The 144,179-nt window shown below is 44.1% G+C and overlaps 1 protein-coding gene across 2 annotated transcripts; it reads left to right on the forward strand.

The window, feature by feature from the left end:
• The first annotated feature begins 4,178 nt into the window (after positions 1-4,178).
• On the forward strand, positions 4,179-112,894 carry LOC143793817 (uncharacterized). 2 transcript variants are annotated; one of them, XM_077280794.1, is made up of 4 exons: positions 4,179-4,268; positions 12,390-12,485; positions 110,132-110,274; positions 112,652-112,894. In XM_077280794.1, exons 1-4 carry the CDS (start codon positions 4,262-4,264, stop codon positions 112,664-112,666), a joined length of 261 nt encoding a protein of 86 aa, XP_077136909.1. In that variant the 5' UTR covers positions 4,179-4,261; the 3' UTR covers positions 112,667-112,894. The 2 variants fall into 2 exon arrangements, with proteins under 2 accessions (XP_077136909.1, XP_077136908.1); XM_077280793.1 differs by lacking the exons at positions 4,179-4,268; positions 12,390-12,485 and having other exon boundaries at positions 109,365-110,274.
• The last annotated feature ends 31,285 nt before the right edge of the window (positions 112,895-144,179 follow it).

Genomic DNA, 144,179 nt, shown 5'->3' on the forward strand with positions numbered 1-144,179 from the left:
AGGATGTTGTGGTTTCGGCTCTCACTACCGAGGTTGAGGCTGAGATTTCCGAGGCCCAGGAGGAGGTACCATCTGAGCTTCCCATCAACAAAACATTTGTACTGCTTCATCTCCGCTTAAAGGTTTTGGCAGAGCATCATGATGCTGTCCTGGCTGGCCACCCAGGGGTTAGGGGTACCTTGAAGTTGGTGTCACGTCAGTTTTGGTGGCCCAAGATCCAACAGGACGTGGTCTAATACGTGTCAGCTTGCACCACGTGCGCTAGGGCTAAGATGCCCCGCTGCCGTCCTGTTGGCACACTACTTCCTCTCGAGGTACCTAGTAAGCCATGGACGGAAATCTCCATGGATTTTATCACTGACTTGCCCTCCTCAGCTGGGAACACGGTCATCTTGGTGATTGTTGATCGATTCTCAAAAATGTCACACTTTGTGTCTTTGCCTTCGTTGCCTAATGCTAAGACTCTGGCTCAGGTATTTGAGCAGGAGGTGGTCAGACTTCATGGGGTTCCGTCTGACATCGTTTCTGATAGGGGGTCTCAGTTTGTGGCAAAATTTTGGAAAGCATTTTGCTCACGGCTGGGGATCAAGTTGTCTCATTCTTCGGCGTTTCATCCTCAGTCAAATGGTCAGACCGAGCGTATGAACCAAAATTTGGAACAGTACTTACGCTGCTTTGTTTCTGATAACCAGGAGGAGTGGTCGACGTTCCTTCCTTTGGCTGAGTTTGCCATCAATAATCACCGCCAGGAGTCGTCTGGGGAGTCTCCGTTTTTTTGTGTTTACGGGCTACATCCTCAATTTTGTACTTTGAGTCAGGGGGGCTCTTCCGGCGTCCCGGAGGAAGACCAGTTAGGAGCACAATTATCATCAGTCTGGAGGAGAGTTAAACAGCGCCTGTTGAGTGTGGGTGCTAGGTACAAACGTGTGGCTGACAGTAGGCGTGTGCCAGGTCCGGACCTGAGTGTGGATGACTGGGTGTGGTTATCCACAAAAAACATAAGACTCAAAATACCATCCCTTAAATTGGGTCCAAGGTTTATTGGTCCATTTAGGGTCGCCGCCGTCATTAACCCAGTAGCGTACCAGTTGGAGCATCCTATGGTGTATAAGATACACAACGTGTTCCACAGATCATTGCTAAAAAAGGTGGTGGGTCTTGTGGACGCGACACCAATGCCTTCTCCAGTCTTGGTGGATGGTAATTTTGAATTCGAAGTCTCCAAGGTGCTTGACTCTCATGTAGTGCGCCGCACTTTACAGTACTTGGTACACTGGCGTGGTTATGGGCCTGAGGAAAGGTCCTGGGTACCAGCCTCGGATGTTCATGTGGATCAGCTGTTCAGTATGTTTCACCGCCGTCATCCGGACAAGCCAGGTCCTATAAGCCGTGAGGGCCCTGGGGTCCCTCGTAGAAGGCGGGGTACTGTCATGTCGGACGCTGTTCATACCAGGGCGTTCAACAGACCGCGGTAATTCTGCTTTTGTCCACTATGTGCTTAGTGGCATCGGCTAGATTTTATCTAGCTGGTCCGGGGTTAATTTAGCTGGTGCTCGGATTGGAAGCTGGGCCACGCCCACTGCCTTTAAATAGTTCTTCTGAACATTGGGCGTCGCCGATTATAGCTTCTGTCTTGTGCTTGGTTATCTTGGTCTGGAGTGGTGAGCTAGGAGTTGGAGTATCGTTGCTGGTGGTGTATTTCCCTTTGTCTTATTTTCTCCTTCCTATATTTGTATTTATTTTGCCCTGTGCACTTATAGTGTATTCCTGAGTGACTGTGGCGTGTTGCATATTTTTCCGTTATCCTTGTCTGTGCTAACTGTGGGTATTAGTGTGTGATCTCATCACTGGGTGGTGGGTGGTGGTTTCAGCCTAGGGTTGAAACAGGAGACAGGGTGAGGATGGAGGCCCAGACATGCACACCATCAGTGTAAACTCTGGGAGAGGGTCAGTCAGGGTTTCCCTAGTCTGAGGGAAATCGCAGGGGCCCGGGTCATTAGCTCTTGCATACCTAGGTCTCCCGTGACACACCGTCGCCGAAAACCCCCCTCTCCCAAAAACCGAGAAAGAGGTTAGCGTACGACGGTGCACACGCTGCGCCCATCACGGTACCGCATTTCTGCACGAAAAAACTATCTTTAAAAGTAACAAACTTGAGAGTCAAAATGAAAATAAGTAATTCCAGAACCAAGGCTTGAAGTGTGACATCCAGATTGTTTGTGCCTAAATATAACTCAGCGGCCATCAGACCATCCCGGTGCGCAATACATGTATACAAGGATTCGATGTTCGCCGTGACCAGCCACATGTCATGCTCCAGAACAAGGCCATCAAGACTACAAAGGACGTCAGTGGTGTGTCTGACGTAGGAGGGGAGCGTCTCAACCAAGGGTGCAGATAGTGTTCAATAAATTTACACAGCGGATCGCACAATCCTCCCACGCCAGAGACAATCGAGCGCCCCGGGGGGGACCAGCGGATCCTTGTGAATTTTTGGTAGTAAATATAATGTTGGTATAACTGGACACTGGATGAGTAAACCATCAAATACCTTCTTAGTAATTACTCCCCGAGAGAGTGCCACATCAAGGATCTGAAATAACTCCCTCTGAAAAGAAGAGACAGGGTTACAAGCAAGTGTAGTGTATGCCTCCTAATTTTTCAATTGATTATAGGCTTCACGCTCCTACATTTTTATAGGCCACACTACCACATTCCTCCCTTTATCTGCTGGTTTAAAAACCACATTAGTTATTGCTCTAAGGTCAGCCAAAGCTTTTCTCTGAATACCATTTAAAATGTCACATACTCTGTTGGTTGAGACCATTTTAAGATCTTGCATTACCAATTTGCAGAATATCTCGACCTGAGGACACAGAGAGAGAGGGGGAAACGTGGTAGACCTAGGAAGAATTGACGTAGGAAAATTACCTGCAGGAGTTTCAGAACTTTGACCCGCTAATTCCTCAAGTATACGTAATGTTTCCTGTTCCCCCCTACTATCCGGGTCTGTAGCAGAACTTTCTACTGCCAATTCATCTAAGATACGTAATGTTTCTTGTTCGGCCCTGCTGTCCAAATCCATAGTCTGACCATTCTTAGCATGTAATTTTTTTAAATTCAGTTTTCTCGAAATAAGAAAGAGATCCTTCACTGTAGTAAAGAAATCAAAGTTATTATTAGGCACAAACGTCAGACCCAAACCTAAAACCTCACATTGGGGTTCAGATAAATTATGTGAAGACAGATTTATTACCTCCAAATTTTTACTCTTCTTCTCCATGGAATGAATTATTACAGATTTAGCCATAATTCTTTGATGAGTTATTTGTAAAAAAATACAGAAATAAACATACTTTCCATACTATTACTGTCTTGACTACCAACCCACTTTCCATCAGTCAACTAGTATAACATAATACCTCTAGAAATTTCCCATTGATGCAGCTTTTAATCGTAAGTAGAAAAGCCAAAAAAATTGTGGTTGTTTATTTTAAGGCTATAGTTATCCCACCTTAACATCAAAGTATTGGAAAAATGTTTTTAAATGTTGTTTAGAACAGTTAATTACGTGACAGATAATCTGCCATTTATGAAACCTATATAAGCAAACAATCAAGATTCTGGCAAATCCCTGGTCATGCATGCTTCAAATGATCTGAGATTTACTGTAATTTTCATACCTTTCACAAAGATGATCAAACCAGCAAAGAATGCATTTTCTCCTTATTCAAATAAGTGTCTACAAAAACATGTTGTTATGCAATTAGAGCCGCAAAACATAAAGCTCATCATTCCAAAGACTAATCATTCTGATTATTTCTTAATGGCAATGTAAGGTTTTCTATTAATCGCCTGATAGAACTCCAGATATTCATTGTCTAGCATCAAAAGATTATTCGGCTTTTGAATAGGATACCATAAACCTGATTTCAACAGACCAAAAACAAGATGTGACAAGCAGTTTGACACAGACCCTCCGCTAATTTCCGCTGTTTGCAAAAAGGCACATCTGAATGGAAGCAGCCCGGCAAAATGGGTCACTATAGTTGGGGCCATGTCAGTCCACATATAAAAACTCAGTACAGGGGAAAATAAGCAGCCATTGATTTCCAGTGAAAGTGTATTAGTCTGGAAAAATAGCCAAAATGAGGCACCAGCTGCTCTCTGCTGGAAGTCTTTTGTTGAGGAGTAAGCAGACTGAGAGAAAGCAAATGAAATCTGTTGTGCTTAAAAAGAAGAGTGACATAAGAATTAGTGTATGAGAGGTAAGGTAACTGATTTACCAGTTTTAAGGCTTAAGAGATTTATAATGGTACTACATTTATATTCTTCTGTATACATCCTAATCTGATATACTGTACAGTATCTTCAGTGATTCTTTATATATGATCTGAATGCTTCACAGAATTTTTATGCTGTTATTTGTATATCATGAATTTTACATAAAGAGAAATAAAATTTCTGGATATAAAATAGTGATTTATTACCTTACTTTTGCAGGCAGCTCTATTTTTATCATAATTCATATGTGAAGTGCTTATTTTTGAAAGACAATTATGCCTTATTTAAAATTTACTCCATTCACTGAAAAAAATAGGACACTATACATTTAAGTACTAAAATAAATAATATTTTTGAAGAAATAGTGCATTTCAAGAATCTACATATTGAAATGCTTTCACATGCCTTGTTTGTTTAGTTCGGTCATTTGTAAATTATTCCTCGTTTCAATCTAAGGATACAAATTATTGCCTGCCCATTCAATTACTAAATCATGGTTAAGCATTTTAGAAAAAAAAACTAATTGAAATTGCTGCTGGGGAATCTACTGGGAATACAGCCAACATTCAGACCCAAGGAAATGAGCTTGGTGGTCTTTGTTTGAATTGTGACAAGACAGAATGACAGTGACTGCTAAGCACTGTGCCGGAATGAAGGCTGCAATGTCACTTTTCCCATGGGAGGCCCCTTCCCCTGATCTCGATGAGGTCATTATTGGTTAAACATTGCTTCTCAACAGCATGAAAAGGAAAGTGTAGGCTTCTATAGGAATTCTAGCTACCGTACATCTAGAGCTCAGCTACTCTAGGTGCACAGCAACATTATCAGGAGTATACATTTTGCAGATATCCATGAAGGACTAAATTATTTTATATTTATACATAATTTTTTAATGTCAATAATATTCTGAATAGACATGTACCGTATTTGTTAGATAGAAACAGGTACTGAAATATTGTTGCAAATGAGGTGAAGAGATAGCCATATTTTTTCACTGAGGTGCTGAATAGATTCATGATTTTCCTAGAGTATAATAAGGTTATCAATACTGCAGGGCAGTTTCAGTCAGTTTTCAGTCAAAAGAAAACTAAATAAACCATTTCAAAAGGGAAGTACCCACAGAAGAAAAGATGATGCCTCTAAAGTGTGTAAGTAGTACAAATCTTTGCTCATGCAAATATACTAATAAGTAGAATCTCCTGCTACTTGAGATGATGCAAAATATTAAAATAAAATTTTCATTGAATTTTACAAAATTGCTGATTTTAAATTTCAAAAATTAAGTTTTTTTTGTAATTCGCTTTGATTCAGCAAAATAGAGGATGTTGAACTGCAATGGGCCATAAAAACCCTTCATCACTCACCTCTCCATCCCCTCTCTTCCTCACTGTCACCCATCCAGTATTTGCCGCTTCTTCTGATCGCTGTCACTCACTTGGGCCTCTGTCAGGATGGTTCTACGCACTTCCCTGCAAAGTTAAGGCTCACGTTATTGAAGTGGACGAGGGCAAGGCCGCCCATGCATATCCATGATCTGGCCCAGCAAAACTTCCACACTCAGATTCCATCTTAACAAACGTATCTTTACTGTTAAACATTTTCTTAACACAGCGGAACACAATTGTAGACAATACAAAAAATGCCTATTCACAGAATTAACGTGTAATAACAAACTGTCCCTCACTGTCCCTATCCACACGTTACCAGTTCCTTTACTCCAGGAGGTTATCTTCCCACGTTGCAGGCCTGTCTGTCACTGCAGGGAGGTGCTAGAGCCAAAGAGGAAAACAACAGGGAGTAAACAAAACTCTGTCTCTCAGGTCCAGACTGTAATCCTTGGGGGTTCAGCAGGTGAAGGTGGGGTGTTCGGCCTCTCAACAGAGGACCCGCTTACAGTTCATGGGCTCCAGGATCTGTGAAGATGTCACCGCTGAGTGCTCCGCAGTGTGGGAGCTGGGAACAATCTGGATGTCAGCTTCCAAGAGAGGGGAATCGTCCAGGCAATCTCCTATGTCGCATCTACAGGAGGGCACCAGCATACACAGAATTCTCTCTGCACAGAGAAGTTTCCCGGGCTCTCCTTCTTCTCTCCCTCCTTCCTGGTCACATGACATAACAGGGGGGAGTCTAGCCAATACAGTTTGTTTCTCTGTAATCACATTCGGCATAGGTATAACTTCTGGCCACACGGGGGCAGTGTCTGTCAAAGATTCTATGTCAATTATAACAGAACAGTCACAGCCGGCCAGCTCATTACACGCCCCCCCACTTGAAGGTTGGCAGTCCCTGTCAACGACTGTCTCAAGGGCGGCGATGGCTGTGGAGGTTGTAGGACCCGGCTGTGAAAAGGGCCACACATATTGGTCTCTGTAGGACTGTCCCAGGAGCACTCCTGCGGTGGTCCTCGCTGTCCGCCTAACGGGTGCTAGTCTCTCTCCCCGATCAGTCACTCCACTCTCCGCCCCAGTCGGTAAGTCAGTCGAGGAGGTAAGGGGTGCAGACGTGTTAGTCAAGCAAGCAGGGGTAAGGATGTTTTCCACTTCTACATCCCCGGTATCGGTGTCTCCCACAGTATTAGCGATATCCGTCTCTCTAGGCATTATAGGAGGGGAGTCAGGCTGAGAACGACAGGGGCGCAACATGTTACGGTGCAGGGTGCGGAGGCTGCCGCTGTCTTCACCTTGTACTTGGTAGACGGGGCCACCAGGGTACGGGTGTCCAATTATTCAATAGACTTCGGTCTCCCACTTGGGCCGGAGTTTTCCTTGTGGTTTCTTTATACGAACTAGGACCAGTTGACCCACACTCAGTAGGTCTTCTTGTACTGGAAGTGGATCAGTGTGGACCTGGTCCTGGATCTGCTGTTCCACCAGCCGGTATACAGTTTCCATCCTTTGACGGTGTGCTTGTAGCCAGGAAGGATAGGTACCACAGGTGTCTTCATCAGAGTTAGACAGGTGTAGCTCATGGATGCCTTTGCCTGGGCGGCCAAAAAGGAGGGTGTAAGGCGTGTATCCGGTGACAGAATGGACTTGATTGTTATAGGCCCACAGCAGTTCTGGGAGGAATCGAGGCCAGTCGGGCTTTTTGTCTTCTGCTAAGGTTCGGATCAGTTGTAAGAGAGTCCGGTTGAAAGGTTCACACGCGCCATTCCCTTGTGGATGATACGGGGTGGTCCTGGACTTCTTGATTCCATACATCTGCTGAAGTTCTTCAATGACTCGCCCTTCGAAACACGCCCCCTGATCCGAGTGCAGCCGCTCCGGACACCCGTAGACCCGAACGAAGTGTTGACAGATGGCCTGTGCAGCTGATTCGGCAGTCTGATCTTTGGTAGCAACAGCGACGGTGAATTTCGTGAAGTGGTCCACCATCACCAGACAGTACTGGTAGCCACTATTCGCCGTTCCGATCAACAGATAGTCCACCATCAACAACTCGAGGGGCCTGGATGTGCTAATGGTCTGGACGGGTGCACGCTGCTCAGTAGACTTGTGGAGTTCACATGTACGACAGCTTAGGCAGACGTTTTAAACCAGCTTATGGAGTCCTGGGCAAAAAATGAATTGCTGGGTCCACCGGAGGGTCTTGTCTATGCCGAAGTGGCCGTTCCTTCTGTGGGCTTCAGCCACCATCTCATGGGCTAGCTGCACCGGGACGACAATCTGCAAACATTCTTCCAGCATATGGGATAAAAGGGCCCTGCGATACAAGACTCCATCCTTCACGATCAGCCGATCCCATTGGGCAAGTAGGGCAGAGGCCCTGGTTGATAGTCGGGCTCTTACTTCGGAGGGTGGTTTCTCTTGTGTCTTCACGTACTGTTTCAGTAAGACGTGTTCAGGGTCTCGATCTTGAAGCTTGGCCCATTCTTGTTGGGACAGGGGGGACCCCACTATGGCTTCGATTCCACCTACAGCATACTGGCCGCTATCTTCTATTTGTTTAGCTAGCCGGGCAAAGTTGGGCAGTTCATCTCCCTCCAACTCTTCATCCCGGTCCCCTACCGGCAGGGATGAGGTCACTCTGGAAAGGCTGTCAGCATTCTGATTCTCCTTCCCCGCTCTGTATTTAATTTTGTATTGGAATCTAGAGAGCCTTGCCATCCAGCGCTGTTCCATTGCCCCTAGTTTGGCATTTTCTAGGTGAGCAAGAGGATTGTTGTCTGTCACGACCAGCACCTCCGCCCCTGTCAGGTAGCCAGCAAACTTCTCTGTCATAGCCCAGGTCAGGTCCAGGAGTTCCAGGCGGAAAGAGCTGTAGTTGACGGGGTTCTTTTCGGTGTCACGGAGGGATCTACTGGCATAGGCTATTACGCGTTCCTTGTTATCTTGGACTTGGGAGAGGACCGCCCCGAGACCTTGAAGGCTGGCATCGGTGTATAACTGGAACAGCAAGGTCTAGTCTGCAAATGCCAGAATAGGGGGTGATGTCAGGGCAGCTTGAAGCGCCCGGAAGGATTTTTCTTGGTCGGGCCCCCAGCTGATGCGTCGTCCTCTGGGACTGTTCGCGGTTCCTCGGAGGGTCTCATGCAGTGGTTCCGCAAGCCGGGCAAAGTCCTTGACAAATCGGCGGTAATAGCCCACTAGCCCCAGGAAAGCCTGGACTTCTTTGATGGTATTTGGCTGTGGCCACTCTTGGACAGCTGCTATCTTCTCTGGAGAGGGTTGGACACCTTCGGCCGAGATCTGGTGCCCCAGGTAATCGATCTCCTGCTGGAATAGATGGCACTTGCTGGGCTTCAACTTCAGGCTGTGTTTCTTCAAGCACTGGAACACTTTGCCAAGCTTGTGAAGATGATCCTCGAAGGTGGCGGAGTATACCACGATGTCATCAAGGTATATCAGCGTGAATTCGAAGTTGAAATCTCCCAGACAGCGTTCCATCAGTCTCTGAAAGGGCCCTGGTGCGTTACTCAAGCCAAATGGCATCCGGTCAAACTCGTACAGGCCCATGGGAAGGATGAAGGCAGTCTTTTCTCTGTCCTTCTCACTCATGGGGACCTGCCAATATCCACTGGCCAAGTCTAGAGACGAAAAATATTTGGCCTTTTTCAGGGCGGTCAGTGACTCTTCGATCCGGAGGAGTGGATAGGAGTCCCGGATCGTGCAAGCGTTCAACCGACGGTAGTCTACGCAAAATCTCAGGGATCCATCTTTCTTTTTGACTATCACCACGGGTGCAGCCCATGGGCTCTGGCTTTCCCGCACCACTCCGGTGTGTACCATAGATTCTAAGAGGCTTTTCACCTCCTGGTACTGTTGAGGTGGTATTTGTCGGTACCTCTCGCGAATAGGGGCAGCATCGCCCGTGGGAATCTCGTGTTGGATACTGGTGGTGTACCCGAAGTCGGTGTCATGCTTTGCAAAGGAGTCTTGGTGTTCTCGCAGTAGTTTCTCCATTTGAGACACTTCCTGTTTGGTGTACTGGGACGGGTCCAGTTGCACTTTTTCCAGTAGTTTTCGCCCAATGTCTTCATCATCTGCTTGAGCATTTATGGCTGAGACAGTTACCGTCCAGCCATCTTCTGTAGACGGGGTGAATTGTAAGGGTCCCATGGGGTTCACTTCTGTGGGTAGAGCATATACTCTGGCAAGTTGCATGCCAGCCTCAAGAGCTACACCTACGTCTGTGGTGTTGTTCAGCCTGACAGGGACTCTTCCGTTCCTCACGACGGCTAGGGTGCGAGCGACTAGTGGGTTTAGCTTACTCCCACTTGGAGCCCTCGGCTCGATTAACCCTTCAACTCCTTCAAGCTGTCGGTTGGTGTTAAGAGGCAGGGAAATGACTGTCTCTTTTTCAGCGGGCAAAGTAATCCGGGTACAGCGGGGCACTTTAATGGCTGCTAGGGGTAGTTGTTCCTTTGCCATCTGTTGAAGTCCAACGGTCCGGATTACGCGCTGGAACGCCAGACGAGTCGGTTTATGTTTGGTAACTTTCTGCCAGTACTTGGGCCCTTTTCTTGTCAACAGCATAAGATCTAGGTCTTTCAAGATATTCATTCCAATTATTACTGGGGTCTCGGAGCCGAAGCCTTCCTTGACAATGACGATTCCTCGTTTCCCTAGGTCTTGTCCACAGGCCTTCGTATCCATCCAGGCGACTCCGGTTACTGGAATGGGTAGGTTATTAGCCGCAATTATCTTAATGGTGGTATCTGGATCACAAGCAGTTCTTGGTTTGAGGTACTTTTCATAAAACTGTTCAGAGATCGTGGTCACTTGCGACCCAGTGTCCATCAATCCTTGCACCGCAACTCCCTCCAGAAGGACTTCAAGTATAGGACTACTCGAGGCAAGAGTACTCCATTGCTGGTTCTGTTTTTCTACACCCCATTCTCTGTCCCCCCCTGCTGCTCGAACCTCAGCTGCAGGGGTGTCTAGTTTAACGGCGGCCATTGCGGTGAGACCTGGCGTGGTGGCTCTGCTTGTGGATGTAGCTGATATTCTGTTCGTCGTGGTAACTGATGGTTTGTTCGTTGAGGACAACGATTCGCCCTGTGGCAAGGGTCACCACATGACCAACACAGTCCCGCGGGACGGCTAGGTCGTATCCGCTGGTCTCTCTGTCGTTCTAGTGTTAACTGTGACACCTGTTGTTGTAAATCTGCTACCATCTGTTTCAGCTCCTCGGTGTCACTGTTGGGCTGTTTACTGTTTAATATGGATCTGCACGCAGTGCTTTGAGTCCCCACATCCATGATGGGTCCCCTAGAACGTTCTATGGCTTCCTGCTTGACTTCAGCGAAGGTGAGAGTCGGCGTCAACCGAATCAAGTCCTGTAGCGTACGGTTAAGATACTGGTCTCTCAGTCCTATAACGAATTGGTCTCTCAATACCAGGTCACGAGGAGCCATAGTAGCCAGTTGTTCCCCTTTTGCACAGACTTGTTCAAGGAGTACCTGAAGGGCATTTGCATATTGGGGAATGTCTTCCCATTCAAGCTGTGTCCGTCTAAAGAACAGGTATCGCAGTGTTCCCTGGTACGTAGTAGGTCCATAGGTCTTTTCTAGCACCCGCACCAAATCCTCCAACACACGCTGCCCCCTGACCGTCTCCAGTCTGACTGTCGTCCATGCCTCCCCCTCTAGCGTCAGTACCGCCATTTCCGCCAAGGTCTTAGGGTCAATATTATACATTTCTCCCAGTATCCGCACTTGTTCCGCCCACTCTGGTACGGGGTAGTTTCGCCCGCCAAATTTCCTGACCTGGTTTACAATGGACACCGGCGGCGGTTTCTGACTGTATACTGGGCCTGGGTGGGAATCCTGCTGGGCACAGATCCTGCCGACTATGCCAGATGAAGTGGACGAGGGCAAGGCTGTCCATGCATATCCATGATCTGGCCCAGCAAAACTTCCACACTCAGATTCCATCTTAACAAATGTATCTTTACTGTTAAACATTTTCTTAACACAGCGGAACACAATTGTAGACAATACAAAAAGTGCCTATTCACAGAATTAACGTGTAATAACAAACTGTCCCTCACTGTCCCTATCCACACGTTACCAGTTCCTTTACTCCAGGAGGTTATCTTCCCACGTCGCAGGCCTGTCTGTCACTGCAGGGAGACGCTCCAGCCAAAGAGGAAAACAACAGGGAGTAAACAAAACTCTGTCTCTCAGGTCCAGACTGTAATCCTTGGGGGTTCAGCAGGTAAAGGTGGGGTGTTCGGCCTCTCAACAGAGGACCCGCTTACAGTTCATGGGCTCCAGGATCTGTGAAGATGTCACCGCTGAGTGCTCCGCAGTGTGGGAGCTGGGAACAATCTGGATGTCAGCTTCCAAGAGAGGGGAATCGTCCAGGCAATCTCCTATGTCGCATCTACAGGAGGGCACCAGCATACACAGACTTCTCTCTGCACAGAGAAGTTTCCCGGGCTCTCCTTCTTCTCTCCCTCCTTCCTGGTCACATGACATAACAGGGGGAAGTCTAGCCAATACAGTTTGTTTCTCTGTAATCACATTCGGCATAGGTATAACTTCTGGCCATACGGGGGCAGTGTCTGTCACATATTCTATGTCAATGATAACAGAACAGTCACAGCCGGCCAGCTCATTACATTATGATGTCATAACACTGACTTGTTGCTTGCTTGCGCAGAACCCTTCCAGGCCTCAGAACCAGAATTTTCAGCTTTCTGCGAGAGACTCAGTGTTTTCAGAATAAGCGGCAGTGTTCAGAAGATGCAGCGAGCAGGTAAGTGGAATGCAAATATAACATTTCTAATTTGACTTTTCAACATTCTGTGTTATTTTAAGGACCTATTTAATTCAACAGGTCAGTTGAAGTACGTTACAATTTAGCACATTAGTATCATTTTGTAAAGGCTTTTGAAGGACTAGTCTCAACTTTGCTAAGCATTCAAAGTACCCTTGTGTGCTTAGTCCTTTGACCCCAAACACAACTCTCTAAGGCTTTTAAAACATATAAAAAGTACAGGAGTTGATCCCTCACAGGACCATATGGCACAGGTAGTGAAGCATTGAGCTTAACTGTTACATAAAAGGAGCAGTTTCTGAACTTGTAGCTCCCAAGCTCCATGCTAAATAGGGGCACAGAGCTTGAGGGCGTCACAAAAAATATTGTGGTTTCAGCAATTAACAAGTACAGTCTCTTTTAAAGTTCAGCAGGTAGTATGCACCAGCATAGATCTCTGCCCCACAGCTTTTGGTTGTGGACAATTAACATAAAATACCTTGCACATGTTTACATAGCACCCTTTAACCTAGTGCTTGAGATGAGAAAATCTTTTGAATTTCAAAATTGACAGTGCTGATAAATTTTCCCAAAAAATTTGACTCAATTTTGCAAAGTTGTTAACTGTAAGGAAAAAACATGTAAAACATTTTTAAGTTTCCTAGTACTAGGTTGAACCCTTTCAGAGCTCTCTAATGCAAACACAGCCTTACACATTTTGAAAGGCACAGTGACAAGCCCTTGCTACTTGAATAATATCATTAATACAGTCATTGTGCCTCTGCATGATCAACACAAGCCTAAATTCATCTTCATGGACGACAATGCTTTAGCACATGGAGGTTGCATCAATAGTGCATGGCTGCTCAAGACTGGGGTACCTCAAATGGAGTGGCCTGCACATTCTGAAGAACCTAAATGATCCGCGTGTTGCCTTTCAAGAAGAGTGTCTCATCAGACAATGACTCGACTTATGAACAGCATGAGATATCGGTTTCAAGGTTTAATTGATGATCAAGGCCACATGAGAAGAGACATTGACATTGGGGGGTATACCACCACTGTTCTTGGCTTTTTTTTCTGAAAATTGTTAGAGATAAGGAAATCACCCTTGCTTTCTTCTACTTCAATGCCCTACTATATAATTATATAGCTCTGGCAAAAATTAAGAGACCACCACATCAAAACCTTGTCATAGGCAGCCCAATCGCCATACCTGAACCACATTGAAAACCTCTGGAGTGTAATCAGGAGGATGATGGATAGTCACAAGCCATCAAACAAAGAACTGCTTAGATTTTTTTCGCCAGGAGCAGTGTGAAAGACTGGTGGAAATCATGCCAAGACGCATGAAAGCTGTGATTAAAAATCATGGTTACTCCACAAAATATTGATTTCTGAACTCTTCCTGTTGTTTTGTTAGCATTGTTGCTTCTAAATGATTATGAACTTGTTTTCTTTGCATTATTTGAGGTCTGAAAGCACTGTTTGTTTTTTTTTATATTTTGACTATTTCTCCCTTTCAGAAAAAAATACAAACTTTATTGCTTGGAAATTCGGAGACATGTTGTCAGTAGTTTATAGAATAAATGAAAAATTTACATTTTACTCAAAAGTATACCTATAAAGAGAAAAATCAAACAAAATGCACATTTTGCAGTGGTCTCTTAATTTTTGCCAAAGCTGTATATATAAATACACTGCTTACAAAAATAAAGGGAATACTAAAATCCCACATCGTAGATATCACTGAATGCGATATTCCAGTTGTAAATCTTTATTCATTACATAGTGGAATGTGTTGGGAGCAATGAAACCTAAAAATGATCAATGTAAATCACTAATATCCCACGGAGGTCTGGAGTTGGAATGATGCTCAAAATCAAAGTGGAAAATGATGTTACAGGCTGATCCAACTTCAGTGGACATGCCTCAAGACAAGGAAATAATGCTCAGTAGTGTGTGTGGCCTCCACGTTCCGGTATGACCTGCCTACGACGCTTGGGCATGCTCCTGGTGAGGTGGTGGATAGTCTCCTGAGGGATCTCCTCCCAGACCTAGACTAAAGCATCCGCCAACTCCTGGACAGTCTGTGGTGCAATGTGATGTTAGTGGATGGTGCGAGACATGATGTCCCAGATGTGTTCAATCGGATTCAGGTCTGGGGAATGGGCGGGCCAGTACATAGCATATATACATATATTGCAGGGATTCACTAGCTCTGGTTATTAGGCTATAGGTAGCATTCAAATAGGCAACACAGCTTTGGTCTAAACGTGCAGTTTTTATTGTTTTCCTCAGGTTGCACAGCACCAAAAGAATAAAACCCTAGCCTTGTCCAGTTTGCTCAGCCTCCCCAGCAGACTGAGTTAAGGTGTATATGTCACCACATTTGACTTATTTAAGCTATTAATATGGGCACACAGTTCATAGGCAGCTAAAAAAAACCCTACCTGTATGCCTCACATCAGAAATCATTGTTGTTGAGAAATCGTCTTTTATGATTTTATAAATGACCTCTTCCAGGCTCTGAGAAGGACTCTGCCTCGAAGATAACTCCAGACCTCCAGACCAGGGGCGTACATAGAAATCATGGGGCCCCATAGCAGACGTTCTAATTGCCCGCCCACCACAAAAAATTAAAAATAATAATTTTCAGGGTCACAGAAGAGCATATCTCACAACTTTCCTGCCTTCTCATAGTAATTTTCCCCTGCTGAAGTTATAGATTCCTCTTTCAGTGCCCCCATGAATTATAATGCCAACAAAATTGCCCCCAAACACTGTATGATACCCCCATGGTGAATTCCTCCATATTAGCCTTCACATGCACAGTATAATGACCCTATTGTACCCATCCTCAACTACTACGGCAAAGTATGGAGAACCCCAACACAGTATGATCCCCCAACTGCGACTTCCACACAGCCCTCCATGCAGCATATTGGGTCTACCTACAGTATTATGGCCCCACACCTTTCCCCAGTGTACAGTGGTCCACACTAGGTTTCCAAACAGTATGATGGCTCACACACAATATGATGGACCTCACATAAACCTGCACACTGTATAATTGATTACATACAGTATGATGCCCCCCACAAAGCTCTCCAAATATTATTATGGCCCCACATGGCCTTCCACATATTATAATGGGCCCCATAAAGTCCTCCATATAGTATAATGTGACACTCATAATCCTCAATAAAGTATAATGCACCTCCATGGTCCTCTATACAATGTAATTCACCGCCATGGTCCTCCATACAACATAATGCACCCCCTATGGTTGTCCATACAATATAAAGCACTCCCTTGGTCATCCATACTATATAATGCACCCCCATGGTCCTCCATGCTATATACTGCTCTCTTCATGCTCCTTCATAGTATAAAATGCAATCCCCATTGTCAACCATACTATAAAATGCTCTCCCCATCATCATCCATGCTATATAATGCACCCCCATGGTCTTCCATACGTTACAATGCTCTCCACATGGTCATCCATGCTATATAATGCTATCCCCATGATCCTCCATATTATATTATATAATGATCTCTCCATGGTCCTCCATACTATATAATGCACCCCCAATGGTCCTCCATATTATATAATGATCTATCCATGGTCCTCCATACTATATAATGCACCCTCATGGTCCTTCATGCTATATAATGCACCCCCATGGTTCTCCATACTAAATAATGCTCTCCCCATGGATCTCCATTAATTATAATTCACTCCCCATGATCCTCCATACTATATGATGCACCCCTCATGGTCCTCCATAATATATAATGTTCTCACCATGATCCTCCATACTATTTACTGCATCCCCCATGGTCCTCCATACAATATAATGCACCCTCAATGGTCCTCCAAACTATGAAATGCTCTCCCCATGGTCCTCTATACTATATAATGCAACCCTCATGGTCCTATATACTACACTGTGTGCAGAATTATTAGGCAAGTTGTATTTTAGAGGATTATTTTTATTATTGATCAACAACTATGTTCTCAATCATAGAACAAAAATCACAACAAATCTAACAAAATATCCAGACTGAGAGGGGCCGAAGCCCTGCTCTCTCCGTATATGCATAAATGAAACCACACTGGTCATGCGTGTACTACTCCTGGAGCATATAAAAACTAGAGAACATGGAGTACAAGAACACTAACAAATTGTGAAAGTAAGAACAATAATTTTATTAGTAAAACATACAAAATAGAAAAACAGCCCAATCAGAGGGCAATATACAAATAAGAGGTGAAATACTGGGAACCTACTAGCACAGCAAGCTAGAATGGACCAAAAATAGTAGAAGTAAGGGCTGGTATGGCAAAACCAAATGAGGGGGGAGGAGAAAATAAATAAATTCAAGATAGGTACAACATCCCGGCTCTGTACATAAGCCTCTATGGGTGTTACCACCAGTAAAAAAAAACCCAGACCCCCTACACAGATCAATAGGTCGCCATCACTCACCCATAATTACAAGTGTCCTAGGTCCTCCTGCTGTGACCCCTTAAGTTCTCAATCAACCCAAAAAACTCATAAATATCAAAGCTTAATATTTTTGGAAGTTGGAGTGTTTTTTTTCAGATTTGGCTATCTTAGGAGGATATCTGTTTGTGCAGGTAACTATTACTGTGCAGAATTATTAGGCAACTTAGTAGAAAACAAATATATTCTCATATCACTTGCTTATTTTGACCAGGTAAACCAATATCACAGCACAACATTTAGAAATAAACATTTCTGACATGCAAAAACAAAACCCCAAAAAATTAGCGACCAATATAGCCACCTTTCTTTATGATGCAACTCAACAGCCTTCCATCCATAGATTCTGTCAGTTGCTTGATCTGTTTACGATCAACATTGCGTGCAGCAGCCACCACAGCCTCTCAGACACTATTCCGAGAGGTGTACTGTTTTCCCTCCCTGTAGTTATCAGATTTTATGAGGGACCACAGGTTCTCTATGGGGTTCAGATCAGGTGAACAAGGGGGCCATGTCATTATTTTTTCTTCTTTGAGACCTTTACTGGCCAGCCACGCTGTGGAGTGGTTGGAGGCATGTTGATGGAGCATTGTCCTGCATGAAAATCATGTTTTTCTTGAACAATACCGACTCCTTCCTCTACCACTGCTTAAAGAAGTTGTCTTCCAGAAACTGGCAGTAGGTCTGGGAGTTGAGTTTCACTACATCCTCAACCTGAAAATGTCCCACAAGTTCATCTTTGATGATACTAGCCCATACCAGTACCCCACCTCCACCTTACTGGTGTCTGAGTCGGAGTGGAGCTCTCTGCCCTTTACTGATCTGGCCTCTGGCCCATCCATCTGGCCCATCAAGAGTCACTCTCATTTCATCAGTCCATAAAACCTTTGAAAAGTTAGTCTTAAGATGTTTCTTGGCCCAGTCTTGACATTTTATTATATGTTTCTTGTTCAAAGGTTGCCATTTTTCAGCCTTCCTTACCTTGGCCATGTCCCTGAGTATCGCACACTTTGTGCTTTTTGTTACTCCAGTAACGTTGCAGCTCTGAAATGTGGCAAAACTATTGGCAAATGGCATCTTGGCAGCTTCACACTTGATTTTCCTCAATTCATGGGCAGTTATTTTGCGCCTTTTTTCCCAACACGCTTCTTGCAACCCTGTTGGCTATTTGCCATGAAACGCTTGATTGTTCAGTGATCACGCTTCAAAAGTTTGGCAATGTCAAGACTGCTGCATCCCTCTGCAAGACATCTAACAATTTTAGACTTTTCAGAGCCCGTCAAATCTCTCTTCTGACCCATTTTGCCAAAGGAAAGGAAGTTGCCTAATAATTAAGCACACCTTATATAGGGTTTTGACGTCAATAGACAACACCCCTCCTCATTACAGAGATGCATATCACCTGATTTACTTAATTGGTAGTTGGCTCTCAAGCCTGAACAGCTTGGAGTAGGACAACATGTATAAAAAGTATCATGTGATCAAAATACATCTTGCCTAATAATTCTGCACACAGTGTATATAATGCACCAACCTTAGTCCACAATGCTATATAATGCACCCCCCATGGTCCTCCATACTATGTAATGCACTCTCCATGGTCATGAATATTATATTGTGGCAACCAGTCACTGATTTAAAATAAATAAATAAAAATAAAATGCAATACGCATCCATCCTCTTTCCACTCGATGCTCGGGTATCTTGAGCGCGTGGTGTGAAGCGCCACACATCTCAGTACAGTAATGATGTCACACCCACTGTATTGAGATATCAGATGCCAAGGAAGAATGAATGAGGTGGAAGTGTCTGCTGATGATCCCTCCTCCACCATCATTGCTTGCGCTGGAGTCCGGAGGGGGGGGGCTGGTGCATGCATTGACGGGCTGAGTGAAAGAGCTGACAGGTAGAGGGGGGTCCAGTGAGGGTGCTAACATCAGGATTTCATGGTTCATGGGCCCCATAGCAGTTGCATGGCCTACCACCATTGGCTGTGTGCCACTTCTTCAGACCTTATTTTAAATGAAGACAGTGTTACCAGTGTGAGACAAGTAACTAACATGGAACGGGAGAGCTGAAATTTGTCTTCTTGGAAACACATTTTTTGCTTTTCTCTGAGCTCTGCACTACTGTAACAATATTGCAGCCCTGTCTTCCTGTGGAATGGCAGCTGAATCTTAGAGACCTCTGTTGGTGTTAGTCAGATCCTGACAAGCTGTGAGTGTGTCTGAACGGGTGAGACCATATCTCTAAATAGACTATTTTGTGGGGAAAAATGTTTGCCCTCTTCCTAATTTCCTATTCTTTTGAATGTTTGTCACACTTAAAGTGAACCTGTCACCAGTAGTGTTGAGCATTCCGATACCGCAAGTATCGGGTATCGGCCGATACTTGCGGGTATCGGAATTCCGATACCGAGATCCGATACTTTTGTGGTATCGGGTATCGGTATCGAAACAACATTAATGTATAAAATAAAGAATTAAAATAAAAAATATTGCTATACTCACCTCTCCGACGCAGGCTGGACCTTACCGAGGGAACCGGGAGCCTTCTTTGCTTAAAATGCGCGTGTTTCCTGCCTTCCGTGACGTCACGGCTTGTGATTGGTTGCATGCCGCCCATGTGGCCGCGACGCGACCAATCACAGCAAGCCGTGACGTAATTTTCAGGTCCTGAATGCCTAATTCTAGGCATTCAAGATTTGAAAATTACGTTACGGCTTGTGATTGGTCGCGTCGCGGTCACATGGGCGACGCGACCAATCACAAGCCGTGACGTCACGGGAGGCAGGAAACGCGCGCATTTTAAAATTACGTCACGGCTTGTGATTGGTTGCGTGCCGCCCATGTGACCGCGACGCGACCAATCACAGCAAGCCGTGACGTAATTTTCAGGTCCTGAATGCCTAGAATTATGAATTTGGAGAATCAAAAACACCCGAGGCCATCTGTATGCCCATATTAAAACCTTAGATAGGTCAAATGTGATGACAGATTTACTTCAATGACCTAGAAAATGAGATTGAGAGTAAAGTGTCAGTCTTTACTCATGACTAGTGATGAGCGAGTATACCCGTTGCTCGGGTGGTCTCCGAGTAATTGTGACTGCTTGGAAATTTAGTTTTCATCGCCACAGCTGCATGATTTGCATCTGCTAGACAACTTGAATACATGTGGGGATTCCCTAGAAACAGGCAACCCCCACATACAGTTAGGTCCATATATATTTGGACAGAGACAACATTTTTCTAATTTTGATTATAGATATTACCACAATGAATTTTAGATAAAACAATTCAGATGCAGTTGAAGTTCAGACTTTCAGCTTTCATTTGAGGGTATCCACATTAAAATTGGATGAAGGGTTTAGGAGTTTCAGCTCCTTAACATGTGCCACCCTGTTTTTAAAGGGACCAAAAGTAATTGGACAGATTAAATAATTTTAAATAAAATGCTCATTTTTAGTACTTGGTTGAAAACCCTTTGTTGCCAATGACTGCCTGAAGTCTTGAACTTATGGACATCACAGACGCTGTGTTACCTTCTTTTTGATGCTCTGCCAGGCCTTCACTGCGGTGGTTTTCAGTTGCTGTTTGTTTGTGGGCCTTTCTGTCTGAAGTTTAGTCTTTAACAAGTGAAATGCATGCTCAATTGGGTTGAGATCAGGTAACTGACTTGGCCATTCAAGAATATTCCACTTCTTTGCTTTAATAAACTCCTGGGTTGCTTTGGCTTTATGTTTTGGGTCATTGTCCATCTGTAGTATGAAACGATGACCAATCAGTTTGGCTGCATTTGGCTGGATCTGAGCACACAGTATGGCTCTGAATACCTCAGAATTCATTCGGCTGCTTCTGTCCTGTGTCACATCATCAATAAACACTAGTGACCCAGTGCCACTGGCAGCCATGCATGCCCAAGCCATCACACCGCCTCCGCCGTGTTTTACAGATGATGTGGTATGCTTTGGATCATGAGCTGTACCACGCCTTTGCCATACTTTTCTCTTTCCATCATTCTGGTAGAGGTTGATCTTGGTTTCATCTGTCCAAAGAATGTTCTTCCAGAACTGTGCTGGCTTTTTTAGATGTTTTTTAGCAAAGTCCAGTCTAGCCTTTTTATTCTTCATGCTTATGAGTGGCTTGCACCGTGCAGTGAACCCTCTGTATTTACTGTCATGCAGTCTTCTCTTTATGGTAGATTTGGATATTGATACACCTACCTCCTGGAGAGTGTTGTTCACTTGGTTGGCTGTTGTGAAGGGGTTTCTCTTCACCATGGAGATTATTCTGCGATCATCTACCACTGTTGTCTTCCGTGGGCGCCCAGGTCTTTTTGCATTGATGAGTTCACCAGTGCTTTCTTTCTTTCTCAGGATGTACCAAACTGTAGATTTTGCCACTCCTAATATTGTAGCAATTTCTTGGATGGGTTTTTTTCTGTTTTCACAGCTTAAGGATGGCTTGTTTCACCTGCATGGAGAGCTCCTTAGACCGCATGTTTACCTCACAGCAAAACCTTCCAAATGCAAGCACCACACCTCAAATCAACTCCAGGCCTTTTATCTGCTTAATTGAGAATGACATGACGAAGGGATTGCCCACACCTGTCCATGAAATAGCCTTGGAGTCAATTGTCCAATTACTTTTGGTCCCTTTAAAAACAGGGTGGCACATGTTAAGGAGCTGAAACTCCTAAACCCTTCATCCAATTTTAATGTGGATGCCCTCAACTGAAAGCTGAAAGTCTGAACTTCAACTGCATCTGAATTGTTTTGTTTAAAATTCATTGTGGTAATGTCTATAACCAAAATTAGAAAAATGTTGTCTCTGTCCAAATATATATGGTCCTAACTGTATACTCAGGCTGGCTAGCAGCCGTAAATCATGCAAACTATGTAGGATATTAAAAAATTTACCTTGACAGTACAATAATACAAAACAATCAGGTTAAGATATCTGATTAGGCAACTGAGATTTATTGTTGTTATTGTTTATACAAGTAAAGATAATGCCAAAGTCCAATAGTGAAAAAAGGTGTCACTCACCCTCTGGGTAAAAGAGTCCTAAATGAACACACAGCAAGAATAAAGTATTTTATTTGAAATAAAAACACCCATACTTTTCTTTCTTTATTTAAAACTAACAAACACAGTTATACTCACCTAACGCCAATTCTATTGAAGCCCTCGTCTCCAGTAATAAAACAAAAATAAAAATTAACCATATCCCTCACCTGTCTGTCATTCTGTCCCATGCCATAATATATGTTTAGGCATTTTCAACCTGGACAGCGATCCGGACAAGATGCGACCGTCTGGGCTGAGAACGACTGGGAAAATTAGCTGCTGCAAGTGCAGTGTCAGTGACTAGTAGTGACATCATCGAGTTTACAGACGGTCACTGAGGCTGATTTCCCTATCGGGCCCCTGAAAAAGTCTCACAGTGCAGCGGTGAGTTCACCGCAGTTCACCTAGAGAAATGTATCATTTCTCCCGGTGAATGCTTTGAGCTCAGCGCTGCACCATGACGCTTTTTCTCACTGTGCTAGCTGTTATCTCACCGAGATCACTGCAGTTCATGAGTCTGGGAACCGTCTGACAGGTAGTAATGTTTGCAGCACTGTCATGCACTTGACAACATGGCAAACACTGGATATTTGGGCCTCCCATTCAAGTGAATGGGGTTCAGGTTCGGGTCCGCGTACTATTCTGGCACCCAAACCCAATCTCTTTGTGACTGCTCGGCCAAACCCGCCGGACCTGAACATCAAAGGGTCTGCCCATCTCTACTTAAGAGGCCACATCTAGAATATGGAATCCAGTATGGGGCTCAATATTTTAAAAAGGATATACAGAAGGCAGCTCAAAGGTGGGCAACTACAGGGTGGGCCATTTATATGGATTCACCTAAATAAAATGGTAATGGTTGGTGATATCAACTTCCTGTTTGTGGCAGATTGCTATATGGAAGGGGAAAACTTGTCAAGATGGTGGTGACCATGGCAGCCATTTTGAAGTTGGCCATTTTGGATCCAAATTTATTTTTTTCAGTGGGAAGAGAGTCATTTGACACATCAAACTTATTGAAAATTTCAGAAGAAAAACAATGGTGCGTTTGGTTTTAACGTAACTTTATTCTTTCATGAGTTATTTACACGTTTATGACCACTTATAAAATGTGTTATAAATAAAAAGTGCTGCCCATTGTGTTGGATTATTAATGCAGCCCTCTGCTCCCACTCTTGACACACTGATAGCAACACCGCAGAAGAAATGCTAGTACAGGCTTCCAGTATCCGTTGTTTCAAATGCTGCACATCTCGTATCTTCACAGCATAGACAATTGCCTAAAGATGACCCCAAAGATAAAAAGCTAAGGGGGTCAGATCGGGAGACCTTGGTGGCCATTCAACTGGCCCACGACGACCAATCCACTTTCCAGGAAACTGTTCATGTAGGATTGCTCGGACCTGACACCCATAATTTACTTAGAAAATACTTATTTTCCACCATAATTAGCAAAATAAATCTTGATCTTGCCAAATCAGACACAGTGATTTTCTGGATTTGTTTTCTCATTTTGACTCTCATAGTTGTGGTCTACCTATGATGTTAATTACAGGCCACCCTCATCTTTTTAAGTGGGAGAGCTTGCACAATTGGTGGCTGACTAAATACTTTTTTCCCCACTGTATATCACCAGAATCACAAGCAATACAGAAATACAGCACTAGAAAACCCCATCAATACAGAAATACAGCATCACACCCCCATCTGTACACAAATACATCATCAGAACCACAAGCAGTACAGAAATAGATTGTCTGGACCACCATCAGTGCATCAATACATCATTAACCCCTTCACCCCCAAGGGTGGTTTGCACGTTAATGACCGGGCCAATTTTTACAATTCTGACCACTGTCCCTTTATGAGGTTAGAACTCTGGAACGCTTCAACGGATCTTGGCGATTCTGACATTGTTTTCTCGTGACATATTGTACTTCATGATAGTGGTAAAATTTATTCGATATAACTTGCGTTTATTTGTGAAAAAAAAAACGAATATTTGGCGAAAATTTTGAAAATTTCGCAATTTTCCAACTTTGAATTTTTATGCCCTTAAATCACAGACATATGTCACGCAAAATACTTAATAAGTAACATTTTCCACATGTGTACTTTACATCAGCACAATTTTTGGAACCAAAATTTTTTTTTGTGATGGAGTTATAAGGGTTAAAAGTTGACCTGCAATTTCTCATTTTTACAACACCATTTTTTTTTAGGGACCATATCACATTTGAAGTCATTTTGAGGGGTCTATATGATAGAAAATACCCAAGTGTGACACCATTCTAAAAACTGCACCCCTCAAGGTACTCAAAACCACTTTCAAGAAGTTTATTAACCCTTCAGGTGTTTCACAGGAATTTTTGGAATGTTTAAATAAAAATGAACATTTAACTTTTTTTCACACAAAATTTATTTCAGCTCCAATTTGTTTTATTTTACCAAGGGTAACAGGAGAAAATAGACCCCAAAAGTTGTTGTACAATTTGTTCTGAGTACGCTGATACCCCATATGTGGGTGTAAACCATTGTTTGGGCTCAGGGCAGAGCTCGGAAGGGAAGGAGCGCCATTTGACTTTTCAATGCAAAATTGACTGGAATTGAGATGGGACGCCATGTTGTGTTTGGAGAGCCCCTGATGTGCGTAAACATTTAAATTCCCCACAAGTGACACCATTTTGGAAAGTAGACCCCTTAAGGAACTTATCTAGATGTGTGTTGAGCACTTTGACCCAACAAGTGCTTCACAGAAGTTTATAATGCAGAGCCGTAAAAATAAAAAATCATATTTTTTCACAAAAATGATCTTTTCGCCCCCAATTTTTTATTTTCCCAAGGGTAGGAGAAGAAATTGGACCCCAAAAAGTGTTGTGCAATTTGTCCTGAGTACGCTGATACCCCATATGTGGGTGTAAACTATTGTTTGGGCGCACGGCAGAGCTCGGAAGGGAAGGAGCACCATTTGACTTTTCAATGCAAAATTGACTGGAATTAAGATGGGATGCCATGTTGCGTTTGGAGAGCCCCTGATGTGTCTAAACATTAAAAACCCCCACAAGTGACACCATTTTGGAAAGTAGACCCCCTAAGGAACTTATCTAGATGTGTTTTGAGAGCTTTGAACCCCCAAGTGTTTCACTACAGTTTATAACGCAGAACCGTGAAAATAAAAATTCCTTTTTTTTTTTCACAAAAATGATTTTTTAGCCCCCAGTTTTGTATTTTCACAAGGGTATCAGGATAAATTGGACACCAAAAGTTGTTGTCCAATTTGTCCTTAGTATGCTGATACCCCATATGTGGGGGGGAACCACTGTTTGGGCGCATGACAGAGCTCGGAAGGGAAGGAGCGCCATTTGGAATGCAGACTTAAATGGATTGGTCTGCAGTAGTGTTGAGCGATACCGTCCGATACTTGAAAGTATCGGTATCGGAAAGTATCGGCTGATACCGGCAAAGTATCGGATCTAATCCGATACCGATACCCGATACCAATACAAGTCAATGGGACTCAAGTATCGGACGGTATCCCTGATGGTTCCCAGGGTCTGAAGGAGAGGAAACTCTCCTTCAGGCCCTGGGATCCATATTAATGTGTAAAATAAAGAATTAAAATAAAAAATATTGCTATACTCACCTCTCCGACGCAGCCTGGACCTCACCGAGGGAACCGGCAGTGTTCTTTGCTTAAAATGCGCGCTTTTACTTCCTTCCGTGACGTCACGGCTTGTGATTGGTCGCGTGCCGCCCATGTGGCCGCGACGCGACCAATCACAGCAAGCCGTGACGTAATTTTCAGGTCCTCAATGCCTAATTCTAGGCATTCAGGAATTTAAAATTACGTTCCGGCTTGTGATTGGTCGCGTCGCGGTCACATGGGCGACGCGACCAATCACAAGCCGTGACGTCACGGGAGGCAGGAGACGCGCGCATTTTTAAAATTACGTCACGGCTTGTGATTGGTTGCGTGCCGCCCATGTGACCGCGACGCGACCAATCACAGCAAGCCGTGACGTAATTTCAGGTCCTGATGCCTATTTCTGCATTGAGGACCTGAAATTACGTCACGGCTTGCTGTGATTGGTCGCATCGCGGTCACATGGGCAGCATAAAAATGATATTTAGCCCCCAGTTTTGTATTTTCACAAGGGTATCAGGATAAATTGGGCCCCAAAAGTTGTTATCCAATTTGTCCTGAGTACGCTGATATCCCATATGTGGGGGGGAACCACTGTTTGGGCGCATGACAGAGCTCGGAAGGGAAGGAGCGCCATTTGGAATGCAGACTTAAATGGATTGGTCTGCAGTAGTGTTGAGCGATACCGTCCGATACTTGAAAGTATCGGTATCGGAAAGTATCGGCTGATACCGGCAAAGTATCGGATCTAATCCGATACCGATACCCGATACCAATACAAGTCAATGGGACTCAAGTATCGGACGGTATCCCTGATGGTTCCCAGGGTCTGAAGGAGAGGAAACTCTCCTTCAGGCCCTGGGATCCATATTAATGTGTAAAATAAAGAATTAAAATAAAAAATATTGCTATACTCACCTCTCCGACGCAGCCTGGACCTCACCGAGGGAACCGGCAGCGTTCTTTGCTTAAAATGCGCGCTTTTACTTCCTTCCGTGACGTCACGGCTTGTGATTGGTCGCGTGCCGCCCATGTGGCCGCGACGCGACCAATCACAGCAAGCCGTGACGTAATTTTCAGGTCCTCAATGCCTAATTCTAGGCATTCAGGAATTTAAAATTACGTTCCGGCTTGTGATTGGTCGCGTCGCGGTCACATGGGCGACGCGACCAATCACAAGCCGTGACGTCACGGGAGGCAGGAGACGCGCGCATTTTTAAAATTACGTCACGGCTTGTGATTGGTTGCGTGCCGCCCATGTGACCGCGACGCAACCAATCACAGCAAGCCGTGACGTAATTTCAGGTCCTGATGCCTATTTCTGCATTGAGGACCTGAAATTACGTCACGGCTTGCTGTGATTGGTCGCATCGCGGTCACATGGGCGGCATAAAAATGATATTTAGCCCCCAGTTTTGTATTTTCACAAGGGTATCAGGATAAATTGGGCCCCAAAAGTTGTTATCCAATTTGTCCTGAGTACGCTGATATCCCATATGTGGGGGGGAACCACTGTTTGGGTGCATGACAGAGCTCGGAAGGGAAGGAGCGCCATTTGGAATGCAGACTTAAATGGATTGGTCTGCAGGCGTCACGTTGCATTTGCAGAGCCCCTGATGTACCCAAACAGTACAAAGCCCCCACAAGTGACCCCATATTGGAAACTAGACCCCCCAAGGAACTTATCTAGATGTGTTGTGAGAACTTTGAACCCCCAACTGTTTCACTACAGTTTACAACGCAGAGCCGTGAAAATAAAAAATCCTTTTTTTTCCCACAAAACTTATTTTTTGGCCCCCAGTTTTGTATTTCCCAAGGGTAGCAGGAGAAATTGGACCTCAAAAGATGATGTCCAATTTGTCCTGAGTACGCCGATACCCCATATGTTGGGGTAAACCCCTGTTTGGGCGCACGGGAGAGCTCTGAAGGGAAGGAGCACTGTTTTCCTTTTTCAACGCAGAATTGGCTGGAATTGAGATCGGATGCCATGTCCCATTTGAAGAGCCCCTGATGTGCCTAAACAATGGAAACCCCCCAATTATAACTGATACCCTAATCCAAACACACCCCTTACCCTAATCCCAACAGTAACCCTAACCACACCTCTAACCCAGACACACCCAACCCTATTCCCAACCGTAAATGTAATCCAAACCCTAACCCTATCTTTAGCCCCAACCCTAACTGTAGCCCCAACCCTAGCCCCAACCCTAGCCCTAACCCTAGCAATAACCCTAGCCCTAACACTAGCCCTAACACTAGCAATAACCCTAGCCCTAACACTAGCCCTAACACTAGCCCTAACACTAGCCGTAACCCTAGCCCTAACCCTAGCCCTAACCCTAACCCTAGCCCCAACCCTAGCCCTAACCCTTGCCCTAACCCTAACCCTAGCCCCAACCCTAGCCCTAACCCTAGTCATAACCCTAGCCCTAACCCTAGCCCTAACCCTAGCCCTAACCCTAACCCTAACCCTATCCCTAACCCAAGCCCTAACCCTAATGGGAAAATGGAAATAAATACATTTTTTTATTTTTCCCTAACTAAGAGGGTGATGAAGGGGGGTTTGATTTACTTTTATAGCGGGTTTTTTAGCGGATTTTTATGATTGGCAGCCGTCACACACTGAAAGACGCTTTTTATTGCAAAAAATATTTTTTGCGTTACCACATTTTGAGAGCTATAATTTTTCCATATTTTGGTCCACAGAGTCATGTGAGATCTTGTTTTTTGCGGGACGAGTTGACATTTTTATTGGTAACAATTTCGGGCACGTGACATTTCTTGATCGCTTTTTATTCTGATTTTTGTGAGGCAGAGTGATCAAAAACCAGCTATTCATGAATTTCTTTTGGGGGAGGCGTTTATACCGTTCCGCGTTTGGTAAAATTGATAAAGCAGTTTTATTCGTCGGGTCAGTATGATTACAGCGATATCTCATTTATATCATTTTTTTATGTTTTGGCGCTTTTATACGATAAAAACTATTTTATAGAAAAAATAATTATTTTGGTATCGCTTTATTCTCAGGACTATAACTTTTTTATTTTTTTGCTGATGATGCTGTATGGTGGCTCGTTTTTTGCGGGACAAGATGAAATTTTCAGCGGTACCATGGTTATTTATATCAGTCTTTTTGATCGCGTGTTATTCCACTTTTTGTTCGGCGGTATGATAATAAAGCGTTGTTTTTTGCCTCGTTTTTTTTTTTTCTTACGCTGTTCACTGAAGGGGTTAACTAGTGGGGCAGTTTTATAGGTTGGGTCGTTACGGACGCGGCGATACTAAATATGTGTACTTTTATTGTTTGTTTTATTTTATTTAGCTAAAGAAATGTATTTATGGGAATAATAAAAAAAATTTTTCTTTATTTAGGATTTTTTTTTTTTTTTTTTTTTTTACACACATGTGGAGAATTTTTTTTAAACTTTTTTACTTTGTCCCAGGAAGGGACATCACAGATCGTTGATCTGACAGTGTGCACAGCACTCTGTCAGATCTGCGATCTGCTGTGCAGGGCTGCAGGCTTACCAGCGCCTGCTCTGAGCAGGCACTCGGTAAGCCACCTCCCTCCCTGCAGGACCCGGATGCCGCGGCCATCTTGGATCTGGGACCTGCGGCGAGGAGGGAGGTAGGAGACCCTCGGAGCAACGCGATCCCATCGCGTTGCTGCGGGGGTCTCAGGGAAGCCCGCAGGGAGCCCCCTCCCTGCGTGATGCTTCCCTATACCACCGGTACATCGTGATCATGTTTGATCGCGGTGTGCTGGGGGTTAATATGCCGGGGGCGGTCCGTGACCGCTCCTGGCACATAGTGCCGGATGTCAGCTGCGATATGCAGCTGACACCCGGCCGCGATCGGCCGCGCTCCCCCCGTGAGCGCGGCCGATCGCGCATGACGTACTACCCCGTCGGTGGTCATATGGGCCCACCCCACCTCGACGGGGTAGTACGTATAATGTCAGAAAGGGGTTAATATGCCTATCAGTACAGAAAAACATAATCTGAGCTAGCAGCAGTATTGAAATATTTCACTAGAACAGCAAACAGTACTTGGATAAATCACTAGTTCTGATTTTGGTAAGGAAATACATCATGAGAACCATCATTAGTACAGAAATACAGCATCAGAGACCCTTGGTCATGAAAGATGTGAGTACAATTGAATGATAGGAGCTGGCATTTTATACCTTTGCCTAGCCAGCTGTCAGCTAGATGGCTTGCTCACAGAACAGCTGAATCCCACTTTGGTGGTTGTCAAAAAGCAGCAGCTTTGGAGACATGTTGTCCCACTGCATCAGGTCACCTGGCAGAGCCCTCCTGACAGCAGCTCCTGGGGACTGCTCCCCTAGACATGCCCCTGCCCTTACAACATCACTTATTTGTGTGGAGGGTGCAGCTGTATCCTACTTAGGTTGATTTATATAGCTAAGAAACATTAATGATGGTACCTGGAATGTAAGGTTATTAATATTTTGCTAAAATTCCATGTCACTGACCATATAAGTAATGAGCAAAACTCATCCAAGAAGGAACTCCTGCCTTCTAATTTGCAGCATACTTGAAAGTATTGTAATTTGCTTGTGAGAATATTTTTTCTAAAACATTGAAGTAAAACAACAGTATCATTAAAAATAAATGTAAAGGCTAAGATTTTACATAATGAGATGCCATATCTGATTTCTTTGTAATCCATTGCTTTTCTACAATAGCATGCTTGGAACGATAGACTGAAAATCACTTCAACCACAGCTTTGATGTTGTTCGATATTTTAGGACTTTATGTAGAATGAGAAATTGTGTGTGCAGATCACAGATTACTGCAGATTGTCAGCTTCCAAGTTCTATAGGCCAAACCACTCATTTATACTTTTCTCACTTGAAAAGATGCTCATCTGTTCCCATACAAATATACATATAATCGTCAAATTCTAAGCACAAGAAAAACATTATTCTGCAAAGTATAAAGAAGGTAGTCTTTAATGGATTTCTGTCCTTTAGTCAGTCACTAGAGCAGTGGACTGCTTCACAGACACAGTAGCTTCATTTCCATATGAATATTGATTCCTCTCACATGAATGGTCCATCCTTTTATGCTGCTTTCACGTGAGTTTCCTCTTCTGGGAATTTATTTTTTATTGCTTTTGCTGGGATCGACAGTGCTCTTTAGGTTTAAGAAAAATCCTTTTAAAATTAAACAGAGACTCTACCGAAGCTTATCCACAGTTCTCTCTCTGTCAAGCATAAACACCCAAACTTTCTCTTACTCAACCATTGACCGTTTGACCTTCACCATTACCTCCCCATATAAGAGTGAAGGAAACAATATGAGAGAGAACATAAACAAGAAACTATTAAATTTAATTAAAGACCTGATATGGACCAATCACTGTTTCTTCAATCACTGTATTACTCATAGTATGTTTAATATTCATCTCGGCAATGTCAAGTTCATTAGTTTTAATGGAAAATTTAAACAAAGCAAAATATCAGGAGATAATTAAAGCATTTGTATTGTGAGAAGTCTTTGATATTAGTATAATAAAATGTTAACTAGCTATGTTTTACCAGGAAAAAAAGATGAAAGGGTTTGTATTGAAAATTGTGGGTTGTATTGCAATGGTTTAAAAGAAAAAAAGCAGATCCAAACAATTTTATCCCTGCTTCTAAGCTGATTGACTTTTTCACCTCATTACTTTTATGCAATTTGGCCTTGATTTTCATTTTTGCTTGGTTTGTAGTTCACTAATCTCCTTTCCTTAAAAAGGAAACATTGAATTCATAACAAAATCAAAGATGTTTCAATTGATGATACCAAATGCAACCCTCTCATACTATCTGTCACCAGGGACAATGGTTGAGTTTGGCTACATTTCCCCATAAATTAATATTCTGACATACATAAATGAAGATTAGCCTAACCTTGCAGATTGTGAGCCTTCGCGGGCAGGGTCCTCTCTCCTCCTGTACCAGTTGTGACTTGTATTGTTTAAGATTATTGTACTTGTTTTTATTATGTATATCCCTCCTCACATGTAAAGCACCATGGAATAAATGGCGCTATAATAATAAATAATACTAATAATAATATAAATAACCTGCTCCAGCAGGTGTTTGGTGACAGCACTACTCTTCTTCACCTGCTGTTAAAAATATCTAATCCTGTTATTATTAAAATGTTACCAATAACTATTGCTAGTGTTTTAAAGGGAGTCTGTAAGCACAAAATGAATGTTTAAACCAAACATAGGTGGTTGGTGTACGCCTGGCGTGTCTGAGCAGTTCAGTGCACATTCCTGTCTACTTGTTTTCCATCATTCTCAACCTCCCCTGGCTCCGCTAGACCAAGAGCTTTCAATCAAAGAAGAGAGGGGCAAAGAAAGATGCAAAACAAGTAAGCAGAAAGTTGCACTGAACTGTTTGGCCACACCAAGGGTGCCCTTACCAACGGTGTTTGATTTGAGTTCTCATTTTGTGCTCACATATTCCTTTTGTGTGTGGTGCATTTAACATTTTGGCAAATTGTTGCATGTTTCATAAACTGTATTAGCATTTAACTATAAAGTGTTATTGATTATAATGGTTATGATATTCTAATGTAGATTACTTCCTTCAAGGCCTAACTTAATGAAGACCTGTCAGCTTGTACCTGTAGTTCGATCTGTGGGCAGCATGGTATAGAGAAGGAGAAGCTTTGCAGAATGTTATGTAGATTTGTTGGAAAAGATTGACTATAACTTGTATTTTATTAATTGCTGATACCTTGGCCAGTTGAAGCGTCGACTGAAACAGCAGTTGTCCTATCTGTGACCCACTCTCCTGCATCTTTGTTTTAATCTCTTTCAATAAAGAATAGTTTATGATGAGACACAAGATTGCCCTCCGTTCATCTGTTGCTACGATTTTACAAAGTCTTGCCTTTCTTTTGGGTGGAGCACCTGTTGACCGGTAAGTAAGCAAGCTGCAATCAGATCCATGAGGCTGCACTAAGGTACGCAAGACTGAATGGTGCTGGTGATTTTCTTCCTTTCTTGATTATTCATTGCTTGTATGCCTGAGTTTAATATGCGTTCCTACAAGTGATTGAGAGCAATCTCTGCATACACAGTCATATAGGGAAGCACCAGGGATTTCAAATAATAAAATACAAGTTTTATTGAAATTCTGCCCATAAAAATATATAGGAATCTGATTAGCTCCTCCTGGTCTACAACAGCCTACTAGCAGATATGATACCATTTTCAATATTACAGGTTTAAAGCTACTGGGCCTGGAAATCTGTAACTAGGCAGCCACCTACAATGTGCTATTGTTAATACTATAAAAAGGCAGAAGGCTTGCACTCGATTCTTATAGATATGACGGTGCTAGTGAACGGAGCCAATGGTCCCATAAACAATAGAGTATATATATAATCACTGCACTCGTACAAATTGAGGAATTTTGCTTCAAGTGAAAAATTTAATACAGGTGGCAGGTGAACTGACAGGCAAATTAACGTTTCAGCCAGTTAATGGCCTTGATCACAATGCCGCCCTTGGAAAAATTTCTCTAGGTTAGAACACGAAATGTCAATATGGATGGTTGAAGTAAGAGTGAATGACAAAATCCAAAATAGGGGAAATTATGCACAAGGGTCAAAAAATTATGCCACGCTGATTATATATGTCTGTAAGACTGTAATTCCTTAAATGGTAAAGTTGTGCATGCAGACACGAATGTATCTTGGGAACAGCTGGATAGTGTTGCAGCAGATGTTGACACCAATGGCTATTTAGTGAATGCTGCCACGTATTGTGTCTGAAAACAAATTCAGACAAAACAGGTCGGTGCTGTAATGTAGGTTAGGGAGCCAAATCCAATGGCGATAGCGCAGTTGTGGAAACAGGTGCAGCAATACCAAGGAGCATATGAGAGATGCAGCTGCAGGAGCCGGCGTTGGTGGATGAGTGGGAGACGCAGGTACACGTGTGTCAGAGCACAAGGTAGCTACCACTCATCCACCAACGCCGTCTCCTGCAGCTGCATCTCTCATATGCTCCTTGGTATTGCTGCACCTGTTTCCACAACTGCGCTATCGCCATCGGATTTGGCTCCCTAACCTACATTACAGCACCGACCTGTTTTGTCTGAATTTGTTTTCAGACACAATACGTGGCAGCATTCGCTAAATAGCCACTGGTGTTGACCACCTCCTGCACAAATACCTGATCCAGAGTCTTAGCGTTAGGCAACGAAGGCAAAGACACAAAATGCGACATTTTTGAAAACCGATCAACAATCACCAAGATGACCGTGTTCCCAGCTGAGGAGGGCAAGTCAGTGATAAAATCCATGGAGATTTCTGTCCATGGCTTACTAGGTACCTCAAGAGGAAGTAGTGTGCCAACATGTGCATCATGATGCTCCGCCAAAACCTTTAAGCGGAGATGAAGCGGTACAAAAGATTTGTTGATGGGAAGCTCAGACGGTACCTCCTCCTGAGCCTCGGCAATCTCAGCCTCAACCTCGGTAGTGAGAGCCGAAACCACAACACCCTTTTGGAGGATGGGTACAGGATCCTCCCGAGGTTCTCCCCCCGGAAAACACCTGGACAGAGCATCTGCCTTAGTGTTTTTAGACCCTGGTCTGTAAGTGACAACAAAGTTGAACCGCGTGAAAAACAATGCCCAGCGAGCCTGCCTGGGAAACAGACGCTTGGCTGACTCCAAATACAGCAGATTCTTATGATCGGTAATAACAGTAACCTGATGAACCGACCCCTCCAAGAAGTGTGACCATTCCTCAAAGGCCAACTTGATTGCCAACAACTCCCTGTTGCCGATATCGTAGTTACGTTCGGCGGGAGACAGTTTCTTGGAAAAATAGGCGCAAGGACGCAAATTACTCAAAGATTAGCCTTGTGATAGTACTGCCCCCACACCAACCTCAGATGCATCGACTTCTACAACAAAAGGTTTTGATACATCTGGCTGCACAAGAATGGGGGCTGAAACAAAACTGTTCTTAAGAAATTCAAATGCGCGCACAGCAGCCTCAGGCCAAACGGAGAAATTGGTACCCTTTTTAGTCATGTCAGTTAGCGGTTTAGCAATGATGGAAAAATCCTTGATAAATTTCCTGTAGTAGTTAGAAAACCCAAGGAACCGCTGAAGTGCTTTCAGGTTATCAGGCCGTTCCCAATGCAGCACCGCTTGCACCTTAGCGGTGTCCATTTTAAAACCAGAAGCAGACACAATATAACCCAAGAAAGGCAACTCTTGAACAGAAAACACACATTTCTCAAGTTTAGCATACAGCTTATTCTCTCTGAGAAGCTGTAACACCTGCCTGACAGGACCTAAATGAGTATCATGGTCGCAAGAATATATGAGAATGTCATCGAGGTACACTATAACGAATTTCCCCAAAACATGCAAGAACACATCATTAATGAAATGTTGGAACACTGAAGGTGCGTTAGTCAACCCAAATGGCATCACCAAATTTTCAAAATGACCCTCAGGGGTATTAAAAGCCGTCTTCCATTCATCACCTTGACAGACTCTTGACGCCCCTCTGAGGTCAAGCTTGGTAAACCACTTAGCACCTGCCACCTGGTGGAACAAATCTGGTATCAGTGGCATAGGGTATGGATCACGAACCGTAATCTGGTTCAACTCCCTGAAATCCAAACACAGGCGTAATCCACCATCTTTCTTCTTCACGAAGAAGAACCCTGCTGCCACAGGCGAGGATGAAGGCCTGATGTGCCCTTTGCTCAAACTTTCAGCAATGTAATCCTTTAACGCTTGTCTCTCCGGACCGGAGATCTTAAACATCCTTGCTTTAGGCAATTTGGCCCCTGGTTTAAACCTGATAGTACAGTCATAGGGACGATGTGGCGGCAACTCTGAACAACCCTTCTCAGAGAACACATCCACAAAATCCAGAAGTGACTCCGGAACGCTTGAAGTCACAGCAGACACACATGTGGCCAGGCAATTCTCCTGGCAGAACTCGCTCCACTGAATTATGTCCTGAGTTTTCCAGTCAATTACCTGGTTGTGCATAGACAACCATGGAAAACCCAAAACCACCTGAGTAGGAAGATTCCTGAGCACCTTACATGTAACCTGCTCGGAATGTAGAACCCCAATGTGGAGTTTCACCTCAGCCACAAACTCAGTAATCTCCCCCTGTGAGAGAGGAGCAGCATTGGTGGTGACCATGCGGATAGGATGAGGCAGTTTTTCAATCCTAAAACCTGCTGTGCGCGCAAACTCCTCATCAATGAGATTTGTGGCTGAACCACTATCCACAAAAACAGTAATTGGCAGCTCACTGCCAGCGATAATAACCTTAGCAGGGAGCATGCATTAAGAAACCACCATGGAGGATATACATAAGCTCAGATTGGTCTCCTCCACACCCTCTGAGCTTAGAAGTTTTCCGCCGTTGCGTTTTTCTTAGACAGCAGAGGACAGATTTTAATAAAATGACCAGTTTTACCGCAGAAAAAACAGGCTCCCTGCTTCCTGAGCTCAGGGGCTTGACGCTTCACATGTGACACCCCTGCGATTTGCATAGGCTCCGTGGGCTCACCTGCAGCAACCTCATGTGAACCTAAACCCTCTCCCATAGGCGGTGTCTCATGCTCCCCCTGATGCAAATGGCAATCAATGCGGACAACCAGACTCATAGCGGAATCTAGAGAAGCAGGAGTCTTGTACATCAGAAGGGGTTTTTTAACCCTTCCAGAAACCCCATGAATAAACTGACTCCACAGCGCTGGATCATTCCACTGAGTGCCGACTGCCCAGTGACGAAATTCTGAACAGTAATCCTCTGCAACTCACTCCCCCGGCAAATAGTGCGTATCTTAGATTCTGCTAGAGCCATTCTGTCAGGCTCATCGTAAATATTTCCAAGAAAGGAAAACAAAATCTCCACAGAGTAGTGTTGAGCGATACCGTCCGATACTTGAAAGTATCGGTATCGGAAAGTATCGGCCGATACCGGCAAAGTATATACCGATACCCGATACCAATACAAGTCAATGGGACTCAAGTATCGGAAGGTATCCCTGATGGTTCCCAGGGTCTGAAGGAGAGGAAACTCTCCTTCAGGCCCTGGGATCCATATTAATGTGTAAAATAAAGAATTAAAATAAAAAATATTGATATACTCACCTCTCCGACGCAGCCTGGACCTTACCGCTGTGAACCGGCAGCCTTCTTTGCTTAAAATGAGCGCGTTCAGCACCTTCCATGACATCACGGCTTCTGATTGGTCGCATGCCGCTCATGTGACCGCCACGCGATCAATCAGAAGCTGTGACGTCATCCCTCAGGTCCTAAATTCCTAGAAGGGAATTTAGGACCTGAGGGATGACGTCGCGGCTTGTGATTGGTCGCGTGGCGGTCACATGAGCGGCACGCGACCAATCAGAAGCCGTGACCTCATGGAAGATGCAGAACGCGCTCATTTTAAACAAAGAAGGCTGCCGGTTACCAGCGGTGATGTCCAGGGGCCTCCGGACAGGTGAGTGTATCAATATTTTTTATTTTAATTCTTTATTTTACACATTCATATGGATCCCAGGGCCTGAAGGAGAGTTTCCTCTCCTTCAGACCCTGGGAACCATACACTGGAAACTTCCGATTCCGATTCCCGATACCACAAAAGTATCGGATCTCGGTATCGGAATTCCGATACCGCAAGTATCGGCCGATACCTGATACTTGCGGTATCGGAATGCTCAACACTACCACAGAGTCAAATGCAGCAGAATCAGATGGCAAAAAAAACGCCCATGCTTGGAGATACCTGCTTAACAATGACAACACCAGGCCCACACGCTGAGCCTCATTACCCGAGGAGATCGGGTGCATACGGAAATATAGTTTGCAAGCTTCACGAAAAGAAACAAATTTATTGCGTTCCCCAGCAAACTTTTCAGGCAAAGGAAACTTAGGCTCAGCAACTCTGCCTGTCGCTCCAGCTTGCACATTAGATACTGCTAGTCCCTGTTGTTGCACTGCTCCTCTCAACTTAGTGACCTGCAGGGACAGCGCTTCCAACTGGCGGGTTATGGAAGCCATGGGATCCATGACAAAACAACAAAAAAAAGGAAACCCCCTTTTTTTTGTTTTTTTTTGTTTTTAAGGCCGATTATAATGTCACGGGAAGCCTAAGTGGGCAAGAGCTAAAAACCCGGACCCCTTCAATTTCCCTCAGACTAGGGAAATCCTGACTGACCCTCTACCTGGGCTGATAAATGGCAAATGAGCTTTAATGGGGATAAATGTAAGGTCATGCACTTGGGTAGAAGTAATAAGATGTATAACTATGTGCTTAATTCTAAAACTCTGGGCAAAACCGTCAATGAAAAAGACCTGGGTGTATGGGTAGATGACAAACTCATATTCAGTGGCCAGTGTCAGGCAGCTGCTACAAAGGCAAATAAAATAATGGGATGCATTAAAAGAGGCATAGATGCTCATGAGGAGAACATAATTTTACCTCTATACAAGTCACTAGTGCGACCACACTTAGAATACTGTGCACAGTTCTGGTCTCCGGTGTATAAGAAAGACATAGCTGAACTGGAGCGGGTGCAGAGAAGAGCGACCAAGGTTATTAGAGGACTAGGGGGTCTGCAATACCAAGATAGGTTATTACACTTGGGGCTATTTAGTTTGGAAAAATGAAGACTAAGGGGTGATCTTATGTTAATGTATAAATATATGAGGGGACAGTACAAAGACCTTTCTGCTGATCTTTTTAATCATAGACCGGTGACAGGGACAAGGGGGCATCCTCTACGTCTGGAGGAAAAAAGGTTTAAGCATAATAACAGACGCGGATTCTTTACTGTAAGAGCAGTGAGACTATGGAACTCTCTGCCATATGATGTTGTAATGAGTGACTCATTGCTTCAATTTAAGAGGGGACTGGATACCTTTCTGGAAAAGTATAATATTACAGGGTATATATATTAGATTCCTTGATAAGGCGTTGATCCAGGGAACTAGTCTGATTGCCGTATGTGGGGTCGGGAAGGAATTTTTTTCCCCATGATGGAGCTTACTCTTACCACATGGGGTTTTTTTGCCTTCCCCTGGATCAACATGTTAGGGCATGCTAGGCTATGGGTTGAACTAGATGGACTTAAAGTCTTCCTTCAACCTTAATAACTATGTAACTATGTAACTACCTAGAGATTACACTGATGGCGTGCATGTCTAGGCCTCCACCCTCACCCTGTCTCCTGCTTCAACCCTAGGCTGAAACCAACCACCCACCACCCAGTGAAGAGATAATTCACCAATACCCACAGTTAGCACAGACAAGGATAAAGGAAAATATACACCACGCCACAGTCACTCAGGAATACACTATAAATGTGCAGGGCAAAATAAATACAAATATAGGAAGGAGTAAATAAGACAAAGGGAAATACACCACCAAATACGATACTCCAACTCCTTGTTCACCACTCCAGGCCGAGATAACCAAGCACAAGACAGAAGCTATAATCGGCGACGCCCAATGTTCAGGAGAACTATTTAAAGGCAGTGGGCATGGCCTAGCTACCAATCCGAGCACCAGGTAAATTAACCCCGGACCAGCTAGATGAAATCTAGCCGACGCCAATGGGCGCATAGTGGTCAAAAGCAGAATTACCGCTGTCTGTCGAACGACCTGGTCTGAACCTTGTCCGACATGACAGTTTAGTGGATTGAAGCAAAAGAAGCGTAGAGCTTTTCCACTAAACGAAAAGATTCAAGAGCTTATTAATAGAGAATGGAAGAACCCTGAGAAAAAAGGTTCCTTGCCACCAGCACAGAAATGCAGATATCCCTTTGATGACCCGGCAGTCAGCAGTTGGGAGAAGGCCCCTAAATTAGATATGGCAGTGGCCAAAGTGGCAAAACAAGCTTCTCTTCCCTTTGAGGATATGGGAACCCTTAAGGACCCCCTTGACAGGAAGGCCGACATCTTTCTTAAAGGTACCTGGGAAATGGCAGCCAGTTCCTTAAGGCCTGCAGTAGCACCAACTTGTACAGCCAGGTCAATGATGGTTTGGCTGGACCAATTAGCATCCCACTTAAAGGAGGGGGCCTCTAGAGACTCTATTTTAACTGCTCTAACGGTGATTCAGGAGGCTGCTGCCTTCTTGTCAGATGCTTCTATTGACTCAGTTAAGATGGTGGCTAGAGCAGCAGGACTCTCTAATGCAGCTAAAAGAGCCCTGTGGTTAAAATGCTGGTCGGGAGATATACAGACGAGGTCAAAGCTCTGCGCCATTCCTTGCAAGGGAGAATATTTGTTTGGTCCGGCCTTGGATGAGCTCCTAGAAAAGGCCGGAGATGACAAAAAGAAGTTCCCTAATTTATCCATGTCCTACCATCGTCCTTTCAACAAGAAGAGATTTGGTCATGGAAGGAAGCGTGCATTTTCACTCATTAGAGATCGGTCTAGATGGGAAGATAAGCATAGAAGAGGTACAGGATTTATGTTCCGTCGTTCCTCGAGGGAGAGAAAGAAGCCAGACCAATGACTAGCAATCCCAGTGGGGGGTGATTGTTACACTTTTTTCCAGCATGTTCAAAAATCCAAATAGTGTTTGGGTGCAGAACACTATATCTCAGGAACTCAAGCTTGAGTTTAGTGGTACCCAAGGGGATAATTTTAAATTGAGTCACTTACGCTCTTCTCCTCTTGAACAGTCGGCTTTAGAAGAAGAGGTGATGGCTCTTTGTTCTAAAAATGTCTTGATAGAAGTTCCAGAATCTGAAAGAGGAAGGGGATTTTACTCTCCCCTGTTCCTTATTCAGAAACCTGACAAAACATATAGGACCATCATGAACCTTAGGTGCCTTAATTATTTTCTGGTCAAACATACCTTCAAAATGGAGTCTATCAATTCAACAATAAAAATGCTGTTTAAAAACTGTTTCATGGTAGTAGTTCGTCATTTTCAGTATAGGTCTATCTTCCGCCTCTAGAGTATTTACAAAGATAATCACTGAAGTTATGGCACATTTACAGCAATCTAATATTCTTATTGTCCCCTACCTACATGATTTCCACATAGCGGGAAATTCAATGGATCATTGCTTGTCACAATTGGAAGTAGCTAGAATTAAGTTGGAACACCTGGCTTGGATAATAAATTATGAAAATCTCGGTTACAGCCCCTAAAAGTTCAGAAGTTATTAGGGTTGTTGTTAGATTCAGCTTCACAACAGTGTCATCTTCCTATGGAGAAGTCAGATCAAATTCAATGACAGGTATTAAAAGCAATTAACACACCCTCCATGACTCTTCGACAAGCTATGTCCTTGTTAGGGTCCCTCACATCATGTATTCCAGCTGTCAAATGGGCTCAACTTCACACTAGATCCCTACAGAAAGACGTCTTGATTAATAACAAAGCCTTGAGAGGGGCCTTACGAGAAAGGATAACTTTGAAGCCGTTATCCCTTAGGGTATGTGTCCACGTTCAGGTTTGCTTCAGGCTTTGGTCAGGATTTTATGCAGGTAAAATCCTGACCAAAAATGCACCTGAGGTCACTGGCAGGTCACCTGTGGTGTTCCTGCAAGTTTTGCTCATTGTAGCAACATGCTGCGTTCTGAAAAAACGCACCGCATGTGCGTTTTTGCGGGAAAAACGCATGCGTTTTTTAATGCACAGTGGAGACGGGATTTCTTTAAATCCCCTCTACTATGCTGTAACATCTGGACGCTGCGTTTTTGATACTGCGGCTCAACGATGCGTCAAAAACGCAGTGTTTCCTGAACGTGGACACATAGCTAGATAAATATAATTTATCTGCAGGCATTCCCTGGGTAACACATATAACTCGGATGATAACCACAGATGCTAGCCCCTCAGGGTGGGGGGCCCACATGGGTGACATTGTGGTTCAGGGACAATGGGACCCCCGCACAACATCTTCATCCAATCAGATGGAGTTAATGGCGATCTAATTAGCAGTTAAAAAACTCCTCATATGTCTGCAGGGACCCCACGTCAGGATCCTCTCAGACAACCAGGTGGCGGTGGCTTATGTAAATCATCAAGGTGGAGCATGTTCCGAGGCTCTGATGCAGGTGGCAAATCGCCTGTACCAAACAGCAGTGACAAATTTTCAATCTTTGACTGCTCTTCACATCAAAGGGAAAGAAAATGTAAAAGCAGACTTTCTCAGCCGCAATACGCTAAAACAAGGAGAATGGTCTCTAAACGGCAACATTTTCAATCAAATTGTCCGCAGATGGGGTCAACCGGTGGTGGACCTCTTTGCCACTAGAGACAACAAAAAAGTAAAAAGATTTTGCTCTCTGAATCCCAGGGAGAATCCTCTGGCTGTGGATGCATTTCTGATAAAATGGGATTTTCCTTTGGCTTACGCTTTCCTACCATTGAACCTGTTACCCCTAATGGTGAGGAAAATCAGGGAAGATCGAGTGAAAGTCATTCTAATTGCCCCATTCTGGCCCAGGAGAAACTGGTTTGCATGGCTCAGGACAATGTTGGTAGGCGATCCCTGGGTACTACCAGATATCCCTTGCTTTTCCAGGGACCGATCTGCCATCCACAAGTGATGGGAATCCATTTAACGGCTTGGAGTTTGAGAGGTCATTGTTAAAGGACAGAGGCTTCTCCCCAAATTTGGTAGATACCCTTCTAAAGAGTAGGAAACAGATAACAACAAAAATCTACTCTAGAACCTGGAGGAAGTTCCTGGCCTTTTCAGATTTCAACATCAAAGAAGGGATGCCGATACTCCAGATCTTAGAATTTCTGCAAAAGGGGTTAGAATTAAATCTTTCCACAAGTACACTAAGAGTACAGGTCTCAGCCCTGGGTGCCCTGTTTTCTTGTAATATTGCCAATAACTATTGGGTGTCGAGGTTCATTAAGGCAGTCGGTAGAGCTAGACCTTTGCATAAAAACAAGACAGTACCGTGGGACCTAAATCTAGTCCTTTCATCTGTGACGAAAGACCCCTTTGAACCCTTACGAGAAGCCTCAATCAAAATGTTGTCCCTTAAAACAGCTTTCCTGGTAGCTATAACTTCGGCTCGCAGGATAGGAGACATCCAGGCACTTTCCAGACTTCCCCCTTACACAGAATTCTTACAGGATAGAGTGGTCCTCAAGCCAGACCCAGCTTACTTGCCAAAAGTAGCATCCCATCTTCACAGGTCGCAGGAGATAGTTCTGCCATCTTTTATCCCTAATCCTTCTAACCCTAAAGAAAAAGAACTTCATACATTAGATGTTAGAAGATGCCTTTTACATAATATCTCAGTCACTGATGCTTGGAAGAAGGATAATACGTTATTCTTATCCTTTCAAGGTCCTGGAAAGGGTTCAGAGTTTCAAAATACACTCTAGCCAAATGGATTAGGGAGGCTATCTCTCTGGCTTATACAACAGGTGGAGGTCCGGCTCCACAGAATCTGAAGGCGCATTCCTCCCGGGCCATGGCATCATCCTGGGTGGAAAGATCTGGAGTATCAATAGACCAGATATGTAAGGCGGCCATATGGTCATCCCTTTCCACCTCTTTCAAACACTATCGGTTGGACTTGCGATTCTCCTCAGATCTCACTTTTGGGTTAAAGGTGCTACAAGCTATAGTCCCTCCCTAAGGTGGCTTACATCTCTGTAAATCTCTTGTGGTGCTGTCATGGGAGTCCGAATAAAGCATTAAGCTACTTACCGGTAGCGGCATTTTTCAGAAGCCCATGACAGCACCCTTAGTTCCCTCCCTATTCACGTGGGGGTTGCACTTCCTTAAAATAAAAAAAAAACGTTTTTTTCACGTGTGATATCTTGGTTGCAGTTTTTTATTAAGATATTGTATATGATTGTTTATATTTGTATGCTATTAACCGTGGTAGTCCTCTCAGGCTCTGTAATGCAACTGATACGTGGGAGAGGTGCCGCCCTTTTGTATCTGTAGGTTTCCTGTTCCTAATGGGCGGATCCCCTCTCTTAAGGTGCTGTCATGGGCCTCCGAAAAATGCCGCTAACGGTAAGTAGCTTAATGCTTTTTCCCTGCAGTATTCGGGAAAGTGTGGGCACCAGTCAGGTTAATAACACTATTAACCTGTAGATGAACCCCGTATCTGCAGGTTACTTGCACTTTTTTCTGGTTACAGATTAATTTTAATAAGAAATATTCATTGCTGTTGAAATACCTATTACTGTTGAAATACCTATTATTGTATAATTTGTATCTGGATGAGTTCTTTTATTTATATATATTTGTCCAGTGTACATATTTTGCACTGCTCATAATGTACAGCACTTTAAGCTTGTACCCTCTTCCTCTTTCTCAGTGACTAATTGATAAAGATGGGTTGAAACATTATCAGTCGCATATGTCCCTATACCTATGACCACAATTTACTGTTTTCTGCACAAATAAATGTTCAGCATCATCACATTTTTGTAAGTGCATTTGACTTTTCTTCTATTTAAAGGTGAACTTAAATCTGTTAAAAAGTAAAAAGAAGAAATTTAAAAGTTTATAATTGACAATTTTAAATTGAATTTGTACTGAATTCACATAAAGTCATATCAGATAGAGAAGCTTGTGAAAGTTTTCACCCCTTTGGCTTTTTACTAGTGATGAGCAAGTGTGCTCGTCACTACTAGTGTTGAGCATTCCGATACCGCAAGTATCGGGTATCGGAATTCCAATACCGAGATCCGATACTTTTGTGGTATCGGGAATCGGAATCGGAAGTTCCCAGTGTATGGTTCCCAGGGTCTGAAGGGTAAAAAATAAAGAATTAAAATAAAAAATAGGGATATACTCACCCTCTGACGCGCCCTGGTAGTAACCGGCAGCCTGCTTTGCTTAAAATGAGCGCGTTCAGCACCTTCCATGATGTCACGGCTTCTGATTGGTCGCGTGCCACTCATGTGACCGCCACGCGACCAATCACAAGCCGTGACGTCATTCTCAGGTCCTAAATTCCTAATTCTAGGAATTTAGGACCTGAGAATGACGTCATGGCTTGTGATTGGTCGCCTGGCGGTCACATGAGCGCACGCGACCAATCAGAAGCCGTGACGTCATGGAAGGCCCTAAACGCGCTCATTTTAAGCAAAGAAGTCTGCCGGTTAACAGCGGTGAGGTGCAGGGGCCTCCGGAGAGGTGAGTATATCAATATTTTTTATTTTAATTCTTTATTTTACACATTAATATGGATCCCAGGGCCTGAAGGAGAGTTTCCTCTCCTTCAGACCCTGGGAACCATCAGGATACCTTCCGATACTTGGTGTCCCATTGACTTGTATTGGTATCGGGTATCGGTATCGGCGATATCCGATACTTTTCGGGTATCGGCCGATACTATCTGATACCGATACTTTCAAGTATCGGACGGTATCGCTCAACACTAGTCACTACTCATTACTCGCTTGAGCATCAGTGTGCTTGGGATGCTTGTTACTCGGCAAGTATTTTTTGAATGTTTGAGCTGGAGCTCAAGTCCCCACCCCACATGTTTGGCACTTTTTAGACAGTCACTGTAATTCTGTAGCCATCTTGGTTGTGCGTTTCTGTAATTATCTGGCTGCATAGCGTAATCAGGTCTATATAAGACCCATGACGCTATGCTCGTCACACTGTACCACTTACACAGGCAGCGTAGGGAGAGGTGCTGTTGAGAATGGGACAAAATTGTAGATGCGTGTCAGCCAGGGATTTAAGCACATTTATATTTCTGTGAACTAGGGATGCTACATTTCCTTGATGGCACAACATTGTGGAAGCTGGGACTCCGTCAGACCCTGGGAATGAACACGTGCTACCGACACCAAGGATTGTGGGCCCTGATTCCCATCACTTTCTACAGCAGTTACTGCACCTTCTCCTCCTCATCCTCTATCTCACAAATGTCAACAACAGTCTTGAGATGAAATCATTGCAGCACTGCCTCAGCAAAGCGGCAACAAGCTGTGCTGAAACTAAACTGCTTAGGTAACAAACTGCACACCACCGCAAGAGTTATTGAAAGGTCTAACAGACCAGACTTATCTATGACAATCACCCCTGAATCTACAACCAGGCAGGGTTGTGTATAACACTGGCCATAACCTGGTGACATCTCTGAAGCTTGGTAACCTCACACACGTACCATGCCTGGCCCACGTGCTCAACTTAGAGATTCAGCGGTTGCTCAAAACCTACCCAGGTCTACCTGAGCAACTTGTGAAAGTATATCGTGTGTTTGCCCATTTCTGCAAGTTGGCTACAGCTGTCTCTACCCTGGCAGTGCTGCAGTAGCAACTTCCAGCTCACCGACTGGTGTGCGATGTCACCATGCATTGGAACTCAACGTTATATATGTTGGCAGCAGAGGGCAGTAGTTGAATACCAGCTAGACCATACACATCAGCATTTGGACCAGCCTCCGCACATAACAGCTGATGAGTGGGCATGGATGCCTGATATCTGTGTGGTTCTCCAAAACTTTGAGGATTCAACCAAGATGGTGAGTGGCGATGATGCCATAATTAGGGTCACCATCCCACTTCTCTTTCTACTGAAATGCTCGCTGCTCACAGTTAAAGAGCAGGCTCTGCAGGTGGAGCAAGTTGAGATGGAGCCAGAAACTATACTGGGTGATAATACACAGCCCAGCCTCATCTCATCTTATCAACATGTATTGGGTGATAGTGAGGAGAAGAAGGAACAGGAGCTGGTTGCCTGCACTACAGACAGTAGCACCCACAGCCTCTTATCCTGTCTGTTCAGCGTGGTGGCCTAAAGACGAGGAGAAGAGGGAGGACAAGGAGTAGAGACTAGGGAGACACACACCAGTTACAGCAGAGGCAAGAGACCACTCTCAAAGGTCTGGGGCAGTTTTCTCAGACCCTCCCATCACCAAGGCCCTAATGCAAGGGGTACTCTGACAAGAAAGGAAAAGTTTTAGACGATGCTGAAGGAGAACCTTACCGACCGTACCAGCGCTTTGTGTGATTCCTCTGTGCCTTACAACTATTGGGTATCCAAGCAATGCACATGACATGAACTGTCTCTCTATGCCTTGGAGATCATGGCCTGCCCTGTTGCTAGCGTTTTGTCAGAGAGGATTTTTAGTGTTGCCAGGGATATTATAACTGAAAGGCTGACTTATTAAAATGAACAAGGGATGAAGTGGGCCAGACCTCTATAGAACACCCGATGACAGCAGCAGATCATAAACTCAAGCACAGTGTTTGTTTTTTTCTGATCTATTTGCATGCACCTCTTTCCACCCAAACATAGGCATATGCTTCAGGATTTCGTCTTTTTTGTGTCTTCCATGTCCTCCTCCCCACATATCAACAGAGTGATCACACTACCCTTACTATAATTTTTTAAGCGTGTTTATGATTGCTTCATTAATAATGTTTATAGTCCTACCTTGATGATTCTTTTATATATTGTGAGATAGCACTCCCTGAGTGTGTTGGGGGACACTCGCTTGGCAACGGGATTAAAGCACTCAGGCACGGTTTCTCACAAAAACAGTCTATTCCGGTTTATTTAGACTCATAAACTGCATCACAAACAGTTCTTTATATACATCAATGGAACACAATAACCACCGACAGTCTGTTCCAATGGCAGATACTTCTCTACCTGTAACCCACTTTATCTGGATTTACCTTACAGGCGCTCCTGCTCCACACACTGACTCCTGTCAGTCCTGGTTCCCTGGGAAGCTGCCATACTGGGATCACCATCCTTGTGATCAGGGCACATCAGATAGTCCAGACCCGCAAAAGGAATGGTAGCTTCCCCAATGCAGTGCCGTCACAGACTCTGCACATATGGCCTCTCCATGTGCTATTCAGGGAGACCAGTACCAGGAACTTAGAACACACTGGCCTTCAGTCCATGGCCTCACCTTGTGCTTCCAGGAATCCAGTCAACTCCAGGACATTCCAACACACAGGCCATCCAGGACCTCACACTCTGACCATTCAGGTCCATACATTTTGAACCTGTGACCCAAACTCTGGCCACATTATATATCTGTAACCACTCCCATAGGTGTGAGGTGTGTTTGGTTAGTCAGTCCCACCCAGCTCTCCAACTAACCCTGTAAGCCCCCCTTATAACAAAACAAACACTTGTGGAACTACAAGTCCCAGAACAACAATATTTCTGGCTTACAGCGCAGAGGACAACCTCTATCTCTGCTACACATACCGGCCATTCACAATGATGCCAGTCACTGTATCACAATATATATATATATATATATATATATATATATATATATATATATATATATATATATACAGTTAGGTCCATATGTATTTGGACAGAGACAACATTTTTCTAATTTTGGTTACAGACATTACCACAATGAATTTTAAACAAAACAATTCAGATGCAGTTGAAGTTCAGACTTTCAGCTTTCATTTGAGGGTATCCACATTAAAATTGGATGAAGGGTTTAGGAGTTTCAGCTCCTTAACATGTGCCACCCTGGTGGTGGTCCCTATTATATAGCTTGATGCTTTTCTCCTCTTTGGTTGCCCCCCTTATAGCAAAACAAACACTTGTGGAACTACAAGTCCCAGAACAACAACATTTCGGGCTTACAGCACAGAGGACAACCTCTGTCTCTGCAACACATATCGGCCATTCATAATGATGCCAGTCACTGTATCACAATGATACCAAAAATCCTTTGGGAATCTTCACATTTCAAGGCATACAGTGCTACAGGTGGCAAAATAATCCTTACGATATCTTTGAACCTCCACCATATTTGACTGTAACTACTGTGTTCTTTTATTTGTAGGCCTCATTACATTTACACTAAACTTGGTTTCATCTGCCCACATGACATATGCTGTCACTCTAACAATAGAAAGTGCCACCTCATGGCCCTCAACAAATAAACAAAAAAGTTGCACTTTGTAGTGCTAATGCATGCCAATGTGAAATATATGAAATCCGAATAGCAAAACTGCTTCTGGATACTAGGAAAAAATGAGACGTTTAGCACATAATTTGGTCAATTCATACATGCCCATCAAGCAGATGGGTCCGAACATGTCTAAAGTGAATACTTTAAGAAAGAGTGATGGCTTGCTGATGACCATGAAAAAAAAGACTTTCAATGTGTCTGATCATGTTTCACACACCACATGGAAAAATAAGGTATTAAAATGATAAAATTAAATTTCCTGTTAAATGTTTTTTTCACCATTGAAAGCAATGCAAACACGCAAAACCACATCAAAAGCACTGCATATATCTTAACATTGTTTCCATATAATCAAAAAAACTTGGACCTCAAAAAGGTAGTGATGAGAAAAAACTTCTATTTTATTGTGCACACATAAGTTAAATTTTTTTGGTCTACACCCAGACCTTCATCAGAAACTGTGTGCTTGGTGTGAGGAACCCCATAATCCAGCGCAAGGGAATGCGAGCTGAGGTTCCTCATCACTACTTTGTGAGTGCCAAGTTTTTTTTATTATATCGTGATTGGGCCGGATACCCTACTTGAGCACCTCTCCCGTTTTTTTATGAGTGCCGTATATAACTTATTGCATTAACATTTTTTCCAGTCAAGTCCATTTTAAGTAGGGTTTTGTATGTCTTATTGTCAGTCTGTAAAAGTGGCTTAATATTCTGACAACATTGTTCTTAGCACTGACTGACCTGGGATTCAGAGATGCCGGCCATATTTTTGCCATGTGTATGAGGACATAGTTTACATTGCCATGTGAATGAGGACAAAGTGTATATAATAACACTTAAGGTCCCGGTCTCATCTCATTTTTGTTCATTTTTACAGTGTACTCTGGGAAAGTTCACAACATACATGCTAAACATATCAAAAGACTCTATTCAATCAGGAATAAGCCATTAAAAATGTGGAAGTCTATGAGTTGTCTATAGTTGGTAGTCTATTGATGACAGAAATAACTGTTTGGCTTTTAACACAGGCATTCAATAACTGTACTGTATATATCATAAGCTTTTTTAATGGCTTTTTATGATGTATATGCTAAGTGGATGCCGTTATAGTTTATGGGTGATGAATGTCACTATGAGACATTTCTCACAGCTTCCATATAACATAAACATTAGAAGCTTTTGATACAATTTATGCAAAACCAAATTCTTAATCTAACCTGGGTTTTAAATGGATTTATATAATTTTATTCAGGCTACTTTGGTTGGTTACCATGTACTTTGATTCTTGGCAAGGTAACTGAAAACTCAATGTTTTCTGCAGTAATTCCATCATAGGCTTGTGGGATAAATTGTGAAAATAAATTGTAGCAACATTATTGATATTTATTACAAGAGTGCGTAGTTAAAAAGAGAATAATACAGTATCTAGGTGTCAGTTTTTGCTGTAGGCAAGGTTGACTCAGTAATTTGATGCATATTCTGGATTTCTAGAGCATTACTTTTAAGACAGAGATTAGAACCACTTAACATTTTTCAAGCATTCTATCCATCCATCATTTTATTCATTATGTTTCACAGTACATGTCAAGGAAAGAAAATATACAGCATGACTGACTTGATGATTTGTTTATGAGCCTGTTTGGGCATGGCCAACTCCATAATACCTTTGTAATATGTCAATTCAGGTAATTCAATTCTCTACATACATTGTTAAAATTATAGCAATAAAATAACACTATAATATTTTTACAGGTGCTAAAGTACAGCAAAATTGCTTGTTATTTGATATCCAATTGTTAAAAAAAAATCTAACAGCCATCACTTGTTAACTGTAGCACAATCCGAAAGTCAAGATCAGAAGACAAAAAGCAGAAGAATGAGCAGAGATACCCAATTTTGAAATTCCTCTTATTTAAAAGCAAAGTAATAATAGTAGGTTTTATGTCAGCACTTTAGTTTTGGCTATGTTCCTGGAAGTTATGTAGCCTTACATGTAAGATATTTCTATTACTGCTCAATAATCCAGAATATTTGAATCTGCTGATGCTGCACTGCTATGGATTTTATCTAATGATTATGACTCTTTTGAAAATTCTCTTTTTAATATATTACTACATGTATTGAGACAATTTCACATGAACATAATTGTGCATGTCAAGATTTCTGCACCTGTAGTGTTATTTAAGGCAGGCAAATCCAACTACTTACAGTATGTAATATTATTGATCATAAGTTATATTGTATTATAAAATGAACAAACAATATCTGAAATTAGTTTTTTCCTATATTGTATCTGCAAGTTGATAAACCTTGCATTTCAATGTGTAATATCAAAAGTCACAAAAACAGTAACATAGAATAAACATATTTTTTCAGGTTCATTTAAATTGCATAATAATTAGGCTTTTTACTTAAAAAAAAGTTTATTTACAAAATAATTTTAGAATTTCAATAACGCTGATTGAAACATTGAACCAGAACCATTAATCTATCAATCAATTTGCAGTCTAGTAATAGATTAATATTGTAAGCTGTATACCATTGATTTGATTCCATTTTTTTTTGGTTCCACTTTTTTGCATAGTAGATTTGTTTCTTCATCTGCTTTTCTGCACTATCTGTGAACACATCTGTGCTTCACAATGGAGAATGTAGTGCTGCAATTTTATTTAAAATACTCTTATTTGATTCTGTCATTCAGTCTTCTACTTTTGTTTCTGAAACGCTGAAATATAATTCATCTGGTGATGGCTTTTTAAAGTGATAAATCATTTTCATCTTCATATGACTTTCTGTTATGGTATCTAGGCTGTGGAACAGATGCTTGAAAACTTTGTCAGTCAGCTAAAAAAGAAAAAAAATGTGGAAGATGGAGAGTGTCCTTAGCTTTATAGGCTGTGTTCATACAGTGCATTTTTATGCATTTTTGCAGTGTTTTTTCTTTATAGATATGGGCCAAAAATGCTGCTATGGAATACTTATGCAAGCTAATTCAATTACAATCCTGAAGTGTTGTGCGCATGATCAGTAATTTTCCTGGAGTACTTGCAGTGTGTTTTCTTCTGCAGCATGTCAATTCTTTGTGCGTTTCTGCAGCGTTTTTCACCCATTGACTTAAATTGAGTCAGTCAAATCTGCAATAAAAACGCAGGTATAAAAATGTTTGCAGATTTGCTGAGTTTTTGTTTGAATTTTCATGTATTTCCTATTGTGTTTCCCACGCTGTCATATGTGGCAAGGTAATGAGTTCCAATATACGAGTGTGACTGATGGGAGACATTTGATGGGTTTGAAACTGTGTGTTGTTTATTTGGTGTGGTTGCCCTCAAAGCACATTAAGTTGAAGATTCCTTCAGATTGTGGCCGTCGTCAATCCAGTAGCATTTCACCTTGCTTTTCCACCCACTTTTAAGATTCATAATGTTTTTCACTAATCTCTACTCAAAAAAATATATAGCTTCCTCTGAACCATCTCCACCACCACCTTCCCTAGTTATAGTTTATGGGAATCTGGAATTTCAGATATCTAAGCTTATCAATTCTTTCTTGATTGATCAGTCTTTTCATTATCTAGTACACTGGAAGGGTTATGCTCCTGAATAGAGAATATGGTTACAAGCATCTGACGTTAATGCGTTCAGGCTGTTCCAGTCTTTTCAAGTGAGACACCCAGATAAACCCGGCCCTTAGGTTCTGGGGGGTGCTGTCATGGGTAGGGTTGAGCGACTTTCATTTTTTTAAGATCGAGTAGGGTTTTGGGAAACCCGATTTTGTCCAGAGTCGAGTCGAGTGCAGTCGGCCGATTATCGCTAAAAGTCGGGGATCGACCGAAACACGAAACCCAATGCAAGTCAATGGGGAAGCATAGTCGGCAGTGAGTGGAGGCCAGGAAAACACCTACAGTGCCCATTTTAATGCCAAAAACATCCATTCTTGTTTCTGAAGCTTGCCAATCTTAATTAACTGTATAATAATAGTTGGGCATAGGGAATTGGGGGAAAGTTGTGGGGGGAGTAGGGCTGGCTCAAGTTTTTCGTGGGCCCAGGAAATGCGGACTACGTCACGGCGGTGTTGCAGGGAAAGGTAAGAATTTAAACGTTGCAAGTGCTGTGATCCTGAGCAAGCAGGGGGGGGCCCACTCGTTCGCATTGGCACTGGCACAGGGCCCCTCAAAGTACGGCGGTGTGTTTGCATGGCGGGGGCGCCTCCCACCAGCAGCGACACTTTTGCGTACTCTGAGGGGCCCTGTGCCAGTGACGTCGCCAACGAGTATGCCCCCCCACCTGATGAAGGAACCTGCACTTTCATCTGCACCTTCCTCTTTGTCCCTGTGTAAGGTGGTATAACATGCGGGAAGGGGAACCTTACTTTCAGCAGGGTCAGATTCTGGCTGTGTAGAGTACAAGGGGAATGTAGTGGTCTAGGTCAATGTACCAGCAGACTCATTTAGCAGTGGCTGGGCAATGGGCAGGATGAGGAGGAAACAGATATAGGGCCAAAGAATAAAGTAGGCTAAATGCAGTTCAAAATTGGTAACAGGACTAAACAGGCGGCATTGCTTTGTTCAGTGGAGTAGCAAACCCAAGAGCAGCAGACACTGTTTCAAGGGCCTAACCACACTAGTAGGCCAAATGCAGTTTAATATCTGATAGTATAGGGCGAAAGCCAGAATGTGGAAGCTCAGCTTTGTTCAGTTGAGGACAACACCAGGGAGGGGCAGACACCTTTAGTAGGCCGGAAAAGCCTATTGCATTTTTTAAAATGGTAATTTGGAGCAGAAGGTTGAAGCTCAGCTTTATTTAGTTGAGGACAACACCAGGCAGGGGCACACAGACAGACACCTTTAGTAGGCCGGAAAAGCCTATTGCATTTTTTAAAATGGTAATTTGGAGCAGAAGGTTGAAGCTCAGCTTTATTTAGCTGAGGACAACACCAGGCAGGGGCACACAGACAGACACCTTTAGTAGGCCGGAAAAGCCTATTGCATTTTTTAAAATGGTAATTTGGAGCAGAAGGTTGAAGCTCAGCTTTATTTAGTTGAGGGCAACACCAGGGAGGGGCAGAAGCCGTTAGTAGGCCCTAACCACCATTTTGTTTTTTAAAAACCACTTAATGAGAGCCGGAAGGTTGAAGCTCAGCTTTATTCAGTTGAGGACAACACCAGGCAGGGGCACACAGACAGACACCTTTAGTAGGCCGGAAAAGCCTATTGCATTTTTTAAAATGGTAATTTGGAGCAGAAGGTTGAAGCTCAGCTTTATTTAGTTGAGGACAACACCAGGCAGGGGCACACAGACAGACACCTTTAGTAGGCCGGAAAAGCCTATTGCATTTTTTAAAATGGTAATTTGGAGCAGAAGGTTGAAGCTCAGCTTTATTTAGTTGAGGGCAACACCAGGGAGGGGCAGAAGCCGTTAGTAGGCCCTAACCACCATTTTGTTTTTTAAAAACCACTTAATGAGAGCCGGAAGGTTGAAGCTCAGCTTTATTCAGTTGAGGACAACACCAGGCAGGGGCACACAGACAGACACCTTTAGTAGGCCGGAAAAGCCTATTGCATTTTTTAAAATGGTAATTTGGAGCAGAAGGTTGAAGCTCAGCTTTATTTAGTTGAGGGCAACACCAGGCAGGGGCACACAGACAGACACCTTTAGTAGGCCGGAAAAGCCTATTGCATTTTTTAAAATGGTAATTTGGAGCAGAAGGTTGAAGCTCAGCTTTATTTAGTTGAGGACAACACCAGGCAGGGGCACACAGACAGACACCTTTAGTAGGCCGGAAAAGCCTATTGCATTTTTTAAAATGGTAATTTGGAGCAGAAGGTTGAAGCTCAGCTTTATTTAGTTGAGGGCAACACCAGGGAGGGGCAGAAGCCGTTAGTAGGCCCTAACCACCATTTTGTTTTTTAAAAACCACTTAATGAGAGCCGGAAGGTTGAAGCTCAGCTTTATTTAGTTGAGGACAACACCAGGCAGGGGCACACAGACAGACACCTTTAGTAGGCCGGAAAAGCCTATTGCATTTTTTAAAATGGTAATTTGGAGCAGAAGGTTGAAGCTCAGCTTTATTTAGTTGAGGACAACACCAGGCAGGGGCACACAGACAGACACCTTTAGTAGGCCGGAAAAGCCTATTGCATTTTTTAAAATGGTAATTTGGAGCAGAAGGTTGAAGCTCAGCTTTATTTAGTTGAGGGCAACACCAGGGAGGGGCCGAAGCCGTTAGTAGGCCCTAACCACCATTTTGTTTTTTAAAAACCACTTAATGAGAGCCGGAAGGTTGAAGCTCAGCTTTATTCAGTTGAGGACAACACCAGGCAGGGGCACACAGACAGACACCTTTAGTAGGCCGGAAAAGCCTATTGCATTTTTTAAAATGGTAATTTGGAGCAGAAGGTTGAAGCTCAGCTTTATTTAGTTGAGGACAACACCAGGCAGGGGCACACAGACAGACACCTTTAGTAGGCCGGAAAAGCCTATTGCATTTTTTAAAATGGTAATTTGGAGCAGAAGGTTGAAGCTCAGCTTTATTTAGTTGAGGGCAACACCAGGGAGGGGCAGAAGCCGTTAGTAGGCCCTAACCACCATTTTGTTTTTTAAAAACCACTTAATGAGAGCCGGAAGGTTGAAGCTCAGCTTTATTCAGTTGAGGACAACACCAGGCAGGGGCACACAGACAGACACCTTTAGTAGGCCGGAAAAGCCTATTGCATTTTTTAAAATGGTAATTTGGAGCAGAAGGTTGAAGCTCAGCTTTATTTAGTTGAGGGCAACACCAGGCAGGGGCACACAGACAGACACCTTTAGTAGGCCGGAAAAGCCTATTGCATTTTTTAAAATGGTAATTTGGAGCAGAAGGTTGAAGCTCAGCTTTATTTAGTTGAGGACAACACCAGGCAGGGGCACACAGACAGACACCTTTAGTAGGCCGGAAAAGCCTATTGCATTTTTTAAAATGGTAATTTGGAGCAGAAGGTTGAAGCTCAGCTTTATTTAGTTGAGGGCAACACCAGGGAGGGGCAGAAGCCGTTAGTAGGCCCTAACCACCATTTTGTTTTTTAAAAACCACTTAATGAGAGCCGGAAGGTTGAAGCTCAGCTTTATTCAGTTGAGGACAACACCAGGCAGGGGCACACAGACAGACACCTTTAGTAGGCCGGAAAAGCCTATTGCATTTTTTAAAATGGTAATTTGGAGCAGAAGGTTGAAGCTCAGCTTTATTTAGTTGAGGACAACACCAGGCAGGGGCACACAGACAGACACCTTTAGTAGGCCGGAAAAGCCTATTGCATTTTTTAAAATGGTAATTTGGAGCAGAAGGTTGAAGCTCAGCTTTATTTAGTTGAGGGCAACACCAGGGAGGGGCAGAAGCCGTTAGTAGGCCCTAACCACCATTTTGTTTTTTAAAAACCACTTAATGAGAGCCGGAAGGTTGAAGCTCAGCTTTATTCAGTTGAGGACAACACCAGGCAGGGGCACACAGACAGACACCTTTAGTAGGCCGGAAAAGCCTATTGCATTTTTTAAAATGGTAATTTGGAGCAGAAGGTTGAAGCTCAGCTTTATTTAGTTGAGGACAACACCAGGCAGGGGCACACAGACAGACACCTTTAGTAGGCCGGAAAAGCCTATTGCATTTTTTAAAATGGTAATTTGGAGCAGAAGGTTGAAGCTCAGCTTTATTTAGTTGAGGGCAACACCAGGGAGGGGCAGAAGCCGTTAGTAGGCCCTAACCACCATTTTGTTTTTTAAAAACCACTTAATGAGAGCCGGAAGGTTGAAGCTCAGCTTTATTCAGTTGAGGACAACACCAGGCAGGGGCACACAGACAGACACCTTTAGTAGGCCGGAAAAGCCTATTGCATTTTTTAAAATGGTAATTTGGAGCAGAAGGTTGAAGCTCAGCTTTATTTAGTTGAGGGCAACACCAGGCAGGGGCACACAGACAGACACCTTTAGTAGGCCGGAAAAGCCTATTGCATTTTTTAAAATGGTAATTTGGAGCAGAAGGTTGAAGCTCAGCTTTATTTAGTTGAGGGCAACACCAGGGAGGGGCAGAAGCCGTTAGTAGGCCCTAACCACCATTTTGTTTTTTAAAAACCACTTAATGAGAGCCGGAAGGTTGAAGCTCAGCTTTATTCAGTTGAGGACAACACCAGGCAGGGGCACACAGACAGACACCTTTAGTAGGCCGGAAAAGCCTATTGCATTTTTTAAAATGGTAATTTGGAGCAGAAGGTTGAAGCTCAGCTTTATTTAGTTGAGGGCAACACCAGGCAGGGGCAGAAGCCGTTAGTAGGCCCTAACCAAAGTTGAAGGCCAAATGCAGTTTAATTTCTGATACTATAGGCCGAAAGCCAGAAGGTGGAAGCTCCGATTTAGACAGTGGAGGACAATTTGAATTAGGGACTGCAGACAGACTTAGTAGGCTGTCCCCTGTGGACCATGCATCCAACACATTAACCCATTGCGCCGTAATGGACACGTAATCTTCCGTGGCCATGCCTACAGGTCCATGCGTCTGTTGTCAGGTGCACCTTTGTACTCACAGATTGCCAGAGTGCATGGACAATGCGGTCTTCTACATGCTGGTGGAGGGTTGGGATGGCTTTTCTCGCAAAAGAAGTGTCGACTGGTTAGCTTGTAGCGTGGTACAGCGTAGTCCATCATGGCCTTATTAATAGTAAATAAAATATATAACTAGGCTCTATGAACTTTTAAATAGGTTCCAGGGGTACACGGGCAGCATTGGTGTGGTCAGTGGAGGAGTATTGCAAGTAGGGGCTGCAGACAGGCTATCAAAGGCCTAAAATACCAAACAGTAGGCACTCATGGCAGTTTTACATCGGTTACATGGATACACAGGCAGGCACTCCAGGCAGCATTGTGGTCAGTGGAGGAGTATTGCAAGTAGGGGCCGCAGACAGGCTATCAAAGGCCTAAAATAACAAACAGTAGGCAGTCATGGCAGTTTTACATCGGTTACATGGATACACAGGCAGGCAATCCAGGCAGCATTGTGGTCAGTGGAGGAGTATTGCAAGTAGGGGCCGCAGACAGGCTATCAAAGGCCTAAAATAACAAACAGTAGGCAGTCATGGCAGTTTTACATCGGTTACATGGATACACAGGCAGGCACTCCAGGCAGCATTGTGGTCAGTGGAGGAGTATTGCAAGTAGGGGCCGCAGACAGGCTATCAAAGGCCTAAAATAACAAACAATAGGCTCATTGCAGTTTTACAGCGGTTACATGGATAGACGGGCAGGCAGCTTGGTGGTGAGTGGAGGAGTATTTAAAGTAGGGACCGCAGCCAGGCTTCAAAGGCCTAACATAAGAAAATGGGCTGGCTGTAGGCACTTTATAATTGGTTCCAGGGGTACACGGGCAGCAGTGGTCTGGCCAGTGGAGGACTAGTGGAAGGAGGGACCGCAGACAGGCTTCAAAGGCCTAACATAAAAAAATGGGCTGGCTGTAGGCACTTTATAATTGGTTCCAGGGGTACACGGGCAGCAGTGGTCTGGCCAGTGGAGGACTAGTGGAAGGAGGGACCGCAGACAGGCTTCAAAGGCCTAACATAAAACAATGGGCTGGCTGTAGGCACTTTATAATTGGTTCCAGGGGTACACGGGCAGCAGTGGTCTGGCCAGTGGAGGACTAGTGGAAGGAGGGACCGCAGACAGGCTTCAAAGGCCTAACATAAAAAAATGGGCTGGCTGTAGGCACTTTATAATTGGTTCCAGGGGTACACGGGCAGCAGTGGTCTGGCCAGTGGAGGACTAGTGGAAGGAGGGACCGCAGACAGGCTTCAAAGGCCTAACATAAAAAAATGGGCTGGCTGTAGGCACTTTATAATTGGTTCCAGGGGTACACGGGCAGCAGTGGTCTGGCCAGTGGAGGACTAGTGGAAGGAGGGACCGCAGACAGGCTTCAAAGGCCTAACATAAAAAAATGGGCTGGCTGTAGGCACTTTATAATTGGTTCCAGGGGTACACGGGCAGCAGTGGTCTGGTCAGTGGAGGACTAGTGGAAGGAGGGACCGCAGACAGGCTTCAAAGGCCTAACATAAAAAAATGGGCTGGCTGTAGGCACTTTATAATTGGTTCCAGGGGTACACGGGCAGCAGTGGTCTGGTCAGTGGAGGACTAGTGGAAGGAGGGACCGCAGACAGGCTTCAAAGGCCTAACATAAAAAAATGGGCTGGCTGTAGGCACTTTATAATTGGTTCCAGGGGTACACGGGCAGCAGTGGTCTGGCCAGTGGAGGACTAGTGGAAGGAGGGACCGCAGACAGGCTTCAAAGGCCTAACATAAGAAAATGGGCTGGCTGTAGGCACTTTATAATTGGTTCCAGGGGTACACGGGCAGCAGTGGTCTGGCCAGTGGAGGACTAGTGGAAGGAGGGACCGCAGACAGGCTTCAAAGGCCTAACATAAAAAAATGGGCTGGCTGTAGGCACTTTATAATTGGTTCCAGGGGTACACGGGCAGCAGTGGTCTGGCCAGTGGAGGACTAGTGGAAGGAGGGACCGCAGACAGGCTTCAAAGGCCTAACATAAAAAAATGGGCTGGCTGTAGGCACTTTATAATTGGTTCCAGGGGTACACGGGCAGCAGTGGTCTGGCCAGTGGAGGACTAGTGGAAGGAGGGACCGCAGACAGGCTTCAAAGGCCTAACATAAAAAAATGGGCTGGCTGTAGGCACTTTATAATTGGTTCCAGGGGTACACGGGCAGCAGTGGTCTGGCCAGTGGAGGACTAGTGGAAGGAGGGACCGCAGACAGGCTTCAAAGGCCTAACATAAAAAAATGGGCTGGCTGTAGGCACTTTATAATTGGTTCCAGGGGTACACGGGCAGCAGTGGTCTGGCCAGTGGAGGACTAGTGGAAGGAGGGACCGCAGACAGGCTTCAAAGGCCTAACATAAAAAAATGGGCTGGCTGTAGGCACTTTATAATTGGTTCCAGGGGTACACGGGCAGCAGTGGTCTGGTCAGTGGAGGACTAGTGGAAGGAGGGACCGCAGACAGGCTTCAAAGGCCTAACATAAAAAAATGGGCTGGCTGTAGGCACTTTATAATTGGTTCCAGGGGTACACGGGCAGCAGTGGTCTGGCCAGTGGAGGACTAGTGGAAGGAGGGACCGCAGACAGGCTTCAAAGGCCTAACATAAGAAAATGGGCTGGCTGTAGGCACTTTATAATTGGTTCCAGGGGTACACGGGCAGCAGTGGTCTGGCCAGTGGAGGACTAGTGGAAGGAGGGACCGCAGACAGGCTTCAAAGGCCTAACATAAAAAAATGGGCTGGCTGTAGGCACTTTATAATTGGTTCCAGGGGTACACGGGCAGCAGTGGTCTGGCCAGTGGAGGACTAGTGGAAGGAGGGACCGCAGACAGGCTTCAAAGGCCTAACATAAAAAAATGGGCTGGCTGTAGGCACTTTATAATTGGTTCCAGGGGTACACGGGCAGCAGTGGTCTGGCCAGTGGAGGACTAGTGGAAGGAGGGACCGCAGACAGGCTTCAAAGGCCTAACATAAAAAAATGGGCTGGCTGTAGGCACTTTATAATTGGTTCCAGGGGTACACGGGCAGCAGTGGTCTGGCCAGTGGAGGACTAGTGGAAGGAGGGACCGCAGACAGGCTTCAAAGGCCTAACATAAAAAAATGGGCTGGCTGTAGGCACTTTATAATTGGTTCCAGGGGTACACGGGCAGCAGTGGTCTGGTCAGTGGAGGACTAGTGGAAGGAGGGACCGCAGACAGGCTTCAAAGGCCTAACATAAAAAAATGGGCTGGCTGTAGGCACTTTATAATTGGTTCCAGGGGTACACGGGCAGCAGTGGTCTGGTCAGTGGAGGACTAGTGGAAGGAGGGACCGCAGACAGGCTTCAAAGGCCTAACATAAAAAAATGGGCTGGCTGTAGGCACTTTATAATTGGTTCCAGGGGTACACGGGCAGCAGTGGTCTGGCCAGTGGAGGACTAGTGGAAGGAGGGACCGCAGACAGGCTTCAAAGGCCTAACATAAAAAAATGGGCTGGCTGTAGGCACTTTATAATTGGTTCCAGGGGTACACGGGCAGCAGTGGTCTGGCCAGTGGAGGACTAGTGGAAGGAGGGACCGCAGACAGGCTTCAAAGGCCTAAAATAACAAACAATAGGCTCATGGCAGTTTTACAGCGGTTACATGGATACACGGGCAGCTTGGTGGTGAGTGGAGGAGTAGTGCAAGGAGTGTCTGTCCCAGTACTCCCAAAATATAAATAGATGTTAATGTCTCGCAAAACAACCAAAACAAAAAAAAAGGTGGCATACTTAGGTACAGGGGTGGGCTCATCTGCTGAGTTTCTGACATAGTAATTTGGCAGTAACTATTTAATGGTGCCAATATAGGACACAGACACAGACTACTTTAAGTTGCATCATAGATGTCTACAAATGTGTATTGTCAGTGCCAGACATTGAATGATGTCAGCGAATAGACTAAAGATTGGTGGAGCTGTGCGACATAATTTTGCATGTGGTAGAGCACATTTTGAGCTGGGGTAGGGGGGAACTCTCTAGAGGCCGGCGGGACCGCCCCAGGGCCCCTCATGTTACAACGGTGTGTCTGACGTTGGGTGCGCACCACCACCGCCAGAGACACTACATTGTACTATGAGGGACCCAGTAGCAATGCCGTCAACCAAAAGCGAGCACACCCACCTCTTCAGACAAACAGCAGTCTCACGGGTGCTTGCACCAAGTCGCGATACCACGGCCCCGTGTGGGGAGTTTGGCCATTTAGGGAGGTGTAAACATGTCGTATGCTGTACAATCAGCTGCAGCAAATTAGACATTAGAAAAGTAATTCACAGGCAAGAGCCTTTCATAGGAAAGCTAGGTGTCGGCCGGGCAAGGTGGGGCAAAAGATTTCGAAATCCAGTTGTGGTTCATTTTAATGAATGTTAGATCGTCAACATTTTGGGTAGCCAGACAAGTCCTTTTTTCGGTTAATATTGAACCTGCAGCACTGAATACTCTTTCTGATAGGACACTTGCTGCCGGGCAAGCAAGCTCCTGCAATGCATATTCTGCCAATTCTGGCCAGGTGTCTAATTTGGAGGCCCAGTAATCAAATGGGAATGACGGTTGAGGGAGAACATCGATAAGGGATGAAAAATAGTTAGTAACCATACTGGACAAATGTTGTCTCCTGTCACTTTCAATTGATGCAGCAGTACCTGTCCTGTCTGCGGTCATAGCAAAATCACTCCACAACCTGGTCAGAAAACCCCTCTGTCCAACGCCACTTCTGATGTGTGCACCCCTAACACTCCTAGTCTGCTGCCCCCTGGAGCTCGTGTGAGAACGATCACGTGCGCTGTGTGCTGGGAATGCCTGAAGCAAACGGTCAACAAGAGTTGATTGTTTGGTTGCTAATATTAGTTCCAAGTTCTCATGTGGCATAATATTTTGCAATTTGCCTTTATAGCGTGGATCAAGGAGGCAGGCCAACCAGTAATCGTCATCGTTCATCATTTTCGTAATGCGTGTGTCCCTTTTTAGGATACGTAAGGCATAATCCGCCATGTGGGCCAAAGTTCCAGTTGTCAAATCTCCGGTTGTGATTGGTTGAGGGGCAGTTGCAGGCAAATCTACGTCACTTGTGTCCCTCAAAAAACCAGAACCCGGCCGTGACACGCAACCAATTTCCTGTGCCCCCGGGAAAGGTTCGGCATTAAAAATATACTCATCCCCATCATCCTCCTCGTCCTCCACCTCCTCTTCGCCCGCTACCTCGTCCTGTACACTGCCCTGACCAGACAATGGCTGACTGTCATCAAGGCTTTCCTCTTCCTCTGGTGCAGACGCCTGCTCCTTTATGTGCGTCAAACTTTGCATCAGCAGACGCATTAGGGGGATGCTCATGCTTATTACGGCGTTGTCTGCACTAACCAGCCGTGTGCATTCCTCAAAACACTGAAGGACTTGACACATGTCTTGTATCTTCGACCACTGCACACCTGACAACTCCATGTCTGCCATCCTACTGCCTGCCCGTGTATCCTCCCACAAATAAATAACAGCACGCCTCTGTTCGCACAGTCTCTGAAGCATGTGCAGTGTTGAGTTCCACCTTGTTGCAACGTCTATGATTAGGCGATGCTGGGGAAGGTTCAAAGACCGCTGATAGGTCTGCATACGGCTGGCGTGTACAGGCGAACGTCGGATATGTGAGCAAAGTGCACGCACTTTGAGGAGCAGGTCGGAGAACCCAGGATAAGTTTTCAATAAGCACTGCACCACCAGGTTTAAGGTGTGAGCCAGGCAAGGAATGTGTTTCAGTTGGGAAAGGGAGATGGCAGCCATGAAATTCCTTCCGTTATCACTCACTACTTTGCCTGCCTCAAGATCTACTGTGCCCAGCCACGACTGCGTTTCTTGTTGCAAGAACTCGGACAGAACTTCCGCGGTGTGTCTGTTGTCGCCCAAGCACTTCATAGCCAATACAGCCTGCTGACGCTTGGCAGTAGCTGGCCCATAATGGGACAACTGGTGTGCAACAGTGTCATCTGCCGATGGAGTGGTTGGCAGACTGCGTTCTGTGGAAGAGCTGTAGCTTCTGCAGGAGGACGAGGAGGAGGAGGAGGAGGGGGTGCGAACGCCTACAGCCAACTGTTTCCTAGACCGTGGGCTAGGCACAACTGTCCCTAAATTGATGTCGCCTGTGGACCCTGCATCCACCACATTCACCCAGTGTGCCGTGATGGACACATAACGTCCCTGGCCATGCCTACTGGTCCATGCATCTGTAGTCAGGTGCACCTTTGTACTCACAGATTGCCTGAGTGCATGGACGATGCGCTGTTTAACATGCTGGTGCAGGGCTGGGATGGCTTTTCTGGAAAAAAAGTGTCGACTGGGTAGCTCGTATCGTGGTTCAGCGTACTCCATCAGGGCTTTGAAAGCTTCGCTTTCAACTAACCGGTAGGGCATCATCTCTAACGAGATTAGTCTAGCTATGTGGGCGTTAAAACCCTGTGTACGCGGATGCGAGGATAAGTACTTCCTTTTTCTAACCAGAGTCTCATGTAGGGTGAGCTGGACTGGAGAGCTGGAGATCGTGGAACTTTCGGGTGTGCCGGTGTACATGGCAGACTGAGAGACGGTTGGAGACGGTATTGTTTCCGCCGGTGCCCTAGATGCAATATTTCCTCCTACAAAACTGGTGGTTCCCTGACCCTGACTGCTTTTGGCTGGCAAAGAAACCTGCACAGATACTGCCGGTGGTGCAGAAAATGGTGGCCTTACAGTGACGGAAGGGATGTTGCGTTGCTGACTAGCTTCATTGGCCGAGGGTGCTACAACCTTGAGGGACGTTTGGTAGTTAGTCCAGGCTTGAAAATGCATGGTGGTTAAGTGTCTATGCATGCAACTAGTATTTAGACTTTTCAGATTCTGACCTCTGCTTAAGCTAGTTGAACATTTTTGACAAATGACTTTGCGCTGATCTGTTGGATGTTGTTTAAAAAAATGCCAGACTGCACTCTTCCTAGACTCGGATCCCTTTTCAGGGATTGCAGACTGAGCTTTAACCGGATGGCAACGCTGTGCTCCAACAGGTTTTGGCTTTGACACGCGTTTTGGGCCAGATACGGGCCCGGCAGATGGAACCTGTTGCGATGTTGATGCCTGCTGCGGCCCCTCCTCCACCTCCGCTTCTGAACTACTGCCGCCTGCACCCTGTTCCCCCAATGGCTGCCAATCGGGGTCAATAACTGGGTCATCTATTACCTCCTCTTCGAGCTCGTGTGCAACTTCGTCTGTGTCACTGTGTCGGTCGGTGGTATAGCGTTCGTGGCGGGGCAACATAGTCTCATCAGGGTCTGATTGTGGATCTGTACCCTGAGAGGGCAATGTGGTGGTCTGAGTCAAAGGAGCAGCATAGTACTCTGGCTGTGGCTGTGCATCAGTGCACTCCATGTCAGAATATACTTGTAATGGGCATGGCCTGTTAAATGTTTCACTTTCTAAGCCAGGGACGGTATGTGTAAAGAGCTCCATGGAGTGACCCGTTGTGTCGCCTGCTGCATCCTTCTCTCTTGTTGTAGTTTTTGCTGAGGAGGACAAGGAAGCGACTTGTCCCTGACCGTGAACATCCACAAGCGACACGCTGCTTTTACATTTACCAGTTTCGTAAGAGGAGGCAAAAGAGCTAGAGGCTGAGTCTGCAATGTAAGCCAAAACTTGCTGTTGCTGCTCCGCCTTTAAAAGCGGTTTTCCTACTCCCAGAAAAGAGAGCGTTCGAGGCCTTGTGTAGCCTGACGACGAAACTGGCTCCACAGCTCCAGACTTAGGTGGAATATTTTTATCCCCACGACCACCTGATGCTCCACTACCACTACCATCATTACCAGCTGACAATGAACGCCCACGACGACCTCTTGCACCAGACTTCCTCATTGTTTTAAAATCTTAACCAAAGTAACTTTATTTGTTGCTGTCAAACAACTTACACGGTGAGCTATAACTTCAGTATGATTTCAATATCCCTTAACAGGTTGGTGAGACCACAAGGAAAATCAGGCACAATGTTACACACTCTGTTTTCTGTGGCACAAAATCACAGAGATGACACACACGCAGGACTGTCACTCAAGCACTAATGTCAATATTAATCTCCCACCTAATTTTTTTTTTTTTTTTTCTCAGGGAGACTTTAGAAACCAAATAATATTAAAAAAAAAAAAAAAAAAAGGCTTTCTATGGCCCACAATTAGAGAGAGAGAGGTGGCACACCCAGGAGTCAAGACTGGCACACAAGCTGAAAGGGCAATATTACTCTCCCACTGTTTTTTTATGTATTTTTTGTTTTTTAAGGGAGACTTTAGAAACCCAATAATATTTTTTAAAAAAAATAAATAGGCTTTCTATGGCCCACTGAATGAGAGGGAGAGAGGTGGCACACCCAGGAGTCAAGACTGGCACACAAGCTGAAAGGGCAATATTACTCTCCCACTGTTTTTTTATGTATTTTTTGTTTTTTAAGGGAGACTTTAGAAACCCAATAATATTTAAAAAAAAAAAATAAATAGGCTTTCTATGGCCCACTGAATGAGAGGGAGAGAGGTGGCACACCCAGGAGTCAAGACTGGCACACAAGCTGAAAGGGCAATATTACTCTCCCACTGTTTTTTTTTTTTTTTTTTTTTTTTCAGGGAGACTTTAGAAACCAAATAATATTAAAAAAACAAACAAAAAAAAATAGCCTTTCTATGGCCCACTGAATGAGAGAGAGAGGTGGCACACCCAGGAGTCAAGACTGGCACACAAGCTGAAAGGGCAATATTACTCTCCCACTGTTTTTTTATGTATTTTTTGTTTTTTAAGGGAGACTTTAGAAACCCAATAATATTTAAAAAAAAAAATAAATAGGCTTTCTATGGCCCACTGAATGAGAGGGAGAGAGGTGGCACACCCAGGAGTCAAGACTGGCACACAAGCTGAAAGGGCAATATTACTCTCCCACTGTTTTTTTATGTATTTTTTGTTTTTTAAGGGAGACTTTAGAAACCCAATAATATTTAAAAAAAAAAATAAATAGGCTTTCTATGGCCCACTGAATGAGAGGGAGAGAGGTGGCACACCCAGGAGTCAAGACTGGCACACAAGCTGAAAGGGCAATATTACTCTCCCACTGTTTTTTTATGTATTTTTTGTTTTTTAAGGGAGACTTTAGAAACCCAATAATATTTTTTTTTAAAAATAAATAGGCTTTCTATGGCCCACTGAATGAGAGGGAGAGAGGTGGCACACCCAGGAGTCAAGACTGGCACACAAGCTGAAAGGGCAATATTACTCTCCCACTGTTTTTTTATGTTTTTTTTTTTTTTCAGGGAGACTTTAGAAACCAAATAATATTAAAAAAACCAAAAAAAAAAATAGCCTTTCTATGGCCCACTGAATGAGAGAGAGAGGTGGCACACCCAGGAGTCAAGACTGGCACACAAGCTGAAAGGGCAATATTACTCTCCCACTGTTTTTTTATGTATTTTTTGTTTTTTAAGGGAGACTTTAGAAACCCAATAATATTTTAAAAAATAAATAAATAGGCTTTCTATGGCCCACTGAATGAGAGGGAGAGAGGTGGCACACCCAGGAGTCAAGACTGGCACACAAGCTGAAAGGGCAATATTACTCTCCCACTGTTTTTTTATGTATTTTTTGTTTTTTAAGGGAGACTTTAGAAACCCAATAATATTTAAAAAAAAAAAATAAATAGGCTTTCTATGGCCCACTGAATGAGAGGGAGAGAGGTGGCACACCCAGGAGTCAAGACTGGCACACAAGCTGAAAGGGCAATATTACTCTCCCACTGTTTTTTTATGTATTTTTTGTTTTTTAAGGGAGACTTTAGAAACCCAATAATATTTAAAAAAAAAAATAAATAGGCTTTCTATGGCCCACTGAATGAGAGGGAGAGAGGTGGCACACCCAGGAGTCAAGACTGGCACACAAGCTGAAAGGGCAATATTACTCTCCCACTGTTTTTTTATGTTTTTTTTTTTTTTTCAGGGAGACTTTAGAAACCAAATAATATTAAAAAAAAAAAAAAAATAGCCTTTCTATGGCCCACTGAATGAGAGAGAGAGGTGGCACACCCAGGAGTCAAGACTGGCACACAAGCTGAAAGGGCAATATTACTCTCCCACTGTTTTTTTATGTATTTTTTGTTTTTTAAGGGAGACTTTAGAAACCCAATAATATTTAAAAAAAAAAATAAATAGGCTTTCTATGGCCCACTGAATGAGAGGGAGAGAGGTGGCACACCCAGGAGTCAAGACTGGCACACAAGCTGAAAGGGCAATATTACTCTCCCACTGTTTTTTTATGTATTTTTTGTTTTTTAAGGGAGACTTTAGAAACCCAATAATATTTAAAAAAAAAAATAAATAGGCTTTCTATGGCCCACTGAATGAGAGGGAGAGAGGTGGCACACCCAGGAGTCAAGACTGGCACACAAGCTGAAAGGGCAATATTACTCTCCCACTGTTTTTTTATGTATTTTTTGTTTTTTAAGGGAGACTTTAGAAACCCAATAATATTTTTAAAAAAAAATAAATAGGCTTTCTATGGCCCACTGAATGAGAGGGAGAGAGGTGGCACACCCAGGAGTCAAGACTGGCACACAAGCTGAAAGGGCAATATTACTCTCCCACTGTTTTTTTATGTTTTTTTTTTTTTTTCAGGGAGACTTTAGAAACCAAATAATATTAAAAAAAACAAAAAAAAAAATAGCCTTTCTATGGCCCACTGAATGAGAGAGAGAGGTGGCACACCCAGGAGTCAAGACTGGCACACAAGCTGAAAGGGCAATATTACTCTCCCACTGTTTTTTTATGTATTTTTTGTTTTTTAAGGGAGACTTTAGAAACCCAATAATATTTTTTTAAAAAAAATAAATAGGCTTTCTATGGCCCACTGAATGAGAGGGAGAGAGGTGGCACACCCAGGAGTCAAGACTGGCACACAAGCTGAAAGGGCAATATTACTCTCCCACTGTTTTTTTATGTATTTTTTGTTTTTTAAGGGAGACTTTAGAAACCCAATAATATTTTTTAAAAAAAATAAATAGGCTTTCTATGGCCCACTGAATGAGAGGGAGAGAGGTGGCACACCCAGGAGTCAAGACTGGCACACAAGCTGAAAGGGCAATATTACTCTCCCACTGTTTTTTTATGTATTTTTTGTTTTTTAAGGGAGACTTTAGAAACCCAATAATATTTAAAAAAAAAAATAAATAGGCTTTCTATGGCCCACTGAATGAGAGGGAGAGAGGTGGCACACCCAGGAGTCAAGACTGGCACACAAGCTGAAAGGGCAATATTACTCTCCCACTGTTTTTTTATGTTTTTTTTTTTTTTTCAGGGAGACTTTAGAAACCAAATAATATTAAAAAAACCAAAAAAAAAAATAGCCTTTCTATGGCCCACTGAATGAGAGAGAGAGGTGGCACACCCAGGAGTCAAGACTGGCACACAAGCTGAAAGGGCAATATTACTCTCCCACTGTTTTTTTAGGTATTTTTTTTTTTCAGGGAGACTTTAGAAACCAAATAATATTAAAAAAAAAAATAAAATAAATAGGCTTGCTATAGCCCACTGAATGAGAGATAGCACACACAGCAGTGACACACAAGCCCTGACTGAGGCCAATATTTTTCTCCCACTGATTGATGTAGTGTTTTTGTGTTGAGGTAGAATTTAGAACACAAATCACGGAAAAAATAAATAGGCTTTCTATGGCCCACCCAGTGAGAGATGGCACACACAGGGATGGCACTGTAGCAGAAATGCCAATCTTAATCTCCCACAAAAAAAACAAAAAAAAAACAGGGACTGTCCTACAATTACTATCTCCCTGCAGTAATCTAAGCCAGGTATGGCAGGCAGCAATAGGAGTGGACTGATGCACAAATTAAATAAAAAGTGTGGACAAACAAAAAAGATAGCTGTGCAGAAAGGAAGGAACAAGAGGATATGTGCTTTGAAAAAAGCAGTTGGTTTGCACAGTGGCGTACACACAGCAATACAGCTATCACGGAGCCTTCTAGGGCAGCCCAATGAGCTACAGCGCTGAGGGGAAAAAAAAAAAAAAATAGCTTCCACAGTCCCTGCACACCGAAGGTGGTGTTGGACAGTGCAAATCGCTGCAGCACAAGCGGTTTGGTGGTTAGTGGACCCTGCCTAACGCTCTCCCTGCTTCTGACGAAGCGGCAGCAACCTGTCCCTAAGCTCAGATCAGCAGCAGTAAGATGGCGGTCGGCGGGAACGCCCCTTTATAGCCCCTGTGACGCCGCAGACAGCAAGCCAATCACTGCAATGCCCTTCTCTAAGATGGTGGGGACCAGGATCTATGTCATCACGCTGCCCACACTCTGCGTTCACCTTCATTGGCTGAGAAATGGCGCTTTTCGCGTCATTGAAACGCGACTTTGGCGCGAAAGTCGCGTACCGCATGGCCGACAAGCACAGGGGTCGGATCGGGTTTCATGAGACGCCGACTTAGCCAAAAGTCGGCGACTTTTGAAAATGATCGACCCGTTTCGCTCAACCCTAGTCATGGGGATAGCGCAAGAGAGAGGGGCCAGATGATCACAGTGTCTGGTTTCATAAACTCCTGCACTGGTTAGAAGTACTTTCCCATCTTATTAAAGTTTTACTTTATTCTTGATTAGCTCAGTGGACACGTTGTCATATCAGAGTCACTTTTAGAGCACGTACCCACATTAATTAGTATCAGCGATTCATATATATATATATATATATATATATATATATATATATATATATATATATATATATATACTGTATATATATATATATATATATATATATATATATATATATATATATATATATTCAGCAAAGCGTCCAGTTTGTCTGCAAGTGTCCATTTTTGGATATCTTCAATCAAGATACATATCCTTAGCACTTGAAAGATGGATTATTTCTTTTTTTTGTTTACTTTAAGTCTCTTTATATATACATCTTACTAGGTTACGGGACAGTATAGGGGGAGTGTGAAGAGACATTATGAGAAGATAAAGTGTGAGGATACATATAGGGAAAGATATGAGGGGAAAAGTTTGAGGGGAACAATGAAGGGCAGGAAGTGAGAGTGGACACAGTATTGAGACTGGATAATGTGAAAAAGCAATATATAAAAGGGATAGCGTGGAAGGGCAGTTTAAGAGCAATGCAAGTAGAGGCAGTATGCAAAAAAGGGAAATGCGAGAAAAGACCACAGTTTAGAGACTGGGGAATATTGGAACTACAAAATATTAGGGTATATTGTGAAGAAGGGGATAAATATGGAAAAGAGGATGCATAGTGGGGGACATTTTAAAATATGGAATGTATGACAGTTATGAATAATCAGGTAAGACAGTAAGGCTTTTATAGCTAATAAAGGCAGAAAGTGTGTCAGTTATAGCTAACAAGGGACACCAATGTTTGCAGTCCATAAAAAATACTGTATTTAGGCAATATCTTATAGGAGAGTACAGTAGGGAGGTTGTAGACCATAGATGGGACAGTGTTGGGGTCATATTTTGTGCAGGGAGCACATAGATTGGCAATTATTTATTCAGGGGTATAGCATAGGGAGTAGTGTTGAGCGATACCTTCCGATATGCAAAGGTATCGGTATCGGATTGGATCGGCCGATACCCAAAAAATATCGGATATTGCCGATACCGATAACCGATACCAATGCATATCAATGGGACACAAAATATCGGAATGGTTCCCAGGGTCTGAAGGAGAGGAAACTCTACTTCAGGCCCTGGGATCCATATTCATGTATAAAATAAAGAATAAAAATAAAAAATATTGATATACTCACCCCTCGGACAGCCCCTGGCTCTCACCGGTCCAAGCGTCTGCCTCCGTTCCTAAGAATGCAGAGTGAAGGACCTTCGATGACGTCGCGGCTTGTGATTGGTCGCGTGACCGCTTATGTCACCGCTCACGCGACCAATCTCAAGTCGCGACATCATCGCAGGTCCTACACTCACTGCATTCTTAGGAACGGAGGCTGCCAGTTACATCACTAAGGTCCAGGGTCCGCCGGAGGGGTGAGTATATCCATATTTTTTATTTTTATTCTTTATTTTTTACATGAATATGGATCCCAGGGCCTGAAGGAGAGTCTCCTCTCCTCCAGACCCTGGGAACCATACACTGGGAACTTCCGATTCCGATTTCCGATATCACAAAAATATCGGAACTCGGTATCGGAATTCCGATACAGCAAATATCGGCCGATACCCGATACTTGCGGTATCGGAATGCTCAGCACTAATAGGGAGACATTTTTTAGGAGCATTTTAATGACGCTGCTATATTTAAGGACAGTTTGTCAGTGTGTGCTACAATAGAGGAGAGCAGAGAAATAGAAGTCTGTAAAGATGGCCTCTGTGTCAAAATCATCATGGTGTCTGTACAAGAAGGAGAAAAAAGAAAAATAATTATTCCAAACAGAAAATATGTCAACTATCAGGTACCTGGATGAGAATATTTATTTGGAATGCTTATCAACAGTACTAAGCATGGTCTGCAGTCTGATAATGGCTGTTAACAACAACTCTCAGTTTATCATTAACACTGTTAAGTATATACTGATTTTAGAGGATAAAATTGTATATGGGGCTGACTTGACATTTAAATTGATGTACTAAGGTTTGTGATGTATTCATGTACGTATGGTGCTTCTGGTGATGTATTCATGTATTCAATGTGATTTTGGGGATGTACTCCTCTACTGATGGTGGTTTTGGTGCTGTATATCTCTAATGTTGGTGGTTCTTTGGTGTTTTCATGTACTGTTACTGGCTCCAGTGCATTATTCCCCTACCGTTTTTGGTTTTGATCCTGTTACATGCAGAAATATATAACTTATAAGATAATATTAAACATAGTTTAAAATACCGTATTTTCTGGTGTATAAGACGAATGGGCGTATAAGACGACCCCCAACTTTTCTATCTATATATATAAGAGGCATTGTGATTACTTGCTAATCCCGCCCCTGGACAGTAGCTCCACCCCAACACATCACCACCACACATGATCCCGCCCCCACCCCATTACCATACACAATCCCGCCCCCCACCACATTACCACACATAATCCCACCCCCCACCACATTATCACACACAATCCCGCCCCCCACCACATAACCACACATAATCCCACCCCTCCACATTACCACACATAATCCCGCCCCCCCACCACATTACCACACACAATCCCGCCCCCCACCACATTACCACACACAATCCCGCCCTCCCACCACATTACCACACATAATCCAGCCCCCCACCACATTACCACACATAATCCCGCCCCCACCACATTACCACACACAATCCCGCCCCCCCACCACTTTAACACACACAATCCCGCCATACCACCACACTACCACACACAATCCCGCCCCCCACCACATTACCACACATAATCCCGCCCTCCCACCAAATTACCACACACAATCCCGCCCCCCCACCGCATTACCACATATAATCCCGCCCCCCACCACATTACCACACACAATCCCGCCCTCCCACCACATTACCGCACATAATCCCGCCCTCCCACCACATTACCACACATAATCCCGCCCTCCCACCACATTACCACACACAATCCCACCCCCACCACATTACCACACACAATCCCGCCCTCCCACCACAATACCACACGTAATCCCGCCCCCCACCACATCACCACACACAATCCCGCCCCCACCACATTAGCACACACAATCCCGCCCTCCCACCACATCACCACACATAATCCCGCCCCCCACCAAATTACCACACATAATCCTGCCCCTCCACCACATTACCACACACAATCCTGCCCCCCACCACATTACCACAAACAATCCCGCCCTCCCACCACATCACCACACACAATCCCACCCCCACCACATTACCACAAACAATCCCGCCCCTCCACCACATTACCACACACATGCCCGCCCCCCACCACATTACCATACACAATCCCACCCCCCCAAAACATTACCACACATAATCCTGCCCCCACCACATTACTACACACAATCCCGCCCCCCCACCACATTACCACACACAATCCTGCCCCCCACCACATTACCACACATAATCCCACCCCCCACCACATTACCACACATAATCCCACCCCCCACCACATTACCACACAAATTCCTGCCCCCCACCACATTACCACACATAATCCCACCCCCCACCACATTACCACACATAATCTCGCCCCCCACCCCATCACCACACACAATCCCGCCCCCCACCCCATTACCACACATAATCCCGCCTCCACCACATTATCACACATAATCCTGCCCCACCACCACATTACCACACAGAATCCCACCCCCCACTACATTACCACACATAGTCCCACCACGTTACCACACATAATCCCACCCCCCACCACATTAGCACACATAATCCCACCCCCCACCACATTAGCACACAATCCCGCCCCCACCACATTACCACACACAATCCCGCCCCCACCACATTACCACACATAATCCCGCTCCCCCATCATATTACCACATATAATCCCGCCCCCCCACATTACCACATGAGGCTCCGTCCCCACACATTACCACACGAGGCTCCGTCCCCACACATTACCACACAAGGCTCCATCCCCCCACATTACCACACGAGGCTCCGTCCTCACACATTACCACACGAGGCTCAGTCCTCACACATTACCACACGAGGCTCAGTCCCTACACATCACCACAGTAGGCTCCGTCCCCACACATTACCACACGAGGCTCCGTCCTCACATATTACCACACGAGGCTCTGTCCCCACACATTACCATACGAGGCTCCATCCTCACACATTACCACACGAGGCTCTGTCCTCACACATTGCCACATGAGGCTCCGTCCCTCCACATTACACACGACGCTCCGTTCCCACACATTACCATATGAGGCTCTGTCCCCACATATTACCACACGAATCCAGTTTGCTTTTGATTTTACACTGTGAATAAAATATATTAGTGTTATTCTGATTTTTAATTATTATTATTGTTATTAACTTCATTTTAAGTTAATTTACCACCTGCATAAGCGCTATTGAATGTTGTCATTATTTACTTTAGTTTAATCACTAGCAGCATTAATTAGATAGCAATGAGCATGAGGAGCGTTAGCTGACTGGAAACAGCTAGTATAAAATATGGAGTTTGGGATATACTAGCCGTATAAGACGGGGGTCATCTTATATGCCCAGTCATCTTATACGGCATGTGCGGTGCAGATGGTTCTTAGGGTCTGGAGGAGAGGAGACTCTCCTTCAGGCCCTGGGATCCATATTAATGTAAAAAAAAGAATAAAACTAAAAAATATGGGATATACTTACCCTCCGACGGCGCGCGGCTCTCAGCGGTGCAAGCGGCGGCCTCTGTTCCTAAGGATGCACTGAGCGAAGGACCTTTGATGACGTCGTAGTCGCGTGACCGGTCGCGTGACAGTGACGTCATCGAAGGACCCCGACTTTTGAGATGATTTCAAGGGTTAAAAAGTCATCTTATACGCCGGAAAATACGGTAGTCTGTTGCCACTTTTCACTGACTGCTCATGCAGACATTGCAAGATATATTAGCCAAAGTGCTAATGTTTTTTAAGTCTCTTTTGCATGGATCCAGCAAAATGTTGTCTGGCCGGCTGCAATTTTGCTTAACTTTGAATGGTCATCAAAAGGTCAAAAAGTTAAAAGAAATACTTATTCTCATTTTAGTGCTCCCTTCTTCAACCTCTCCACTATTCATCAACCACTTCTTTGGCTTCTTCACAGTAGATGATTAATTCCAGCTCTGATGTAGCATGAAATGTTTTAGCACATCTGTGCAAGATTGTTGCTCACATTGTGATGTTATTATTAGGGTTGAGTGACTTTTACTTTTTTGGGGTCGAGTCGGGTTTTGCAAAACCCGACTATCTCAAAAGTCGAGTCGAGTGCAATCGGCCGATTATCGCGAAAAGTCGGGGATCGACCGAAACACGAAACCCAATGCAAGTCAATGGGGAAGCATAGTCGGCAGTGAGTGGGGGCCAGGAAAACACCTACAGTGCCCATTTTAATGGCAAAAACATCCATTCTTGTTTCTGAAGCTTGTCAATCTTAATTAACTTTACAATAATAGTTGTGCATTGGAAATTGGGGGTCATTTGGCTAAAGTTGTGGGGGGTAGGGCTGGTTCAAGTTTTTAGTGCGCCCAGGAAACGTGGACTACGTCACGGCGGTGGAGCAGTGAGAGGTAAGTAATTCAACTTTGCAAGTGCTGTGATCCAGAGCAAGCAGGGGGGCCCACTCGTTGGCATTGGCACTGGCACAGGGCCCCTCAAAGTACGGCGGTGTGTTTGCACGGCGGGGGCGCCTCCCACCGGCAGTGACACTTCTGCATACTCTGAGGGGCCCTGTGCCTGTGATGTCGCCAAAGGGTATACCCCCCCACCTGATGAAGGAACCTGCACTTTCATCTGCACCTTCCTCTTTGTCCCTGTGAAAGGTGGTATAGTATGCGGGACGGGGAACCTGACTTTCAGCAGGGTCAGATTGTGGCTGTGTAGCGTGCAAGGGGAATGTAGTGGTCTGGGTCAATGTACCACAAGACTCATCTAGCACTGGCTGGGCAATGGGCAGGATAAGGATGAAACACAGATACAGGCCCAATTAATAAAGTGGGCTAAATGCAGTTCAAAATTGGTAAAAGGACTAACCAGGCGGCATTGGTTTGTTCAGTGGAGTAGAAAACCCAGGACCGTTAAAACACCGTTTTAAGGGCCCAACCACTGTAGTAGGCCCAATGCAGTTTAATATTACAAATAAAGGCCGAAAGCCTGAAGATGGAAGCTTGGGAAAACAAAACAGGAGAAAACCCAGGACCGGCAGACACCGTTTTAAGGGCCCAACCACACTAGTAGGCCAAATGCAGTTTAATATTACAAATCTTGCCCGAAAGCCTGAAGATTGAAGCTCTGGAAAATAACACAGGACAACACCAAGGTGCAGCAGACACCGTTACTAGGCCCAACCAAAATAGTAGGCCACCTGCAGTGTTATATAAACAACAACTTAATGAGAGCCTGAAGATTGAAGCTCAGCTCTGTACAGTGGAGAACAGAAAGCAGCGGGAGACACAGTTAGTAGGCCCCAACCACACTAGTAGGCCAACAGCAGTGTTATATTAACAACAACTACTTAATGAGAGCCTGAAGATTGAAGCTCAGGCAAGTAAACCTGGAGAACACCTTGGAGCGGCAGACACCGTTAGTAGGCCCCAAACAAAATAATAGGCCAACTGCACTGTTATCTTAACAACAACTACTTAATGAGAGCCTGAAGATTGAAGCTCAGGCAAGTAAACCTGGAGAACACCTTGGAGCGGCAGACACCCTTAGTAGGCCCTCACGACACTAGTAGGCCAACTGCAGTGTTATTTTAACAACAACTACTTAATGAGAGCCTGAAGATTGAAGCTCAAGAAAACCAAACAGGAGAAAACCCAGGAGCGGCAGACACCGTTAGTAGGCCCCAACCAAACTAGTAGGCCAACTGCACTGTTATCTTAACAACAACTACTTAATGAGAGCCTGAAGATTGAAGCTCAGGCAAGTAAACCTGGAGAATACCTTGGAGCGGCAGACACCCTTAGTAGGCCCCAACGACACTAGTAGGCCAACTGCAGTGTTATTTTAACAACAACTACTTAATGAGAGCCTGAATATTGAAGCTCAAGAAAACCAAACAGGAGAAAACCCAGGAGAGGCAGACACCGTTAGTAGGCCCCAACGACACTAGTAGGCCAACAGCAGTGTTATATTAACAACAACTACTTAATGAGAGCCTGAAGATTGAAGCTCAGGCAAGTAAACCTGGAGAACACCTTGGAGCGGCAGACACCGTTAGTAGGCCCCAACCACACATATTAACAACAACTACTTAATGAGAGCCTGAAGATTGAAGCTCAGCTTTGTACAGTGGAGGACAACACCAGGGAGTGGCAGACACCATTAGTAGGCCCCAACCACACATATTAACAACAACTATTTAATGAGAGCCTGAAGATTGAAGCTCAGGCAAGTAAACCTGGAGAACACCTTTGAGGGCCAGACACCGTTAGTAGGCCCCAACCACAGTAGTAGGCCAACTGCAGTGTTATATTAACAACAACTACTTAATGAGAGCCTGAAGATTGAAGCTCAGGCAAGTAAACCTGGAGAACACCATGGAGCGGCAGACACCGTTAGTAGGCCCCAACCACACATATTAACAACAACTACTTAATGAGAGCCTGAAGATTGAAGCTCAGCTTTGTACAGTGGAGGACAACACCAGGGAGTGGCAGACACCGTTAGTAGGCCCCAACCACACATATTAACAACAACTACATAATGAGAGCCTGAAGATTGAAGCTCAGGCAAGTAAACCTGGAGAACACCTTTGAGGGCCAGACACCGTTAGTATGCCCCAACCACACTAGTAGGCCAACTGCACCGTTATATTAACAACAACTGCTTAGTGAGAGCCTGAAGATTGAAGCTCAAGAAAACCAAACAGGAGAAAACCCAGGAGCGGCAGACACCGTTAGTAGGGCCCAACCAGACAAGTAGGCCAAATGAAGTGAAATATCTGATACTATAGGCCGAAAGCCTGATGACTGAAGCTCAGCTTTGTACAGTGGAGGACAACACCAGGGAGCGGCAGACACCGTTAGTAGACCCCAACCACACTAGTAGGCCAACTGCAGTGTTATATTAACAACAACTACTTAATGAGAGCCTGAAGATTGAAGCTCAGGCAAGTAAACCTGGGGAACACCTTGGAGCTGCAGACACCGTTAGTAGGCCCCAACCACACATATTAACAACAACTACTTAATGAGAGCCTGAAGATTGAAACTCAGCTTTGTACAGTGGAGGACAACAACAGGGAGCGGCAGACACCGTTAGTAGGCCCCAACCACACATATTAACAACAACTACTTAATGAGAGCCTGAAGATTGAAGCTCAGGCAAGTAAACCTGGAGAACACCTTTGAGGGCCAGACACCATTAGTAGGCCCCAACCACACTAGTAGGCCAACTGCAGTGTTATATTAACAACTACTTAATGAGAGCCTGAAGATTGAAGCTCAGGCAAGTAAACCTGGAGAACACCTTGGAGCGGCAGACACCGTTAGTAGGCCCCAAACAAAATAGTAGGCCAACTGCACTGTCATATTAACAACAACTACTTAATGAGAGCCTGAAGATAGAAGCTCAGGCAAGTAAACCTGGAGAACACCTTGGAGTGGCAGACACCGTTAGTAGGCCCCAACCACACATATTAACAACAACTACTTAATGAGAGCCTGAAGATTGAAGCTCAGCTTTGTACAGTGGAGGACAACAACAGGGAGCGGTAGACACCGTTAGTAGGCACCAACCACACATATTAACAACTACTTAGTGAGAGCCTGACGATTGAAGCTCAGCTTTGTGCAGTGGAGGACAACTGTAATGGGAGACAGACACAATAAGTAGGCCTAAATAAGTAATTTGGCAAAATGCTTTTCAAAATTGGTAAGTGGAGTACACTTGCAGCATAGCGTGGTTCAGCGGAGGAGGGCATGTGTAATTAGTGGCTCTGACACACGAAGTAGGCCTAAAATAAAAATGAAGGCTATATTAAGTTCAAAATTGGTAAAAGGAGTACACATGTGGCATAGCTGGGTTCTGTGGTGGATGACAACTGTTATGACAGGCTCACACAGTTACTAGGCACAAATAAGTAAGTAGGATAAATGCAGTTCACAATTGGTAACAGGAGTACACAGGCGGCATAGCTTTGTTCAGTGGAGAACAACTGCAAGGAGTGGACTGGCCGAGACAGACACAGGTAGTAGGCCTACAATGGAAAGTAGGCTCTATGCAGTTTAAAGTAGGTTACAGGGGTACACAGGCAGCATTGGTGTGCTCAGCGGAGGACAATTCGAAGGAAGGACCGCAGACAGACTTAGTAGGCCTAAAATAAGAAAATAGGCTCTATGCAGCTTCCTTTACGTGGCAGGGGTACCCAGGCAGCATTGGTGTGCTCAGTGGAGGACAATTCGAAGGAGGGACCGCAGACAGACTTAGAAGGCCTAAAATAAGAAAATAGGCTCTATGCAGCTTCCATTATGAGGCAAGGGTACACAGGCAGCATTGGTGTGCTCAGCGGAGGACAATTCGAAGGAGGGACCGCAGACAGACGTAGAAGGCCTAAAATTACAAAATAGGCTCTATGCAGCCTCCTTTACGTGGCAGGGGTACACAGGCAGGATTGGTGTGCTCAGCGGAGGACAATTTGAAGGAGGGACCACAGACAGACTTAGTAGGCCTAAAATATGAAAATAGGCTCTATGCAGGTTCCCTTACGTGGCAGGGGTACCCAGGCAGCAATGGTGTGCTCAGCAGAGGACAATTCGAAGGAGGGACCGCAGACAGACTTAGAAGGCCTAAAATAACAAAGTAAGCTCTATGCAGCTTCCTTTACGTGGCAGGGGTACACAGGCAGGATTGGTGTGCTTAGCGGAGGACAATTCGAATGAGGGACCGCAGACAGACGTAGAAGGCCTAAAATAACAAAATAGGCTCTATGCAGCTTCCATTATGTGGCAGGGGTACACAGGCAGCATTGGTGTGCTCAGCGGAGGACAATTCGAAGGAGGGACCGCAGACAGACTTAGTAGGCCTAAAATACGAAAATAGGCTCTATGCAGCTTCCTTTACGTGGCAGGGGTACCCAGGCAGCATTGGTGTGCTCAGTGGAGGACAATTCGAAGGAGGGACCGCAGACAGACTTAGAAGGCCTAAAATAAGAAAATAGGCTCTATGCAGCTTCCATTATGAGGCAAGGGTACACAGGCAGCATTGGTGTGCTCAGCGGAGGACAATTCGAAGGAGGGACCGCAGACAGACGTAGAAGGCCTAAAATAACAAAATAGGCTCTATGCAGCCTCCTTTACGTGGCAGGGGTACACAGGCAGGATTGGTGTGCTCAGCGGAGGACAATTTGAAGGAGGGACCACAGACAGACTTAGTAGGCCTAAAATATGAAAATAGGCTCTATGCAGGTTCCCTTACGTGGCAGGGGTACCCAGGCAGCAATGGTGTGCTCAGCAGAGGACAATTCGAAGGAGGGACCGCAGACAGACTTAGAAGGCCTAAAATAACAAAGTAAGCTCTATGCAGCTTCCTTTACGTGGCAGGGGTACACAGGCAGGATTGGTGTGCTTAGCGGAGGACAATTCGAATGAGGGACCGCAGACAGACGTAGAAGGCCTAAAATAACAAAATAGGCTCTATGCAGCTTCCATTATGTGGCAGGGGTACACAGGCAGCATTGGTGTGCTCAGCGGAGGACAATTCGAAGGAGGGACCGCAGACAGACTTAGTAGGCCTAAAATACGAAAATAGGCTCTATGCAGCTTCCTTTACGTGGCAGGGGTACCCAGGCAGCATTGGTGTGCTCAGTGGAGGACAATTCGAAGGAGGGACCGCAGACAGACTTAGAAGGCCTAAAATAAGAAAATAGGCTCTATGCAGCTTCCATTATGAGGCAAGGGTACACAGGCAGCATTGGTGTGCTCAGCGGAGGACAATTCGAAGGAGGGACCGCAGACAGATGTAGAAGGCCTAAAATAACAAAATAGGCTCTATGCAGCCTCCTTTACGTGGCAGGGGTACACAGGCAGGATTGGTGTGCTCAGCGGAGGACAATTTGAAGGAGGGACCACAGACAGACTTAGTAGGCCTAAAATATGAAAATAGGCTCTATGCAGCTTCCCTTACGTGGCAGGGGTACCCAGGCAGCAATGGTGTGCTCAGCAGAGGACAATTCGAAGGAGGGACCGCAGACAGACTTAGAAGGCCTAAAATAACAAAGTAAGCTCTATGCAGCTTCCTTTACGTGGCAGGGGTACACAGGCAGGATTGATGTGCTTAGCGGAGGACAATTCGAATGAGGGACCGCAGACAGATGTAGAAGGCCTAAAATAACAAAATAGGCTCTATGCAGCTTCCATTATGTGGCAGGGGTACACAGGCAGCATTGGTGTGCTCAGCGGAGGACAATTCGAAGGAGGGACCGCAGACAGACTTAGTAGGCCTAAAATACGAAAATAGGCTCTATGCAGCTTCCTTTACGTGGCAGGGGTACCCAGGCAGCATTGGTGTGCTCAGCGGAGGACAATTCGATGGAGGGACCGCAGACAGACGTAGAAGGCATAAAATAACAAAATAGGCTCTATGCAGCTTCCATTATGTGACAGGGGTACACAGGCAGCATTGATGTGCTCAGCGGAGGACAATTCGAAGGAGGGACCGCAGACAGACTTAGAAGGCCTAAAATAACAAAATAGGCTCTATGCAGCTTCCTTTACGTGGCAGGGGTACACAGGCAGGATTGGTGTGCTCAGCGGAGGACAATTCAAAGGAGGGACCGCAGACAGTAAGTACTCCAAAAAACTAAATAGATGTCAATGTGTCGCCCAAAAAAAAAGGGGGGGCATACTTCGGTACAGGGGTGGGCTCCTATGCTGACTTTCAGACATTGTAATTTGGTGCAAAGTATTTACTGTTGTAAAAGTAGGACAGGGCCCCTGCTTATTTTAAATAGCATCATACATGTCAACAAATTGTTAATGCCAGTGCCAGGCATTGAAGGATTTCAGCGCATAGACTAAACAGTGGTGGAGCAGCGAGAGATAATTTTGCAAGTGGTAGAGCACTGTTTTACCTTGGGGGGGACACTCTCTCCTGGCCGGCGGTACAAGCCCAGGGCCCCTCATGTTACAACGGTGTGTCTGACGTTGGGTGCGCGCCACCACCGCCAGAGACACTTTATTGTACTATGAGGGACCCAGTGGCAGTGCCGTCGACCAAAAGCGGGCACACCCACCTCTTCAGACAAACGGCACTCTAACGGGAGCTTGCGCCAAGTGGCAAGACCACGGCCCCGTGGGGGGAGTTTTCCCATTGAGGGAGGTGTAAACATGTCGTATGCTGGACAAACAGCTGCTGCAAATTAAGAGATTGGAACACTCAGTAAGACCAGTCCACAAGCAGGACCTTTTTATAGGAAAGCTAGGTTTCAGCCAGGAAAGGTGGGGCAAAATAATTTGAAATCCAGGAGTGGTTCATTTTAATGAAGGTTAGATCATCCACATTTTGGGTAGCCAGACGAGTCCTTTTTTCGGTTAATATTGAACCAGCAGCACTGAAGACTCTTTCTGATAGCACACTAGCTGCTGGGCAAGCAAGCTCCTGCAATGCATATTCGGCCAATTCAGGCCAGGTGTCTATTTTGGATGCCCAGTAATCAAAGGGGAATGACGGTTGAGGGAGAACATCGATAATGGAGGAAAAATAGTTAGTAACCATACTGGACAAATGTTGTCTCCTGTCACTTTGAATTGATGCTGCAGTGCCTGTCGTGTCTGTGGTCATTGCGAAATCACTCCACAACCTGGTCAGAAAACCCCTCTGTCCAATGCCACTTCTGATTTGTGAACCTCTAACACCTCTGCCCTGTTGCCCCCTGCAGCTCGTGTGAGAACCTTCACCGGCGCTGTGTGCTGGGAATGCCTGAATCAAACGGTCTACAAGAGTAGCTTGTTTGGTTGCCAATATTTGTTTGAGGTTCTCATGTGGCATGTTATTTTGCAATTTGCCTTCATAGCGAGGATCAAGGAGGCAGGCCAACCAGTAATCGTCATCGGTCATCATTTTTATAATGCGTGGGTCCCTTTTGAGGATACGCAAGGCATAATCCGCCATGTGTGCCAATGTTCCAGTTGTCAAATCTGTGCATGTGCTGGGTTGAGGAGCACTTTCGGGCAAATCAACGTCACTTGTCTCCCTCAAAAAACCAGAACCCGGCCTTGCAACGCCAGCAGTTTCTGTTGCCCCCTGAGAAGCTTCCTCAACCAAAAAATACTCATCCCCATCATCCTCCTCGTCCTCCTCCTCTTCGCCCGCCACCTTGTCCTGTTGACTTCCCTGAGCAGACAATGGCTGACTGTCATCTAGGCTTCCCTCGTCCTCGGCTGCAGAAGCCTGCTCCTTTATGTGCATCAAACTTTGCATCAGCAGATGCATTAGGGGGATGCTCATGCTTATTATGGCGTTGTCTGCACTAACCAGCCGTGTGCATTCCTGAAAACACTGAAGGACTTGACACAGGTCTTGTAGCTTCGACCACTGCACACCTGACAACTCCATGTCTGCCATCCAACTGCCTACCCATGTATGTGAATCCTCCCACAAATACATAACAGCACGCCTCTGTTCGCACAGTCTCTGAAGCATGTGCAGTGTGGAGTTCCACCTTGTTGCAACGTCGATGATTAGGCGATGCTGGGGAAGTTGCAAAGACCGCTGATGGTTCTGTATACGGCTGGAGTGTACGGGCGAACGGCAAATGTGCGAGCAAAGTCTGCGCACTTTCAGGAGCAGGTCGTGTAACCCCGGATAACTTTTCAGAAAGCACTGCACCACCAGGTTTAAGGTGTGAGCCAGGCAAGGAATGTGTTTCAGTTGTGAAAGGGCTATGGCAGCCATAAAATTCCTTCCGTTATCACTCACTACCTTACCTGCCTCAAGATGTACAGTGCCCAGCCATGACTGAGTTTCTTGCTGCAAGAACTCGGACAGAACATCCGCGGTGTGTCTGTTGTCGCCCAAACACTTCATTGCCAATACAGCCTGCTGATGCTTGCCACTAGCTGTTCCATAATGGGACACCTCGTGTGCAACAGTGGCAGCTGCGGATGGAGTGGTCGTGCGACTGCGGTCTGTGGAAGAGCTCTCGCTTCTGCTGGAGGACGAGGAGGAGGAGGGGGGACGAACGCCTACAGCCAACTCTTTCCTAGACCGTGGGCTAGGAAGAACTGTCCCAATATTGCTGTCCCCTGTGGACCCTACATCCACCACATTAACCCAGTGTGCCATGATGGAGACGTAACGCCCCTGGCCATGCCTACTGTTCCATGCATCTGTTGTCAGGTGCACCTTTCTACTCACAGATTGCCTGAGTGCATGGACAATGCGGTCTTTTACATGCTGGTGGAGGGCTGCGATGGCTTTTCTCGAAAAGAAGTGTCGACTGGGTAGCTCGTAGCATGGTACAGCGTAGTCCATCAGGGCTTTGAAAGCTTCGGTTTCAACTAAACGGTAGGGCATCATCTCTAACGAGATTAGTCTAGCAATGTGGGCGTTCAAACCCTGTGTACGCGGATGCGAGGATGAGTACTTCCTTTTCCTAATGAGAGTCTCATGTAGGGTGAGCTGGACTGGAGAGCTGCATAGGGTGGAACTAGCGGGGTGTCATGAATCCCCAATGGCTAGGGATAGCACAGGACAAGCAAAGTACAAATAAATAACGGACGAGCTCTATGGTGATGGAACCTGGGCTGACCGCTGCCCTACGCCTGACAAACGCAACTAGAGATAGCCAGGGAGCGTGCCTACGTTGGTTCTAGATGCCACGCACCAGCCTAAGAGCTAACTAGTACTGCAGAGAAAATAAAGATCTCACTTGCCTCCAGAGGAATGAACCCCAAAAGATATAGTTGCCCCCTCACATGTATTGACGGTGAAATGAGAGGAAGGCACACACATAGAGATGATATATATAGATTTAGCAAATTGAGGCCCGCTGTAAACTAGAAAGCAGAACGATACAAAAGGGGACTGAGCGGTCAGCAAAAAACCCTAATCAAAAAAACCATCCTGAGATTACAAGAACCCATGTGCCAACTCATGGCACATGGGGAGAACCTCAGTCCACTAGAGCTACCAGCTAGCATAGAGACATAATAAGCAAGCTGGACAAAAAACCAAACAACTGAAAAATCAGCACTTAGCTTATCCTGAAAGATCTGGGAGCAGGTAGGCAGGAACCAAACAGAGCACATCTGAATACATTGATAGCCGGCAAGGGAATGACAGAAAGGCCAGGTAAAATAGGAAACACCCAGCCTCTGATGGACAGGTGGAAACCAAAGGCCGCAACCCACCAAAGTCACCCAGTACCAGCAGTAACCACCAGAGGGAGCCCACAAACAGAATCCACAACAGTACCCCCCCCCTTGAGGAGGGGTCACCGAACCCTCACGAGAACCCCCAGGGCGATCAGGGTGAGCTCTATGGAAGGCGCGGACCAAATCAGTCGCATGAACATCGGAGGCGACCACCCAGGAATTATCCTCCTGACCATAACCCTTCCACTTAACCAAATACTGGAGTTTGCATCTGGAAACATGAGAATCCAAGATCTTCTCAACAACATACTCCAATTCTCCCTCCACCAGCACCGGAGCAGGAGGCTCAACCGAAGGAACAACGGGCACCTCATACCTCCGCAACAACGACCGATGGAACACATTATGAATAGCAAACGATGCTGGGAGATCCAAACGAAAAGATACAGGGTTAAGAATCTCCGAGATCCTATAAGGACCGATGAAACGAGGCTTGAACTTAGGAGAAGAAACCTTCATAGGGACAAAACGAGAAGACAACCACACCAAATCCCCCAACAAGAAGTCGGGGACCCACGCGGCGACGGCGATTAGCAAACTGCTGAGTCTTCTCCTGAGATAACTTCAAATTGTCCACCACCTGATTCCAAATCTAATGTAGCCTGTCCACCACCACGTCCACTCCAGGACAATCCGAAGACTCCACCTGACCAGAGGAAAAACGAGGATGAAACCCCGAATTACAAAAAAAAAGGGAGACCAACGTGGCAGAACTAGCCCGATTATTAAGAGCAAATTCGGCCAGTGGCAAAAAAGCAACCCAGTCATCTTGATCAGCAGAAACAAAACACCTCAAATAAGTTTCCAAGGTCTGATTAGTTCGCTCCGTCTGGCCATTCGTCTGAGGATGGAATGCAGACGAGAAAGACAAATCAATGCCCATCTTGGCACAAAACGTCCGCCAAAATCTAGACACAAACTGGGATCCCCTGTCAGAAACGATATTCTCCGGAATCCCATGCAAACGAACCACGTTCTGAAAAAACAAAGGGACCAACTCAGAGGAGGAGGGCAACTTAGGCAAGGGCACCAAATGAACCATCTTAGAAAAGCGGTCACACACAACCCAGATAACGGACATTTTCTGTGAAACCGGGAGATCAGAAATAAAATCCATGGAAATGTGCGTCCAAGGCCTCTTCGGGATGGGCAAGGATAACAACAACCCACTGGCCCGAGAACAGCAAGGCTTAGCTCGAGCACATACTTCACAAGACTGCACAAAGGTACGCACATCCCTAGACAAGGAAGGCCACCAAAAAGACCTGGCCACCAAGTCTCTAGTACCAAATATTCCAGGATGACCAGCCAACACAGAAGAATGGACCTCGGAGATGACTCTACTGGTCCAATCATCCGGAACAAACAGTCTTTCTGGTGGACAACGATCCGGTTTATCCACCTGAAACTCCTGCAATGCACGTCGCAAGTCTGGGGATATGGCGGACAATATTACCCCATCCCTAAGGATACCAGTAGGCCCAGAGTCTCCAGGAGAGTCAGGCACAAAACTCCTGGAAAGAGCATCTGCCTTCACATTCTTTGAACCTGGCAGGTATGAAACCACGAAATTGAAACGAGAAAAAAACAATTACCAACGAGCCTGTCTAGGATTCAAACGCCTGGCAGACTCAAGGTAAATGAGATTCTTGTGATCAGTCAAGACCACCACACGATGTTTAGCACCCTCAAGCCAATGACGCCACTCCTCAAATGCCCACTTCATGGCCAAAAGCTCCCGATTACCCACATCATAATTGCGCTCGGCGGGCGAGAATTTTCTAGAGAAGAATGCACATGGCTTCATCACCGAGCCATCAGAACTTCTCTGTGACAAAACCGCCCCCGCTCCAATCTCGGAAGCATCAACCTCAACCTGAAAAGGAAGTGAAACATCTGGTTGACACAACACAGGAGCAGAAGAAAACCGGCGCTTAAGTTCCTGAAAGGCCCCCACAGCCGCAGGAGACCAATTAGCAACATCAGCACCCTTTTTAGTCAAATCAGTCAAAGGTTTAACAACACTGGAAAAATTTGCAATGAACCGACGATAAAAATTAGCAAACCCCAAGAACCTCTGTAGGCTCTTAACAGATGTAGGTTGTGTCCAGTCACAAATTGCCTGAACCTTAACGGGATCCATCTCAATAGTAGAAGGAGAAAAAATGTACCCCAAAAAAGAAATCTTCTGGACTCCGAAGAGACACTTTGAGCCCTTCACAAACAGAGAATTAGCCCGCAGAACCTGAAACACCTTCCTGACCTGTAGAACATGAGACTCCCAGTCATCAGAAAACACCAAAATATCATCCAAATACACAATCATAAACTTATCCAGATATTCACGGAAAATATTGTGCATAAAGGACTGAAAGACTGACGGAGCATTGGAGAGTCCAAAAGGCATTACCAAATACTCAAAATGGCCCTCAGGCATATTAAATGCGGTTTTCCACTCATCACCTTGTTTTATCCGCACCAGATTATACGCACCGCGAAGATCTATCTTAGTGAACCACCTAGCCCCCTTAATGCGAGCAAACAAGTCAGTCAATAATGGCAATGGATACTGATATTTGACTGTAATCTTATTCAGAAGTCGATAATCTATACAAGGCCTCAGGGAACCATCTTTTTTAGCAACGAAAAAAAAACCTGCTCCCAGAGGGGACGAAGATGGACGAATATGTCCCTTTTCCAAGGACTCCTTAATATAATTCCGCATAGCAGTATGCTCTGGCAGTGACAGATTAAATAAACGACCCTTAGGGAACTTACTGCCAGGAATCAATTCTATAGCACAGTCACAATTTCTATGAGGAGGGAGCGAATTGAGCTTAGGCTCCTCAAAAACATCCCTATAGTCAGACAAAAACTCAGGGATCTCAGAAGGAGTAGATGAAGCGATAGAAATCGGAGGTGCATCATCATGAACCCCCTGACATCCCCAGCTTAACACAGACATTGTTTTCCAGTCCAGGACAGGATTATGAGTTTGTAACCATGGCAGACCCAGCACTAGTACATCATGTAAATTATACAGTACAAGGAAGCGAATCACCTCCTGATGAACGGGAGTCATGCGCATGGTCACTTGTGTCCAATACTGCGGTTTATTCATAGCCAATGGTGTAGAGTCAATTCCCTTCAGAGGAATAGGGACTTCCAGAGGCTCCAGACTAAAACCGCAGCGTTTAGCAAATGACCAATCCATAAGACTCAGGGCAGCGCCCGAATCCACATAGGCATCAACGGAAATGGAAGACAGTGAAAAAATCAGAGTCACAGACAAAATGAACTTAGGCTGCAGAGTACCAATGGCAAAAGATTTATCAAGCTTTTTTGTGCGTTTAGAGCATGCTGATATAACATGAGCTGAATCACCACAATAAAAACACAATCCATTTTTCCGCCTATAATTTTGCCGTTCACTTCTGGACTGAATTCTATCACATTGCATAGTCTCAGGTGCCTGTTCAGAAGACACCGCCAACTGGTGCACGGGTTTGCGCTCCCGCAAACGCCGATCAATCTGAATGGCCATAGCCATAGACTCATTCAGACCTGTAGGCGTAGGGAACCCCACCATAATATCCTTAATGGCCTCAGAAAGACCATTTCTGAAGTTTGCAGCCAGGGCGCACTCATTCCACTGAGTAAGCACCGACCATTTCCGAAATTTTTGACAATATATTTCCGCTTCATCATGCCCCTGAGAGAGGGCTAATAAAGCCTTTTCAGCCTGAATCTCCAGGTTGGGTTCCTCATAGAGCAATCCCAATGCCAGAAAAAACGCATCCACACTGAGCAATGCAGGATCCCCTGGTGCCAATGCAAATGCCCAATTCTGAGGGTCGCCCCGCAGGAAAGATATTACAATCCTGACCTGTTGAGCAGGGTCTCCAGAGGAGCGAGATTTTAAAGAAAGAAACAATTTACAATTGTTCCTGAAATTCAGGAAGGTAGATCTATCTCCAGAGAAGAACTCTGGAATAGGAATTCTAGGTTCAGACACGGGAGTGTGAACAACAAAATCCTGTATGTTTTGAACTTTTGCCGCGAGATTACTCAGGCTGGAAGCCAAACTCTGGACATCCATGTTAAACAGCTAAGATCAGAGCCATTCAAGGGTTAAGAGGAGGTAAGAAGCAGCTAGACAGCAATTAAGGGCTAGGCAGCAAAACTCTGAAGGGAAAAAAAAAAAGAAAAAAAAAAAAATTTCCCTTAAACACTTCTTTTTCTCCTGCTTCAGCCCAAACAATTAACACTTTGTGGGCCGGCTATACTGTCATGAATCCCCAATGGCTAGGGATAGCACAGGACAAGCAAAGTACAAATAAATAACGGACGAGCTCTAGGGTGATGGAACCTGGGCTGACCGCTGCCCTACGCCTGACAAACGCAACTAGAGATAGCCAGGGAGCGTGCCTACGTTGGTTCTAGACACCACGCACCAGCCTAAGAGCTAACTAGTACTGCAGAGAAAATAAAGACCTCACTTGCCTCCAGAGGAATGAACCCCAAAAGATATAGTTGCCCCCTCACATGTATTGACGGTGAAATGAGAGGAAGGCACACACATAGAGATGATATATATAGATTTAGCAAATTGAGGCCCGCTGTAAACTAGAAAGCAGAACGATACAAAAGGGGACTGAGCGGTCAGCAAAAAACCTTAATCAAAAAAACCATCCTGAGATTACAAGAACCCATGTGCCAACTCATGGCACATGGGGAGAACCTCAGTCCACTAGAGCTACCAGCTAGCATAGAGACATAATAAGCAAGCTGGACAAAAAACCAAACAACTGAAAAATCAGCACTTAGCTTATCCTGAAAGATCTGGGAGCAGGTAGGCAGGAACCAAACAGAGCACATCTGAATACATTGATAGCCGGCAAGGGAATGACAGAAAGGCCAGGTAAAATAGGAAACACCCAGCCTCTGATGGACAGGTGGAAACCAAAGGCCGCAACCCACCAAAGTCACCCAGTACCAGCAGTAACCACCAGAGGGAGCCCACAAACAGAATCCACAACAGCGGGGGTGCCGGTGGACATGGCAGACTGAGAGAGTGTTGGTGATGGTATTCTTGCTGTTGCACTACATACAGTGTTTCCTACCACGAACCTGGTGATTCCCTGATGGCTTTGTCCTTGCGACGAAACCGCCACATTTACTGCAGGTGGTGTGGTAAACGGTGGGCTTACAGTGAGGGAAGGGATGTAGCATTGCTGACTAGCTTCATGGTGAGAGGGTGCTACAATGTTAAGGGACGTTTGGTAGTTAGTCCAGGCTTGCAAGTGCATGGTGGTTAAATGTCTACGCATGCAGCTTGTATTTAGATTTTTAACATTCTGACCTCTGCTGAATGTCCTTGAGCATTTCTTACAGATGACTTTGCACTGATCATTTGGATCTTGGTTAGTGTTGAGCGATACCGTCCGATACTTGAAAGTATCGGTATCGGAAAGTATCGGCCGATACCGGCAAAGTATCGGATCTAATCCGATACCGATACCCGATACCAATACAAGTCAATGGGACTCAAGTATCGGACGGTATCCCTGATGGTTCCCAGGGTCTGAAGGAGAGGAAACTCTCCTTCAGGCCCTGGGATCCATATTAATGTGTAAAATAAAGAATTAAAATAAAAAATATTGATATACTCACCTCTCCGACGCAGCCTGCACCTTATCGAGGGAACCGGCAGCCTTCTTTGCTTAAAATGCGCGCGTTTACTGCCTTCCGTGACGACATGGCTTCTGATTGGTCGCGCGCCGCCCATGTGACCGCGACGCGACCAATCACAACAAGCCGTGACGTAATTTTCAGGTCCTGAATGCCTAGAATTAGGCATTCAGGACCTGAAAATTACGTCACGGCTTGTTGTGATTGGTCGTGTCACGGTCACATGGGCGGCACGTGACCAATCAGAAGCCGTGACGTCACGGAAGGCAGTAAACGCGCGCATTTTAAGCAAAGAAGGCTGCCGGTTCCCTCGGTAAGGTGCAGGCTGCGTCGGAGAGGTGAGTATATCCCTATTTTTTATTTTAATTCTTTCTTTTACACATTGATATTAATCCCGATACCGATTCCTGATATCACAAAAGTATCGGATCTCGGTATCGGAATTCCGATACCCGCAAGTATCGGCCGATACCCGATACTTGCGGTATCAGAATGCTCAACACTAATCTTGGTTAAAAAAATACCAGACTACTCTCTTCCTACTATCGGATACCATTTCAGGCATTGCACACTGAGCTACTTTAACCGGATGGCCACGCTGTCCTACAAATGGTTTTGGTTTTGCCACACGTTTTTGACCAGATACGGGCCTGCCAGATGGAACCTGTTGCGATGTTGATGCCTGCTGCGGCTCCTCCTCCTCCGCTTCAGAGCTACTGCCGCCTGCACCCTGTTCCCCCAATGGCTGCCAATCGGGGTCAACAACTGTGTCATCTATGACCTCCTCTTCTATGTCCTGGGCACCTTCCTCTGGGTCACCATGTAATCCGGTGCTATAGCGTTCGTGACGGGGCTTAATAGTGTCATCAGGGTCAGATTCTGGATCAGTACACTGCGAGGGCAATGTTCTGATCTGAGTCAAAGGAACGGCATAATAATCTGGCTGTGGCTGTGCATCTGTGTACTCCATGTCCGATTCATCTTGTAATGGGCATGGCCTGTTAACAATTTCCCTTTCTAACCCAGGAACGGTATGCGTAAATAGCTCCATGGAGTAACCTGTTGTGTCACCTGACCAATCCTTCTCTGTTGTTCTGGGTGAAGAACACAAGAAAGCGACTTGTCCCTGACTGGGAACATCCACTGACGATGCACTGCTCTTACATTTGGCACTTTCCGAGGAGGAGGCGAAAGAGCTAGAGGCAGAGTCAGCAATGAAAGCCAAAACTTGTTCCTGCTGCTCTGGCTTTAAAAGCGGTTTTCCTACTCCCAGAAAAGGGAGCCTTCGAGGCCTTGTGTAGCCAGACGATGACGCTGGCTCAACAACTTGAGACTTAGGTGCTATTTTGCTTTTCCCACTACCACCAGATGCTCCCCTACCACCACCATTATTACCAGCTGGCAATGACCGCCCACGGCCACGACCTCTTCCACCAGACTTCCTCATTCTTGGAAAAATTAAACCAAACTAACAACCGTTATGTGGTCCTGTACAAGCAGGTAGAAGGTGTACGTAAACTTGTTGTGAATTAAAATCTCCCTTTTTTATGTGTGGGAGAATGCTGGAAAAAATGAGGCCCACTGTATTACACTACATAGTTTGATTGGCAGAAAGAGGCTGGCAGATATGCCACGAACAGGACTGACACACGCAGATGCACACACTGGCAATAGAAATCTCACTCTTTATGTGTGGGAGAATGCAAGGAACAATCAGGCCCACTGGATTACACTACACAGTTTGATTGGCAGAAAGAGGCTGGCAGATATGCCACGAACAGGACTGACACACGCAGATGCACACACTGGCAATAGAAATCTCACTCTTTATGTGTGGGAGAATGCAGGGAACAATCAGGCCCACTGGATTACACTACACAGTTTGATTGGCAGAAAGAGGCTGGCAGATATGCCACTAACAGGCCTGACGCACGCAGATGCACACACTGTCAATAGAAATTTCCCTCTTTATGTGTGGGAGAATGCAGGATTTAATCAGGCCCACTATATCACAGTATATTTTCTGTGGCACAAAATGACTGACAGATACCACAGACAGCACTGGCACAGATGCACAGATTTGGCAAGATTATTCTCCCTTTATTTAATTTTTTTTTTATATGGGAGACAAGTGAATAAATCAGGCCCACTATATCACAGTATATTTTCTGTGGCAAAAAATGAATGACAGATACCACAGACAGCACTGGCACAGATGCACAGATTTGCCAAGATTATTCTCCCTTTATTAAATTTGTTTTGTATTTTGGTATGGGAGACAAGTGAATAAATCAGGACCACTATATCACAGTATATTTCCTGTGGCACAAAATTAATGAAAGATACCACAGACAGCACTGGCACAGATGCACAGATTTGGCAAGATTATTCTCCCTTTATTTTTTTTTTTTATATATGTTAGACAAGTGAATAAATCAGGCCCACTGTATCACAGTATATTTTCTGTGGCAAAAAATGAATGACAGATACCACAGACAGCACTGGCACAGATTTGCCAAGATTATTATCCCTTTATTTACATTTTTTTTTATTTTGATATGGGAGACAAGTGAATAAATCAGGCCCACTATATCACAGTATATTTCCTGTGGCAAAAAATGAATGACAGATAACACAGACAGCACTGCCACAGATGCACAGATTTGCCAAGATTATTCTCCCTTTATTTAATTTTTTTTTTATATGGGAGACAAGTGAATAAATCAGGCCCACTATATCACATTATATTTCCTGTGGCACAAAATGAATGACAGATACCACAGACAGCACTGGCACAGATGCACTGATTGGCAATATAAATCTCCCTTCTTAGGTGTGGGACAATGCAGAAAAATACAGGCCCACTGTTTTACACTACACAATTTCAGGGGCTGAAAGTGGCTGGAAGATATAAAAAAAAAAAAAGGGACCGTACTACAATTACTATCTCCCTACAATAATCTCTGAAAAGTGTGGCAGGCAGCAATAAAAAGGACTGCTGCACACAAAAAATGAGGACAAACAAACAAGATAGCTGTGCAGAAAGGAAGGAGCAACAGGATTTGTGCTTTTAAAAAAGCAGTTGGTTTGCACAGCGGCATACACACAGCAACGCAGTGATCAGGGAGCCTTATAAGCTACAGAGCTGTTGCACAGATATCTTGCCTCCACTGTCCCTGCAAACAAAAGGTGGTGTGGGACAGTGGAAATCGCTACAGCACAAGCAGTTTGGGGGTTAATATACCCTGCCTAACGCTATCCCTGCTTCTGACGAAGCGGCAGCAACCTCTCCCTATGCTCAGATCAGCAGCAGTAACATGGCGGTCGGCGGGAACGCCCCTTTATAGCCCCTGTGACACCTCAGAAAGCAAACCAATCACTGCCATGCCCTTCTCTAAGATGGTGGGGACCAGGACCTATGTCATCACGCTGCCCACACTCTGCGTGCACCTTCATTGGCTGAGAAATGACGCTTTAAGCGTCATATGAAACGCGACTTTGGTGCGAAGATCGTGTACTGCATGGCCGATCCCACGCTGGGATCGGGTCGGGTTTCATTAAACCCGACTTTGCCAAAAGTCGGTGACTTATGAAAATGACCAATCCATTTAGCTCAACCCTAGTTATTATGACGAGACCTTACGCATGCTTGTGCAGAAATGGAAGGGGGTAGTGAAGAGCTAAAGAGCCACAGTAAGATTAGTATAGGTATTTTCTTTATTTTCTACATTTTTTGCATTTTAAGTTTATTATGCTCCCAGTCTGGAAAGACCCCAGAGCATAATAAAGGACATTCAATTCTTGGAGAATTGAACTTCCTGAGAAAATCCGCACAATCGTGAATTTGAATTTTGCTAATCTCATAATACCCCTTTGGTTGATGGAGAAAGTAACACATAAACTTGTCTGGCTAATGTGTACATAACAGAGATAAGAAGTTTAAATATTAAAAACTTTGTTTTATTAACCTCTCCATCATTTATTTGTTGATTTGGTCAGTTTAATAAGTATATCCTAGTAAAAGGTCCTCTTTAAATAACACATTAAAAGTTCCAGTTTTAGCTAAGTTTTCTTAAGGTAATCTACCAATGGCTGTGTTTTACATGCCTCACGTCAGGTGTATGTCAAGGATGAACTCAATAGCACATAACTTATGGATCATTGCAGAAACAGTTATTCAGCCATAGCAAAGTTGTTGAAATGCCTTACTAATTTCTCAGGTGAAAGATGTAATTCCAAATATTTTTCTTCTTTGTGGAAAACATGTCTAGCAGTTTGATAGTGAATGCCTCCAACATTTAGGCTTATTGGCATGTTACCTTGACTTGACCTTGAATAAGGAAAATGAAAACCCTACACATTTCTTTTTTTCAAATCAAAATTACAAGTACCTTTCCTATTAACCATCTTGCTTTGATGTTTTCAGTAAAAATTGGCAAAAATAAACCTATTCTTTTTAAAATAGACTTGAACAATATCATTTCTGAAGCATATCACATTATGAAGTTGGTAAATACCATTTTATTCACTTTACAAATGAAGAAAAAATAAGCACTATACTTTCACTGATTGGTCACTAATTACACAGGTCAACAAAAAAAAAAAATTTTTCTGGTGTCCAAAATATTTTAATGAATTTGGGGTATTTTTGGGGTGCTGATTCTGAATATGCTATCAGTTTTGCCAGATTGGCTCAAGTTTTTGACATTTTTGGTATCTTATTTATAGCACTTGTTGGTAAATGCGACGCATCATCTCATTAATTTCTTTGGATTAGTACTTGAACTGAGCAGTTCTCAATATAGTTTTGTGTTAATTAGTGTTCTAAAAGTTTGTTCATAGCTTGATTTTTGCACTAACTTTATGTTGTTGTCTGTTTTCCAGTGAAAAGCATGAACTCATCAAGAAGAAGTTGTCTTAACGATCCAGACTCATTCTGTTACATTTGTGGTGAATACACACTGCCAAAACATAGAAGAAACATAACAGACTTCGTAAAAAAAGTGTATTTTGCCTATTTTGGGGTTATGCTTGGGGACCAAGACAAGTTTTGGGCACCACACATAGTGTGCAAAGCATGTATCGAATTATTACGAAAATGGAGCAAAGGACAAAGAAAAAGCTTTAAATTTGGTGTTCCAATGGTGTGGAGAGAGCCAAAAAATCATCATGATGACTGTTATTTCTGTGCAGTGCAAGTGCAAGGATTCAATAAGCATAAGAAACGAAAATGGGAGTAACATGGAATCTGCAAGAAGGCCTGTCCCTCATTGTGAAGATGTGCCTGTACCTGTGTTTACCATAAATAACAGTCATCAGACTGAACTGCTCAGTTCAAGTACTAATCCAAAGAAATTAATGAGATGATGCGTCGCATTTACCAACAAGTGCTATAAATAAGATACCAAAAATCTCAAAAACTTGAGCCAATCTGGCAAAACTGATGACATATTCAGAATCAGCACCCCAAAAATACCCTAAATTCGATGAAATATCTTTGGCACCAAAAATGCTGTTGACCAGTGTTACCTAACCAGAAAAATTATACAGTATATCTTACCAATCAAAATGTAATTAAAAACTTTTTTTGTGAAACTGTTTATTCTTTTTTAGAAGAGTATATCTGTTTCGCAGATTCTGATTCTGTGTCTATCTAAACAGATGGACACTGTCAGTAAAATAAACACAAATTAATTTTATTCAAAGTCCTTTTTTGTCATTGCAGTTTATGACCCAGTCAGGGTTTCGCCTGAATCTTGTTCTAAGGGTATTTAAGATGAAATAACATGAATTTACTGAGGAAATGCTCCCAGTTGTAAACTAATTAACCCCTTGAGATGGATTACTGGGTGGGACTTGACAGTACGGCGGACAGGTATGGGATATTGTTGCTTTTTTATTTTGCATTTTTTTACAGAATAACAAGAGCTTCGCTTGGATTCAGCTCAATAAAGATATTAAACCTGTGTTTCATTCTTTCATTAAAATACTTTATTCTTAACGTGTGTGTGTATTTTTAACCTTTTCAGACTATTGGATTAATAATGGATAGGTGTCTTATTGACACCTCTCCATTATTAACCAGGCTTCATGTCACCTTACAATAGCAAGGTGATATTTCCCCCCTCTTATTCCAGATGCCAATGCTACAGGGCAATGGGAAGAGAGAGGCTAAGTGCCAGAATAAGGCTAAGGAATGAGGCTAAGATGCGCCTTTTCTGTGGTTGCTGGCAGATATTTTTAGCCAGGGGGGGCAATAACCATGGTCTCTCTCTAGTCTATTAATATCTGCCCTCAGTCACTGGCTTTCCCTCTCTGGCTGAGAAAATTGCGTGGCGCCAGTTTTTTAGGTGAATTAACCCTTTAATTTATCACCTGCAGCTCCAAAATTTTACACACACACACACACTACTAACATTATTAGTGAGGGACATATAAAAATCTAACTGTTCTGCAATGGATTACTGTATGTAAACCATGTCTCATTTCCTGTCGGGTTCTGCAATGATTTTACAGAACCCAACAATTGAATTATCGGCTATTCAGCTATCTAGCTCTGTCTGAAATAAAAAAAAAAAAAATATATATATATATATATATATGTATATATATATATAATTGTCTAAGGGTTTTTCTGTCTGTCTGTCTGTCTGTCCCGTTTATTCATTCACTGATGACCAATCAGCGACGGGCACAGCATGGCAATGATGATGTCATAAAGGTTGCCTCGACCAATCAGCGATGGGCACAGTCTGCCGAGAATTCGCCTCGACCAATCAGCGACGGGCACAGTATCGACATAGATGTCATAATGGTTGCCATGGCGACGATGATGTCATAAAGGTTGCCTCGACCAATCAGCGACGGGCACAGTCTGCCGCGAATTCTGGAATAATCATTGTCCATATACTACGGGGACATGCATATTCTAGAATACCTGATGCGTTAGAATTGGGCCACAATCTAGTATATATATATATGTCTCACTGACTATATATAGACTGTATATATGTTTTCAAGAATATTTGAGGCCATGGATCCATTAAATGTCCATTTTGCAAGCCGACGAGAAAATCTCGCCATACGGATGCCATACTGATGACACATGGATATTTTTTTGAGGAAAAAAATCACATCCTCGCACTGCACACAGATAACATGCGGATCACTGTTGGGGGATATTTCTGCGATTCTCGTCCGTGTAAAGCGGACCAATTTTTTATACATTGTGTGTGACTCCAGCCTTATGGTCAGTAAATGTCTTTTTTTGCACCTGATTATGTGTCTTATCTTTTAATACATCACAATGAAGGTGACTGATCACTTTTAGAGCACTAAAATTGAGAAAATTAGATATTATAGGCTTTTTTATAGCATGCACATTGTACCTGAACTCGTTCGTGAAGGTATTGTTCCTGATGGAGGGTTGGAAGGAAATTATCAATGATAAATGAATCATTATAAACATTATAAACGATGTGATCGCGTTGTTCAGAGCATCTCCTACCTCCTCCTCCCTGCAGGCCCCGGATCCAAAATGGCTGCGGGGCTCCTTTCGGGTCCTGCAGGGAGGTGGCTTGCAAGCGCCTGCTGAGAGCAGGTGCTGACAAGCCTCCTGCACTGCCTGTCAGATCGCTGATCTGACACAGTGCTTTGCAAAGTGTCAGATCAGCGACCTGACACTATAGCATAATGTCCCACCCTGGGACAAAGTAAAAAAGTAAAAAAAAAAAAATTTTCATGTGTAAAAAAAAAAATAGATACCTAAATAAAGAGAAAAAAATATTGTTCCAATAAATACATTTATTTATCTAAATAAAAAAAAAATAATAAAAGTACACATATTTAGTATAGCCACATTCGTAACGACCCGACCTATAAAACAGTCCCACTAGTTAACCTCTTCAGTGAACACTGTAAAACAAAACGAGGCAAAAAACAACACTTTATTATCATACAGCAGAACCAAAAGTGGAATAACACGCTATCAAAAAGACGGATATAATAAATCATGGTACCGCTGAAAACATCATCTTGTCCCGCAAAAAACGAGTGCCACACAGCGTCATCAGCGAAAAAATAAAAAAGTCCTCAGAATAAAGCGATGCAAAAATAATTATTTTTTATATAAACTAGTTTTCATCATACAAAAAGCGCCAAAACATGAAAAAAATATAACTGAGGTATCGCTGTTATCGTACTGACCCGAAGAATAAAACTGCTTTATCAATTTTACCAAACGTGGAACAGTATAAGCACCTCCCCCCAAAAGAAATTCATGAATAGCTGGTTTTTGGTCATTCTGCCTCACAAAACTCTGAATAAAAAGTTATCAAAAAATGTCACGTGCCCGAAAATGGTACCAATAAAAATGTCAACTCGTCTCGCTAAAAAGAAGACCTCACATGACTCTGTGGACCAAAATATGGAAAAAATTATAGCTCTCAAAATGTGGAGACGCAAAAACTATTTTTTGCAATAAAAAGCGTCTTTTAGTATGTGACAGCTGCCAATCATAAAAATCTGCTAAAAACCTCGCCATAAATAGTAAATCAAACACCCATTCATCACCCCCTTAGTTAGTAAAAAATAATAAAATAAAAAATGTATTTATTTCCATTTTCCCATTAGGGTTCGGGTTAGGGTTTATGCTAAAGTTAGGGTTAGGGTTGAGGCTAAAGTTAGGGTTAGGGTTGTGTCAGGGTTAGAGGTGTGGTTAGGGTTATGGTTGGGATTAGGTTTAGGAGTGTGTTGGAGTTAGGGGTGTGGTTAGGGTTGGGATTAGGGTTAGGGGTGTGTTGGGGTTAGGGGTATGGTTGGGATAAGGGTTAGGGGCGTGTTCGGGTTAGGGGTGTGTTTGGGTTAGGGTTTCAGTTAGAATTGGGGTGTTTTTACTGTTTAGGCACAACAGGGGCTCTCCACACGTGACATGGCGTCCAATCTCAATTCCAGCCAATTCTGCGCTGAAAAAGTATAACAGTGCTCCTTCCCTTCCGAGCTCTCCCGTGCGCCCAAACAGGGGTTTACCCCAACATATGGGGTATCAGCATACTCAGGACAATTTGCACAACAACTTTCGGGGTCACTTGTGTGGGGTTTCTACTGTTTAGGTACATCAGGGGCTCTGCAAATGCAATGTGATGCCTGCAGACCATTCCTTCTAAGTCTGCATTCTGTTGTGAATTTGGATTCTGGGCTCCCCCGGTGGCCGCTTGTGGAATTGGACTTGTCATCCTCTTTCCTGTTTCACCTGATTCCATCAGTAGTGGGTGTCGCTATTTAAGCTCATTTCTCTGGTGGTTTCTTGCCGGTCAACAATGTTATCTGATGCCTCTCAGTGCTTGTTCCTGCTTCTAGACAACTACTGATAAGTTGGACTTTTGTCCATGTTTTGTTTTGCCTATTTGTTCCAGTTCGCAGCTGAAGTTTTGTTACTGTGTCTGGAAAGCTCTCGTCGATCAGGGATTGCTACTCTGGCGTTATGAGTTAATGCCAGAGTTTAAGGTAATCTCTGGATGGTGTTTTGTTAGTATTTTTCTGCTGACCATGAAAGTATACTATCTGTCTTCTGCTATCTAGTAAGCGGACCTCAAATTTGCTAAGACTATTTTCCTGCTGCGTTTGTTGTTTCATCTGAACTCACCGTCATTATATGTGGGGGGCTACTGTCTTCTTTGGAATATTTCTCTAGAGGTGAGCCAGGTCTTATATTTCCCTCTGCTAGCTATTTAGGTCTTAGGCCAGAGCTGGGCATCTAGCGATTAATAGGAAATGCTACCTGGCTATTTCTAGTTGCGCGGCAGGCTTAGTTCATGGTCAGTATAGTTCCATCTTCCGAGAGCTTGTCCCTCTATAGGCTTGCTATGATCTCTGTCTGCAGAGATCATGACTGTTTGACCGGCCCATAAAGTGTTAAAGACCCAGGTTGAGAAAGGAGAGTTATAAGAAGTCTGCTGGAATTTTTTTTTTTTTTTTTTTTTTTTTCCTCCAGTCTGCCTTGCTGCAGTCTTTTTTCTCTCTCTCCTCCTAATCTCTGTATGCTCTGTGTGCACCTGACAATAATGGATCTCCAGAGTGTAACTGCGGGTTTGAATAATCTCATCACGAAAGTACAAAATTTACAAGATTTTGTAGTACATGCTCCGGTATCTGAGCCGAGAATTCCTTTGCCGGAGTTCTTCACAGGGAATAGAGCTAGCTTCCAGAATTTCCGAAATAATTGTAAGCTTTATTTGTCCCTGAAGTCTCGTTCAGCTGGAGACCCTGCTCAGCAGGTTAGGATTGTGATTTCCTTGCTCAGGGGTGACCCTCAAGATTGGGCCTTCTCATTGCCAGCAGGGGATCCTGCGTTACGCGATGTGGATGCGTTTTTTCTGGCCTTGGGCTTGCTTTATGAGGAACCTCATTTGGAACTTCAGGCAGAAAAAACTTTGATGGCACTATCTCAGGGGCAAGACGAAGCTGAAGTTTTCTGCCAAAAATTCCGTAAATGGTCTGTGCTTACTCAGTGGAATGAGTGCGCCTTGGCGGCAATTTTCAGAGAAGGTCTCTCTGATGCCGTTAAGGATGTTATGGTGGGGTTCCCTTTGCCTGCAGGTCTGAATGAGTCCATGACAATGGCTATTCAGATTGATAGGCGTCTGCGGGAGCGCAAACCGATGCACCATCTGGCGGTGTCTATGGAAAAGACGCCAGAAAGTATGCAGTGTGATAGAATTCTGTCCAGGAGCGAGCGACAGAATTTTAGACGGAAGAATGGATTGTGTTTCTATTGTGGGGATTCTACTCATGTTATATCGGCATGCTCTAGGCGTACAAAGAAGCTTGATAAGTCTGTTTCCATTGGCACCATTCAGTCTAAGTTTATTTTGTCTGTAACCCTGATTTGCTCTTTGTCATCCATTGCCACGGACGCCTATGTTGACTCTGGCGCCGCTCTGAGTCTTATGGATTGGTCCTTTGCCAATCGTTGTGGTTTTGATTTAGAGCCTTTGGAGACTCTTATTCCTCTGAAGGGGATTGACTCCACCCCATTGGCTAATAATAAACCACAATACTGGACACAAGTAACCATGCGTATCAATCCGGATCACCAGGAGATTATTCGTTTCCTGGTGCTGTATAATTTACATGACGATTTGGTACTGGGATTGCCATGGTTGCAGTCTCACAACCCAGTCTTGGACTGGAGAGCTATGTCTGTGTTGAGCTGGGGATGTAAGGGTATTCATGGGGACGTACCTTTGGTTTCTATTTCGTCGTCCATTCCCTCTGAAGTCCCTGAGTTCCTCTCTGATTATCAAGACGTCTTTGACGAACCCAAGCTTGGGTCGTTACCTCCGCACCGTGAGTGCGATTGTGCCATAGATTTGATACCGGGTTGTAAATATCCAAAGGGTCGTTTGTTTAATTTGTCTGTGCCGGAACATGCTGCTATGCGGGAATATATAAAGGAGTCTTTGGAAAAGGGACATATTCGTCCATCTTCTTCTCCCTTGGGAGCTGGGTTTTTCTTTGTCTCAAAAAAAGACGGCTCTTTGAGACCATGTATTGATTATCGGCTTCTGAATAAGATCACTGTTAAGTATCAATACCCATTGCCATTGCTTACTGATTTGTTTGCTCGTATAGAGGGTGCTAAGTGGTTCTCTAAAATTGATCTTCGTGGGGCGTATAATTTGGTGCGGATCAGGCAGGGGGATGAGTGGAAGACCGCATTTAATACGCCCGAGGGCCACTTTGAGTATTTGGTCATGCCTTTTGGTCTTTCTAATGCCCCTTCAGTTTTCCAGTCTTTTATGCATGATATTTTCCGCGATTTTCTGGATAAATTTATGATAATATATCTGGATGATATTCTGATTTTTTCTGATGACTGGGACTCTCATGTCCAGCAGGTCAGGAGAGTTTTTCAGGTTCTGCGGTCTAATTCTTTATGTGTGAAGGGGTCTAAGTGCGTTTTTGGGGTCCAGAAAATTTCCTTTTTGGGGTATATTTTTTCTCCCTCTTCCATTGAGATGGATCCCGTCAAGGTGCAAGCTATTTGTGACTGGACTCAGCCCTCCTCTCTTAAGGGTCTTCAGAGATTTTTGGGCTTTGCCAACTTTTACCGCCGATTTATTGCTGGTTTTTCGGATGTCGTTAAACCACTGACTGATTTGACCAGACAAGGCGCTGATGTTGCTAATTGGTCCCCTCATGCTGTAGAGGCCTTTCAGGAGCTTAAGCGCCGTTTTGCCTCTGCCCCTGTGTTGCGTCAGCCTGATGTGAATCTGCCTTTTCAGGTTGAGGTTGACGCTTCGGAGATCGGAGCTGGGGCAGTGTTGTCGCAGAAAGGTTCCGACTGCTCCGTCATTAGGCCTTGTGCCTTCTTTTCTCGCAAATTTTCGCCCGCAGAGCGGAATTATGATGTTGGGAATCGGGAGCTTTTGGCCATGAAGTGGGCGTTTGAGGAGTGGCGCCATTGGCTCGAGGGGGCTAGGCATCAGGTGGTGGTATTGACTGACCACAAAAATTTGATTTATCTTGAGACTGCCAGACGCCTGAATCCTAGACAGGCGCGCTGGTCTTTATTTTTTTCTCGCTTTAATTTTGTGGTGTCATACCTACCGGGTTCTAAGAATGTTAAGGCAGATGCCCTTTCTAGGAGTTTTGACCCGGACTCTCCTGGTAATTCTGAACCCACAGGTATCCTTAGGGAGGGAGTAATTTTGTCGGCCGTTTCTCCTGATCTGCGGCGGTCCTTGCAAGAGTTTCAGGCGGATAGACCGGATCGTTGTCCGCCTGATAGACTGTTTGTTCCGGATGATTGGACCAGCAGAGTCATCTCTGAGGTACATTCTTCTGCATTGGCAGGTCATCCCGGAATTTTTGGTACCAGGGATTTGGTGGCAAGATCCTTCTGGTGGCCTTCTCTGTCACGAGATGTGCGAGTCTTTGTGCAGTCATGTGACGTTTGTGCTCGGGCCAAGTCTTGTAGTTCTCGGGCTAGCGGACTGCTGTTGCCCTTGCCTATTCCTAAGAGGCCTTGGACACACATCTCGATGGATTTTATTTCAGATCTGCCTGTTTCCCAGAAGATGTCTGTCATCTGGGTGGTCTGTGACCGTTTCTCTAAAATGGTCCATTTGGTTCCTCTGCCCAAGTTGCCTTCTTCTTCTGAGTTGGTTCCTCTGTTTTTTCAGAATGTTGTCCGATTGCACGGTATTCCTGAGAATATTGTTTCTGACAGAGGTACCCAATTTGTGTCTAGATTTTGGCGGGCATTCTGTGCTAGGATGGGCATAGATTTGTCTTTTTCATCTGCTTTTCACCCTCAGACTAATGGCCAGACCGAGCGGACTAATCAGACCCTTGAGACATATCTGAGGTGTTTTGTCTCTGCTGACCAGGATGATTGGGTTGCTTTTTTGCCATTGGCAGAGTTCGCCCTCAATAATCGGGCCAGTTCTTCCACCTTGGTGTCCCCGTTTTTCTGTAATTCGGGGTTTCACCCTCGATTTTCCTCCGGTCAGGTGGAATCCTCGGATTGTCCTGGAGTGGATGCGGTGGTGGAGAGATTGCATCACATCTGGGGGCAGGTTATGGACAATTTGAAGTTGTCACAGGAGAAGACTCAGCGTTTTGCCAACCGTCATCGTCGTGTTGGTTCTCGGCTTTGAGTTGGAGTACGTTGTGGAGAAAATTTTGGACTCTCGTGTTTCCAGACGGAAACTCCAGTATCTGGTCAACTGGAAGGGTTACGGCCAGGAGGATAATTCTTGGGTCAATGCATCTGATGTTCATGCTTCTGATCTTGTTCGTGCCTTCCATAGGGCTCATCCTGGTCGCCCTGGTGGATCTGGTGAGGGTTCGGTGCCCCCTCCTTGAGGGGGGGGTACTGTTGTGAATTTGGATTCTGGGCTCCCCCGGTGGCCGCTTGTGGAATTGGACTTGTCATCCTCTTTCCTGTTTCACCTGATTCCATCAGTAGTGGGTGTCGCTATTTAAGCTCATTTCTCTGGTGGTTTCTTGCCGGTCAACAATGTTATCTGATGCCTCTCAGTGCTTGTTCCTGCTTCTAGACAACTACTGATAAGTTGGACTTTTGTCCATGTTTTGTTTTGCCTATTTGTTCCAGTTCGCAGCTGAAGTTTTGTTACTGTGTCTGGAAAGCTCTCGTCGATCAGGGATTGCTACTCTGGCGTTATGAGTTAATGCCAGAGTTTAAGGTAATCTCTGGATGGTGTTTTGTTAGTATTTTTCTGCTGACCATGAAAGTATACTATCTGTCTTCTGCTATCTAGTAAGCGGACCTCAAATTTGCTAAGACTATTTTCCTGCTGCGTTTGTTGTTTCATCTGAACTCACCGTCATTATATGTGGGGGGCTACTGTCTTCTTTGGAATATTTCTCTAGAGGTGAGCCAGGTCTTATATTTCCCTCTGCTAGCTATTTAGGTCTTAGGCCAGAGCTGGGCATCTAGCGATTAATAGGAAATGCTACCTGGCTATTTCTAGTTGCGCGGCAGGCTTAGTTCATGGTCAGTATAGTTCCATCTTCCGAGAGCTTGTCCCTCTATAGGCTTGCTATGATCTCTGTCTGCAGAGATCATGACAGCATTCCAAATGGCGCTCCTTCCCTTCCGAGCTCTGCTATGCACCCAAACGGTGGTTCCCCACACATATGGGGTATCAGCGTACTCAGGACAAATTGGACAACATTTTTTGGGGTCCAATTTCTCCTGATACCCTTGGGAAAATAAAAATTTGGGGGCTATAAAATCATTTTTGTGAGGAAAAAAAGAATTTTTATTTTCACGGCATTATAAACTTCTGTGAAGCACTTGGTGGGTCAAAGTGCTCACCACACATCTAGATAAGTTCCTTAGGGGGTCTACTTTCCAAAATGGTGTCACTTGTGGGGGGTTTCAATGTTTAGGCAGATCAGAGGCTCTCCAAACGTGACATGGCGTCCTATCTCAATTTCAGTCTATTTTGCATTGAAAAGTCAAACGGTGCTCCTTCCCTTCCAAGCTCTGCCATGCACCCAAACAGTGGTTTACCCCCACATATGGGTTATCAGCGTACTCAGGACAAGTTGCAAAACAGCTTTTTTTGTCCAATTTCTCCAGTTACCCTTGGTAAAATAAAACAAATTGGAGCTGAATTAAATTTTTGGTGAAAAAAAGTTAAATGTTCATTTTTTTAAAAAATTCCAAAAATTCCTGTGAAACACCTGAAGGGTTAATAAACTTTTTAAATGTGGTTTTGAGCACCTTGAGGGGTGCATTTTTTAGATTGGTGTCAAACTTGGGTATTTTCTATAATATAGACCCCTCAAAGTGATTTCAAATGTGATGTGGTCCCTAAAAAAAATGGTGTTGTAAAAATGAGCTGGTCAGAAATTGCTGGTCAACTTTTACCCCTTATAACTCCCAAACAAAAAATGTTGGTTCAAAATTGTGCTGATGTAAAGTAGACATGTGGGAAATGTTACTTATTAAGTATTTTGTGTGACATATCTCTGTGATTTAAGGGCATAAAAATTCAAAGTTGGAAAATTGCAAAATTTTAAAAATTTGTGCAAAATTTCAGTTTTTTTCACAAATAAACGCCATTAATATCAAAGAAATTTTACCACTATCATAAATTACAATATGTCACGTGAAAACAGTGTCAGAATCATCAGGATCTGTGAAGCATTCCAGAGTTATAACCTCATAAAAGGACAGTGGTCAGAATTGTAAAAATTGGCCCGCCATTGACGTGTAAACCACCCTTGGGGGTAAATTAATAATAAAACCTAACTTTTAATATGTTTAACATAAAAAGGAGATATTCACACTATCCACAGGTGCTTACCAAAAAAACAGTACATATAAATGCTCAATAAAATCTGTGTACAATAATAAAATAGAATGGTCTCACTCTTTTGTTATCTTGGACGAACTATCCAGAGTCCGAAAGTGAAGCACGTTGGGGTTTTGCTTATAGATTGCCCTGTCATGCCCATTGCAAATCTCCAGCACTAAAAAGGACATATCCAAGTGTAGTCCTGCCCTCACTAATGTACCTTTATTCCCTCCCATTATGTTTCATCAACCAGCATGGCTGGACTAATCAGGGGTGCATCAGTAGTCCTTGGGAGTTAATATACGATTCCAGAGTACAGTATAAAATCCAAAGAAACAGTTATAGGACTTAAGGTGCTGAGGAGTAAGCCACGTTAAGGGATACCCTCCCCTATCGGCAGAGTGCTGCCTGCTTCACAGAGTAAATTTTGAGGCCATCATTTGTGTTGTCCTACAAATAATTATCAGTAACACAATTGATAATTGGCCCTAGTGAGTAAATTTAAGCTTGGAGTACTTGTGTTAGCGCTCACAGGAGAGAGAACGTTCCTTTCCCAGTGGCAGGGGCCCTAAAGGGTGCAGGAAAAAGTGGGAGATGTCAACTGTAAAGTACACCGACCGGGAAAAAGAAAATCTTTCTCATATAATTTGGCAACATACTATCACCCTGGATAAGATTGGGACCCACTCGAAATCTTTGCCTTGTTGACCGGGTCAGAAGCCAGCCTTGCAGGTGTCAAAGTGGCAGGAAATTCTCTGCTGTCCAAAAATCAGCATGGTCGAAATTCAGTACACAAAAATAGGGGTAGGTTTTTGTAATTACTAGGTCACCCACATGTCATCAAGCATGAGTCTAACATTTGGGTCAATTAAAAGCCATGTAGGCTCAGTGTGTTAGCAGATGGTGCTCAGCCCTTGGCTTTGGGCAGAGGGGAAGGGTATGTAGCAATGCCAGGATAGGGTTAAAACCTATCTCTGCAGGTTTTCATTCGTATACCTGACTAGCTCTACATATTCTGTAAACATGCAAAGTGTTCATCTGTGTCAGTCTGCTGGAGAGGCTGATCAGACTGCTCTCAGATCTTGTACAGGAGCTGTGTGATTTTCTTGAGATTCCTGATTGTGTATTACAGAGCAGGAGTCTAGTCCAGTAGGTGGTGAAGTATATCGTGGCACAACTGTGTTGGTGCACAAGATAGGTTTCCCACACCAGTAGATAAATGATAGATAAGTAACTTGGCACTCAACTTAATAAATTGTGATGATGATTTTTTATTCAGATGGCAGTCCAAAATTAAACGTTTCGGTCAGACATTAGACCTTCTTCAGTAAACTGCATTACAAACGTATGACAGAATATCAATAATTATACAAACATGGTCAAAAAGACGATGAGCCAACATGAAATATAAGGATAAACCTCATAATTAATGTGAAAAATAGTGATGGATAGGAGGGTAGGAGAGGTGAGGAATAGGTAAGTAACATCTTTTTACATACCCGACTGCTTTAGATATTTAGGATGGAGGATATCTCTAATTAAGGAGTAGGTCCTAGACAATGGTTACAAGTGGACCTGTCTGGGAATAGTAGTTGCCCTATAGTGATGATAGAGAGACTGTATAGTACGGTGTACAGTTAAATTAAATAAAAGATGAAAATAGAGAATGGTATACTGACCAGATATGTCACCAGGGAGGAGTATCGTGTATGGGCCTGGTGTTCCAGGTTTGGAAAAAACACTGTAACTAGATATAGTGTATAAATATGGCTGTTAAGGAACGAAAATCCACATAAAAATGAGATATATCAGGGTAGTGTAGAAGGTCTTACCTAATGTAGATAGCTTGCTGATAACTCAGTATAAGGATATATGTCCACAGAGGTATAGTGGGAAGTGTAAATGCCAGAGGCTGAAATAAAGGTATGATTCATATAAATATGAAACAAAATAAGGTGTGTGTCTTTAAATATAGTAAATGGATCTTACCATAAAGAGGAACTATGTAATATATATCATAGCCGCAAGAGCCAGTTAGTTCAATTGAGTGGTATTGTTATCTGTAAAAAGACCGGATGGCCATCATATAGTGGAATAGAGACAAATAGTAAAAACATGTAGAAGACAAGGCAGAAGCACACTTACTATTGAGGATGTATAGAGGCGTCTAATGAAACGGGCGTGCTAGATTAAACACGTAGCCTGCAATGTAATAGTGTGGGAATAGGTAACGTGACCCTATTGGCATGTAATATAAAGTATGCACTGAAGGTGTAATAGGGTGGAGGAAGGACTTACCCATGTGCGGTGTGCAGCTGGTATGCCTCAACGCGGTGTCCGCCGCTGGTTGAATGGCATGTGTGTAGTCAGGCAGGTTTAAGTAGCCGAGGGGCGGGACGGACTGTGCATCCGTGAGAGGAAGTGCGTCATAGATAATGACGTGTACTTCAGGTAATCCCGAGCGCTGATTGTTGTCATGGACGCTGTCAACAAGCGCCGTATTAGCCATGTGTGCCTCACCTAGGACCGGAAGTGTGTGACCGAAACGTTTAATTTTGGACTGCCATCTGAATAAAAAATCATCATCACAATTTATTAAGTTGAGTGCCAAGTTACTTATCTATCATTTATCTACTGGTGTGGGAAACCTATCTTGTGCACCAACACAGTTGTGCCACGATATACTTCACTATTAACTCTCCTTTTCATGAGCACGCTGTCTAGCATGTCATCACTGACATTTTCATACAATCCTGATGAAACTAATAATATACTCTCTAAGTTAAATCTCTCTAGTGATTTCCTCAAAATTCCCCCGAGAGAAACAAGAGGGAGGGATCTGGAGCGCGAACAGCGACGCCAGATCAATCTAGAACTCCATTGTGCTACCCTTACCGAATACCTGCGTGTTAAGAGAATACCAAGAGGACTCAGGGTCCCTCTTCGCCCGACTCTGTTCAGTGACTGTCCTGAATTTTGCCTGAAATACGAGCAAATACTAAATAAATGCTCATTTGACTTAATGACTCTTACAGTAGAACACCTACAGGGAGCTATTGCTTCCAGTAAGGATACCATTAAAAATATTGAGACACAATTGTCTTCCTCTAGCACAACTGAGGAATTGGACACTTTGAAAACTAGGATTAAAACAGTCACTGACCAGCATAGACGGGACACAGAAAATAGAAAGAGGATCAAGTTCCAAAGAGACTCGGACGATTACGAGAACAATCGGGTCTACCACTGGCAGGATAGATCCACATTCCGCCCTAACACTACTAGGTCAGACTACCATTCCTCTAACGATCCCTCTACTTCAGGTTCCGAATCTGACAGACGTGACAACCTCGGTGGACCAAGCTATTTTTTAGGCCAGAGAAGACGCCGACAGCAAAGAAGAAGAGGACCCGCAGGAGCCAACGGAAAAAGAGACACAGACTTCTACAGAGTGACTCGGTCTCAGGTAATCCACCGCTAGTCATCAACATATCAAGAACTCTTAGTGTCGCTGAACACCACGTACTACAGAAGGGACTCTCTTTCTGTCCCTCATACAAATTTGACACCTTTAACATGGACATGGACTTACACCGTTTTTACCGTCGTCTAAGATTGCTTGTACATTTTGAGTCCTCTGAAGCTCCACTTGCCCCCTCTTCAAACCCTGAGGGTCCCCTTATTTCCTCTCTGAGCTTAGGCCTACGTACCAAGAGTACTTATAGACCCCCCAAAGGTTCTCACGCTGTAGAGACCTTTATTGAATTTGTCGACCAGGCTTTTGGCAAACTCCGTCAGGACATTGAGACACACAAATTACATACCTCTCCTAACCTCAGTGCCCTTGACTTTCAAGCCCTACAATCACTGCGCAATGACAAAGACATAATAATCAAGCCAGCCGACAAAGGCGGGGCTATAGTCGTTATGGATAAGTCTGACTATACCAAAGAGGTTTACCGACAATTGAATGACAGTAGTGTCTACCAACGACTGCCAGCAGACCCCTCTACCACTATCAGGGGACAAATCGATGACACACTCATCCCGTATGTTGAGGAAGGTGTCATTGATGCCAAAACACGCGAATACCTAACCAAAACCCATCCCATCACACCGGTATTCTACCTATTACCTAAAATACACAAAAATCTTGAAAATCCTCCAGGCCGCCCAATAGTGGCCTCCACAGAATCGATACTTTCTCCACTTGCCATCTTCTTGGAAAAAATACTTACCCCTCTTATACGTGAATTACCATCCTTCTTGCTCGACACAGGTGATTTTTTACACCAACTACAGGGACTTGCTTCCCTTCCAGGAGATCTCTTATTAGTTTCCTTTGACGTTAAGGACCTCTATACCTCGATTCCCCACTCACAAGGGATCCGTAGCGTAAAACATCTTCTTGATGCCTCACAATTAAATCCTCGCATCATTGACCTCTGTCTTGATCTACTAACTATAGTGCTGACAAAAAATTTTTTTATGTTCGAAGACCAATTTTTCCTACAGACCAAAGGTACCGCTATGGGCTCGAATGTAGCCCCGCCCTATGCAAATAGCTACATGGCCCTGTTTGAAGAAGAAATCGTGTACCCTGACCCATTATTTCAGGCTCATTGCCCTTTTTGGAAACTTTATATCGATGACGTGTTTTGTCTATGGACAGGTACACCACAAACCTTGGATCTCTTCTTCCATACACTTAATACGGCTTGGCCAGGTCTCACCTTCACCATTACGAGTAGCACACAACAGGTTAACTTTCTAGATACCTTGGTTATGAAGGATGAGCTGGGAGTTCTAAAAACCGACTTGTATACCAAACCCACTGATAGAAATAGTCTCCTACATTTTCAAAGTCAACACCCCATTGCCACCAAATAATCAATTCCTCGGTCCCAGTTTAAGAGAATACAGAGAATTGTTACCGAACCCGATCAACTGAAAGTCAAAACAGATGAGATGTATTCCAAATTTAGGGAACGTGGCTATCCCCCTACCCTACTAACTAAGGCCATCAATCCCATAACCAATGTGCGCCCACCAGCCAATAAAAGAGTTCCATTTGTCCACGTCTATCACCCGTATGTACATATTCTTCATCACACGATCAGACGTCACTGGAACATACTACGCACAGCACACCCGGGCATTCCTGAATTTCAGGAACATTTCTTACCATGCTACAAACGCCCTACTAATGTCCGTGACTCCCTAGTCAGAGCAGATTTTGGGGGAAACAGACAGGACACCTCACAACGGTTTCTGAACAAACCCAAAAATGGCACTTTCCCGTGCCTGCACTGCAACCAGTGCAACAATGTCATCAGGGGAGACCATTTCTACCACCCTCACTCGGGCAGGAGATACAAGATAAAATGCTATTCTACCTGTGACACCACTTTTGTAGTCTATGCCATAAAGTGCCCTTGCGGCCTTTTGTACATTGGGGAAACCACCCAACCTATCAAATCCCGTATCTCCAAACACAAGTCGACTATACGTTGCCAAAATATGTTATTGCCACTCCCACATCATTTCATCTCCAAGGGACACCACATATCACAACTCAAGTTTCAGGTCCTTGAGCATATCCCGGCCCCTAGACGGGGAGGAAACAGAATTGATCTCCTAAAAAAGAGGGAGGCATACTGGATTCATGAGTTACAGACCTTAGCACCGAAAGGCTTGAATAGAGATTATGACCCCCTAGCTTTTATCTAATATACCTCATGCCAGTATTAGTTGGTAAATGCGTATAACATGATTCTCTCACCAAGTGAAGATAATTATCTCTGTTATGTATGCTATGCTAATTTATCTATCTCTCTCTACAGAGTCGCCTTTACTGACAACTTCACGCAAGTCACCTCCTGACCCCTCCCCTCCCTTGGACTTTCCTATCCAATTGTTCCCTACCCGACTGTTCTCCACTCATCTCCCCCTAGGTATACAGTTCATTAGTCATGGTCTAATATAATGTATTTGTCTCCCCTTCATAATGGCATTAAAGAGGTCGTTTCCTGCATCATCTGTTTACAGTACAATTTTCTTGCAATTACATTATCTAATGGGTTTCAAGACCGTTATGCTGTATGCATAACATTACAGGCCAGCGTCGCTCCTTTCTGGTCTGAGGCCACAATATCAGATATACTGATCATATGCATTCAGATCAGGCATACATAGCTAACTATATGCTATGTATTATAATAGGTAGCTAGCGCTACATTAGGCCAGGCACCTTTATCTATGGCAGTGTCACTAGCCATGCCCACCAAATGCTCCCACACAAGGTGCACTGAGTTACCCTAACACCGCATTTGTTGTCTGTATCCATGACTACATCCAGCTCATCCATGTACCGGAAATCTGCGCCGCTAACGGACACACACTTCCGGTCCTAGGTGAGGAACACATGGCTAATACGGCGCTTGTTGACAGCGTCCATGACAACAATCAGCGCTCGGGATTACCGGAAGTACACGTCATTATCTATGACACACTTCCTCTCACGGACGCACAGTCCGTCCCGCCCCTCGGCTACTTAAACCTGCCTGACTACACACATGCCATTCAACCAGCGGCGGACACCGCGTTGAGGCATACCAGCTGCACACCGCACATGGGTAAGTCCTTCCTCCACCCTATTACACCTTCAGTGCATACTTTATATTACATGCCAATAGGGTCACGTTACCTATTCCCACACTATTACATTGCAGGCTACGTGTTTAATCTAGCACGCCCGTTTCATTAGACGCCTCTATACATCCTCAATAGTAAGTGTGCTTCTGCCTTGTCTTCTACATGTTTTTACTATTTGTCTCTATTCCACTATATGATGGCCATCCGGTCTTTTTACAGATAACAATACCACTCAATTGAACTAACTGGCTCTTGCGGCTATGATATATATTACATAGTTCCTCTTTATGGTAAGATCCATTTACTATATTTAAAGACACACACCTTATTTTGTTTCATATTTATATGAATCATACCTTTATTTCAGCCTCTGGCATTTACACTTCCCACTATACCTCTGTGGACATATATCCTTATACTGAGTTATCAGCAAGCTATCTACATTAGGTAAGACCTTCTACACTACCCTGATATATCTCATTTTTATGTGGATTTTCGTTCCTTAACAGCCATATTTATACACTATATCTAGTTACAGTGTTTTTTCCAAACCTGGAACACCAGGCCCATACACGATACTCCTCCCTGGTGACATATCTGGTCAGTATACCATTCTCTATTTTCATCTTTTATTTAATTGAACTGTACACCGTACTATACAGTCTCTCTATCATCACTATAGGGCAACTACTATTCCCAGACAGGTCCACTTGTAACCATTGTCTAGGACCTACTCCTTAATTAGAGATATCCTCCATCCTAAATATCTAAAGCAGTCGGGTATGTAAAAAGATGTTACTTACCTATTCCTCACCTCTCCTACCCTCCTATCCATCACTATTTTTCACATTAATTATGAGGTTTATCCTTATATTTCATGTTGGCTCATCGTCTTTTTGACCATGTTTGTATAATTATTGATATTCTGTCATACGTTTGTAATGCAGTTTACTGAAGAAGGTCTAATGTCTGACCGAAACGTTTAATTTTGGACTGCCATCTGAATAAAAAATCATCATCACAATTTATTAAGTTGAGTGCCAAGTTACTTATCTATCATAGTCCAGTAGGTGGTCCTAATTAGTGACTAATGGTCTTCCCTGAATGACTGTACATGCAGATATAGATATCAATCAATAAGTATGAATGCCCATTGATAATAATAAAGATATCGTAAATCCACTATTCCAAATAGGAAACAACAAGAACAATTAATAACCACATCCAATCAAGAAAAGAAGTCCGGTAGAAAGTATAACTCTTTAGTCTTGAAGTTCAGTCTAAAACTAGAAAGCATTTCAAAGCTATTAGCACCTTTTTCAAGTGATGAAACTGTCTCATCGTTTGAAAAAAGGTGCTGAAAGCTCCGAATGTGTTCTGGTTTTACATTGGAATTCAAGAATAAACAGTTATACTTTCCACTAGACTTCCTTTCTTGATTGGATGCACTTATTAAATTTTCTTCCTGTTTCCTAATTGGAATTCTGGTTTTCCAACATTTCTCCTGGGTATTGCAAAAACTGCTCTATACTGCAAGATACTGAGATTTGGCAGCAGATCATGTATGATATAGGGTTGTGTCTATTTCAGCACTACTGGGCAAGGTGACCTTTTTTTTTCTTTTGCGATACCCAACATTTATCAAAACTTACTTACCCTATTAACTCCTTTTCTATTTTTCCCCTTCACGGTTTTACCCATAGGCATAGAAAGAGCAGGGGAATTAAATTATTCATTTGCAGCTTTATACTAAACTTTATGCTAACTTTTTTTATGTAAAACTATGTATCAGTCTGTTTAGCCCCTCCTGCTCTATAGCATGCATCCCACAAATTGGACTACAAACACATAATGACAGGTTCAAAAACATACTAACTTTTACTAACGAAAAACAAACTATTCTAATATATACACTTGTACAGTTAAAAGGAACTGTTGGTACATATTTATTTTTAAGCAAATTATTTAATCTGGTTTTAGCTGATTTTTTTTTACTTTTGTGAATTTATCAGAGCATTTAGAGTATGTATACTGTATATTCAATTATTAGGTTTTACCAATTTTATTATACTAGAAATAAGTGCAATCAATCAAAATAGCTGTTACTGATTTTTACACCTCTCTATTAACATTAAAAATCATTGATAAACAGTATGTGTTGCTTAACTAAAATTACAGCTAAATATAAACACAACTATTGACCCTTTTAGACTTTTTGATCGACGAATGTCATTCTCCATTCTCGGTGTTCCATTCTAAATTTAGACAAGCCAGTACATTATAGATTAGCTTTGTTCTATGTAGGTAACCTCTGTTGTAGAGCTAAATAAGTTACCTGTCACAGCTTAATATAGATGTTTTTCTGCAGTCACCTGAGGTTAATTGACCTTCAAAGTTTTCTATTCCTAAGAATTTGTTACTTGCAGTAATTGCACTTGAAATCGGTTGAATTAAAAAAGAAACACCTATTTACTGCTTTCCTTTTATCTTTTTAGGAAGTCAGTCCATCCAAATATCCAATATTTTCCTCTTAATTTTAATAGTGAAATATAAAGTGAGATTTTTTTTGCAACATCTTTTTTTGATACACAATTAATAAGGTTTCACTGTATTGGTGACTGTAAGTGGATTCTGGCAATTCTTAAAAGGGCTTCAACAGGCAGTCTTTCCACTAGTCGCTTGAATCAACAAGTTTCAGGTAGAAAAATGTTTAGAGTTTCAGGTAAAACTTTGGCATTCAGCTCACACTGGCATTAGCTACAGAAGTCTTGCATCCAAGGAATAGCTGTTGGCCAGTGTAGCGAAGTGGCAGTAGATTACAATACAACTGGGTCAAAAGCAAAGGGATATAACCATTGAAAAAATCATCAGGCCGGAATGACACCAGGATATTAGACAATGTCAATACCAGTTAGATGAAACCAGAGACAAAAATTAGCAAGTACATACAAGAGACAGGTTAAATCATTGCAGGGTCAAGTCAAAGTATCAATCTAAGATCAGATGGCAGAGTAGTAGTAAGTATGCCAAATCCGATATCAGAATTAACCATTATGAATATTGTACCAGATGCAGAGCGAAAGCACAAATACGGTCTTTTCAGTACTTCTCAGAACAATCATGTATTATGGTAAAGAAAAATCTATTTAGTGCAACTTCTTAATAGTTATCCAGCACTATAACAGGAATAACTATAGCCTATGTGCAGGAGAATCCAGGTCAGTTTCTCTGATTTACTGAGGTGTGACCGCTGACACTGAATACGCAAGATGGACATTCTGTGCGGCAATCAAAACAGTCTTGTCATAACAAGTATGTAACTGTTATATCTAGACATAAAAGCATTATTATTTTAAAAATCCCCAAAAAGTTTTATTTTTTTATGACCTAGAAGATAAATTATTATGCTTATTTATAGAGCACCATCATATTTCATAGCACTTTACAGAGACATTGTCATCTCTATCCCCATTTGGGTTCACAATCTAAATTCCCAATCATGTCTTTGAATAACCGACTGGGTGGTGGAACCACTTTGCCAAAGCCCAAGGAAGACATGGAGGGGCATGACTAGGAGCCTCACCCAATCTGACCACAGACATGCAACAGCTAATGACACCAAGGTCCATGGAGAGACAAGGAAGGTGATACAGGTGCTACTCCAGGACTGACCATTGGTAGATGGTAGCTGACCCCTAGGAATGGGTAGCTGGGATGGCCCGGGGAAATGTCCAATAGATGCAGACAGGCAGAGAAGATGACAGGAACTACAGGTGCAGATATGACAGTCTTACGGAGAGATGAGCACTGGTAGAAGTAGCTGACTCGGCTGCCGTTGAGGTGAGCACTGGCAAGAGCAGCTGGCTCGGCTTTAGAGGAACGCGAGTGGCTCCTTTAAGAAAGAGGAAGTATGCACGCGTGTGCTCTAAGCACAGTGCCTGGAGAGCTGCTGGGAGTGCAAGCACCCTGGGCAGCAGCAGACCCAGAAGGATCAGGATGGGAGCCTCAGCGGTGAGTATGCTGGTGTCTCTGCTGGGAGAGTGGGACTGCAGGCAGAGAGTGAGGGCTACACTTTGGAGTATGGAAGGAAACCGGGGTACCAGCCGGAAACCCAGGAAAACACAAGGTGAACATACAAATTTCTTACAAATGTTGTCCTTTGTAGGATTTGAACCCGAGACCGCAGCGCTTCACGGGCACAGCGCTAACTATTGAGCCACCAAGAAAAGTAATTTCATTTTGTCAACCCATTTCATAAGTCATTGCCAAGATACCATTAGTTATGTACTAGAAATGGAAAGTATATTTAGTCTGTATTTTGTTTATCTAGTATTAAATTTTATTTGAATGTCAGAAATTGGTCAAAGTAAAATCTGAAGGCTTAACTTATTTTTTATACTTAAATTTAATTTAGCAATTTTAACTATGAGAATTTTTACATAACTTTAGAAAAATATTTAGAATTGAGAGTCCTCAGTGGTTGATACCTTTTAATGTCTATCTGAAAAGATGGTAACAAATTGCAAGCTTTCGAGACTACTCAGGTCTCTTCATCAGGCACAGATTAAATACATATTTATACACAACACAGCACAGAACTGTTATTATGGGAGAGTGATAAGTGCTAAACAGTTGTGTCCATAAATATTGGAAAGTTCCTTACATTAGGAATGAACACCTTGGTCACCTCAGTAAGACCTTTTTGAATCAGGGCTACCATCCAAGAGCAATTGAAAACGAGATTACAAGAGCCACCAGGATATCAAGGAATCACCTGCTACATTACAAAGCTAAAGAAGAAAATAACCGGGCACCGCTAGTAGTTAAATACAATCCAAATCTGGAGGTGCTAAGGGGAGCTGCTGCATGGAAATTACAACCTTGACTACAAAAAGATGCCCGCTTACATTCCATTTTTCCAGACCCTCCACTACTGTGTTTTAGGCAGCCCCCAAATCTAAGAAGCATCATTGTCAGAAGCTCCCTGTCCTCTCCTTCAGCTGCAGGATCCTTTCCTTGGAACCAGAAAAAAATGTAAAACCTGTCCATTTATAATGACCACGGACAAGATAAAGATCCCCAATTCACATCAGGACTACAAGATACCAGGTACCTTCAGCTGCATCAGATCTAATGTGGTGTACTTAATTATTTGTACTAAATGTCCAACCGGGGGTCTGTATGTTGGGGAGACAGGGCAAAAACTGAGAACAAGGATAAATTATCACCGCCATAGAATAAGAGAAAAAAGAATGGATCTACCTGTGGCCAAACATTTTTGTATTCCTGATCATAGCACCATGGACCTGAAATTACTTGTATTGAAAGGTAACTTCAAATCTAAGAGAAACAGGAGAATTTGGAAGTATACATTTATGACAACCTTTGACACACTTAGTGCAGGAATGAATGTGTCACATGGATTTATGTCTTTTTACATCAACTAAGGACTTGCACTTCAGACCATGTGGGGTCATCATAACAGTACCAGACCCCAATCAGAGGACAACAAATCATTCATTCCTAATGTAAGGAACTTTCCAATATTTATGGACACAACTGTTTAGCACTTATCACTCTCCCATGATGACAGTTCTGTGCTGTGTTGTGTATAAATATGTGATTCTTCAGAATTTTCTTTTGTCTGTGCCTGATGAAGAGACCTGAGTAGTCTAGAAAGCTTGCAATTTGTTACCATCTTTTCAGTTAGCCATTAAAAGGTATCAACCACTGAGGACTCTCAATTCTAAATATTTTTCTATCTACTGGCTATCACGGTACCAAGGTATATATCTTTCCTGACTGTACATAACTTTAACAATATATTTAATTTCAATGTCATGCCAAGAAAGATTTAGCAAATGCAAATCTGTTTTTTTACATACAAGTTACCGTATATACTCGAGTATAAGCCAAAATGAGTATAAGCCGAGACCCCTAATTTTGCCACAAAATACTGGAAAAACTTATTGACTCGAGTATAAGCCTAGGGTAAGAAATGCAGCAGCTACTGGTAAATTTCAAAAATAAAAATAGATACCAATAAAAGTAAAATTGACTGAGACGTCAGTTGGTTAAGTGTTTTTGAATATCCATATTGAATCAGGAGCACCATATAATGCTCCATAAAGTTCATGATGGACCCCATAAGATGATTCATATTAAAATATGCCCATATAATGCTGCATAAAAGGTTAATGATGGCCCCATAAGATGCTCCATAGAATATTATGCCCCATATAATGCTGCACAAAGGTTGATGGCCCCATAAGGTGCTCCGTAGAATATTATGCCCCATATAATGCTGCACAAAGGTTGATGGCCCATAAGATGCTCCATAGAACATTATGCCGCATATAATGCTGCACAAAGGTTGATGGCCCCATAAGATGCTCCATAGAATAATATGCCCCATATAAAGCTGCACAAAGGTTGATGGCCCCATAAGATGCTCCATAGAATAATATGCCCCATATAATGCTGCACAAAAGTTAATGATGGCCCTATAAGATGCTCCAAAGAATAATATGCCCCATATGCTGTTGCTGCTGCGATAAAAAAAAAATGACATACTCACCCCTCGTTGCTGGGGATCTGGTGCCGGTGTCTTGAGCAGGCGGGGACATCGGCATGCTATGGGGGCCAGGTGCGGGAGTTGCTGCTGGCTCAGGACACTGGCACTTGTGATATTCACCTGTCCCAAATCCACTGCCGTGCTCCGCTGTGCCTTCTGGGTCTCTGCAGTGACTTTTCAGGCAGAGGACACGCACTAAACACGTCATCGCGCCCTCTGACCTGAACATCACAGCCAGAGGATGCGGAAGACAGAGCCCGGTGGTAGAACAGGGACAGGTGAATATCACATGGCTCACCCTCCCCCATCATACTCTGCCCCTCCTGGCATGATCTCTGCAAGTCCCTGCTTCTCCTATGGTTTTCGGTGTGCTGGCAGCTTGTTCCTGTGTTCAGCGGTCACATGGTACCGCTTATTAATGAATATGCGCTCCACCACTATTGGAGTGGAGTAGCGTCCATATTCATTACTTTGATGAGCGGTACCACGTGACCGCTAAACACAGGAAAAGCTGCGGGCACCGGAAACCATCGTAGAAGCAGGGAAGTGCAGAGACCGCGCAGGGAGCAGGTGAGTATGACGTGACAGTCGCCACTCCTGCCGCTCCCCCTCCCCCACCGACCCCCTGGAACAATGACTCGAGTATAAGTAGAGAGGGACACTTTTAGCCTAAAAAAGGGCTGAACATCTCGGCTTACACTCGGGTATATACGATAATCTCAGCCACTAAAGCTGTGTTACTAAGCTTTTAGTACAGGATTAGAAAATAAGTATCAAAACCAATTAAATACACAGGGCCAGTGAAAATGAAAAATGTTTCATGTATACAGGGTCATTGTAAATATATTAAATGGATCTTAAGATATTAGGAATCATACACATACATCTTATTTGTTCTGATAAGGTGATCTATTTAATATTGTTAATGTGTAATATTATCATATAATATAATCTGTCTATATTGTATGTAGCATTTATGCATGTTTTCAAAATCATTAGAACAATAGTTAATTTTGTATTACATTAGGGCACAAATGATTAGCTAAACAGGTAGATGTAAGACTTGTGTTCATGTTCCAGAGCAAGTGTCAAACTCTTGCTATGAAAATTCTTTCCCAGAGTGGTCACATTTTGCCACTTTTGTTAAAACTATCTATCAGGTTTCCTAGACATAACGCAGTCATAGAGTTTTAGAGAAGACTAAGTTGTTAGCTTTTGAACTAAAGAGGTATTCTATTTTAAGAAAATAAATATATTATATAGTGAAAAGTTTACAATTTTACAAAGAACTTTTTATTTTTATTATTAAAGAGGTTGTCTTCTTTTTCTTCATCTTAACAAATGTGTTATGGGTATAAATTTGTGGTACTTACAAATATTTTTGTATTCCAGATTCTCCTCAGGGGTTGGTTGATACTGCTTTCCTCATAAACTGTACAGATCTCCTGTTTTCATAATAGCAGTCCATAGAAGCTCCTCCATCAGCAGATTTTTTGGTGACTTCAGTCTGTGAGGAATGCTGCACTAATGTGCGTAGGAGGAGAACAGTAATATTTACTTATTAGGAAATAACACAAAATCATGTGTGTCACAAAATTATTAAAATAAAGATCTTGTAGAAAATCTCTTGCAGTCATATATAGAAACCTTCATTGGATATCGTACTTACAATGGATTAAATGGACATGTTATTTGATACGGGTACATGGCTCTTAAGGTACCTTCACACGAAGCGACGCTGCAGCGATAGCGACAACGATGCCGATCACTGCAGCGTCGCTGTTTGATCGCTGGGGAGCTGTCACACAGACCGCTCTCCAGCGACCAACGATGCCGAGGTCCCTGGGTAACCAGGGTAAACATCGGGTTACTAAGCGCAGGGCCGCGCTTAGTAACCCAATGTTTACCCTGGTTACCAGCGTAAAAGTAAAAAAAACAAACAGTACATACTCACCTGCGCGTCCCCCAGCGTCTGCTTCCTGACACTGACTGAGCTCCGGCCCTAACAGCACAGTGGTGACGTCACCGCTGTGCTTTCACTTTCACTTTAGGGCCGGCGCTCAGTAAGTGTCAGGAAGCAGACGCTGGGGGACGCGCAGGTGCGTATGTACTGTTTGTTTTTTTTACTTTTACGCTGGTAACCAGGGTAAACATCGGTTTACTAAGCGCGGCCCTGCGCTTGGTAACCCGATGTTTACCCTGGTTACCAGTGTAAAACATCGCTGGTATCGTTGCTTTTGCTTTCAAACACAACGATACACGGCGATCGGACGACCAAATAAAGTTCTGGACTTTATTCAGCGACCAGCGACATCACAGCAGGATCCTGATCGCTGCTGCGTGTCAAACTAAACGATATCGCTAGCGAGGACGCTGCAACATCACGGATCGCTAGCGATATCGTTACAAAGTCGTTTCGTGTGAAGGTACCTTAAGAGTTACACTACAGTTATCAGAACTGTGTCTCGTAATAAACCTATTATTTCTGTGATTATCACTGTGGTTCCTTATTGTAACCCATGGTATAATTACTATTTTTTTTTGTAGATATCATTTCCATCATGTTGTTAATAGAACATTGCCTATACTTTTATTTCATAGACAGAAAGTGGACATGCATAGCTTCTTCAAAGGGGAAGAGAACTGAAACTCAAGTGCCACCTATTAAATGTAGCAATCCCGAAAATCAATATCAACCCTATAAAGAGCCATGCCATATAACTAAGGATAGGAAGCCCATTTTAACCCTCTGATTTGCACTGAGGAATGACTAAAGGCCCCATCTCACATAGCGAGATCGCTAGCGAGATTGCTGCTGAGTCACAAGTTTTGTGACGCAACAGCGACCTCAGTAGCGATCTCGCTATGTTTGACACGTAGCAGCGACCAGGCCCCTGCTGTGAGATCGCTGGTCATGTCGGAATGGCCTGGACCTTTTTTTGGTCGTTGAGGTCCCGCTGACATCGCTGAATCGGTGTGTGTGACTCGGATTCAGCGATGTCTTCACTGGTAACCAGGGTAAACATCGGGTTACTAAGCGCAGGGCCGCGCTTAGTAACCCGATGTTTACCCTGGTTACCATCGTAAATGTAAAAAAAAAAAAAAACAGTACATACTCACATTCCGGTGTCCGTCAGGTCCCTTGCCGTCCGCTTCCCGCACTGACTGACTGCCGGCCGTAAAGTGAAAGTACAGCACAGCGGTGACGTCACCGCTCTGCTGTTAGGGCCGGCGCTCAGTCAGTGCAGGAAGCGGACGCCGGGGGACGCGAAGGTGAGTATGTACTGTTTGTATTTTTACATTTTACACTGGTAACCAGGGTAAACATCGGGTTACTAAGCGCGGCCCTGTGCTTAGCAACCCAATGTTTACCCTGGTTACCCGGGGACCTCGTCATCGTTGGTCGCTGGAGAGCGGTCTGTGTGACAGCTCTCCAGCGACCACACAGCGACAAAACAGCGACGCTGCAGCGATCGTCATCGTTGTCTGTATCGCTGCAGCGTCGCTGTGTGTGACGGGGCCTTAACACCCAGAAACATGTATCTGCAAAGGGAGTCTCAAGTTTGGCTTCTTATCCTAAGTGGTGTGGCAAGGCTCATTGAAGAGTCAATATTGACTTTTAGGATTGCTACTCCAATAGGTGATAGGTTCAAGTCCTTTTGATCTTAGAAGATGCTATTTAAATATTTAAATTTCTATAGTAGTATTGCATGTCTTATAAGTTTCTTTAACCCCTTCATGACCCAGCCTATTTTGGCCTTAATGACCTTGCCGTTTTTTGCAATTCTGACCAGTGTCCCTTTATGAGGTAATAACTCCGGAACGCTTCAACGGATCCTAGCGATTCTGAGATTGTTTTTTTCGTGACATATTGGGCTTCATGTTAGTGGTAAATTTAGGTCGATAATTTCTGAGTTTATTTGTGAGAAAATGGAAATTTGGCAAAAAATTTGAAAATTTCGCAATTTTCACATTTTGAATTTTTATTCTGTTAAACCAGAGAGTTATGTGACACAAAATAGTTAATAAATAACGTTTCCCACATGTCTACTTTACATCAGCACAATTTTGGAAACAATTTTTTCTTTTGCTAGGAAGTTATAAGGGTTAAAATTTGACCAGTGATTTCTCATTTTTACAACAAAATTTACAAAACCATTTTTTTTAGGGACCACCTCACATTTGAAGTCATTTTGAGGGTTCTATATGGCTGAAAATACCCAAAAGTGACACCATTCTAAAAACTGCACCCCTCAAGGTGCTCAAAACCACATTCAAGAAGTTTATTAACCCTTCAGGTGTTTCACAGCAGCAGAAGCAACATGGAAGTAAAAAATGAACATTTAACTTTTTAGTCACAAAAATGATCTTTTAGCAACAATTTTTTTATTTTCACAGCAGTAAAAGGAGAAACTGGACCACGGACGTTGTTGTCCAATTTGTCCTGAGTACGCTGATACCTCATATGTGGGGGTAAACCAATGTTTGGGCGCACGGCAGGGCTCGGAAGGGAAGGAGCGCCATTTGACTTTTTGAATGAAAAATTGGCTCCAATCTTTAGCGGACACCATGTCACGTTTGGAGAGCCCCCGTGTGCCTAAACATTGGAGCTCCCCCACAAGTGACCCCATTTTGGAAACTAGACCCCCCAAGGAACTTATCTAGAAGCATAGTGAGCACTTTAAACCCCCAGGTGCTTCACAAATTGATCCGTAGAAATGAAAAAGTACTTTTTTTTCACAAAAAAATTATTTTAGCCTCAATTTTTTCATTTTCACATGGGCAACAGGATAAAATGGATCCTAAATTTTGTTGGGCAATTTCTCCTGAGTACACCAATACCTCACATGTGGGGGTAAACCACTGTTTGGGCACATGGTAAGGCTCGGAAGGGAAGGAGCGCCATTTGACTTTTTGAATGAAAAATTATCTCCATCGTTAGCGGACACCATGTCGCGTTTGGAAAGCCCCTGTGTGCCTAAACATTGGAGCTCCTCCACAAGTGACCCCATTTTGGAAACTAGACCCCCCAAGGAACTCATCTAGAGGCATAGTGAGCACTTTAAACCCCCAGGTGCTTCACAAATTGATCCGCAAAAATGAAAAAGTACTTTTTTTTCACACAAAATTTCTTTTAGCCTCAATTCTTTCATTTTCACATGGGCAACAGGATAAAATGGATCCTAAAATTTGTTGGGCAATTTCTCCTGAGTATGCCGATACCTCATATGTGGGGGTAAACCACTGTTTGGGTGCACGGCAAGGCTCGGAAGGGAAGGAGCGCCATTTGACTTTTTGAATGGAAAATTAGCTCCAATCGTTAGCGGACACCATGTCGCGTTTGGAGAGCCCCTGTGTGCCTAAACATTGGAGCTCCCCTACAAGTGACCCCATTTTGGAAACTAGACCCCCCAAGGAACTTATCTAGATGCATAGTGAGCACTTACAACCCCCAGGTGCTTCACAGAAGTTTATAACGCAGAGCCGTGAAAATAAAAAAATAATTTTTCTTTCCTCAAAAATTATTTTTAGCCCAGAATTTTTTATTTTCCCAAGGATAATAGGAGAAATTGGACCCCAAATGTTGTCCAGTTTGTCCTGAGTACGATGATACCCCATATGTGGGGGTAAACCACTGTTTGGGCGCACGGCAGGGCTCGGAAGGGAAGGCACGCCATTTGGCTTTTTGAATGGAAAATTAGCTCCAATCATTAGCGGACACCATGTCGCGTTTGGAGAGCCCCTGTGTGCCTAAACATTGGAGCTCCAGCACAAGTGACCCCATTTTGGAAACTAGACCTCCAAAGGAACTAATCTAGATGTGTGGTGAGCACTTTGAACCCCCAAGTGCTTCACAGAAGTTTATAACGCAGAGCCATGAAAATAAAAAATAATTTTTCTTTTCTCAAAAATGATTTTTAGCCCACAATTTTTTATTTTCCCAAGGGTAACAGGAGAAATTGGACCCCAAAAGTTGTTGACCAGTTTCTCCTGAGTACGCTGATACCCCATATGTGGGGGTAAACCATTGTTTTGGCACACGTCGGGGTTCGGAAGGGAAGTAGTGACGTTTTGAAATGCAGACTTTGATGGAATGCTCTGCGGGCGTCAGGTTGCGTTTGCAGAGCCCCTGATGTGCCTAAACAGTAGGAACTCCCCACAAGTGACTCCATTTTGGAAACTAGACCCCCAAGCGAACTTATCTAGATGTGTGGTGAGCACTTTGAACCCCCAAGTGCTTCACAGAAGTTTATAACGCAGAGCCGTGAAAATAATAAACGTGTTTCCTTTCGTCAAAAATATTTTTTTAGCCCAGAATTTTTTATTTTTGCAAGAGTAACAGGAGAAATTGGACCCCAAAAGTTGTTGTCCAGTTTCTCCTGAGTACGCTGATACCCCATATGTGGGGGTAAACCACTGTTTGGGCACATGCCGGGGCTCGGAAGGGAAGTAGTGACGTTTTGGAATGCAGACTTTGATGGAATGGTCTGCGGGCATTATGTTACGTTTGCAGAGCCCCTGATATGCCTAAACAGTAGAAACCCCCCACAAGTGACCCCATTTTGGAAACTAGACCCCCCAAGGAACTAATATAGATGTGTGGTGAGCACTTTCAATCCCCAAGTGCTTCACAGAAGTTTACAACGCAGAGCCGTGAAAATAAAAAATCATTTTTCTTTCCTCAAAAAAGATGTTTTAGCAAGCAATTTTTTATTTTCACAAGGGTAACAGGAGAATTTGAACCCCAATATTTGTTGCCCAGTTTGTTTTGAGTACGCTGATACCCCATATGTGGGGGTAAACCACTGTTTGGGCACACGTCAGGGCTCGGAAGGGAAGTAGTGACATTTGAAATGCAGACTTTGATGGAATGGTCTGCGGGCGTCACATTGCATTTGCAGAGCCCCTGATGTGCCTAAACAGTAGAAACACCCCACAAGTGACCCCATTTTGGAAACTATACCCCCAAGGAACTAATCTAGATGTGTGGTGAGCACTTTCAACCCCCAAGTGCTTCACAGAAGTTTATAACGCAGAGCCGTGAAAATAAAAAATAATTGTTCTTTCCTCAAAAATTATGTTTTAGCAAGTAATTTTTTATTTTTGCAAGGGTAACAGGAGAAATTGGACCCCAACAGTTGTTGCCCAGTTTGTCCTGAGTACGCTGGTACCCCAAATGTGGGGGTAAACCACTGTTTGGGCGCACGTCGGGGCTTGGAAGGGCGGGAGCACCATTTGACTTTTTGAACGCAAGATTGGCTGGAATCAATGGTGGCGCCATGTTGCGTTTGGAGACCCCTGATGTGCCTAAACAGTGGAAACCCCTCAATTCTAACTTCAACACTAACCCCAACACACCCCTAATCCTAATCCCAACTGTAGCCATAACCCTAATCACAACCCTAACCCCAACACACCCCTAACCACAACCCTAACCGCAACACACCCGTAACCCTAATTCCAACCCTAATCCTAACCCTAATCCCAACCGTAACCCTAATCCCAACCCTAACCACAACTGTAACCCCAACACACCCCTAACCCTATCCGTAACCCTAACCACAAGCCTAATCTTAACCCTATTTCAAACCCTAGCCCTAATTCCAACCCTAACTCTAATTCCAACCCTAACCCTAAGGCTATGTGCCCACGTTGCGGATTCGTGTGAGATTTTTCCGCACGATTTTTGAAAAATCTGCAGGTAAAAGGCACTGCGTTTTACCTGCAGATTTACAGCGGATTTCCAGTGTTTTTTTGTGCGGATTTCACCTGCGGATTCCTATTGAGGAACAGGTGTAAAACGCTGCGGAATCCGCACAAAGAATTGACATGCTGCGGAAAATACAACGCAGCGTTTCTGCACGGAATTTTCCGCACCATGGGCACAGCGGATTTGGTTTTCCTTAGGTGTACATGGTACTGTAAACCTGATGGAAAACTGCTTCGAATTCGCAGCGGCCAATCCGCTGCGGATCCGTGGCCAATCCGCTGCAGATCCACGGCCAATCCGCTGCGGATCCGCGGCCGATCCGCTGCCGATCCGCCGCCGATCCGCTGCCGATCCGCTGCGGATCCGCGGCCGATCCGCTGCCGATCCGCCGCCGATCCGCTGCGGATCCGCTGCGGATCCGCGGCCGATCCGCTCTGTGTGCACATGCCATAACCCTACCCCTAACCCTACCCGTAACCCTAACCCTACCCCTAACCCTACCCCTAGTTCTAACCCTAGTTCTAACCCTAACCCTAGTGGGAAAAAAAAAAAAAAAATCTTTATTTTATTATTGTCCCTATGGGGGTGATAAAGGGGGGGGGTTATTTATTATTTTTTTTATTTTGATCGCTGTGATAGAACCTACCACAGCGATCAAAATGTACTTGTAAGGAATCTGCCGACTGGCAGATTCGGCGGGCGCACTGAGCATCCGCCCGCCATTTTCCAAGATGGCGGCGCCCAGCGAGGAGACGGCCGGACACCGGGAGGATCGGTAAGTATGAAGGGGTGGTGGGGGGTGGATCGGAGCACAGGGGGGGTGATCGGAGCACAGGGGGGGGATCTGAGCAAGGAGGGAGCGGACAGGAGGACGGGGGAGCCGGCAGGCGGACGGAGGGGACCGGACCCCATAACGGAGGACTGGGGGGGCGATCGGTGGGTGTGGGGGGGAGCACTTGAGTATTTCCAGCCATGGCCGATGATATTGCAGCATCGGCCATGGCTGGATTGTAATATTTCACCAGTTTTTTAGGTGAAATATTACAAATCGCTCTGATTGGCAGTTTCACTTTCAACAGCCAATCAGAGCGATCGTAGCCACGGGGGGGTGAAGCCACCCCCCCTGGGCTGAAGCACCACTCCCCCTGTCTCTGCAGATCGGGTAAAATCGGAGTTAACCCTTTCACCCGATCTGCAGGGACGCGATCATTCCATGACGCATACGCTGCGTCATAGGTCGCATTGGCACCGACTTTCATGACGCAGCGTATGCGTCAAAGGTCGTGAAGGGGTTAATCCAGCTTGGCACATTCCACATAAAGAAATGTTCCCCTTTATATATACAGTACATAGATCCATATGCTAACACGGACATTTTTTCAGTCTTGTCTACCCAGCAGCCCTTTCTGTGTAGCTTTCTATTTTCTGCATGTTTGCTCACATTTTGGCTGGTGCATTGTATTCATTTCACATTACTAAAGTCATAAATAATTAATGCATAAGGAAAAAAGGAAAAAAAGTACTATAATGAAAACCCAAAAGCAAATTGTGAAGTCTAAAAACATTACATTAAAAAAGTACATGGGGAGAGTTGCCACATTTAATGCCTTTTGTCACCCCGGGATACTGTCCTTTACTTTATAAAATTATAAATGTGAACAGAAATTTCTCTGCAGACCCATAATTCACCACAGAGAAGTTATTTCTCTCAGCTTTTTCCCATGAGTTATAGCTCCACATCTATTGCCTGTATATAAGCATCTGAAAGGATTGAGTGCTGTGTGCCATTAACTGAAACTTCAGATGAAGATAATAACTTCTCTATGGGAAAGCATCTTCCTTTTTTCTGTTTGTTCAGAAGTTGAAAACACACAGCAAATTATAGAACTGAAATTATCAAGTATGGTTTATGTTGTGTACTTTCTCTCAGGAATAATGGCCAATGCCCTCTGCAATGTTGGAAGCCACGGATCTGATACTTTGTTGTTATTTTTCACAGTCTGAAGTAATACTTTCAGCTTCAACTCCATTCTAACTGGATGCTTGATGTTGTTCATAAATATCAAACATGTTTTATGGAATTTTACATGGCATGAACACAGCATTCTGTCACAATGGTGTCTCACACATATCGGTGCCATAAGTAGGAAATGCATGAAGGGTCATGGAAGATATCAAACATCAAATCCCTAAATTTAATCATATCCATAAATTAATTCAGACCTTTAAATGAATTGCAATACTTTACTACAGGAATTAAGACCATAAACAGGGGTTAATCAAGCCCCAGACATCTAAATCACACTGCAGATCAAACCCATAAATAATCCACACCTCACCCTTAAATTTATTCCAATTTCTACAACAGACTACTATGATATTTCAAATGACAGACTGAACTCCAAAATTAATCAGACCCGTTACCTATTTCAGACCAAACATTTTAAAGAGTCTCTCATTTCATAAAATGTCATATTGCTAAAGTCCAGTTGTGATAGATTAGGATAATTTATCAGAAGGATTTTACCCCCAAACTATGTATATGTGCATGTAGGTCTTTCGAATACAACTCCAATACCTTTACATGGGCTGTCCATTTCCCCAGTTTTCAGAAATCAGCCTTTGAATTGGTAGCACTGCCTCATTCTGCTTGATTGATATCTCCTTTACCTGAAATTACATAAATAGTGGCTGTCAGATAAGGAAGGAAAAGCAGCACTTGTAAGGGAATAGGGCTGGAGTGACAGAGGCTGCAGATCTTCTGCATTATTAGCATTAGAAATTACAGAACTTGTTAGGAAAACATTTGCCAATCTCAAATTCGACTAATTAGCGAGGAGAGACAGTATAAAATAAAACATAACTTTTAATCTATAGTCTAACAAATGGAATAAATCACAACAAACAAAACAAAGTGATAAAGTGCAAGTGCTGAATAAAGTTACCATTCCTCAATAATAAATAGTTTGGTCTCTGCAGGTCACAAGTACGTAGGAGCCCAAAGGATAACTGTGTTAACCAGAAAAATGAGGAAGGGGGGTAGTTTCTAATATCTCCTGTTGTACCCCTGTGTTTCTCCTGCCCTTACAAGGACAGTCCCCAAGTAAGGCTACTAAGTGTTAGGGTTGGCGGAACGCACCAAATATATTTATTAGATGGGATAGGTGTGTTCGCAACCCGGGATCCACCGTGCAGGAAAGAACCTGCTGCTAAGTAAGGCGGCGAAGCAAAATAGAATTAACGAACACTGTTACTTCACAGAGCCTGTAGTAAAGAGAACGCTGTGCCCTGTTTAGCTCACAGGGGACACAGCTACTGTGTAGAGCCGACAGTGGTCATGCAGTCCAACCAACACGCAGCTCCTCTCCGGTGGAGCCGGAATTCTATCGGCTATTAGCCAGCCCTGAATTCACACATAAACTCCTCGCCGGAGGTGCCAGCATTCTAGGGGCTTATTTCAGCCGGGTCCCTGACTGCATACACAAAACTCCTCGCCGGAGGTGCCAGCATTCTAGGGGCTTATTTCAGCCGGGTCCCTGACCACACACACGACCACACTGGCGCTGAGCTCATACATATTTGACACTAGCGCATGACCGTGCGGTCATGAGAACCTTATATAGCTGCAGCACCTACAGGACCTTCCAAGAAGTACCAATGGAAGGCAGCCACAGAACTTGATCAGGTACAGGACCTTCCTGGAGGACCAATGGAAGTTGCTGCAGTACCTGAGCATGTGACCCTTGATCTCCACTGAGAGATCTTACCCTGGGCATGCTCAGTGTGTGCAAAGCAGGACTTAGTCCCAGAAAAGCCTGCTCGCCGCAGATCAGGGCAGGGTACAATAGCAGAGCCTGGAGAGGCAGCAGTAACCCTTTGCACAATATCAGACTCAGTAAGACACTGGGACCGATGTCTCCGCTGAGCAGGCTCCACTGCGGCCGATGGAGAATGGGAGACACGGATCGAGATTCCCCCTGTGCAGCAGTGGGAACTTGACTCCTAACACTAAGATGTACCCACCAGATGATGCCAGTTTGTCAGTGTAACAGCACAGAAAGACTGCTCCTCCTGCTGCTGCAAGTAGTCAGATAGTTAGATAGGCAGTTTATTCTCAGCTAGTTCAGATAGATATGATCCTGTGTGAAACAGACCTTCAAACATGTAACTCATTTGTGCTAATACTGTGATGCAGGAACCAGGCCACATTTCATAATCTAAATCGTTTGGGCTAAAACTGAGGGAAAGATGGGGCTGATGTATATTTTGGGAAAGAGACAATATTCATAAAGGTTCCCAGGCTATTAATATCAGCTCACAGGTATGATATGGAAATTTTTGGGTTGGATAAATTTATCCCTCTGTGTGTGCTGCGGCCGCTCCCAATTAGACTGAGTATTTTGAGCGCTCAAAGGAATGAGACTGCAACACCATTGTGTCAGAACAACATTCCATCAATACTGAAACTTTATTGTACATACATAGTTTTATATTTTCACATAGAAAGGAGTGGTTAGGGGTTGTCAGGGGTGGTTAGTTAATTACCATATTGTCTAGCTCCTCTGTCATTGGTTATCTAAACATTAGTGTTGAGCGATACCATCCGATACTTGAATGTATCGGTATCGGAAAGTATCGGCCGATACCGGCAAAGTATCGGATCTAATCCGATACCGATACCCGATACCAATACAAGTCAATGGGACTCAAGTATCGGACGGTATCCCTGATGGTTCTCAGGGTCTGAAGGAGAGGAAACTCTCCTTCAGGCCCTGGGATCCATATCAATGTGTAAAAGAAAGAATTAAAATAAAAAATAGGGATATACTCACCCTCCGACGCAGCCTGGACTTTACCGCCGTAACCGGGAGCCGTTGTACCTAAGAATGCGCACTTGCAGGGCCTTAGATGAGGTCACTGCGCTCTGATTGGTCCGTAGCAAAGCAGTGACGTCACCTAAGGTCTTTCAAGCGCTTGAAATACCTTAGAAGTCTTGTCTTCTGCCATCTGGTAGGCCTTCATCAGCGCTATCAGTTCTGCTTCCTGGGCTGACAGACTGGGCGGCAGACTTCTGGACCACAGGATCTCTTGATTGCTGGTCACTGCACATCCCGTGTGGAATCTTTCTTCATCATCTGCAAATCTGGAGCCATCCACATAGAGGATCAACTCTGGGTTGGTCAGTGGCTCTTCTGCCACCTTGGGTAGTCCTGCTGTTTCCTGTTGCATGATGCTGAAGCAACCATGGTCATCCGTCCGGAGCAAATTCAGATCCCTGCAGAAGGTATCATGCAGATTTTGATCAGACTTTTTATCTGAGGGTCCATATCTGTATCCCCCCTTGGGAGTGGGAGTAGAGTGGACGGGTTGAGGACTGTGCATCTGGAGATGGTGACATTGTTGGGCAGGAGTAGAGAGCACTGGAGGTGAAGATGCCTGGCGGTGGAGAGATGTTTTAGCTGGGTTTGGTTGAGAATTGCTGAGATGTCACGCAGAGCCAGGATTTCCAATGATTTTTCCACTGATGTCAGTAGTCCTGTCCAGGAGGGCGTGTGCTGCAACTGCTGCTCTCATGTCAAGTCAATTGCACAAAGGAGTAGATTGTCCACGTATTGTAGCAGGGTTACTTCTGCATGTTCTGCGACCCAGTTGGTGAGGACTGTGGACATGGCTTTGGTGAACTGTGGAGGGCTGTTCTGGGCCCACTGTGGCATCACTGTCCATGTGTGGTGTCCCCCCTGGTGCATTAAGGCAAACAGGAACTGGTCTTCCGGATGAAGGGGAACACTGGAGAAAACATTAGCCAGGTTGTTCACTGTGAACACTTTTGCTGTGGCAGGCACATTTGAGAGCAGAGTGTGCGGATTCGGCATAATTTCAGTTTCAAACACCGTGGCGTCATTCACAGCTCTCAGGTCATATACCATTCTGAACTTGGCTGGCTCTCCTTTTACAGTCTTTTTCTTGACGGGGAAAAGCGGGGTATTGCAAGGCGATGTGCGAGGAACAATGATTCCTATTTCCAGGTAGACCTTCAGTTGGTCAGAGGCAGCTTGACTCTAGGCCTGGCCTGGGCCTTATGAGGGTATGGGGTACATGGCTTGAGTGACACCCGTACTGGGGCAACTTGAGGTTTTCTCACGTGCTGGGGTCCCTTAGACCATAGACTTTCTGGTACTACATCCAGTACCTCCTTGGGTAGGCCTCATCGATTGTTTAATGTTCTTGTAGGGCCGCCAGCATGACTCTTCTCGGGTCAGGGATGAAGTAAGTGTCACTGTCCCATCTTCCTGGAACACTGTGGTTGCCTTCAGCTTCTGCAGTAGGTTCGCTCCCAGCAGGTTGAGTGGCAGGTTTTTTACACCACAAACTGGGACAGGATAGAGTGTCCTGGCTGAGTGCACATGCTCAGTGGCTTTGTAAGCTGAGAATGTCTGACTTGACCATCAATGCCCATGCGAGGCACAGAGGATTCTGATAGGCAGCTGGGATCAGCGAGTTCCACAGGTCTCATCACACTTCTGGCTGCACCAGTGTGCAGAAGTAAAGATCTGACAACGCCATCCACTTTCAGGGTAATTTGAGGTATTGGTCTTGCAGATGAAGTTTTACATGTCAGGAGCGTAGTGTCTTGAGGACCTGGCTTGCTTGCCTCTGTCCTATGGACGGGGTACTTCATTGCTTTCTGCACTTCTTCCTTGACCTGTTTCTCTGGACCAACTCTTGGATTGCATGGGTCCAGTCTCTTCGGGGCGTGGGTGCTTTGCACTGGTTCAGGAAATGGCCAAACTCGCCACAGATGTAACACTTGACACTTCTTCTGTCTTTGTAGGGTGGTTGCGCTTCCAGATCAGTGGTCATCATGAGAGGGGCTGTCTTCTGCACCCGTGGTTGGGACTCAATCCCTTTGGCTACTGTGGACAACAGTATGATGGGTACTGTAGCGGCAGCGGGGTCCGGCCTGCTGATTGAGGCTCAGATGGGGCCTGCAGGTGCATTCGTGGCGAGGCCCGGGGGTGCCATGAGACCGGCGGCTGCATCCAACCCAAGGTCTTGGGGCATTACAGGGGCTGTGGCTGCATCTGCCATCACTTCTTCCCCCTGCTCCAACATAGCTTCTCCCCTTTGCTAACCTTATTGAGGTTGGTGTCTCCTCTCTGGAGTCTGCAGCAGTTCTTCCGGTGTGTTGATCGGCACTTTGCAGCATCTTCACCTCTGGCTTCCCTTCTGGTGTTCTCAGCAGCACAGCACCCATTTCCTTCTTTGCGCTCTTTGTGGTGCTATAATGGCGGCAGTTTTGGTGACAATCGGCAATAAACAGTCTCCTAGGCGCACATAAAACATTTTTTCTGGGTCAGTCCACTGCTATTGACCTGTTCCTAGGCCTAGCCACTATCAGTGGTTTCCTGATTGGCTGTCTCAGTCCATGCACAAAGACCTGTGCCAACATTTGCTTGTGTATCTGGTCATGAATGGTGAAGCCCAAGTCTTGGGATACTTGCATTACTCTGCCATGAAACTTCTTTACAGACTCTGTCTTATCTTGGCTCATGTCATGGCTTGTCCTGCCAATCTGCCTTTGGCCCACTCTCTGAGCTGTTCAATTAGCTGTGGCCCTGACTCCCAAGCATGTACATCTAATTCTGCTGGAAGTTTGAATTGTTCCTTCATGATTGGCCAGAGTGCATCACCTGCTTCTATTTCCATTCATGGCCCAGAGATCATTCCAGGTGGCTGCATATGTTTGCTGCTTCTGCTACTTTCTTCGGTAAAATGGCATGGGATGCATCCCTGGGTCTGGAAGATTGTCACCTGACTTGAAGTGCAGTGCACATAGTGTAATGGTGGTGCCTCTATCTGCCCCTGCATTCTTGGTGCCTGTGGGTTTCTTTTCTAGTACTGGACAGCATGTATGATGTTCCCTCTTCATTTTCATCAGAGGAATAGTTGTGATAGCTTGTACTGGGGTCATACACTGACTGATATTGGACTTAGAAGTTGCTTTTTTATGTGAGGATGTCTCCCCCCTTGCTGAAGCTATGATGGATTAGGCTTATAGTTCTATGTTGGTGTGAATGTAGGCAGCTCTGACTGGTGCTGAAGTTGTACATTATCAATATATGGTGATATCAAAGTTCATGTAAAACCTTAAGGGTTACAATATTGTTGACTGTGAAATGAGGTAACGGAGGATCTGTCAGTGAGCTCGTTCTGATATCATTCCTCCCCCCTCTGCACCCAGGGCTGAGCTGTCTGCTGCCTGATACGTCTGGGGGTTGCCTACTGCATTGTGTGTAGTGGGATTTTCACTGGCAATGGCTGGACTATGCCAGGGACATGGAAGGGGAACCTTGTGCTGTAAGCACCGTATTGTTTGAATTGGGTGTTGGCCCAGCCGGCAACGAAGAGGAAAAAAAAGAGGAAGAAGAAGGAGGAGGGGTTGATGAGTGAGGAAAAAAAAGTAATAGAAGGGGGGGAGAGAGAAATGTGGAGATGAGTGAAGGAGGAAAGAGGTGTGGAGAAGGAGAATGAGGAGATAGAGGGAGACATAAAGGTGTGGTGAAGAGAAACGGGGAGAATCAGGGTGTGCAGAAGGAGGTGGAGAGAGGAGGAGGGATGGGTGTGGAGAAGGAATAGAAGGAGGAGATAGGTGTGGTGGGGGAGTGGAGAAGGAGGAGAGAGAGAGAGTGAGGAGAAGAGGGAGGAGGAGAAGATGGAAGGTGTGGAGGAGAGAGATAGAGAGGAGAATAGAGGAGTGGAGAGAGAGAGAGAAGTGTGGAGAAAGAGGAGAGCGGGAGAGAAGAATGAGGAGAAAAAGAGTGACAGAGGAAAAAAAAGGAGGATAGAGGAGAACAACAAGAATAATAGAGAGGAGCAATTATGCCTTCTCCCTGTAGGGAGAGACGGGGCGTGCCACATACTGTGCAAAAAAAAAAAAAAAAACTACCTATACCATGGATTCTGCTAAAAGCAGACTGCACAGATCCAATATTTCCCGTCTTATACACACAAAAATCACTTCCTGGTTTGCTCACATAACTTTCTGTACCACCTAAACGATGTAAGCTCTGCTGCTACTTCATACCATGTATTAGTATTCAGCAATCTAACATCAGTTAACTTCCCTTATTTTCACTTCTACGTCATGCCACTCTGCAGCTTGAAGTCTGCCATTCTAATGAATTTCACGTACTTTATACCTTCCAAAATTCTTCACATACTTAACACCTTCGTGTTCTGCCACTATCTAGAGGGCTGTTTTCTCATTAGGAAATAAAAAAGACTCTCCTGTTGCTCGGCCACTTTATTCCCCATGGCAAGAGCAAAAAAAATGAAAAACACCAAAAAATGAAAAAAAGAAACACTACTAAAAAAAAACTTCTAAAAATGAGTATATAAAACTCCAGGAAAAAGAACAAAATGATCAAAAACTCAAAATTCTGATACAAAAGGAAGGAAAAAAAAACTTTTTCCCCCAAAAAAGTAAAAAAGGTAAAGAGATTGAAGATTGAGGAAAACTTAATTAAAACATTTTTAAAATGCCGCAAAAAGAAAAAGACCCTTTAAGAGAGTAAAAAAAATTAAAAATTAAAATGGCTTTTCTCTTCTCCTTTTTTCTTTTAGAATCTCTGCGCTCAAATATAGTCAGAGACACACTTCCACTTTTATATGCTGCTGTATCCGATGTCACTAAAATCACGTATCTGAAAACACGTATGTCGCACCAAAAATGATAGATACAATCACTTCTTCATAAATAGCTACACATAGCTAGCATTTGCAGAAACAGCCAGAGAGAAAAAAAACCCAGATGTGACAGTGTGATTTACAATGCATCTCTGCTTCAGCAGCTGAAAAAAGAGGAAGTTCAAGAGAGAAGGAAAAAAAACCCAAAACTTTCTTTTACTATTTCATGCTTCTTAAAGAAGCAACACTTGACAGACAGAAACAGATAGACAATCTGAGAGATGCCCTTTTAAATTCTGTGACACGTGCAGGTTGCGCTGGGAACAGACGACTATCAATCACACTGGCACGCATATGCCGGACTCTACCACCCTCCGCTCCAGTCGTCCTGACTGGCCACCGGCTACGGGAATCTGTGGCAGCCCTCAAAGCTATCACCATCCGAGCCTGGAACATGGAACTGCCTGTCCCGAGACCTTCTGTCTCTCCAATTGCACGGGAATCTGTGGTAGCTTATTCAGCGATTTGACCTCCTGCTGTCCGTTACCCAGCCACCACAAACAAAAGTCACTATTCCTTCCTCTCTCGGATTTTACACAAACACAGAACACATACACGGCACACAGCAGACACCTCCCAGGGTTAGGATTCAGGCTTCGGACTTTTTACACTACCTGGGAATTGGTGACCACACCTGACCGGCAAGAGGTATAGACCCAGACTGGGCACAGGGGACTTTCAGGTAAGATGATAACATTTTCTTACCTTACTTATGGAGCTGCGCAGTCTCCATCCCTTGAACCATGGCCATGGCTAACACCTCCATGTCTCCGGTCAGAAGGATCCCGTGCGTTTTGTCCTTTTGCCTCGCTGTTGGGGGCCATTTGATATGGAAATTTTTGGGTTGGATAAATTTATCCCTCTGTGTGTGCTGCGGCCGCTCCCAATTAGACTGAGTATTTTGAGCACTCAAAGGAATGAGACTGCAACACCATTGTGTCAGAACAACATTCCATCAATACTGAAACTTTATTGTACATACATAGTTTTATATTTTCACATAGAAAGGAGTGGTTAGGGGTTGTCAGGGGTGGTTAGTTAATTACCATATTGTCTAGCTCCTCTGTCATTGGTTATCTAAACATATATGGAATATTGTGATTAATGCTCATATGACAGCAGATTAAGCAACTAAACTTGAGATCTGTATCTAGGACAAAGTGGAGACATCTGATCAGGAGTTAAAACATCTGACACTGTTCCGCTTTTTGGGATGGAAAACCCCATATGATCTGTCTGGGTTATATCAGTTCGTGTCAGCCATTTTAAACCATTTATTATAATGTATATATTAGCTGTGAGCATATGAGTATATATGATTATAGAGGGGTATACATGCAAGTGAGATCTACATGATATATATTTCTATCACAGGTATATGCTTAGCCTTTCCTGGTTATTAAAATGGGGAAGAACAACCAAAAATCACTTGTGTTTTTGATAACCAGTCGTGCAAAACTAACAGCAGCTGGCTGCAAACGTCAGCTTCAACAACGCTGGTTATCAAGAATAGAAGGGTTCCCATGTCGTATTTTTTAATTATTTAATAAATAATAAAAAAGCATGTGTTTCCACCACATTTTTGATGACCAGCCAAGCAAAAACAGGCAGCTGGGACTGGTATGCTCAGGCTGGTAAGTGGCCATGGATATTCCCCCAGTTTTAAAATAGCAGCCCGCAGCCACCCAGAAATGGCACATCTATTAGATGCTCTAATTCTGGTGCTTTGACCGGCTCTTTCCACTTGTCCTGTGGTGGTGGCAAGTAGGGTTCATATTTGTGGGGTTGATGTCACCTTTTTATTGTCCAGTGACATACTGTAAAGCCTATGGTTTAGTAATGAAAAGGTGTCTATAAAATCACTACAGTTCAGGGTCTAAGCTGTGAATGCAGCCTCAGTGACTATCATAAACCTAAGTGACATCACCACTAGTCACTGATTCTGTGATTGCAGCAGCTCACCGCTCAGTGGTTCTCAGCCTGGACAGTCGCATCTTAGCACTATCCAGGTTGAAAACTGTTGATCCCCAGACATGGATTATGACATGGGACAGAAAGACAGACAGATGAAGGATATTGTTGCTTTTCTTATTTGTGTTTTATTACAGGAGACTAAGGCTTCAATTGAATGAGCATTAGGGGAGTATAACTGGGTTTGTTATTTATAAATAAAAATGTAATAGTGTGTTTTGTTTTATTTCAAATAAAATACTTTTTTTCTGGCTGTGTCTTTAATTACAACACAACTATAGGATTAGTAATGGATAGGTGTATTATAAACGCGTCCCAATTATTAAGCCGTGGGCTTGATGTCACCTGACATTCAAAAGTGACATCAACCCCACAAATATGAACCCCACTTGCCACCGCTACAGGGCAAGTGGGAAGAGCAGGGCAAAGCAGCAGAATTGGGGTATCTAATGGATGTGGCTTTTCTAGGTGGATGCAAGCTGCTATTTTTAGGCTGGGGGACCAATATCCATGGCTTCATGTCAGCCTGAGAATACCAGAGTAAATGTTTTCCTGATCTTTTCCAGCATCAATTGGTGAATGTTTGAAATGTGGAGATCAGCCAAGGGGGGACCTTTGCAGTGACAGAGTTGACAGGATCCTGCTGCAGCTAGACGTAGCAGGACTCACACAACTGTATACAGTAACTTGGACAAGTGCTATGCAATGTTTTATTGTATAGCATTTGACCCAATGCTATACTGTGGGGCAGTGCAGGTCAGCGATGCCAATGCGACATGAGAAAAAAATTGCATTGTGCTGAGAATGGCTCCAGCAATTGGACCTCGCACACCCATACAAATTAATGGGTACATGTAAAACATCAGGATGCACTCGTAAATTATCAGAATACAGTCCGATGTACATACACAGAGACAATGGAGAAAGTGGAAAAATGAAGTTCTCCATCTTCTCTGAACCTGTGCTGCGATTCTCTCATGTGAGAGAATCAGATCACACTAACATGACACTCAGCTCCAACTCTGGCAGAGTTTGAGCAGAATGTTAGAGTATAATCAGCCTAATTCTCTTGTATGTTAGAATCTACGCTTGTATGATCAATAGTGTTGAGCGATACCGTCCGATACTTGAAAGTATCGGTATCGGAAAGTATCGGCCGATACCGGCAAAGTATCGGATCCAATCCGATACCGATACCCGATACCAATACAAGTCAATGGGACTCAAGTATCGGACGGTATTCCTGATGGTTCCCAGGGTCTGAAGGAGAGGAAACTCTCCTTCAGGCCCTGGGAACCATATTAATGTGTAAAAGAAAGAATTAAAATAAAAAATATTGCTATACTCACCTCTCCGAGGGAACCGGCAGCGTTGTTTGCTTAAAATTCGCGCTTTTCTTTCCTTACGTGAAGTCCCGGCTTTGTGATTGGTTGCGTCGCAGTCACATGGGCGACGCAACCAATCACAGCAAGCCGTGACGTAATTTCAGGTCCTTAAGGATTTTAAAATTACGTCCCGGCTTTGTGATTGGTTGCGTCGCAGTCACATGGGCGACGCAACCAATCACAAGCCGTGACGTCACGGGAGGCTGGACACGCGCGCATTTTAAAATGCGTGCTTGTCCAGCCTCCCGTGACGTCCCGGCTTGTGATTGGTTGCGTCGCGGTCAACCAATCACAAGCCGGGAGGCTGGACACGCGCGCATTTTAAAATGCGCGCTTGTCCAGCCTCCCGTGACGTCCCGGCTTGTGATTGGTTGCGTCGCGGTCAACCAATCACAAGCCGGGAGGCTGGACACGCGCGCATTTTAAAATGCGCGCGTGTCCAGCCTCCCGGCTTGTGATTGGTTGACCGCGACGCAACCAATCACAAGCCGGGACGTCACGGGAGGCTGGACAAGCGCGCATTTTAAAATGCGCGCGTGTCCAGCCTCCCGTGACGTCACGGCTTGTGATTGGTTGCGTCGCCCATGTGACTGTGACGCAACCAATCACAAAGCCGGGACGTAATTTTAAAATCCTTAAGGGCCTGAAATTACGTCACGGCTTGCTGTGATTGGTTGCGTCGCCCATGTGACTGAGACGCAACCAATCACAAAGCCGGGACGTAATTTTAAAATCCTTAAGGACCTGAAATTACGTCACGGCTTGCTGTGATTGGTTGCGTCGCCCATGTGACTGCGACGCAACCAATCACAAGCCGGGACTTCACGTAAAGGAAAGAAAAGCGCGAATTTTAAACAAAGAACGCTGCCGCTTCCCTCGGTAAGGTGCAGGCTGCGTCGGAGAGGTGAGTATAGCAATATTTTTTTATTTTAATTCTCTCTTTTACACATTTTTACATTAATGTTGTTTAGATACCGATACCCGATACCACAAAAGTATCGGATCTCGGTATCGGAATTCCGATACCCGCAAGTATCGGCCGATACCCGATACTTGCGGTATCGGAATGCTCAACACTAATGATCAAGCCATTACAGCCAGACACACAATAGTAGGAAAAAAGGTCTAGTTGTAATATGAAACAATATAAGATTACAAATAATTACAAAGAGTGATAAAATGTTGAAATTAAAGTAGGGGAGGCTGGGATTTTATGTTCTATTTTGTTTTACTTTCATTTTCTTTGCTTAGTAGCCCTTTAAACTTAACATTTTCACCGTAGGGACCATTTTTGACAAAAATTGCACATATATTATTTTAAGTAGAGATGAGTGTATCTTTTGAAATTCAAATTTGCCGAATTTTCCCCCAAAATTTAATTTGTAGTTAATAAATTTGCATGAATTACATAATTAAAATGTTGTGTGTGAAACATTTATAGAGCACTATCAACTCCCCTCAGAGTCAATTTAACACATTTTTACCTCTGCAAACAGACCCATTTTAAGGTACAGATAGCTTCAACCTATCTGACTAGAAATAAACAGATGGAAACGTGCATTAGTAATAGGCTGTAGACCAGATGCTCTTCATTGCTTGTGTGAACAATGCAACATACAGACTATTATCGCTTATCTTTTTGTGCACTAATGCCAAACAACCAATACTGGATTGAAAGTGGTTGTTTCATCGGTATTTTTTGCACCTGTGTTTTTGCCATCATTAACCGGGTCCGATGCGCCCTGCTGGTGCATTTGTTTGGAGGCTTCAGCAGGTAACCATCTCTGCTTTTTTCTCTGTGATTTTTTTGTCAATTTTCTGGAGGATTTTTAAGTCCTCTTTGTGCGTCTGTGAGCTTTTACTCAGTGTTTAGCGTTAGGACCGGCAAAAATGTAAGGACCCTTGACGTGGGATGCCGGCTTACGTATTGAGGCCCCAATATAAACTAATACCTTACATACATTGATATGTGGTTTCCTTGCACTTTATCTTGCAGGGCGAAGTCGGACCAAGATGGCTCTGTAAACTGTAGGCCTCTATTCACACAGCATGCATTTTGTAGCACTGGGCAGCCCGCCTGTACGTGCGTTAGTAATAGGCTGTAGACCAGATGCTCTGCATTGCTTGTGTGAACAATGCCACATACAGACTATTATCACTTATCTTTTTGTGCACTAATGCCAAACAACCAATATTGGATTGAAAATGGTTGTTTCATCGGTATTTTTTGCACCTGTGTTTTTGCCGTCATTAACCCCTTCATGACCCAGCCTATTTTGGCCTTAATGACCTGGCCGTTTTTTGCAATTCTGACCAGTGTCCCTTTATGAGTTAATAACTCAGGAATGCTTCAACGGATCCTAGCGATTCTGAGATTGTTTTTTCATGACATATTGGGCTTCATGATAGAGGTAAATTTAGGTCGATAATTTCTGAGTTTTTTTGTGAAAAAAACGGAAATTTGGCGAAAATTTTGAAAATTTTGCAATTTTCACATTTTGAATTTTTATTCTGTTAAACCAGAGAGTTATGTGACACAAAATAGTTAATAAATAACATTTCCCACATGTCTACTTTACATCAGCACAATTTTGGAAACACATTTTTTTTTTGCTAGGAAGTTATAAGGGTTAAAATTTGACCAGTGATTTCTCATTTTTACAACAAAATTTACAAAACCATTTTTTTTAGGGACCACCTCACATTTGAAGTCATTTTGAGGGTTCTATATGGCTGAAAATATCCAAAAGTGACACCATTCTAAAAACTGCACCCCTCAAGGTGCTCAAAACCACATTCAAGAAGTTTATTAACCCTTCAGGTGTTTCACAGCAGCAGAAGCAACATGGAAGTAAAAAATGAACATTTAACTTTTTAGTCACAAAAATGATTTTTAGCAACAATTTTTTCATTTTCCCAAGGGTAAAAGGAGAAACTGGACCACGAACCTTGTTGTCCAATTTGTCCTGAGTACGCTGATACCTCATATGTGGAGGTAAACTACTGTTTGGGCGCACGGCAGGGCTCGGAAGGGAAGGAGCGCCATTTGACTTTTTGAATGAAAAATTGGCTCCAATCTTTAGCGGACACCATGTCGCGTTTGGAGAGCCCCCGTGTGCCTAAACATTGGAGCTCCCACACAAGTGACCCCATTTTGGAAACTAGACCCCCCAAGGAACTTATCTAGATGCATAGTGAGCACTTAAAACCCCAAGGTGCTTCACAGTTTACAACGCAGAGCCGTGAAAATAAAAAATAATTTTTCTTTCCTCAAAAATGATTTTTGGCCCAGAATTTTTTATTTTCCAAAGGGTAATAGGAGAAATTGG

This window comes from Ranitomeya variabilis, chromosome 1 (assembly GCF_051348905.1).
Source record: "Ranitomeya variabilis isolate aRanVar5 chromosome 1, aRanVar5.hap1, whole genome shotgun sequence".
Taxonomy (NCBI): domain Eukaryota; kingdom Metazoa; phylum Chordata; class Amphibia; order Anura; family Dendrobatidae; genus Ranitomeya; species Ranitomeya variabilis.

What these genes read in the sequence shown, in the direction of transcription:
- LOC143793817 (XM_077280793.1), top strand. Translation starts at nt 109,516, where the DNA reads ATGAGCACGCTGTCTAGCATGTCATCACTGACATTTTCATACAATCCT.